Here is a 139,228-nt window from a genome sequence, read left to right as displayed (position 1 = left end):
ACTGCAATACCTTTCCAAGAATAGTAAGAAGAGGTTCCTCTTCTTCTCCATAGCCAGGAGCCTCCATGTTCCACTGTTTGATCGTTTTGTCATCACCAACCTGTTATTCAGACAATATATAGACAAGAGGAAGAATTATTATTTTGATTGACATTAAATGTTTTTCATTTGAGATTTAATCTATGGCGCAAGACTGCATTTCAGGTGAAGCCCTTCGTGACCTCTTTGATATAATAAAGCAGGGGATGATGAATAGTAAAACAAATACCGTAAAAAAGGAGGTGCCACAGAAACGGACACACATTCCCCGGACAAAGCCTTCATGTGCCTGAAGTGTGCGGACGCACTCTCGCTTGGTAAGATTCCATACCTTCACCTGAGGATCACAATAAGGTTAGAGTTACATGTGTTTCAACAGCTGTAATTCAAACCGTTTAAACAAGCACATTAAACTGAATGGAAATCCAAAGGTTTAGAAGAGAACAATTAGTCATTATTACTATTGAGCATGTTGTGATAAAGAAATTGTTGCGAGAGACCAACCCATGTCTTTATTAGAATGTATTTAGAAACTGCTATATACCTCTCCATCGCAGGAGCCGGACAGCACTGTAGAGAGGCTCTTGGAGTGCTTGGCCATGCAGTTCACCCCATCTCTGTGCCCGTCCAGGGATGCCACGAAGGGCTTGGCAAACACCCGCTCCAGTTTGGTAGCATTCAGAGCACGTTGGTATTCTCTGGGTACCTCGAACGGGTGGAGGGATGGGTCGTAATTTCTAGGAACTGTACAAAGACAACAACAAAAAATTACGTTAGCGCCTAAGTTACTATGCAAATCAAGTAGCTAGCTAGCTAACAAAGTCTCCCAATCAATAGTAAGTTAATTATTAGAGCTGACTGAGTAGCCAATAACCAGGATCGGCCAGGGCAACACCAACACACAGTGAGGAACAATCCCACTGATAAACCCCTCCAGTGGCAGTGGCGTGCGGATCTAGAGAGCAGACTTACCACGCTGGATATCCATCTTCGTCTCGCGGACATAATCGTCCGGATTCCTGCTGAGAACTTTAACTTTCATTGCGTGTCAGAATCACGTAGAATGTTTTGTAAAGGTTTATATTTATCCAGTAAAAAATAACTCAACGTGCGGCCATGTGTTTATGTCAGAGCGTTCGACGTCACGTGGGTCTTTCTTCTTTGACGAAAGCGAACACTGGGAGGAGAGATCGTAGCATTTGAGCCTGGACTGCCATCTAGTGGTGATTTGGAATAGTTTACCGTTGCATTGTGGGATACACAGTCTTCCGAATTGCGTCATATTTCATTAAATGTATGGGACGGAACGAGGATCAACTGGAAAGGTCGTGGAGTGCTTGACATCTGACCAAAACGTGGTTCACTGAAATGCCTGAACATGAGGAGGTTGTGCCTGTCGGATTACGGAATGACATTTAGCAGTTACTACCGTCTGCATGCTGTTGGTGTTGAATAAGACCTTTGGTACTGGGTAAACACATTTACAATAGCTAGCCAGGTAAACATGAGTCCTGCTCCAAATCAGGGTTCTGCTCCCTCGGACTCCTCGAGAACACCTTTCTCTATAACCGGACACATCCAGCAAGTCTTTAGCCATGTCAAATATGAGAATTTGGTTGCAGGGCTCAGTGGAGGAGTGGTGTCAACATTGGTTTTACACCCTCTTGATCTTGTCAAAATCAGGTTTGCAGGTAGGTGGTTATTTTATTCTGAAATTATAAATGTTTTAAGTTAGCCGTTGCATTGTATTGCATTGTAATTTGATGATGGTGATGCTATGACAGGCTAATTTCACTAAGTTGCTGAGCTGTTGAACATATGTCATGGAACAGGTGGGAACAAGTGCTATTAGGCAAATTGATTAGGCGCGTGGTGACAGGGGTAACATGAGTTGACTTTATGGCGACTGACAGTGTTCTCCCTTTTTGGTGCAGTAAGTGATGGACTGGAGTTGAGGCCCAAATACAATGGAATGCTCCATTGTTTGAGAAGCATCTGGTATCAGGAGGGTGTTCGTGGACTCTACCAAGGAGTCACCCCCAACATCTGGGGTGCAGGAGCATCATGGGGCCTCTATTTCTTCTTGTATGTATATGACAGCATGTATATAACACAGCATGATGCATATGTTGATTTAGCTAAAGTCCTCTGTATGTCAGTCAGAAGCCTGTAGAACCCTTTGGCTACAACTGTCCTTTATTTGCATTTCTAGATTTTAATCAGTGAACTCATCGATAACACTCCTACATTATAATATTCCCAAACATAGCTCTTGTGTGTGTCCTATGAAGTGTATAATGTGCTGTTTCATCTTGCCCACAGCTACAATGCAATCAAGGAATACACTAAGGAAGGTCATGAGTCTGAACTAACTGCAACAGAACACCTGTTGTCCGCAGCTCAAGCAGGTTAGTTCTGCCTCTATCCAGACCTCATGGGTACACTGATGGAGGGTAATGTCCAGAACAACCACTTGGAAGGTCAAAACACTCCTTTCATGAAGTTGGCTCAGTGAAACTCACACTGTATTATATATCTTCTGACCTTTTCTTTGTTATCTTTATACATTCATGTGATAAAATATGTCTTAAGTCATGCTAGAGAGTCCAATGGAAACTTATAAAGCACAACATTGATAAACAATAGTAAAGGAAATAGGAACACTGACTGCATTGTTTCATAATAATTTACCTCAAGTGACATCAATAACGCTTAATAAGATAAGGCTCTGAACTTGTGACCACATCAAACCCTCCATTTAGTGACATGAGCGGCCTCTTTGTGAATTCAACTCAAGCCTCTCAAGTGGTCCACCTCTTCACTAAACACAATAGTGTTTTCAAAGTCATTATCAGTTTAATTGCTCCCACAATGTTAGCAACAGACTTAAAGAGATTGTGTGTATGTCACACAAATTGTTGTTGTCTCAGTAACTTACCTCTGTTTCTTTCTTTCAGGGATATTGACGCTCACCTTAACAAACCCAATCTGGGTTAGCAAGACTCAGCTGGTCCTGCAGTATAATGCTGATCCCACCAGGAAGCACTACAAGGGAATGGTGGATGCACTTGTGAAGATCTACCGCTATGAGGGAATTCCAGGGTTATACCGGGTGAGGCTTAGTACACAACAATGTCTGTCATCTGTATGCATGATGGTTACAGTTTGGTGGGAGCTTGGGGCCTCTGCTACCAAGTCTCAGCCATATGAAGTCAGTGAATATGGCTTGAATCCTGGTTAATGTTACAAGTACGCCAACATTGAAGTAATGTAGAAATGCTGCTGTGACATTATTGTTACTTTTATTGGCCAATTGTATATCACATATCCATGAATACGCACGATAATCTCTCTACCCAATATGTTGGTGAGGAAAAACCTATAAGGTTCCTCAGGGTCTTAAATTAATTCATGGTATAGATTGAATTGTCTTAATGCATGTTTTGTGGACTACCACTAGGGGGATTCTCCCTGTCATTGATTTCAGTAAAGCATGCTGTACAAGTCGATGTGCAACAAAGATGTCCCTTGGTTGTGTAAAAATATTCATGGCCGTACCATTGATATTGGCGCTAAATGAAGGCGTAGGTCAGATACAAATAAATAACACAGTCCTTAATCCTCTAGGGATTTGTTCCTGGCTTATTTGGCACATCTCATGGGGCGCTGCAGTTTATGGCCTATGAGGAGCTCAAGAGAGACTACAACAAATACAAGAACATGCCTTCAGAAGCAAAACTGGTGAGTGCTGAGTGAAGAAAAATGACACTTTAATTCACCAGAAGACTGTAAATGTGTCCAGAAATGTGTAAATGTCTTTTATTAACTCAACCATATGCATATTATATCTTAAAACCACTCATAAAGATGACCCACAATTGAGTGTTCCTACTGACAGAGCTATGTCATACTCATGAACTCAATTAATTAACCTCTCCCTCTCTCCCTCTCCCAACAGAACACATTTGAATATATCACAATGGCAGCTTTATCCAAAACATTTGCTGTGGCTACAACATACCCATACCAGGTAGTCCGCGCTCGCCTGCAGGACCAGCACAATAAGTACAATGGAGTCGTGGATGTTGTCAGAAGGACATGGAGGTAAACCCGGGCCACTCATGTTGTTCATTTCCATACAGGGATCCTGAAAATATTTTACCTTGACTTATTTTGTTAATCATTAACCTCATATATTGCACTCTAACAGGGTATGATTAAGATGTGCAATATAAGATTATGCTTAATATTATAGTTCAGCTAAACAGTCATTATTGTTATCTGGACGTATTCAGGGGGTCAGCTAGGTTACATAATATTGCAAGAAAAAAAAAGATGTTGGCCATCATTTTCAATTTCTGTTTAGGATTAGGGGAAAGGGGAAGATTAGTTTGTGAGGTTTTTTACTCTGTAAAAAGTGACAAACTGTATTTTTGCCCACTCCTTCACAGGAACGAGGGTGCCTTTGGGTTCTACAAAGGCATGGTGCCCAACCTGATCCGTGTTACCCCCGCCTGCTGCATCACCTTTGTGGTGTACGAGAACGTCTCTCGCTGTCTGCTTGGGCAAAACAAATGAAGGCTGGAGACAACCACGGCAGGAAAACAGAGATGGGAAGTGGGACTGTGTGTGTGTGGCGCTAGAGAGCAAACTGTCCCAGGAGAGGAGAGCCAACATGACACCTGCACCTGTGGTACAAGAAGAGACAAGAACTGTGACTCCAAAAGTATGTGGTGCAATAAGATGTTACTACCAATGTGTAGGACAAGGAATAATTGATACCATGCTATGCATTGAGGTTTTGGATTCTCAGTGAGATGTGTTGCTGATGACAGTGCAGGTGCAGATCGGCATTGAAAGAGGTCTTTCTGTCTCTTTCCTGGATCATGCATCACAGTCGCCTCTGGGGATACAGGATGTGATGTGAAACATCAAAGCAGACTGAACAATTCTTAGAGGCTGCTGCTGTGGTTGTAGTCATTCTTAAATGCTGTGATATGAATACAGACTTGTTGACAACAAGTTTGTTTTATGTTGGAATTAAAAGCGATGGATTATCACAAGTTAGATATTTCATCTGTTTTTGCTTTAACAATCATCTATGAATTGGCTAACGGCTGTTCCTCCAGTGCAGAATGTTCCCTCTCTCCACCATGTTAGGACGAAGATATCAGCATTCCTTTTATTCTCAGGGGGACTGAATATGTGCATGTGTGATTGCTGTCATTTATTGCTATAGTGCATGTCAACTTTTATGTGAATGAACACGTATGAAATGAGAAGACAAAGGACTGATTACACTGTTCAACATATTGTGGCCTTAATTTCAATAGAGAAATTTTAATGCGTTGTCAGTTTTATAAGTATTTGTCCGTGATATAATTTTACTTCATGTACGCGTAGTTGTAGGTAAAATGATCTCTTCTGCAACTGTTCTTAGAATTTTGCTTTGTTTTTAGCTTCGGATTCAACTTAACTGCTGTACTGTATTTCATTGTCATTTGTTTTTATCATCTTCAACTTAGGGTGTTCTTTTTTTAGTTTATCATGTGATGCAAAAAGCAATTGACTAATCGTCTTGTTCTCTGGCGAAATGTATAAGATAATGGTGAGAATAAGGTTTACCTTATCAAATGTTTTACAGTGTGCACAATGAATAACACAGTACTGAATTATATTGTATTTGTACAAAATATTACTTTATTGACAGTAATGCATAAAAAGGTTATACGCACAGCAGAGTAGAAGTGTAGCCAGAATCTCATTGGATTACTAGAGTTGGACATTATCCATGGCTGGACCAACAGACAACCCTTCATAGAGCAGAAATACACAGTTGGCGATAGAACCTCAGGTTGCCAGAGTACCAATCCTGTACACAGTAGTTTGGCCTTTCTGATGTCATGTTTTATAGACAGTACAAACTATTTAAGTCAACATTAATGATACTGTTCTATGCTTTAGATAGCTATCCTATTTGATAACCAGAGCACAGTGTCAGATATGGGCCTTACCACTTAAAGAGAGGGCTTCATTTAGGCAGCTCTTCTATGATAACCCTGGATACAGAGTTCCATCCAGTGGAGGCGTCCCCTTTTGGGTAGTCAGCACAGGTCCCCACCCAAATAGCGACGTCCACCAACCCCGCCTTGATCCCTTCACATAGGCCTTCAACTGGTCAAGTAAGAGAAGAAGAGAATATAAAGGTCAAAGTTATTTTTAACAGCACAGCTCTAAGTGAACACCCACACTGCGTGCCAAGGAAAGGCCAGTTTATTGCATTGTTCTACCACACTGATGAAATTCCCAGATTCAGACAAATAAAATTCTCAAGTGAGTAAGTGATATCTTGCTTCAAATAAATGTTTTACGCCACTGTATATGTACGGCAATGTCAAGAGTTCAATAATAATAATAATTGTGGGGGATAAAAAGCTTTCATGTTTAAAATCTCTTTTAAACATAATTTCAGCCAAAAAATGTAATTGTATATTGTTTCTCACATTTTGTATACAAGCAGTAAAGACACCTGTTGTTGTCCATATTGCTTAGTGATAAAATGGAGGATCGAGTTTCAGCTCGGGAAGGGTTCGTTGAACATGCATGCTTTCAAGCTTCTCTGTGTTTATGGTGCAGTACATTAAACACATTGAAAACCAAGATAGATCATTGTGAAATCATTCTAGTCTTTTTTTCCAGTGCAAACCTACAACAAATGCCTACAGTATGACTGAAAGCAGACTTGGGATTACACATATCTGAGTGCAACCTTCTTCCACCAATGCTGAAACAAACCCACCAATTACAACAAAGACCACTAGCCAGAGTGTCTTCACTCGGTTACGTGTTGGGCTTACCAGATGAGGTTCTGTGTATGTTAATGGTTGAGTTGAGCTCTGGGCTGCCTTGGTCCAGGTAGATGATAGACTCAACTGGGAGGGGTCCTGTACACTCAGCCCCGTTAAAGGTGAAGTACCAGCGCTGGCAGCATGCCGTCTTACACTTGAGCCTGAGGGAGCCACTGAACAGGACACGCAGGGCGCTGTCAGAACGCAGCTTGGTGAATGTGCAGTCCTATGGTGGAAGACACGAGAGGGGGATAAACAAAATGGCACTGTGAGGATTCTGTGCTACTTCTTTAAAAATCCAACCAGCTACCTAGAGAGTGATATGGCTTTAATCTCATTTGTTTCATCACCTTTGCAAAATTGGTTGTCAGTGGGATCGTTTCAGTGTACGGCAATGTACTCCAAAAAAGAAAGAACAGCCTACACCAATAAGGAAAGAAAAGCCCTCGCATGGTAATTGCTGCTTTCAAGTGCTTTGATGAACTTCTTCCACTATATTCATTGCATTGCATTGTAATGACATTTATTTCAAAGACGATATTAATGATGTGATCAGACACTTTCAGTATCTCAGATTGTGTCAGTTGAACACAATGGGTCACTTACAGCGATTTTGCCCAAGTCGATTCCATAGTTCAAGGAGTTCCAGGCACACTGCTTGTAATTTGGTCTCCATGGCTCCTCAAAGATCTCACTCACACACTCGCCTTTCTCACCCCTTTGGCCATCGCGTCCCGGGATGCCTGGTGTCCCAGGGATGCCATTGCTGCCAGGGTTGCCCTCTCTGCCAGGGGTGCCAGCCGGGCCCTGTGGGCAGCTGTTGTACTGGAAAACAAGAGACACAGAGTGAGTACAGTCAGGCCAAACCCACAGGCTCTCCAAACTGGACAATCATTTAGTTTACATCCTACTTCAGATTCTTCGACAGGTCATGGAATAATCAGGTCTTATCGGGTTCATTCTGCAGAGAGTATTCAGCCGGAATCCACTTTCCTCTCACTGATTATTTTGATCTGAAATCATGATTCTAACTAGCAACCTTCCATCTAACCAGGACATGGACTCGATCACATGCATACTACACTCTCATATACATGTCGATCAAAGTCCTCGAAGGCAAATAGGTAATTAGATGTAAAGACTTCCAGTGCTGTAGACTCAATTGAATAGGTGCAAAACCAGATGCTGAGTAAATGATTTAGAGCATTTCTAACAGCATGTGGCCAAATGAAGTGAGAAAGGCAAAGACAGCATGAGCTAATCAGGAATCCACACTCTAAATCTGTTAAGTCTGTCTCTGTGGTCACTCAGTACAGCTCAGCGTGATTCACTGTCCAACTGTCCAGCGTTGTTTAAACAGATGCTGCCTCTTACTCAGAGTGATTCACACTTAGGCTACTATGCCAAAGTAACCATGCCACACACTTAGTAGGAAAAAATGTTGATCCAAAATGACTGCTTATCACATGACCCTCATGCTTAGATAGAGTGTAAGAATGTGCAACTTTATGATAACACTTACTGCATGTATAGTAGCACAGGCTAATTGTAAGGAAATCAATGAATTGTAAAGAATGAGTTTGCTGCACTATAAACATATCCTTGGCCTAAACCAATACATTGCTCCCTTGAGATACTCTTTGAAGACACTTTTTATCTGTAGGAGTAATGCAGCCTTGTTCTCAGATGAACATTGACTAAAAGGACTTGATGTGACATAGGAAAATGGCAGCTTTTTGTCAGGCAGACAGCTGTAGAGTTTATGGCCTATGGCCATAAGGCAAAGCCGTGAGTCAGCAAGCAAAAGAGAAATAACAAGAGAGAGAGAGCTCACATTATACTGGCTATTTCAAGAATGAGTTCTAACTTGAGTGTCTGGGGAAAAGGAGACATTATAATTATTCAAATCACATCTTTAAGACAGTATTTGAGAGAGCACTTCAGGAATGCAAACATCAAATCTGTGGAATATGGGGTTTGGAATTACAGTATTTCAATCTCAGCTGTCGAGACACAAATGGGATAGTGAGGACACCATGTCTGTTTTTGCAATTAAGTGAGAATGGAGCCACCTGAAGGCCTGCTCTGGAGGAGTAATGTGGCTTACATCATGGCTCATCTAGCAAGCTGAGGGATCTAAAGCTCATGTTGGCAAATTAATAGGCTATAACGCTATAACTATATCATAGGTCTAGACATTTCCTCATTAGGTCATTTAGTCATGGCCCGAAGTATGAGTATTAGTAACACAATATAGAAAAGCCTCTGCAACTATTTATAGATGTGTACTGTACTTACATTATCATGATCCAATGCCAGTATAAGACTAGTAATTCACAAAGTTGAGGGAATGTCTGAAATGTTTACTAGGGTTTGATTTGGTTTTGGAGGCGATTCAACGTAATGAATGGAGCCTCTGTCCTCTCAGCCACAGAGCTGAATTCTCTATAAACTTCCATGCTAGTTCTTAAAGTGCTGAACAAACTACTGAACACACAGAGACAAAACAGACCACTGCTGCAACACCAGGGATACAGGCTGTTATTGTTACTTTAGACTGGGTTGAGATTCAAGCAAGGGTCAGAACTAGCTACACTACATACACACATATAGGCATACATAGCATGCATAGTCAGTGTGAGGAAAGAGGAAAATACTCTAAGGCTCTGGAAAGGATGAGATATTACCATGTTTAAATAAGAGGATCTTGCATCGTCAGAGTGGCTGGTGCAGTTTGGTTTGTCTGCATCGTTTCCAGTGCACTAGATGGTGACATAAGATGCTGTTCATCAATATAGTTCACAGCCACACTGCTGAGTTATTGCAAGTCTATATCACTGATCAGATCTAAACTACATAAAAAACACACAGCCTCATTCCTCTTACAGAAAAGACAGATCTTGGGCAGACAATGAACCAGCCAGACCCCTCATGACTTCCTGACTGTCTGGAAATCTTTTTTTGGAAACAGTGCTGGATCTTGGCCAACATTATGTCTGCATCAGTTATGCACAACTTGTTATAAAAAAACGTCATGATATCTGACATGTAACCTGGATATATAGAAAAATCATTTTGAGTGTCACTGATAACTGACATCAGTCCTCAGAATTCAGATTTTATTAAGATTTAATTTAAGCATATTAATCACATTTCAGATTAAAAAAAACTTTTCAGGATACAAAAAAACTAAATGTAAACGCTTTCTAACTATTTAGCATATACTGTAGCTCTTCGATTTCTTTAAGAAGAAGAAAACATAATTAAAAGAACAAAACGAGGCTATTTTATTGCTAGCTTTGTTCTGCTTTGTAACAAACTATTGAGACGCCTTATTCCCGGATTCACTGACTCGCTCACCTTGTCGAAGTCAGCATCCTTCTGGCGAAGTCCTCTATTTCTCACTTTATCTATTCCATGAAGTGGTAGAATCACGCAGGTGAGGATCAGCATACGCGCTGGAAGAGTCACCATATTCATTCACCTACTGTGGATTGAGACCACAGCGCTGCCTCAGTCAGACGCAGTGCAGGCTCCGGACAGTGTTCTTAAGTGAAGCAGCTAGGGAAGTAGAAGGCGTGGGGCAGGCTGTCTAAAATGTGTTCTCAAATGGGATTGCGAAGCTGCTTTGCCGCTGAAAGTTTGTTTAAAAAAAAAAAAATAGACCACCCATAAAATACCTGTAAATAACATAGTATATCAAGTCTACTTCTGACACAAACAAAGCAACATTGATTGGAAAAGGCTAGTAAATGCAGACTAAATTATGCTTTATTCATTAGCCTAATAAAATAAGACACATTACAGTTCAGTTTATTTTATTCAAGAATATTTTATCAAAAGGAAATGGAACCCATATAAAATGTATCAAATACATACATAACACTAAAAAAAGTCACAAAATGTCGCTTCTTTAGCATTTTTAAAAGTGTAATTTAAAAATCTACAGTGATCCTAAACAAATCCTTAACCATATGCCATCAAGAATGAGTACAGAACTTGTATATGTATGAACTGTGGAAGCAAGACAAGCAATTCCCTTTAGCTAATTTCTTTGTCTTGTGACATAATAAAATAATCAGATTTTGGTAAAGGAATGGTTCTGAACCAGGACACAATAATGAGAGGGAGGCACTGAGAGGGATTAGCAATAGGCCTACTTACACAAAGTACTGTGCATATGTATGGTTACATGCTCTTTACAAACAGTGTGTTACTCAAAGACATAATCCCAACAAGCATTTTAGGGAGACATTTGCAAGTGAACTGTGTACAATTGAAGGATTAAGAATCATGCTAATTTTAAACCCTGAACAAAGACCCAAACCTCTTATTTTGGACAAAAAAAAGAAGAAAAAATCCATATTTACTGTAGGCACCATACACGCACATTCCCAGCTTTCATTGATAATAAGAGTACAAGACCTTCTGGCCATGTTCCCCCCTCTGAGAGATACATTCCAATTCAAACACAAGCACATCTTTGAATCATCTTAATGCTCTGATTTCCGTTACAATGTAGCCTATCAAGAATGAGAAGAATGAGAATGAGAGAACAATATCCAACAAACAGGTCAAGATTCACATACTGGAAGCCTGTATTACTTGTCCTCACATCTGGCTGGAGATATGGAATGACTGTGTCACACATGCAAAGCATCTGTCGGTTCTTTGAAGAACATGACATGATGAAGTTGATAGAGGCTCATTCTTTTTACAGTAAGATAGTATAAAGCTTATATTTCATCCAGATCTACAAGATATGAAATTGATGACACATTGTGAAAAGTTGAAAATCAGCTACATTTTAAAACGACGTATACACTGTAACTATTTATAGAAATACTGAAATAAACCATGTAATTGAAATACTATGTCGAAAATAGATGACTTACAGAGTGTATTGGTAGAGTAGAAGAATAGTCGTCACGGTACTATATGTACAACACTGTCTTAGGAGGAGCTATGGTTCATATTGACATTTAGTCTTTTTTGTTGTACACAAACAAACTCCTTAACTGTGAATGGCCATATAAAAGGGCCTATAACAAAGACTAATCTACCAATGCTACTAATTGTGTCATGATAGAATTGTCTAACAAGCACATGAAATTTGAGTTTACCACAGCTACCTAGTTTCACTTGTTTGACAATGTTTTACTCAAAGCGCTTTAACTCAGTGTAAAGACTAGTCCAGTGATCGATGATTTGAATGTTCACATAAATATAGTGTTCATTGGCCAGTGTACATTCTACGCATTTGATATATCAATCAACAAACAGAGTGTATCTTTCTTTGTATATAGGTTTCATGAGACCTTATCCCGGAGAACAACTGGTTGTTGTACAGTGAGAATACAGCTGTGCTCCTGAAGAGCTGCACGTGTCTGTGCCCTCATTCACCTTAATGCGGCCAGTCATTTAGTAAAGCTGATTGATACTGTGTACACAGCAGCCGCACCTGGGGGATAAGTCTAATGGAGCTCTTCAGGACGCTGGTTGATTGCATACTAGTGTCTTCCTGCTTCTTCAATGTGGAAGGCTGGAGAATGGATGTCTGCTTGTTGGGGCTCAGCAGCTGCTGTCTTTGTCCCTGTTCTCCTCAATTACCTGGCGAACCAGGTGAGGGGCGGAGCCTTTTGCACTGCCACTGTGGGTGTGGCTTAAACTTGGGTGCTGTCCACTGGGCATTTGCCTTGCCTCTGATAAATCACTTCTCGGCGTCATCCTGAAGAAAAGAAAAAACAATGGTGAAACCAAAGGTTTGTTACAGCAAACGCAACTTTTTGAAAAAAAATTTTAAGATAATACGTACCAAAAACTCAACTTTAAAAAAAACAGAGGAAAGTTTTAGGCGTACCTTCCTTCTTGGATCCTCTGGAAGCTCTCAGAGCGACTGCTGACCTTGCTGGAGCTGCCCGTTTTACTGCGTCTCTCTATCCCCTCTCTCACCCCAGACAGAGCCTGTCCGGTGGGCTCCCCACGCCTGGACCCTCGGCTGGAGGCAGCCCTCTCTAGCTGCTCCCTGCCGGAGATCTCAGAGGAGCCCCGAGCCTCGGAGAGGGAGGCCTGGCCCCGGGCGTCATGGTTGCCGACTGCAGAGGTGCCGTGATTGGTAGTGGTGGCAGCGCCAGTGCTGGTGCCCATGGACTTGGAGATGACCTTGAGTTTGTGGGAGCTGGGCTTGTAGTGCTTCTTCTTGTGCTGGACACGGCTGTTGTGTTTGAGGAAGAACTCACAGGACTCCTGAAGCACTCTGCGGCTCTCAGTGATGGGACTGCAGAGCAGAGAACAGGGCCATGACACCTCCACACACATTGAACAACTGACAGAAATGGAACTCCAAGCAGTAACACTTCACATTAGATCTTATACCTGTGTAATAACACTGTAATTACTCTAGTAATAATATTTAACTGTAAGTTACATAATGTTCTTATGTAACTTTATTATGTTCTTAAGTTCTATATAATACAGGAATGTGGAGGGGGTGGGGGATGTCTTACTCTTTCTTTCGAGTCCTGTTGAAGAAGAATGCCCATTCTGAGCAAGTCTTCTTGCTGCTGACCCAAAACACAGCGGATATCCCCACCACTAGTGTCATCAGATATTTAATCAAAAACAGGGACAGGTCTGGTCGACCAGAATCTGCGGTCTGTAACAAACAAAATGCTGACATTAAAATGCTTGGAAGATTACATTACATTACACTACGTGACATCATTTGCCTTTTTCAACATCTGACTATTTCTAACATATCCCAATATGAAGAATATGTTCTCCTGCTGAGTGAATGTATGTTACCTTGTGTGAGCAGGGTATGCTGTACTCCTGACAGCGGTCGTTAATCCAGGTGTTCTCCCAGGTGCTGCGTAGGCTCTGCTCGTAGATGTAACAGCCCAGCAGAGTGACTAGCGGCACCAGGTACAGACCACTGAACACACCGATGCGGATCATGAACTTCTTCAGCTTCTCCTGGTTGCGTTCATCGTGCTGAATGACCTGTCGCACGTGATTGAGCGATACGATGCCAGCCAGCAGCAGGGAGAGGCCCACTATGACCCCTATGCACAGCGGTAGCAGCACAAAGTAGCGCAGGGCATTCAGGTCGTACAGCCCCACAAAGCACACCCCACTAATGTTATCCCCCTCCACCTTGTTGAGGGCCAGCAGCATGATGGTCAGAGCCCCGGGGATCCCCCAGGCCACTGAGTGGAACCACACCGCCTTCTTCTCTATGGCCTCACAGCTCCACTTGGGTCCGGCGGCCAGGAACCAGGTGATGGTGAGGATGACCCACCACACGATCCCTGCCGTGGAGAAGAAGTAGAGAAGCATGAAGAGCAGTGTGCAGCCTTTGCTCTGGGAGCCCAGGACCACCGTATCCAAGGCAGCCGGGTGTGAGGCCTTGTTGCAGGATGCGTTGTTTCCCAGCAGGAAGCCGATGAAGTAGATGAGGGAGACGACGCTATAGCAGACAGCGTAGAAGATGATTGGTCGCTCGGGGTAGCGGAACCTCTTGACGTCGATGAGGAAGGTGAGGAAGGTGAAGAGCGTGGCACAGAGGCAGACGATGGAGCACACACCAATGAAGTTCTTGGCAAATTCAATTTCATGGGGCTTGAAGTACATGTTGGAGCAAGGGGGGGCACAGTCCTGAGCCCCCAGAAAATATGAGCCCTGCCCTGGCTTGGTCTTCAGCAGCAGTGGGCACCAAAAGCCAAGGTCCCTCTTTGTTGATGGAGAGCTCTTGGGAGTGGTTGGTGGGAAGGCCGAGCCATCTGGGGAGATGTGGCAAGCTTCCAATCTAAAGGGAAAAAAGATACAGAAAGATACGACTGAGTACATTTCTTGCCTTTTTGGATAAAGGCCTAGACATTTTATACAGCTAATGGTATTTTCTGGGTTCAGAGCAGTCTCCCCACAGCTCTGTCCATTTCAGTCAAAGGCTCCCTCTTTAAGGCACTTTTAACTCTTTTCTAGTGAGCCCTGGATATACAGTACAAGTGCTTACTTCATTACCGTATATATAATGAAAGGCCAACTAGCTGTTTAGGAAACGTAGGTGCCTATACATGTCTTTTTAAATGTGGCTCAGTACAACATTCAGGGTTTTGCACCATGGTGATGCCTAGTGAATCAGGCCTAGTGTGAAAAGAGTCAACACCTGCACAGTTACCTGTCACACTGCATCTCTGGGGGCCAGGTGATGCCAAAGGTGCTGATGTCCTTCCTGCAGTCGGAGAGCACCGTTTCACACTGGTCACGACAGGGACGAATCACCTTGGTCTCCTCTGAGCATGCTGGGACAAAGGCCTGGCACAGGAAGTGGTGCACGTCCGGAGAGCATCGCAGGTTGACCAGGGGCATAAATGGCTACAGGGACAGAGGAGAGGATACACCTTGTTAGGCATGTCATACTCATGTGCAAGCAATAATTGCATTCAGGACAAGACAGTACATGCATAGAGGTCTCATGTGAAAGCCAATCATAGTGGTGAGGATGGAACTGAACAAGTGTATACATTCAGATATTTGTCATGTTGGAAGTTATAATCTATCCAAACAGTATTAATTTCAAGTAGATTAATCTATACTGTACATCAAAATGTACTGTACATCCGGCAAATGTTAAAATCAGTCAACATGCCATTTGATGATACACTAACTGCAGTAGATGAGGGTGACTTAGTGAAGGTCCCTTGCCATGGGCGAAGCCATAAATACACTCACGGAACACTTTATTAGGAACACCTGTACACCTTCTCATTCAGGAGGGGGTGTAATGGTGTGGGGAATGTTTTCTTCGCACACTTTGGGCCCGTTAATACCAATCAATCATTGCTTGAATGCCACAGCCTATTTGAGTATTGTTGCTGACCATGTACATCCCTTCATGGCAACAATTTACCCATCTACTAATGGCTACTTCCAGCATGATAATGCACCATGTCACAAAGCAAAAGTCGTCTCAAACTGGTCAGTGTTCTTCAGTGGCATTCCCAGTCACCAGATCTGAATCCAATAGAACACCTTTGGGATGTGGTAGAACAGGAGATTCATAGCTTGAAAGTGCACCTGAAAAATCTGCGTGATGCAGTCATGTCATCATGGACCAGAATCTTAAAGGAATGTTTCCAACATCTTGTGGAATCAATGCCACAAAGAACTGAGGCTGTTTTGAGAGAAAAAGGGAGGCCCTACCCAGTATTAGTATAGTGTTCCTAATAACGTTCTCGGTGAGTGTAGAATACTGTTGTTTTGATTTCCAGTGCACATGACTTGGTTGAAAAAGAGAAATACATTACAGTACATAAGAGGCTGTAATGTTCTATAGTGCCACACAAAGGAACCCTTTCACAGGCTGGCTCTCATATTCTTCCGTTTCAACAGATTTGAGGAGGAGTGGGGGTGGGAATCGGCATCAGAAAATGACTGCATGACCATTTGGAAACATACAAGCCAGGAGTCAAGAGGGAGCCTTTGACTGAAATGGACAGAGCTGTGGGGAGACTGCTCTGAACCCAGAAAATACCGTTAGCTGTATAAAATCCAAATTCCTTTATCCAAAAGGAAATGATTACTTTCTATTTTCCTTTTAGATTTGAATTCCTTGTGTATAAAGCCAGATATATAAAAATACTATAAACATGACTGGAAAATGGTAAATAGGGAAAGGGTAGATATTCCTTACAGTCCACATATCCAAAGCAATACATGCTGCAAACCATTTCTTCCAGTCACACTGAATAGGGTTTGTCAAAATAAACTTCTTTATGTACTTACTGCAAAAGCTCAAGATACCATCAAAAAGTACACAAACCATTACCAAAACAATGATAGTGTTTCTCTCAACAATTACAGATGTAATCATGTGGTCATTTTAATCCAAGGGCCACTTGGTGTAGATCAGATGTAGTGTTATCAAACTTTCTTGTTTATCTTACAAATGCAGTTATGCAGAACTATGCCTGCAGTAAATCCTGCTGAGGTTTACACTGTATAAGCTACATTACCCACCCAGCACTCCTACAATCAACACAGGGCCAATCGAACAACCCCACCATTCAATGTTTTCTCTCTCTTTTGCCTTAGCTCCAGTTTGGCAGTTGCCCAAACCTAGATGGGGCTTGGGCAACTCGTTCACTGACTGTAAGCGTCCTTGTTTCACTCCTGTGGAGGTCCAAAGCTCCATCTCAATGAGCTCTTCTTACTCTACAATTTGCCAGTTCTTTTCTTTTTTTTTTCTGTGGAGCCACTGTAAATATGAACACATTTGTACCCATGGAATCTGAGCACTGGTTTATGTTCTCATTGAAAGACCATTGAACCCTGTGCTGTGAATTTCAACCCAAGGTCCCTAAACTTAAGACAGAACACTCAAGTAATAAAATGGTATAACCACAAAATGCAAAGGATGCATTTGAAACAGAAATATCAATACAATTATATATACACACATACAGACACACACACACACACACACACACACACACACACACACACACATTAATATAGGTCTATCAAGGTACCATACAGTATTTGAAAAGCTGCCAACACTAATGGAATCTAGGCACATTGTCAGCACAAGGACAAAGCCCATAGAGGAAAAGGATAGTCCACCGGAAAATCGTATTGAAAAACACTCACAGGAGAAACACAGGAGAGCACAAGAGAACGCCTAATTATTGGAAAAGTCAAATTCATAACAAAACATACAGCAACTCATAGTAGGCCTAGACTTTCCAATAGGTGTAAAGTATCACCTGAAGGACAAAACAATGTTAGAGAAGGTTACAACGTTTGAAGTAAAATGTGACAGAGATTGAGAGAGGAAGAGAAAGAGAGAGAGAGAGAGAGAGAGAGAGAGAGAGAGAGAGAGAGAAAGAGAGAGAGAGAGAGAGAGAGAGAGAGAGAGAGAGAGAGAGAGAGAGAGAGAGAGAGAGAGAGAGAGAGGTTGAGAGAGTACAGTGTGGAATGCAGGCTAGCCTTTGTGTGTGACTGGGTGTGTCCCTCCCCTTCCTCCCTAAATCAAAGGGCCCACACAACAAAGTAGCCAAAGATCCCTGTGGTTGGGGTTGCCCTGAAATAAGAAGCGCACCTCTGCCAGATCGCACACAAAGAGTCCTGCAGTATATCACTGTTCCACACTTTACTGCATCATGTAACCAAACACTACAGTGACAGAGGGATGGTAACCCTTTTGGAATGCTAGGACACATTACTCTTCACAAGAAACAAAGTTGTTTATCTACATCCTACAGTAGGGAGTACAAGTAATATAGTTACAACAGAGTTTGAAGAACGTCAAATGGTGTAACACCAAATATTCAGCTTTAAAATGATATGACAGAGTTTATTTGTGTTGACATAGCACTGTGTGCATGGCAATACTTATTTTTGCACATGCTTGGATTACTAGCAAACAGAGAGAAATTACTGCAGAAACAGAAAACTGAATGGCTTTGTGCTTAAAAGAAGAGCAAGTTATTATCAATCCAAAGACCTACCTCCATTCTGCTGGCTGCTATATCCTGGTCATAGTGCTCCATCATGTTGGGGAAGAAGGTCATGTTGTAGGGCATCCCAAGGCAGCGATGGACCTTGATAGGTTCACAGGTGAACAGACTGTGGGCATGGCAGCATTTTGCCCCAATCAATGCCAAGCACACCCAAACCAGTCCTGGCATCACCATTGTGACAGCTGGGTAGAGGACCAGTCGGTTGGTAATATATTTGTATGTAACCGCTTTTTGGTTCAGTGTAAAGATGCCTAAATGTTGGACGCTGGCTCACACTTCATCCACATTCTTCTTTGTCAGGGGTCATCTCCGTGGAGACGGCAGGGGTAGCAGCAGGTGACACATTCCCGACAACCCCCACTGAATCAGCATGTGCCTCAAATTCGGAAGTCCCAAGCCCTAGAAATTACACTGTATGTCATTTATCTGCTTTTCACTTAGTACAGGGCTCTGTGATCATATGAAGATTGGTATAAGAGTCAATGACAGCTTTAGACTGGGGTATATTCTAAGGCATACAAAATGGTGAGTGGGTTATCAGGGACTGAGTGGATTATTATTACTAGGAAAAGACTTCCAGCAATCAAATCAGTTCATCCTCTTCTGCAGAGGTAGAAGTCAATGTAAGAGAGACACAGAGGCAAATAGATTTCTATTGAATTGAAGACTAATTCAATAGCGTGCACTTCATCTTGTTGATACAGGCATCGTCTCCTATGAAGTCTGGAATGTAGCCGCAAGAGTGTCTGATTTAAGGAGGCCCTCTCACGCAGGTAAGCTAGTCATTCACTGTACATGTAGCCATGAAACATGGATATTTTGTACTCAATAAAGCAAAAATATTTTGTATAATTTCTTGACTACAACGCATGTAGTTTGCATTGAATATCGTTTGTTTTTGCTGGACTGAGCAAATGAATGCAGCCCTTCTCTTGTGGATGTGCAGTTGCTATCTATAGTGTGGTTTCTTTCATTTTCGACATTAAACAAGTTGATCAATAGGCTACTGAATTGATGATATAGACCTATCAACAGGCAATCATAATATGACATGTTTTTCATATTCACTGACATTTTCACTGATCTACAAAACAGTTAATTTGTAACGGTAACAAGTTATGTATTAAGTATTATTAATAACACATTAACAACATGGACTGTTCAAGACATCACTTACATTGTAGCATATACGGATACAGTTGTGTACTGCAGATTATGCCATACAATGTATGTTATCAACATTTGTAACGAAGGCATGTTTACAACTACAAGCATATGGCTGTTACAGTGCTGTAATAGATTAGTCAACACAATATTTCATTTGTATATAAGAGGACGATATAACATTCCCATAGTATGAATAATAGCACATAATAGTAGCCCCATAGCCTATGAAATCTTCCAATTACTTGATCTGTTTCGGACCACTAGATTTACACATTGATTATTTCTTTTAGGCCAACAGAAAAAAACTTCTTAATAAAACTACCAGACTACTTTTTAAGAATTAATCAAAATGTACACTCAAAACGTACCTACAAATTCTTAAAAACTAAAGACTAAAAGTTTCCTTTCACATGGGTTGAGACGCCCATTTGATCCCCGTGTCGTCAACCAACTTCGGGGAGCGAGGTTAGTAAACATCCCTGGCTCAGTGGCTTAGATAGGCCGGGCCTAGATGAGTGAAGTAACATTTATTTAAGTCTTAAAGAAACAGAGTTGTAGTGGCCACCGCGCACTTACCTTTTAGTTGTTAGTTCTTCCTAAACATTAGACACAATTCCGTAGCAATTCTGCTGGGATTCTTTTCTAATGTTTCCTGCGACTCCGCAATTCTCCAAATCTCCGCCTTCTCCCTTTCAACTCAACATCCTGTATTCCGTAGTTACAATGTAACAATCCAGGGAAGCTGTAGCCAACTGTGGTCAAGTGTATCAGATTAGTAAAGTGATCAAACTAACTCCTAGGCCTTTTAGAGTGAGATATTTTCCTATTGAGAAATATAGTAAGGATAATTCCTCAATCGCATCCCTTATCTGTGGATTCAAATACAACCTATGATTTTTATAGAAATTGTGTTTTTTCCTAAACTGTGGAATTCGATTTCTGTTAAAGAATGGTATTAACAGCTGTGTTCCAACTGTCATTGTATCTCAGATCTCATTGTACGTTAGAGATAGAGGGAATAAAAAGCTGGGTCAATCAATATCACAATGAAATGTATATATTGGAAGTGGTGATCTTTGATAACTCTGTTATGTGGTTGACTGAAATGGCCAGTAGATGGCAGAAATGATTTAGCATTGGCCTGCTTTGATTATTTCTTTTCTATTCAAGTTTTTGATTCCATGTTATCATGTTATCATGTTGTTATCACGTTAAGCAGTAGGCCTACACTTTCAGAGTGTAGTTAGTTTACAGGTTACAGCACTGTATGTGTTCCTCTGAATCTCGTGTGAAATATGGGATCTATGAGACGACTTTTGCTTTGTGACATAGCCATTAGAAGTAGCCATTAAAAGTAGCCATTAGAAGATGGGAAAATTGTGCCCATGAAGGGATGCACATGGTCAGAAACAATACTCAAATAGGCTGTGGCATTCAAGTGATGATTGATTGGTATTAATGGGCTCAAAGGAAAGAAAACATTCTCCACACCAGTACACCACCTCCACCATGAGAAGGTGTACAGGTGTTCCTAATAAAGTGTTCAGTGAGTGTCTGCAGGATGGTAGTGGATGGGAGACAGGCTGCATACAGTCAGTATATTTCAGTCAAACAAGATCATAGATAGGCAGCCAATCCTTCACTGTAACTCAAATGGTATGAGATACAACCACTGGCATTGCTCTTTATTTAGTTTTGTCAATGAAATGAAGTGACTGGAAAAATGCTTCTATTCAAAACTCATTAGTCTGTTCTGCCAGCTGCTGTCTCTCAAACAAGTATATCATGCTTCTCCTCAGAGACAACATGACGATTGCCTCAACATAATGGTCTTTCTCTGTCATGTTCCCACTCATCCCACTCTTCTGAGCATCCAATTGGCTCTACTCTTGGAGTCCTGTTGTCTCTCTTTCTGTCTCCTCCTATCATGTCCTCTGACTATCTAGGCCTAATTAAACAGTCTTTATCGAGATATCAGACACTTGTTTAGGCTTGATACCATAACAGTGCTTCATAATATTTTCTTTTCCAAATTAGTGAGTTATAAATAGCAGTATCCAAGGAGATACATCTTTGTTGTTGCTCAAATACATTTCAGTCAATCCATCACTATTTATGTGTTTTATTTGCTTGCTTACATTATACTGCTATGATAACTGTGCATAAATGTGCATAACATTAATCATTTTCCTATGAACAGTTTCATTTTCCAGACTGTTCTTGTTGGGAGGAACCCAAGATGCCTTTCATTGCCTAATACCAACTTACTCAGCTAGACAGGGTACTGCCAGAACCCACTGCCACTGGCATTGACGTATCCATTTTCAGTGTGGTTGATTTGGGTATAAGTTGAGAATAAATAAACATTGCCATAATGATTGGAGGTTATATGAAACAATGCACTGGAAAAGCTTCACCTGTTGCTGGCAATAACAACAAGTTCTGATATAACTTTGACTGCTCTATTTATGAATGTTCTGTTTATGATCTGAGTTCATATACAGTACATAAAGGAATACAAGCTAGTAAGTGGGGAATGTTTGAAGTATTCACCCACATTGTTGGGGAGGATTACTGTTCTCTGAGGCATCTTTCATTGCTGCATCCATCATTGCCTAGCACCCAAGACATCACATAAACTGTCATAGTGTCCTATTTCAGGAAAAAGTGGCTGACGCATAGCTGCAGTGGTTGACAGGGTGTATGTTTCTGAGGCTGTGTTCATCTGGCCCTGACATTGAAATCAGACACTGAACCATGGACAGAATGACCCAAAAGAATCCCACGGGCGACACTCAACATTTCACAGTCTTAAAGAGGCCATCACTGTATTTTGCATCCATTGATTTATCAGTCCTTTTGCGTGATCCCTCAAACTTTGATTAAAACAAATCACCACATGTATCCTCATCCCTAAATATAGAGCTTCCACTATGTTATTACAATGGTGTTAAACAAAGATCAAACTTCTTAACAGAAAGGAAATATCATACAGGACCATTTTCTTGCAGGGCCCTATACCAAGTTAGACAGACAAATTTGGCCTAAATCGTTAGTTGTCCAAACCGATGACTTGTGATCAATAGGCATATATGTATTTGGAAAATTCAGAATGCTTTTCATTGACAAGTCACATAAGATACGTGTGTTGAGAAGCTCTATAGGGTTTTTCTCAACTCTCTCTGTAGTGAGATTCTTGTCAATGCCAAAAGCAGTATTGTAGAGGACAATGGGGACACATTTTCACGTGTGGACAGGCCCATTCATTGACAAACGTCTAGACTACATACTCGGTTTAGACTTTACATCATCACAGATGTGGTTAGTTGGCAGGAAGGCTGGTGAAGTCTTGAGTAAAGGTCCCCTGTGTACCTCAGCAATCTATCCCTTCAAACAAGCAAACAAGCACTAGTGACAACTTTGACAGAGAATGGACTAAACATCACTCTATCAAAGTCACCACCACCTAAGTCTATATATACTACAATTCTTTGAAAGGTCATGAGATGGGGAAAGAATGTTCAGTACATTTAAATGATAGTTAGTCAAATGGTCCCTGTGCTTTGACTCTAACATAATATGAAATGTTATTCTGTTTTTATATCTAAAATAAAACATTTAAGAACTAATTGAATGTTTAAATCACAGGCCAATGTCATTGTCTCGTATAGCCACTAATCACTCTCTGACATCTATTTTGAGGGGTGTCTGTTGAGTTTTTCGCCAAACTTAGTGGTTTTGATTGTGACCTAAAAGGTCAATTTTGGACTCATCTGTCCAGAGAACGGACTTCCAGAAACCTTCAGGTTTGTCCAGGTGCTCTCTGGCAAAGTTAAGACGGTTTCTTTTTTTTCTTTTTTTTTGGTTCTTTTTTGACAGTAGAGGCTTCTTCCTAGCAACCCTCCCATGAATTCCATTTCTATTCAGTGTTTCGATTCACTGCACAGTTACCTGAGATGCAGCAAGGGAGGTCTTCAAATCTCTAGGTGTTATGTTTGGGTTGGCTTTTACCTGATTTATTATTTTTCTTGTGGCTCTTGGGGATATTTTGGAAGGGCGTCCACTTCTAGGCTGAGTTGCTGTCATGTAAATGCTCTCCATTTGTATATTATTTGCCTCACAGTGGACTGATGGAGCTCAAATCTTGTTGAGATGATTTTATAGCCTTCCCCAGACTGATGTGCTCTCACTGCCCTCTTCCTGATGTCCTCTGAGATCTCCTTTTCTCTCGGCATGGTGTGTTTTGCATTCACCTGTACGGGTAACACAAAACTGACCAGGTTTCTTATCTCTATTTATCCCGCCCAAACTCTTGCCTAAAGATCTCTCCTTTGATTGGTTAATTTGGTACCTAATTATTTACCCACCTGATTCTACTTACCTACTTGATTTAACCAATGCAACTTGGGGTTCACTTATTTTTGCACCTGCACTAATTTCTTTATAATTTCTACTACATGCATGATTTCCTCTAAACCAACATATGGAATTGGTAAATATAAGCCTGTTAGGTCAGATAAAAAAGACTGGTTCTGATTAAATAAAGATTTCATGGTAAAAACTAAAAACATCTATAATTGCACAAGGGGTTCACATACTTTCAAGCAGCACTCTGTCTAACCATCATTGGGTTATTACATAGCTATTATAGTATGTGCTGCACTTAATCACCAGTGGTGTCTTGTCTTCAGCAATATATCTTCTTAAGAATTTCTAAGCTACGTCAGAGAAAGCTGAGGAGTGTGAGGTGGGGCAGTGTAATACATCTCAATGAAATTAATGTGAGGTTAGTCACTGTCCCTCCTTATCACAGCTGTAAACCAACCTGCGAGCCACCACTGTCAACGCATTCGTCATGATGTAGTGGAGTAAAAATAGAGGCTTGACATTATTTAAGGCGTTCAGGACCATGACACACAGACCACTATCATTCATCTCCAACCAGCGGCAGGTCCCAGTAAAACTATTAGCAAATCCAACTGGGAGTCCCGCTCTCTCCACACAAGATGCATTGTCTAAACAGAGGGAACTATTACTTGGTGAATGCCCACTGCAACGTGAAGGAGAACAATGAGAGGAAAAAGGAGACCTATAAGGCCACTTGGCTGGACTTGGTGATGGAAACAAGACCAGAGGAGAAGTACGTATGTTGGCATAGCTTCACCACATTTTGCTTCTCACCAAGAAAAACATTAGTTTTTTCTCATTTGAAATGCTTGTCACAAATTCAGTGATTCAGTATCATCATTAATGTACTATGACATTTTTAATTCTTACAAACCAATATGCTAGTTAAAAAATGCAAACATTTCTGACAAAAGACATGCTCTCTATAGTTATACTTCAGTACGTCCCATGTTTCCCATTTCTGTGGAAATAAATAATGGGACAGATATGTAATGTTACGGTCTAACACTTTCAGGACAACATTGTTTGAAAATGACAGCTCACGCAAGGAGACCTATGAGCAGAAACAGGTGGTACATTTCTTGGTGCAGAGAAACCCCAAACAGAAGATCCGAATGGGCAAACATGGTAAGATGATGACTGAGTACCAGCTGCCCTACAAGAAAGTTCTGCGAGTGCCTATCTTCACGCCCAGCAAGGCTGCTTCACCCAATGAGTTAAACAGAGTACCCTCTCCATCAGGGTTCAAATCGATCATGGAATATGAAACAAATGGAGTTTGTACAGACAAACAAGAAGTCTCCAATATCACAAAGGACTTACCTAAAGTCACACAACCTATCCATGCAAACTTCAGAGCTTCCTGTCTCATTTCTCCATCACAAGAGTCACACTCCTTCAAGAGATGAGTGAATAATTAATGGGGGACATTGGAGTAAATATTCTGATGTCAACAATGTTTAACTGAGTGGATGGAAATGTTGATATAGGTTTTTTCTTAGAAAGGGTAGTACAGTAGAACCACTATTTGGTGAGTGTAACTAGAGAGAATATCTGTCATGAGATCCGTCAATGTCTTGAGATTGAGTATCATGCTTAGTTCCTGATATTTGTAAAGTCTAGCCAATGAAAATGGCAATACTCAAGGGGGAAGGGGGAATGTATTATTGTACATGAATGCAATGAAGGTATTTGAAAAATGGTTTCAATATTATTTGAAAAAAATGATTTAAGAAATGTATGAACTCAGATATGTTGACCGGACATGTGGAAAATTTCTAAATATATGGAACAGGACTTGCTGAGAATTGCTACATTGTAAACAGAGGCTAATATCACCATCTAGTGGTGAAACACAATACCTAAACAATGGTGAAAGTTCATCAATTGATGATGTGACTTTTGCATTTGTTGCATCATGTAATATACCAATAATGACAAAGACAAACTCACACAGCAAAATGTATCCAATAAAGGATTTATTTATGAGATTGAACTGTACAGAATGGTCTCTCAATGTGTCGGTTCAGTTATGTTTATGGCATTTCATTCACCAAAGACCTCACTTCAGTGGACATATTACTGGCAAAAAGTGTAAGTGCAAACCACTGTGACTCATTTCCATAATGAAATCCAATGACTTATTTCAAACATACTACAGGAAAACAGCTAAGTTATCTAGCTACAGAAGTGTAGAGTTTTTAAAAAGTGTACTGTTGCCCCACAGTGTCAGATTAAGCATGATCCGGCGGTTCACCTATGAAGGCATGAGTTCAAGTTCAGATACACGTCAACACTGCGGTCTCACCTTCTGCATATTCAATTTTCGAGTCTGTCACACATTTATGATGCACCCATATGCATGCATAACCTACAGCAAACAACAGACTTTATGACAACAGCTGAAGATAACAGGCTTACAATTATGAGACATTAGACAAACAGTACTCTTGGTCAGTTAACATGCTCAACTGGCAATAGATCGGACTTAATGGAGGCAGTCACGGTCAGCAGTGATTGTCAAGTACCTCAACCATTATTTAGATTAAATAAACCACAGAATAGGTCTGTATGTACTATTTGGCACACCCAGAGTATAGGTCTGTGACGCTTGGTAAGATGCTTGGTAAGTGCTTTCAAAATATACTAATGATATTTAGTGAGTGACCAAATAACTATGATATTGATATCCAATGTGGATATGCATCTTTTACAAAAAATAGTGTATTTTCAATACATTGTTTGTTATGATACCATCCTTAACATACTAACTTTGTTTCCATCTTGACAAAATAAAGAGCTTGCATTTCTAAGGAGCCATGAAGGCAATAACATAGTCATTATTTATTAATTTTATGTGCTCAAAACTGATACACTTTTTTATCCCTTATTAAGGTCACTTGAGGTTAGGTTGAACTCCCAATATTGCGTCCTCAGCACGCTTGTGCTTCTGCATAGTAACCTGCAGCTGCCAATATCTGAGGTAAAGCCACATCAAGCTGCCATTTTTTCGCTTGTCCATGTTGAGGAGGTCTGCACAGTGGCGGTCGTTCTTAAAGATGTCCTTGACGTCGGTCTCTAGGTCAACACCAGCCCCCAAGGGTTCCTTCACCACCTTTAACAGCAGGTTCTTCTCCATCTCCAGCCGGTGTTCCCTGGGTAAGAGCAAGCTGCAGAAGGCACTCTGCCTCTCCACCAGATCCCCCTCCAGATCCTTTAGCATGGCCATAGCTCTTTGGTGCCACCCATTCTCCCTATCTAGTGCATGGCGGAGGATGGTCCCAGCAGCTCCCGATGCCAGGTGTTTCCTCGTCTCCTGCTCCAGAGCTTCGCGCTCCTGCTGGAGCTGCTTGCGCTCCTCCATGACCTGCTGGCTCTGAGAAATCAGTGCCTGGCGAAAGCCCTTCACCCGATGGCGCTCCTTCTCCAGCTCCAGCTCCAGCAAGGCGGCTGCCCTCCGGTTCTCTGTCAGGGTGTCCCTGTATTTCATCTCCAGGTCACTGGTCACCACTGACATGTCTCGGTCATACTTCGCCTTCACTTTCAGGATCTCCTGCTGAGACTCTTTGGTCCAGATCCAGCCTGGGGAGAAAAGCTTGATATGTTATGAAATGACAAATAATAATTTCATCTTTCATCATCTGAAGTGGAGTAATAATTAGTTTCCATTCAAAAATAAGTGTTGCTTTGTCCTAAAATTAGACACGTCATGAATATCCAGTTGTACTTGTGTAATACTTACGAAAGGCAGCCAGTCCGAGCATTGGAACAAGGAGGGCATAATTCCATGGGTTGCCGTCAGCAGCAGCATCTCCTCCGGGGTCTGGCCTTATGTTCCATCTAGGGGGGTCATTCAGGTTGTTCATGGAGGTATCCTGATACGATGGGACAGTGCAAAATTTAGTAAACAGACATATCTTCATCACAGACAAGTTTATATTAGCTGTTCATGACTTGACCTTGTCAAGCTGGTCTTGAGATTTCAATCAGCCAAATAGTACATTCAGAGCGCTGCTGGGACATAGACTGGCATTGCTGCCTTTGCCTTGGACGACAGGTTGAGCAATCAGAACAAGACTGCTTGTAAATGCCAAAACAATGGGCATGGCGTTTAATAGCCAACTAGCTGCTATATTGCTGCATGAATGACATTCAGCTAATAACACTAGGTACTGGTATTGCACAGACAGGCCAGAGTGGCAGTCATGGCTAGCTTGATGCTAGCTTGTTTGCTAGCTGACACAGGGTCGTCCAGCACCACCGCCCACTGCGCTTGCACCAACATATCACAACACAGCATTACAAAGTAATACAAAAGATTATGTTTGGGCAAACTATGGTGTAGTTGCTCACCTTGAGAAAGAGTAGCTAGGTCAATTATACATTTGTTCCTGCACGTATGGAAACGACCTATAATACAATGTTTTCACGGAAGTTTAATATTAGACAACAAATAACAGACCATCCGTGAAGTTAAGGGTGTAGGAGTTTGAGGTATACATTGTCTAACATAGATAAATGTGCACAAAACTCTTCTGCAGTTTTAAAATTTAATATCACTTCACACTATACATTAACGTTTTCAATGTAAATTGTTTGTATATACAGAATTACAGTTTAAATTGCTGTCAAAAAGTATGTATCTCCCCCTTTGTTGGAAATAGTTTCTTCCAGTCGGTGGGCCCTCCCCCGCCCATTACTTAAAGATGCAATAGCACACTTTCTCCTGAAGATGTCTCCCGAGTAGTGTCCAGCACAGAGGAGTATTTGGAGTATTTGCTGGTATTTTTAGTTGTACTCTAATAGCTACATAATTTGTTCTTCAAATTGCACTATGTACCTAACTGTCCTTGTCATTGTTCTCTCTTTTTCCAGTGGTCTTAAACTGGCAATAATTGTTAAGATATTTTCCATGTTAATCTGGTTCAATCTTGCAAAAAGCCCTGCAGGAGCATTTTTTCTTTTTTTCTTTTTCTTTTTTTGGGGGGGGGGGTATATGGCAGGTCTCAACAAGCTAGGAAAACATACCTTCTTCTGATGCATGGAATGAATCTACAGGTACAGGATTCAGCAGGGGCTCACACTGTTGTAGCAGCACACCTGAACCTCTCCCATTGAAGGTCAGTAAAATGATAACCACATTATTGTAAAAAAAAATATTTAAATAGATAGGATGCCCTGTGGGGAATGGAATTAGTTACTGTAACTAGTTATCATCCAGCATGTTTGCACTTATGTAATAATCTTTGATCAATGTACAGTATCCTATCATGCTCTCTTATTTATTTATTTAAGTTTGGATCAATACAGTTGTTCACACACATGAGTCAAGAGGTCATCTGGAAAATCTGCTCTAGATTGCATGAAATGTTATTCTATCTCTTTGAATTCACATGAGTGTTCCAGTTAGCGAGTATCGTAAAGTGTGTGACAAGAATAGAGTAAATATGTTAATATTTTGCTTATATATTGTTGTTTTATGTCCTATGGACCAACCTCACCAAGTCAGTTTCCTTAATGTGTAAATATACTTGGCCAAATTATATTATAAAGAATTCTGATTCTGATTTTGATTCTAAACATTAAATAGATTTGATCAGATGATTAAAACACACTAGGGAGCTGAGCCTTGCCTTAAACATGGTTCTTATCCGCTGCCAGTGAAGGGGCATCAACAAAGTATGTCACTGTCTTTGTTAGAGTCCATTCAAGCAGAAACTCTCTCTGTAACTCTCCAGGTATGAGGGACCAGCGACCTGTTCAAAACATACTGCTGGTTCATCACAATGGTTTTACTCTTCCTGCCACACTTTCACAATGGCCCCAAATGGAACAAAAGATCAGTTGAAAATACCATGAACACACTAACTATCTTCAATATATTGTAACAGACTGTATATACTGTACATCACTTGTAATGTGTTTTTCTACTGCTTCAATAGAGCTTTCCCATTGTTTTTTCCCTTCTCTGTGTAGACTGTGATAGTGACTAGTGATAGTCTACCCCTGTAGACACAACACAGAATGGAGGTGGTGCTGAGGGTTGTTCTTCTGCTGTGGGTACTCCAGGTCTCCGCCCAGGACCCAGGATACGAGAACCTTCTTGTGAGGCCCAGGAATATCAATGGTGAGGCGGAGCCAAAGTTTATACTGTTGTTGTATTCTAAACATGCTAATCACACTAGAGTAACGGTTAGGGATCATGACTGATGACAACTAAGAATCAACATGGTCTTACAACAGTGTGGTAATTCCACATATTGCACACAGAACTTCAAGGTGTATGTGAACTGTAAACAAATGTCCTGTGCATTTCCTCACTTTTTGGTCAGATGAGAATGACGACTGCCCAATCAACGTGTACTTCACCATTGACACCTCTGAGAGCGTGGCTCTGACAGAGTTTCCTTGGGGCAGCCTGGTAGAGGAGTTGAAGGTCTTCCTCAAGATGTTTGTGGAGAAGCTGGAGACCACCACCCTGAGAGCCAAGAGGGTTCAGTGGGCTTATGGTGGGCTGCACTTTTCTGATCGTGTGGAGGTCTTCAGCCAGGTCGTCACTGATGCCTCACTCTTCCTGGGCAGGGCACAGGCCATCAAGTACATAGGCAGGGGGACGTTCATCGACTGTGCCCTGAGGAACATGACGGAGCAGGTCAAGCTTGCCAGTCGAGGAAAGCCGCGGCTCCAGTATGCTGTGGTTTTCACTGATGGGCACATCACAGGAAACCCCTGTGGAGGGGTCCAGCAAGCCGCAGAGGCTGCCAAGGCGGCAGGCATGAAGATCTTTGTGGTAGCCACCAATGAGGACACTATGGAGAATGAGCTCAGACAAATTGCTAGTTCTCCTGCGGAGCTGTACCGGAAGGACTACCTGGCATTCCCACGTGACAGTCGCCAGGCTGCAGTCACCGGAATAACTGACACCATGGTAAGTCCACAGTGAGGAAGGAACATTTCATGAGTGGAACAGGGGTATTTATGTGCAGTTTTAGATGGTGCCAAGTTGATTGATGCTATGTAGAAGTGTACACAGAGGTGAATCATAATCTTAATTATATTGTAGTTATTGAATCTGAAAACAGTATGTGTGTATTTCTAATCAATGGAAATATTGAGTATGTTGCATCCTATTTTGTGATTGACAATCTGCAATGTTTTGTCTGCAGGTGAAAGAGGCAGAATTTGAGGTTAGTGATATGATACTGAAGACTAAAGCACTAAATTAAGAAGTTTGTCCAGGAAAACATCCACATTTAGATTTTTTTAAAATATCTGTTGTGATTTCCCCTCAGTGCAAAGAACCAATGTGCATCCAAACAGAAGGAATTGCTGGGCCAAAAGGATATAAGGGAATGAAAGTAAGCACCCTCGTATTTTCCTAAACACCAGGTATGTAGCAATTACAACCTACCTCTTTTTAATGTATTTTTATTTTTTGTCTAATAGGGTGCAAAGGGAACTAGTGGTGCAATTGGAGATCCTGGATTCAGGGGGCCATCGGTATGATCAAGTTTATGAATTAAACATTATATCATGCCAACCAACACAGTACAATAAAGGCAATTGAATAATACATTATTTATAAATTAATGTTTCATTCATGTTGGCTTTTATAGGGAGACCTTGGTATTGAGGGCACAATAGGTTTGTCCGGAGTAAAGGTGAGTGGGATTTTAAATGATGCTAAAAACCAGCTATTATCTACCTCTATGCCATGGTGTTATTTGATATTTCACACATGCTTTATGTTATATCCATTTACAGGGACTTCCAGGCTTTAGAGGAGAGAAGGTAAGATTTTAGAGAATGTTCCAACATTTTCTACTTCTAATGTGTTGTAACGTTTATTGCAATACTATATTACTGTCTGTATTTGATGTTATGTTTTGCCTGTGTTTGCAGGGTGATATTGGAGGAACTGGTTTGAAGGTATACATTTTCCTCCTGTCATAAAAGTAATTTGTTGATTTGATTGACAGTATCTTACCAGTGAAGTCAATTGGATCTTTTCAGGGTCAAAGTGGCGCTACTGGGTATAATGGCATTGATGGCGAAAAGGTAGGTCAATTTACTTCCTAAATTATAACATACTCTATGTTCTGCCTTGCCAAGCTACTGACACTGCCTACTTTGTTTTCAGGGGAGGGCTGGCACCATTGGCACACCTGGATGTAAAGGAGATCCCGGCATGCTGGTGAGATATGCAATTTGAAAGTGTTATGCATGAATCATTTGAAACGTAAGCGAGGCGTTAGGTTTTTGAATGTTATCAATCCTTCATCAAACCGTCTCCCTCGTTGTGCTCCTGCAGGGTGACCCAGGTCCGGCAGGTGACTTTGGCAGGAAGGGTGAACCGGGAGATTCAGGGGAAAAGGTCTGTAGATTCCTAAACTTTGATTTGTTTTGTGCCTTTGTACATCTTTGTTTTATGTTACATGAAACATAACATGTTATTAGGCTGTACTTTCTAAAATATGAGTCATGCAAAAAGTACATCTGTTACTTTGCTGTGTGCAGGGTGTTGCTGGGCAGAATGGCCGGCCAGGGTCACAAGGGCCTCAAGGAAATATAGGAGTGAAGGTCTGGATTTCCATCGGAGAAACACATTATTTGAGACTCAATGAACTTGTTATTAATGAGTAATGAGTGACTCTGTTATAGGGTGTTGCCGGCTACATTGGGATCCCTGGCCTGTCTGGACCAAAAGGACGCAAGGTACCTCAGAGAACATACAGTATAATGTGTTTTAATATCATCACATGAATGATTATGAACCATTGTCTTTAACAACATTTCTGTTCATTAGGGAAAACATGGACCTGTTGGAGATGCTGGAGACACTGTACGTCTCATATGACGTCTAGTAGATTCTTCTGTGGAATAACAGTACACAGTTATCACACAACAAACAGTCTAGGACTCACAACAAAGACATAAAGTTTTTTTTTCTTTTGGAAAAAATATATGTCTTAGTTAAATTGAGAATATATTTTTCAGGGCAGCAGAGGAGACCGTGGAAGAAAAGGTCCACAGCGGAATGCTGGCATTAGAGGACACAAGGTATCATAATGAAGGAAAAACATCAGTTTTTATTGCGTTAAGAGCCTATACTGGTTTCATTGACTATTGTGCCTCACAGGGAGAACTAGGTCCTGAGGGCGAAAGAGGATCTCCTGGAACGAATGGTGAAAAAGGAGTCACAGTTGAGTAAACTTTAAATCAATCAAATTGAATCCATGTATTGTCTTTTAATTCACATTAATCAATTAAATTATTTTTTATTATATTTCCAACCTATTACAGGGAATACCAGGTTTCCCAGGAGTCCGTGGTCCACCAGGTCAGGCAGGAAAATCAGGAGCTCAGGTGAATCATCGATCCTTATGTTTTGCTCCAATGACCTGTTTGACTGAGGTCCTCTACCCATTCTCTCAGAGCAAAAGTCAAGGCTGTTTGCTTCCTGTTTGCTCAAAGACAAATGAAGAGTTTATGTATATCCTGAAAAAGCCTTGTTACTAAATGTCAATTTTGTTGTTCTATGTGTGTTCCTCCAGGGTTCACAGGGCAAGGCAGGGGACTTTGGCCCTATAGGAGACACTGGAGAGCCAGGAGCCAGGGTGAGTTGATTTGCTGGGCCCACTTTACCAAAAGCCTGGCCTGGTCTGCACGTTGCAACAGGCCTCAATATGTTTACATCCCTTGATCTGACAATGGAAGGAAGGTCTGTTGAGTGGTAATTTGACTCCATCGAGTCTGACCCCCCCCCCCCCCTCCCTGCCAAAACCTACAAAGCCTTTGAGGGAAAAAGAAGCCTGTGTTGACAGGTACTGTCTACGGTGGTGACAAACCTTCCCTCTTATAATGGGAAGGATAGTATCATGTAATATCATGTTTGTTGCACTCTTTCTCAGAAAGCTAAGGCAAATTGTAATGATTGAGAATGGGCACTAAACAGTGCTAAATTATTATTATTATTATTTTTTTTTTTTAATTTTCATTTATCTAGGGAGATCGAGGAAAAGATGGATACAACTATCCAGGTCCCAGAGGTGAACAGGTATTTGACTGAACAGTGAAAACCAGTTTGGATCAATGAATCCTATTGTGTCATAATCTAAGTGCTCCGGAACCTTGTTTTCCCTCAGGGTGACAGAGGAGACCATGGTTTTCCTGGACTGCAGGTAAGCTTATGTACCTACTCTTAGAAGTACAAATCTAAGTTAGTAAAATACTGTTGTATTCATTGCCATGTTTTTGTCATTCTCAGGGCTCGAGGGGCTATTATGGAGAGAAAGGAGCACAAGGAACAACAGGAACTAAAGGAGTGGCAGTAAGTGGTAGAATGCAGTTCAGTGAATCATAAACAAACATTTATCATATGATACACTCATGTATTCTTACTGAAAATCAGCCTATCGGTTGAATTAAAAAATAGAGCTGCTTTAGGATACTTTATGCAAACTAAAGGGTAGAATAACAGTGCTGAGATCTCCATGTGTTTGTGTACTTACCTTCACACAGGGAGAGCCAGGGCTTGAGGGTGTGCCAGGGGACAGAGGGATAAGGGGCTCACCTGGACCACCAGTGAGTCTCATTTCACACACACACACACACACACACACACACATGCGTGCACACGCACACCCACACCCACACCCACACCCACATCCACACCCACACCCACACCCACACCCCATAAACTATATATTTTACATCAAAATGCTGACACCATTCACTTGCCTTTATCAAACAGTTCTCATATAGGCATCTTTCTGATTTGCGATGCATTCTATTGATGTTGTCTATAGGGATCAACTGGATCCCGCGGACCACCTGGTCTATCTGTAAGTACTGTAACAGACATTGAGAAGAACAGAAATGTTTTGTACATACAGAAACGTGTGTATTTTCGTGCCCTATCTCTCTGAGAGAATGTTATGAATATTCTTTTATTTTCAGGAATGTGAAATCATGGGATTTATAAGAGAAACATGCGGCTGCTGTGGTAACAGTCATTTCAATTAACAACGACAATACAATTCAATTATGTCAATGGAAAATGTTGTTTACAACAAGTCTGATTGTTCATTTCATCTCCGCAGATTGTGATAAGGTCTGCCCCCCACTTGACCTGATGTTTGTGATTGACAGCTCAGAAAGTATCGGAAAAACTAACTTCAGTCTTGCTAAAAACTTTGTAATCAGTGTTGCAAACAGACTCGGGAAAATGGCCAAAAATATATCTGATGTCACAGGTAGGTTTACTGTACTACTGCCATGTTATGATATATTACCATTTGTACTTTTGTGCATTTAAATTGAAATAGATTAACATTTCTAGACAGCCTTGAATTTATGGCCCATTTATGAGTATCGACAATCTAAGCAGCCTTAGATTAATTTCTGCTTCTCTTCTTCTGGCTCTCAGGGTCCCGTTTGGGTGTAGTCCAGTACAGTCATCAAGGAGCTGTGCAGGCCATCCATATGGATGACAGGGGCATCACCACAGTGACATCCTTCAAAGCCAAGGTCAAAGCCATGGAGTGGATAGCTGGGGGCACCTGGACGCCATCTGCTTTGAAATACACCTACGATCAGCTGATAGTGCCAGGACGCAGGGTGGGGGCCAAAGTGGTGGCCATTGTCATCACAGACGGTCGCTATGACCCAAAGGACCCGGACAACCTGGGGGCCCTGTGTAACGGAGTAGATGTGTATGCCATTGCCATCGGGGACATGTTTGACACTGGAGCAGAAAAGCAGGCTCTGGAGAAGATTGCCTGCAATATGAAAGATCGGGTGAAGACCCTGAGTGTGTATGCAGAGCTTACTGCTGAAGACTTTCTAGAGGAAATAGAGCAAATTCTCTGCCCAGGCAAGTCTACATGTTGTCAACAGCTCATTGCTTTTCTTTGGTTATAAATGCCAGAATCATAACAGACAATTAATTGTCATCCTTCACCCTTCTACAGAATCAGAACAAATCTGCCCAGACTTGAAGTGTGCCTCGGGTGAGAAAAACATTTCTATTTTAACATTTGCATGCTTATTAGGTTTATTTCACCAACAAATATTCCTTGTCCTGACTCCTGAATGTCTGTCCAGTGACTTTTTTTTCATGTTCATCCAACATATTGTACAGATGTTACACAACATACAGGCAAATATGTAGTAAGAGAGACAAATGCAGTATCATCAATGGAGAAACACTGTACAATGTGGTTGCTGACTCTTTTGTTGTTGTCATAGATTTAAGTCTGGCTCCATTGGTCCAGCGGCCAGTTGATATTCTGTTCTTCGTCGACGGCTCTGAGAGAACAGGGAATTGGAACTTTGTAAGCATTCTACGCTTCATTGAGAAACTATCCCATGAAATCCCTCTATCAAAGGACAATGATTCCAAAGGGGCGCGCTTTGCTGTGCTGCAGTTTGGAGGAGAGCAAGATCCTGAGGTTCTTCTGGATTTCTCCAACAACCACAGAAGCATCAGCTCCCTTGTCTCACGAGCAGTATACAGAGATTCATCCTCTACACTCGGAAGTGCTATTCTCTATGCAGCTGATAACCTTGTCAGTAACCGTGGAGGACGATTCAGTGGTGTACGCCCAGATGCAGAGCTCTCCTTTGTGTTTATGACAGATGGAGTGACATCAGACAAGAACTTTGCAGAGGGTATTGCAGCCATGAGGGGAGCCAATGCAGTGGGCGTGGCTATCACAGTGGGCACTGACATTGATAAGGAGCGATTGATGCAACTCGTTCTCAGGGACAGATCTCTTATCTTTAACCTTAAGAGTTTCAAGGAAATGGCCCTCCCTGGAGTTGTTAAACATGTTGCTCGTTGTCTAGGTTAAACCACACTTAGTACTACAACTGATTTGATTCGAGCAAAATATATTTTATAAAAGAGAATCACTAAGCTTATAGTACTGTATAATGTATCATTTAGTGCATGTATATCACAGTTTAAAAAGAGTTACACAAATGATTGGTATGAATTATTTCTCAAATGATCATTTATTGACACCAATAACAGTAGTACTGTAAATTCCTTTCAACGTGTAAAGAATGTTTGCAGCATTGTGGCCATGTTTTTAATAATTAGACAATGATGAAGTCACCAATTGGAAGATTGTATGCCTTGTATTGAGTCCGTAAATTCAAATTTCTTTTCAACATACAAAATATGACAGTAATTGCTTTGTGGAAGTCAGTAAAGGCTGAACCAATCAGTAAAGGCTGAACCAGTTGGGACGTTTCCTGTTTCTCTCCACTATTCTCTTGTTTTTGTCCGCATCCTCTGGACTCTCGTTTTCATACAGGACCACCGTCTCCAGAGCAGGTGCGTTCAAAGGCTTGCCCTCTATAGCGTTGATCTGACCCCTGATCAGAGCTGTCTCCTTTCTGACCTTCTCATAGCAGAACCCACAGAGGATATGCTTCTGCCTCAGGTGGCCACACTCTAGACAGGGTTCGATGTTTGTCTGAGAGAGAGAGAGAGAGAGAGAAAGAGAGAGCTAATTTCAACAGCTTGGAATGACAATTTCAACTGATATGTCATCCAGTCATTTCATACACACAAACAAACATCTCTTAATGATTGCATGTAAACAATAGGCCTACTTTAGCTTCGATGAGTTTGCGTGGATCTCGTCTTCTAGTCCGGTTGATTTCAATTGTTCGTCTTTTCTTGGGTGCTGCCATCCAGAAAACATTATCCAGGAAACTGGGTTCTGTGCTCTCTTTGTTCTCATGCTGGGGCTGCTGGAGGATGCTGGGGCCCTGAACAGCTAGGGCTGGGACTGAACACACAAGACAGACACATCCAAATTGACATTCACAATCTACCAAGACAGTGTGGAAGGGTGGAAGTGGACAAATGAGGAGAGTTATTCCAAGAGGGTTTACACAGTTTTATTAATGCAGATAATAATATTTGCACGAACAAACTGGGGTCTCTGCAGAGTAATGAAAACAAGCTATGACCATGTCTCCTCCTTTTATACATAAACGGGTGAACAATATCCACCCTTTGGCCCAAAACCCATTGGCTTACAAAAATTGGATCAGAACATTATAGTTTCGACATCCTTGTCATTTTGGCTAAAACATAATAGTTGCAACATCATAATAACTTGTTTTTCTTACTCCTGTATCAATAACAACATCTGGATCCTATTAACCATCATGTCATAAGCGATTTCTAAGGAAGGCTATCACTGAACTTTCTGTCACCTCATTCTGGGATTTTCTACCACAACAGCAACGCCATGATGAGGCGCTAGCTATAGACTGAAATAATGTTTCACAATATCATCAATCCAACACTCACAGATCAGTTATCTAAGGATGTAAGACACACAAGCAGGTTGGCATTCTGAGAAGAGGTGTAGTTTAATTTCATATGAATCATGATCAATCATAATACTAAAATAAAAGCCTTAGTGTGCACACTCATACAGCTGTAAGAAACACAGCACATATTATGTCCATCAGTAAGTAAAGGCATGTAAATCTAAAAGGTACTTGATGAGTGCAAACGTGAGCTAGCTAGTTAGCCAAGTAAACACTAGAGAACACAACTGTAGAGGCTCCAACTCACCCAACTGTGTGTCAAATCCTGCAGCCTGTATAATTCTGCTTTCCAACTGTAATAATGAACGTCTAAGAAAACAAACTAAACCAGACAAATTTACCATTTTGGAGGTTTGCATGCTAGCGTGCCACTACACACATGACACACAGCTCACGGTCATTGGGGTTTCAATATGTCACTGAAATGCGACAACTATGGAAATTATGGGAATTGTAGTTCATAAACCCATACATATTTGACGTATCCACGTGAGCGTAAACTTCACCAATCGCATTTGACGTTCAATCCCCGCTAATGAGCAAAGATGGCAGAAAGGGGGTACAGTTTCTCACTCACCACATTCAGGTAACTTTAATTTATTAACTTATGTGTCAAAATAGTCTTGTTATTTTGGGTTTGCATGCAAACATTGAAATAGAATGGGACTGATGTCATGAGAGTTGTTTGGAAATCTGAAACAAGACTACTGGTGCTCCTGTGATTGTTTGATGCATAGTCATTGTGGGTCTCTAGTCTAAGCTAACTAGCTGGAGCAGAGCAGTGTGCCTTCAGTTCACTGGTACTTCTCTGACTGTAAGGTAGCATGTTAGGACACTCAGCCAACTATACTCTTCTCTTCCAGCTTAGATGATGATTATGTTTTTAATGTTTTAAAAAAGAAAAAGAAAAAATACACTGAAGCATCTGACTGTACTGTGTTAGCCTGTTAGCTGCATCACAACTTTCGCTTTCAGTTTGTTGATTCTGTCAGTAAATGAGGAATTGATATCACATTTGCTGGGAATGTTATTTTAATTAAGTAAGATTTTCTTTTAACAGGAAATTACACAACAACAACCAACAATATTGAACATAAATCTTATGTACACTACATATCTAAATCATTCTATCACACCAGAGAGCCCTATCCTCCATTAAAAATCTTGAATGTTTATAAGAGGACAATTAATTGCCTTTTCTCAATTGTTAGGAACACGACTTGTCTCCTCTGTCCTCCACTCCTGTCCTCCTTAAAAAACGTTGGAGGAGAACATGTTCCTCCCCTTACATTTTCTCTTCCAGTGCTTTTTGAGGATGAAGCGAGTGAAGGACGGAGGAGAGGAGTCTTTTTCCTAACAATAAGAAAAAGGAGAGAAAGGCTAATGGCTGTATATAGTCCTACATATTTTGCAGCCTTCGAATTAGACATTTTGAGGTAATAAACACATGTCATTTTCCCTTGCAGCCCTTCAGGCAAACTGGTACAGATAGAGTATGCACTTGCAGCGGTAGCAGCAGGGGCCCCTTCTGTGGGAATCAAAGGTAAAGACTCTCATATATCTAGCTGTAACAAGATATACACCAGAATTCATACTAACTGCAACCACTAGTCAGTGCATTTTGACGCACTAGTCGCCTCTACAGGCTTTTGTATATCTGACATTTGTATCCCTGTAGAAATGTCAGATATACTGTACAAAAGGCTGTAGAGTTGACCGGCTAAATAGTAATATGCTTAAGTGTGTCCATGGTACCTTTATTGCAGTAATCAAAGTACAGTTTTGAACAGTTGGACATTGTAGAAGACACTTATGCTTTCATTCACTCTTTCATTCTTCTCATCTCTTTCAGCCTCAAATGGAGTTGTTTTGGCAACAGAGAAGAAACAGAAGTCTATACTGTACGATGAACAAAGTGTTCACAAGGTTGAACCAATAACCAAACACATTGGCATGGTCTACAGTGGTATGGGGCCAGACTACAGGTACATACAGCAGTAATTTTGATAATAGTGGGTATGTGAATGTGCTTGTCATTGAGTTTATAAGTCTTGCGTTGTAGAGGAACAAAGATGGGCATATTGAGACTGAATGCATGAAACATGCCTCCAGGGGATCCAATACAAAACATTTCCATATTCTTTTCAGGGTGCTGGTAAGAAGAGCACGGAAATTGGCTCAGCAATACTTCCTGGTGTACCAGGAGCCCATTCCCACAGCCCAGCTGGTGCAAAGGGTTGCCTCTGTCATGCAGGAGTACACACAGTCAGGGTAAGTTATATGTGTTTCCCCATGCTGTTATGATTGATGGGTAAACATGCTAGGTGTTTATACACATTGTTGTCAGCTGACTTTCTAGATGGTAATATCCTGTCTTTTTTTCAGGGGGGTGCGACCCTTTGGCGTGTCACTGTTGATTGCTGGATGGGATGAAGACCGACCTTACCTCTTCCAGTCAGATCCTTCAGTCAGTAATTCTTATTTGCTTCATAATCAATCGTTTTTACTCCAAGATGACTAGATATATTTAGCAATGCAAGATGTTGCCACTTTCTCTCTGATTGGTTCACCCATAGGTTATTATCTTATTTGCATGTGAACAAATCATCTTTTCCTGCAGTAAGTCTGAATTCTCTGTTTTTTTACAGGGCGCTTATTTCGCATGGAAAGCAACAGCGATGGGAAAGAACTATGTCAACGGGAAAACCTTTCTTGAAAAGAGGTACTGGAATTACAATAAATGCTAACACTTTTTAAGGGGTTGTTATAATTGGTAATAAACAGTTATAACCCATTTATCAAAAGGGTGTGATAGTCACCTTAATACTGGGAGTCCCAAAAGATGGCTTGCTCTAATCCTCGGTTCATTAAATTAAATGTAGTGCACAGAGGATTTTGACTAGAGCAAGACACCTTTTGCTACAGTACCAAATTGACCATAACATTTAACAAAAGGGTTATAACTGTTTATAACTGATTCAAAGACTACCAATTAACTCAAAATTCACTGTCTACTAAGTCATTATAAAAATGTTTCAAATAAATATGTTTGAAATGGACTTGAGAATAATAATAATAATAATTGAAACACTTTTTTTTTTCAATATTTACTGCAAATGAATTTGGTTTACCCAATTTCCCACTCTAGGTACAATAAAGATCTGGAACTTGAAGATGCGATCCACACAGCAATTTTGACGTTGAAGGTATATCTTACTTGCTGTTTTGTGTGGTCAGCCTCCCTATCCTACCCTTAATTTCCTCTCAGAATTTCACTCTGCATCTCAGTTCTCTACCCTTTTCCTGAAGTGTCGATTTGTGTGCTGCCATGGAATTAAAGGGAATGGACTGGTGTAAGAGGTGTAGGGGAAACCCCTTCGAGCCCATGCTTATGCCAAACCTATCATTTTAAATTTACAATTTTAAGGGGAGTGCACATTGCACAATTGCATACAGTACTCCAGGAAAAGGGTAAGATGGAATTGAGATTCAGAAGCTGACTTTGTGTTCTCTGTGTTAAAGGAAAGTTTTGAGGGTCAGATGACTGAGGACAACATTGAAGTGGGCATCTGCAACGAGGCAGGTTTCAGACGACTCACCACGGCAGAGGTCAAAGATTACCTGGCAGCAATTGGATAAAATGCACCCCCATGGAGTCTCTTGACATGGATGGTTTTAGTTGTGTACTTTTCAAACACAGACCAACACTGTTTTTGCAGTTCAGCAGCATTTCTATCATTTGTATTTTCTCCCCTGTTACCTCTTCACTAACAACCAAATAAATAGTGATTATGTAACAATAAAGTCTCCTTGTGTTTCTTTGTTTTATTCATTGTTTTATGTTGAGTAATACACTTTGTTTATGGCTGTTACATTTGGAAATGTTATTGTGTTCTATTAGTAAGTTACCAAGTGACGTATGCAAGATAGCTTTTTCAATGTTATATGATATTAAATCGTCATCAACATTGGGAGCAACGTCTCAGGAAAGTGTCTTTCAAATAATAATTTAGAAAATCTGTCATAACAGAAAAACTCATCCTCCTTTACTGAGCCTTTGGGCTTTCCATAGTGCGCAGTTACAGCGCGCAAAAAAGTAACCGGACCATCTTTCCTATAATATCCCCCCAAATCCCTCTGTATCCATCCACTCATCTGATGTAAGTAAAAAATGACTCTTAACTCCTTGCCGAAATCTTGCATCATGCATCGTCAATAAGCCCTTTAAGTACTGATTTGTTTTGACATACATATGACTGAAATATTTGGCCACAAAATGACGTACAGACTAGTTCAGTGAGGACTGTTTTTCCATTCGGCAGCACACTAGATCCTGTCACTTATCTCACAGTGACGTTTGTGGCGCCAGAAATCAAGGGTTGTGGGATGGGTGTGTGTTCGCGCGCTAGCTACACTTATAACCTCGGCAATGACAGGACTATTGAATGGTTTAAATTAAATACTGGTATATAATCACAAATTTATGTTTAAGTGAAAAGATCAGTCATAAGTCAGGATGGTGATGCTACGCAGCAGCAGTGCGGGCGCAGATCCTGCAACTCAGAAGAGGAATGCTGACTTGGACAAGAGCTCCGAGTTTCTCTCCCTGCTTCCCTCGCAAAGAAAGTCGGCTCGGTTGAGCAGGGGCCTTGATGACAGCTGCAGCAGCAACGAAAACAACACGCCAAATGTAAGTTCCGTGATGACTAACTGTTCATACAGTTTGCATTATAAATAATGTAATGGTATATCCCAGCTGTTGATCACTGTACTACTACTAGCCAGGCTAAGCTAAGCTACTAACTTTAGCCTTTAGCTGGCTATGGCTACTGACAGCTGAGCTAGGAGTAGTTGTGAACGTATTTGTTGTGCTAGCTAGCAACAGTCAAGTACAGTGAGGTGCACATAACGTTAGCTAGTTGCGTAGTCTCCTGTGAAACTGACAGACATGACTTAGTTACATGTACTGTCATCAAAGTTAGTGTGTCTGTTACTTATGTCCAATCATAGGGGCACTTAGTGGTGAAGGATGAAGAAGGCAACACAAGTGGAAGAACCTTAAGGACAAAAGAGCAGAGAGTCAAGCATGAAGTGTCCTTCGCTGAAATGAATGGCAAAACCAAATACCCGCAATCAGAGGAAAAAACTGGCCAACACTGCACTAGGTAATTTCATGCATCATTAATATTCATTGTATGTGGGCCAGATTCCACCGCTCAGCAATATAGTGTATAGTCAATCAATTATGTGCAAATATGGCATCATGCTGCAATCCAGGTTGTCATGTTAAAGTTCCAATTTAATTTCTCCCCACAGAAAATCTCCAAGATTGCAGGGAGATGGAAAAGCAACCAGAGACACAGAAGCAGCTGGTAGTCATTTTTAGATACACATTTACACAATGTGATGTCTCTTACCATCAATAATGTTCATCTAGGCGTTATCTATCTAACAATACAGTTTTGTTTAACATTGCAGATGAAGTTGATGAAACGTCGACTCCCACAAAGAGACGCTTTAGTTTGCGCAGCAGGGCGGTGGACAGTTCAGTGCGACGCAGCTCCAGAATCACCAGATATAAGCTCAACTCCAGGAACCAGTCTGTGCTCTATGACCGCCTCATCACCAAGTAAGCAAGCATATGACCAGCAGGAGTTTTATATCCTCTGTCAGACTGAGTTGTGTAATGTCAAGTGTGTTAAAGCTGATGTGTTTAGCAGACTAAGGAATCTGATGTGTCCTAAGTGTTCTACTTTTGTGTTCTGAGTTGTAATGTAAGTGTTATACTTTTCAAACGTCCTTTAAAGTACGGCTGAGGCTGTTCTGCAGAAGATGGATGACATGCAGAAAATGCGCCGTCGGTTAAGAAGCAGGGACACTCAAGAAGAGGTAAGGTTCAGAACTGTACTAAGAACGGTACCTTGTTGTCCACATACACCTTCAGAGATTTGTAAGTAGCTTTTTGTGAGTGCCAATACAGAAGTGAGCTTTTAGTTGAACACCCAGTTTCAACATACTTATATGTATATATGTGTATGGAGATTATTATGTACTCCAGTGTTACCTGTGCACAGGCCTCCTCTGGTTCATAGGTTTTGTAACCAGCCATTTTGTTCCCAATTAGCCTGATTTGTTTTTGTTCTATTGTATCTATTTCCTTTATTGTAGCCACTTGGAATTTATGGAGGAGCTAAGAGGAAAAGGAAAGATGAAGAAGGTGAAGACGCTCAAGAGAAGGAGAATGAAGGTTAGATTTGTTTCTTCAGTCGCTGCAACTGCAACATTTGTTTGTTTTGCTTCAAGTTGACACTGTTTTTGACAGACTTTAGTGAGGAGGAGGAGGAGGAGGATGACATAGAAGAAAGGGAGGAAAACAATGAGGCAGATGAGGATGAAGAGGGTGAAGATGAAGAGGAAGACAACCAGAAACGCTATGACTTCAGGCAGAGAAAAGCAACTGTTCGCTACCAGGCACCTCAAGACGGTTTGTTCATTTTGCTCTATTTAGGCTTGACTTTAGATACAATGTTTGATTGATTAATTGATTGGTTGTTGTTTTTTTTGCCAAATGTCTGTACTGTACCCAGCAGCACTAGTGAAGATCCCTTTTGTGGTTGTTTATCATTTTAATTTCCCTTACTATATCCACAGAGCCAAGGAAGCAACCCATATTTTTCAAAACACATTCCTCTCCATCCAGGCGGAGGTATCGATTTAGCTCTACTGCCCCAAGAAGCCCTTACAACAGAAGGAGGAGCAGCAGGTCAGTTTTCTACTGTGCCACCCATTTCTCCCATAGACTTAAGATTATTTAAATAAATAAGATGCTGAATGTGAAATACCTTGCTAAGATGCAAAGGTATATCCTTGCATTCCAATATTCTCCTTATTCATGCCTCTTGTTCACTGATGCATCTGCAGGATTGGATCTGATAGGTAAGATTCATTGTCAGTTTTAGGTGTGTGGTTTTATAGGTCTTTGTGGGTACTGTGGTTGGTGGCACGTTGGTTGTTCAGCTGCATGGAGAAGGTGTTTGCTTTAATGAATTAGTACTAGAAGTGCTTATTTGTTGGCTGTCCATTAGCTTTTAGTGATTGTGATGCTTGTTTGTGACCAGTGAAATCTGTATGTGACTGCTTGATTTTTGGCTGCCATGCTCTTTCTTCTTACTGATGTGATGTCCTGTAGAAGGAGACATGCCATCCACAGCAGTGACTCAACGTCCTCCTCCTCTGCATCATCTTCTGATGAGGAGAAGTTTCAAAGGCGGAGAAGTAAGAACCGTAACAGGCCGATTAACAGGTAATTGTCATGTCATTGTGAATAATTTAATGTTTTTACTGATGGGCATTCTGGAAACACATGCAAATTAGTCAAGTCAGTAAGGTGAGTAGTCTACAATTTCACAATTATTTCCCTCTGGGTTCATCATTGGTTATAGATCATGTTGACGACACATTGAACTATTGAACTGTCTACTGTTCATCACAAAATGTCCCTAAGGGGACAATAAAGTCATTCAAGTTCGGAGAGATTTGACTATAATGTGTGTTTGCTCTGGGATTTCACACAGATGCCTTCCCATGAATTTACTCAAAGAGGATCTGTTGGGAATCCAGAAGGACAGAATGAAGATCGGTGCAAGTCTAGCAGATGTTGATCCCATGCAGATTGACCAATTAGTAAGTCAACCAACATTGAGGAGAGGACACCTTTAGGAGCCATGGGAGATGGGGTTGTGTAAATAAAGTACCAAAATAAACAATGTTGTGCTTTCTAGGTGCGTTTTGACAGCATTGGTGGACTGACCAGACACATTTCGGCCCTGAAAGAGATGGTAGTCTTCCCTCTACTCTACACTGAGGTTTTTGAGAGGTTCAAGATCCAACCCCCGAGGTAATGGAAGGAATAGGATTTAATGATGTCATTTTGTGTTCTATTTTGAAGTTTGATAATCAAGATCCATTTAGGAAATTACCCAAAGACTCAAAATGACTCTGTTTATGTTTACTAACCCATTCCGTGTGTCTGGTTGCAGGGGCTGTCTGTTCTACGGCCCTCCTGGTACTGGGAAGACTCTGGTGGCCAGGGCCTTGGCCAATGAGTGCAGTCAGGGTGAGAGGAAAGTGTCGTTCTTCATGAGGAAGGGAGCAGACTGCCTGAGCAAGTGGGTGGGAGAATCTGAGCGCCAGCTCAGACTGCTCTTTGACCAGGTAACCAATAACAAATTACACATGATTAGAGGTGGTGGAGGAGTTGTACTGTACAGTAGTTGCATTTCTCTTTTTTTTCTCTTTCAAAATGTAACTGTAAAAAAAAAAAAAAAAAAGGTGCAGAAATACTAAATATCATTCTTATCATGTGAAATGTTTTAGGCATATCAGATGCGGCCATCGATTATTTTCTTTGATGAAATTGATGGGTTGGCTCCAGTTCGATCAAGCAGACAGGACCAAATACACAGGTAAGGCAGATGGACTTTGACCATTATAAATTATGGAGTGGTCTTTTGAATTGAAATTTAAACTCCATTTACTTGTACGTTATGTACTAGTAAGACTAAAAAGGCATTTCAGATTGCTCCTTGATGGGTTTTACTGTTGTCATTTGCTGTGATTGTTTTTCTGTATATTTGTTCTAATCTTTGAACAGCTCCATAGTATCCACTCTGCTTGCCCTGATGGATGGTTTGGACAGCCGTGGGGAGGTCGTGGTGATCGGGGCCACAAATCGCCTGGACTCCATTGATCCAGCACTGAGACGACCTGGGCGCTTTGACAGGGAGTTCCTGTTTGGCCTCCCTGACAGAGAGGTAAGAGACAAGACACACTGTTGTATAATGGCATAATAATTTGACCATATATTTGACATGAATGCTCATTTCTTTGTTTAATGCAGGCTCGGAAAGACATTCTAATTATACACACAAGAGAATGGAATCCCAAGCCATCTGACACCTTCCTGGAAGAACTGGCAGATAAGTGTGTTGGTATGTATAGCTTTTTAAAAAAAAAAAGAAAAGATGATTGCTGTCCTGTCCACATTTGGAATTTCAAATACGTATGTTGAAATTGTTTCCCCAGACTAAATTAAAGTCATGCTCTGTCTCCTAGGTTACTGTGGCGCTGACATAAAGGCCGTGTGTGCCGAGGCAGCTCTGTGTGCTCTGCGGCGGCGCTACCCTCAGATTTACTCCTCCTCCCAGAAGCTTGTGTTGGACGTGGCCTCCATCAGCATCGGCAGCAGAGACTTCCTCGCCGCCATGAGGAAGACTGTGCCAGCCTCCCAGAGGGCTGTGTCGTCCCCGGCCAAGGCCCTGTCACCCATCGTTCAGCCCCTGCTCAGCACCCCTCTGCAGAGGGTGCTGGACACCCTGAGCAAGCTCTTCCCCCACGCCGAGGTGGGCCTCAAGAAGAAGAGGGACAATGGTGGGTCAGCAGAGCCAAGAGTTTTCATAGCTGGATTGGTCACCATTTCGTATCATTCTTGAATGTCATGGCCATATCATAAGACACATTTTACCTCATGTCTTTCTTAGATGTTCCTGGTAATTATATGGAAGATGATCTTCTGTACAGTGAAGATGACGACTCATCTGTCTGTGCCAACGGACTCCATCACAAGCAGGCCAAGGCAGCTAATGGCTTCTTACACTTCAACAGGTGTGTAACTGGGTGTCCATTTTAAACCAGAAACCCAAGTCCTGTACAGTATGGTAAGGGTATTTAAATCTTTCTCCTTTTGTTCTGCCTGACAGGAGTGTGCTGAGCTACCCCACCTCCTACCGACCCAGGCTGCTACTAGCAGGGCGTCCAGGCTCTGGGCAGAGCACTCACCTGGCCCCTGCTGTGCTCCACGCTCTGGAGAAGTTCACTGTTTACACCCTGGACATGGCCATGCTGTTTGGTGTCAGTACCACTGCACCAGAGGAGGCCTGTGCACAGGTAACATTGGAGTACATAATAATCTCCATACATACTTATAGGTATGTTGGAACTGGGAGTTCAAATTATTAAAAGCTCACTTCTGGATTGGCACTTCAAATCTCTGAAGGAGTATGTCCCTCCAAGGTGCAGTTCTAAGTACAGTTCTAAAGTGACATTGTTCTATGTCTTGTAGATCTTCTGTGAGGCTAAGAGGACGTCTCCCAGCATCCTGTACATCCCCCACATCCAACAGTGGTGGGACACTGTGGGCTCTGCTCTCAAAGCCACCTTCCTCAGCCTGCTCCGAGACATTCCCTCCTTCTCCCCCATCCTGCTGCTGGCCACATGCAATGTGCCCCACAGCAGCCTCTACCAGGAGGTACACCACACTTACGCTCACCATTCCCTTTGTGGGAACCATCATTATGTGATCTAACCTAGTCTATACAGATCTGCAGGGCATCAGCCAGTATCTTATCCCATGCATCACCATGTGTCTCACTTCAAGGTTACGGTTACAAGGTTAATCATATTTGAAATGGTCTCTCTTGTGCCAAAGGTCCAGGATCTGTTTCGTATGGAGTTTGGGGAAGTGTATCATGTCCAGGTCCCAACACAACAGGAGAGGAGGAAGTTCTTTGAAGACCTCGTCCTCAACCAAGCTGCCAAAGCTCCTGCATCCAAGAAAAAAGCAGGTAAGATCGATATACATTTGGTAAATCTGTATTCAATCGTGTTGGTGCCTGTGCCTGTGTCTGTGGGCATTTGTGACTTGGCATTCATGTCCTCCTGCTTCAGTGCTGCAGGCCCTGGAGGTGCTGCCCCTGGCCCCCCCTCCTCCCCCTCGGCAGCTGACAGAGAAGGAGCAGCAGCAGCTGGAAGAGCAGGAGGAGGACACCCTGAGGGAGCTCCGCCTCTTCTTGCGTGATGTCACTAACCGCCTTGCCCAGGACAAGCGTTTCAAGGCCTTCACCAAGCCAGTCGACAAAGAGGAGGTGAGACTGGCTGGAGGACAACAGTGAACTGGCACTCACTTTATCTCTAGAATAATAGAATAGAATCCCAAAGAATGTCATCTCCTATGTTTGTTCACTATCATAAATTGTACATACGTTAGGTTACGTTTACAAGAACAAAGGTGCAGTCGGTTGAAAATTGTCAACCTGTAGAATTCCTTTGCTCATGTTTTTTCGTTTTCTATGTCTAGGTACCTGATTATGAAAATGTTATAAAGCAGCCGATGGACTTGTCCACTGTCATTGCCAAGATTGACCTACATAAGTATGTGACGGTGAAGGAATATCTCTACGATGTAGATCTCATCTGGCAGAACTGTTTGGAATACAACCCTGACAAGGATCCTTCAGGTGTAGCATTTTACCTATCTCTCATATCATCTCACATCTGTGGAGAATGTTCACTATGTGAACGCTTCATAATCATACTGATATTTAGTGTAGCTTATGTTTACTTGTGGTTCCCAGATCGACAGATTCGTCATCGTGCCTGTGCACTGAAAGACACCATCCATGCCATCATCAGAGACGAACTTGATGAAGACTTTGAGAAGATTTGTGAGGATATCAAGGAGTCCCGCAGCAAAAGAGGTGAAATGTTTTTTTATTCTCACAGAATTTATTTTATTTGGTTTTCATTTATGCAGTAAAAGGTGTTCATACTTACCAGTTCAATCTGTTGAATTATTGTACAGCCCTGTCCTTTTCAAAGGGTGAAAGCAAGTATTCCCCATTGATTATGACCCCTCTCTTAAATTTTAGGTTGTTCAACTTCAAGGTTTGCGCCATCCTACTATCATGTTCAGCCAAAGCAGCCAAAAGCAATGGCTGGACAGAACAATGATGAACGCCCCTCCAAAGAGCCTGTAGCCTCTGCTCCATCGGCTGCAAGCACACCACGCCATACAGGTTAGTATTTCAATTCTGTACAGACAGGCTTTGCTTCTCTCTCTAATGATCTTAGATAATACATTCTGGCACCAGAAAGTTAGGGTGAATCCATTTGAAATTACTTGGACCAAAACCTAAGTAAGCAGCCTGTCCATAAAGGAACAGCTAAGCATTAGTTTGTTGCTTTAGCCATACAGTATTGAGTTACTTTGGACAGAGGGCTTTCCAGAACTATGCACTTTTAACAGGCAGTAATGAGAAAAGGAGGTGCTGCTGGGGTGATGAGTAGATGATACTCATAACAACTGAGGTCCTTCTGATCTCCTTACTCCCACTAAAAAAAATGATCTATTTGCAGTGTCCCAGAAGAAAAAGCGCAGAAAAGGTCGGTGGTCCAATGGCCTCATCACCGCAAGGAGAAGGTCATCACCGCACGCCTCCAAAGACAACCCAAATGTAGCAGAATCTGGAGGGGAGGAGGAGGAGGAGGAGGAGGAGGAGGAGGAGGAAGACTATGATGGGAAAGGTGTTGAGAGTGAGGAGTGTGATGAGGAGCCAAGCCAGGCTGCAGAGTCGGGTGTGGAGGAACTGGAGGAGATGGTACTGGGCAGCCAGCCCATAGTGGAGGAGCAGAGCACCCAGCTGGCGATGGAGGCCGGAGACCATGGCACCACCCAAAAGGATCTTGTGGAGGAAGCAGTACAGAACACTCGCACCTCAACGGGTGGAGGAGATCAGGGGCAGGGGCAGGCCTCCACCACCACAGAGAACACTGATCCTGCTGAGAGAGTGGATCCTGAGGTTGAGGAGGAGGCTAATCATCCAGGTCTGTATGCTTCACATCAGTGGAACAGAGTAATCTGTAGGGCTACAGGTTAATGCGGTAACCAAGAAGTTCAGCTCCCACTGCGTTCTGTTTTTTTTTTTAAATGATCCAGTGTTCTTCATTGACACCAATGTACTGTACCTCAGTAATGTAACAAGTATAGTGTTAGAGTTATGTGCGTTTTGGATAGTATGTTAATTCATTTGCTCTGCTGATGTGTACGCTCACTCCTTGGTCCCATGTGTCCTCTCTCTGTTAGAGAAGGGAATAAGGCGCATGACCCGCGGCTTGAAGAACCAGGTTGTACAGCAACAGATAATTGATGTTGACAAGGCCATGGAGACACTGGACCAGAAAACCCCACCGCTGGTGGTGGATCATGAGAAACTAAAGGTAGGCCAGCTTCTCTCTGCTACAGGGTAGGCTAGACATATATGTTGTAAGTCACCAAAAATATTCAAAGATCCACATGCATAAGGCACACAGGCTTAGGTGTGCTTTATGGTTATTTAATTGAAAATAATGTTTTTTCTGTTCTCATGTTTCAGGAATTGCTGCAAAGAGTGGTCTCGAAGACTGAAGGATGTGAGGTGTATCAACTTGAGAAGCTTTATGCATTGCTGTGTCAGAGCATCTATAGACACCGGAAAGATTATGACAAGGCTGCACTTTTGGAGGTTTGTTGCTGGTTTGCAAATGTAGTAGATTTTTGCCCATTGTCTTCATGCTATTTTCTAATGTTGGCTTTTCGCTTCTCTTCCCAGGAAATGGAAACTGAAATTGAAGATTTTTCATAAGGAGTTTTATACGGCGAAGATAATGTAACTAGTTAAGGATTCCTCTGTTGTGTAAATGTATAAAAACTATTTTCATAGAAATATACAAATCATATTTGTATATTTCCTATACTTGTATACCATTGCTTTTATTTAATTAAAGTTTTCCCACATTTCTGTATTCAGGCCTTTTACCTTTTAAATATGCATGTCCTCTCAAAATACCTGTATTCGCTAGAAATTGTACTGTAAATTCTAAACATTGTAATTTGGGTAGGTTGCTTTTGGTTGTCATACATAACTGTTGATATGCTGTGATGAATACCCATGTTACTACAGATTATCATATCTAGTATGATATGTAGGTCAGGTGGCATCTCTCTTCATTTGCTCTGTCAAAGAAATTAGAAATACGGCAAAGCACATACACTTCATCAGTGCTTTTACATGTAGTTCTACACTGGCTGTTACCATACTTATAAATTAGGCTGTTACATGTTACATGTTTACACACGGCAGATTCAAGCATGATCGACTGTAAAAAGTCGCTTCGGAATGACGTCAAGACGTATCATTGACAGTGGTGACGTCGTTTGATCATTAGAAACTGCCATTATAAAGAACACAAAGTAATTTTATTTTATGCACAAATGGCGAACTTGAAGTGACTTATTTTATCTGGCCTGCGTTTGAGTAACTTTGAGAAGATATATCTATCGGAAACAACTTGCAGCGAAATGTTAAATGTTTCGTGCATCAGCAGACAGTGGTAGACTCGATTCGCCTAGCCTCCTCCAGTCCACACTGCCTCGGAAGACCCGCGAGTCCAACTACTGCAGTCAGGGTGAGCTTGGGTTGAACGCCGTGGCTAGCTGAAAGCATACCAGACGAGAACGGATAAGAGTGAAGCCTGGCTCTTTGTGCAGCAGTGATCGCTGCCTGTCCTGGTAAGATGGTTATCTAGCTACTTACAACCTTTTCTGGATAATGAAATTGCCACTACCAGCCGCATAGTCTCCAGCCTGGCATCATGATCCAGGTGCACACAACTGTCTAGCTGCAGAGGTGGGAGCTACAGTTAGCTGTATAACATTCAGATTGACGTTCAATATTTAGTTCAAAACACTAGCTAGCAGTATATTTTTCTATTCTATGCTAGCTATCTTTTTATGGATCTAAACAGCTAGCTAGTTCATGTCACGTAGAGTTTGAGCCAAATCACTAACAGTAGCTTTGAACTGTAGACAGTAAACAAGTTGAGCAAACGCACAATGGGTTTACAACTACTTTGCAACATAATCCGTCTGTGTAGGAGGTTGCACATCACTCCGAATTATATTCCCATTGCATTGATGTGGAGGATTTTTTTTCTAGTGGATTATGCATGTGTAATTACTCTTAAAAATGATAGTGATTTATTACTAAAAACAATCAACAGTTGCAGGTCATGCATGCTTTATAGAATGGAATATGTACAGTACTTAAACAATAATTTTTTTGTGTTTCAGGTTGCAATTAAAAGTTTGAGATTTTAGTATGTAAATCAAACCATCTCTTGAGAAAGATCAAGAGAGTCAAGAGTGTCCTTACACAAGGTTATCCTGGGGCCTACACAATGGCAAGCAGAAGAAAATCAACCACGCCTTGTATGGTCCTGCCCTCTGATGTCATGGAGCAAGATCAAGAAATGGACATGACGAAGGCAAAGGATGGAGCTGAGAGCGGAGCTGAGGGGCCTGCAGAAGCTGCACTGGTATCCATTGAACCTGAGTCAGGTGAGTGTGTTTATTAATTCAACGGCTTCATATGTTAACACACACACACCAGTTTTCACTTGAAATGTAATCACTTTGTCCTCTCGTGAACTAACATAGCTGTTCAACATACTTTTCAGAGCATGATGTTTGCCAGCCTAGTGGAGAAGACGGTGTTACCAGTGCAGCAGTGAAACGCAACAATAACCCACTGGAGCAGACAGTAGATGACCTGACCTTGGATGGGGGATTTGTGCAGCAGGAGATGGAGGAAAGCGAAGACCCCGCCACAGCTGGTATTTCGCTCAGCAAAACTCCCATTATGAAAATGAAGAGCAAATCTGAACCCAAGAGAATTGCTGTTTCATTCAAAGCAGCAGATGAGAGTGATGGAATGGGAGAAAGTGAAGAAGAGCAGGAGCCTATAGAAGCACCCCTGGGTACTCTAACACCTGTTGAGATGATGAGCCCACTTCACGTGGAGTCATTGAAGCCCAGTGTACTCATTAACATTCCCAACACAGTAGAGCAGAAGAAATCTATCTTCAACTCTGCCACGGTCCTCCCTGCTGGATTGGCCCAGGTCCTCTCCGCCCTCCAGGCCCAGCAGAGTGCCCAAGCTCAGCTTCTGATCCCAGTCAGTAGTATTCCAACATATAATGCAGCAATGGATTCCAACACTGTTCTGGTCAACACCTATAAAAAGTTCCCATATCCATCAGTGTCAGAAATAATGGGGTTGGCTGCCCAGACAAAGTTCACTGAGGAGCAGATAAAGATCTGGTTCTCTGCTCAGCGTCTGAAGCATGGCGTGAGCTGGACTCCTGAGGAAGTGGAGGAGGCCAGGAGGAAGCAGTTCAACGGCACAGTGCATACAGTGCCTCAGACCTTCACTGTGATCCCAGCCCACCATCTCTCTGCTGCTGCTAATGGCCTACAGTCTATTCTCCAGACCTGCCAGATTGTGGGACAGCCCGGCCTCGTCTTCACCCAGGTTGGCACAGCCAACAGCCTACCTGTGACCACACCCATTACGTTGACAGTAGCTGGGGTCCCCCACCAATCTCAGGCAACCAGGACAAGCTCCAATCAGACCAACACAGCTGTTAGTGAAATGAAGAGGGCTACCACTGTCCAGCCCCCCTCCCTGACTCCACAGGAGAACTCTGCTCTCAGTGCAGACCACTTTGGATTGCGGCCAAAGAAGTCCAAGGAGCAACTTGCAGAACTGAAAGCCAGTTACCTGAAGAATCACTTTGCCAGTGATGCAGAGATTGCACGGCTGATGAAACTGACAAGTCTAACCAAAGGGGAGATAAAGAAGTGGTTTAGTGACACACGCTACAACCAGCGCAACTCAAAGAATAGTCACGTCATTGTTTTCCATGACAATGTCAGGGGCAGCAGCAACGCCACCATAGTAATTGATTCCAGTGATGAAACCCCTCAGTCTCCCCCACCTGCGGCTGTCAAAGAGAAAGAGACACGTCCCAAGACCTGGAACCCTTTTCCAGACTTCACGCTGCAAAAGTTCAAGGAGAAGACACCAGAGCAGCTGGTGGTTTTAGAGGAGAGTTATCAGAAGTGTAACACTCCCACAGACGACGAGCTTACCAAGCTGAGGACGGAGACCAAGCTCACCAGGAGGGAGATTGATGCCTGGTTCACAGAGAAGAGGAAGACCCCAGTAGCAGAGTCCCCTGAGTGGATGGAGAGTGAGGCTGGTACTTCTCCTTCCTCCTCTAAAAGAGGGAGCCAGACTCCACCCGGTGGCCGGCGGCCAAGCAGGGACAAGATTGGGAAGAAAACCCCAGAGCAGCTCCACGTCCTGAAGAGTGCCTTTGTGCGCACCCAGTGGCCCTCCACCGAGGAGTACGACAAGCTGGCAGAGGAGAGTGGGCTGCCTAGGCCCTACATAGTCAACTGGTTTGGGGACACGCGATATGCTTGGAAGAATGGCAACTTAAAGTGGTTCTTCTACTACCAAAGTGGAAATGTTGAGGGCATGAATGGCAACAAGAACAGGAAGAGGAGGATACGAAACCGTGGCTGGGGAAGGTCCCGAAGTAGGAAGGCCAAGAGGTCCACAAGCTCAGAGAAGTCACCTCCCATAATAAAGTTCAAGTCTGGAAAAGAGAATCTGAAGGAGTATTATCTGAAGCACAAATTCCTGAATGAGCAAGACTTGGATGAGCTTGTGGCGAAGTCCAATATGGGGTATGAGCAGGTTAGGGAGTGGTTTGCAGAGATTCACAGGAGGGAGGACATGGGCACTGACCTGTTTGAGGATGCTGCAGTGAATGAGGACCAGGAGGATGAAGAGGAAGAGTCACAGGGTGAGAATGAGATGGCACAAGAAGAGCAGAGTAACACAGTGGTGGGTGAAGAAGATGACGACGATGATGACACTGATGATAGTGAAGCTTGGGAGCCTTCTCGGAGTGTCCGAAAATCATTGTCAGGGTCAGAAGACTAGTTATGGATAACTGGTTTTGGTCTAACAGTACACACAAATTGAGTACTCTCTCTTTCTCTGTGTGTTTAAGGGGTACCGTTTGACTGCAAGACATTAAAAATGAAATGCCACCAATACAAACACACATGACGTGCACCTTATACACTTTTAGTGTAGATCCATTTGTTAATTGTTAGTAATCATGTAATCGATATTGGCTATCGATATACTTATGTGAAATGAAATGATCAGACGTGAATTGATATTGAAATTCATTTGATAAAACAATGGTATTTGTGCAATGTGCAATTCGTAGTAAGTACCTTAGTGGAATGAATGAAATTACTCATTTGGATTCAAATGAAAAGTTTATCGGGTTCTCTGAAATGCTGAGTGGAACTGCGGTGCCAAAGTAAACTAATGAATGTGATAGTTTCCTGTGCTATGAAGGCGTTAGTCAAATCACAGGCACAGTACATATTGTGTCCTATATGGAAGAACTGACATCGTAGCACACCGCCACGCACTTTCTCCACCTCTGTATTAACATGTGGAAAAAAAATCTTGATTAGACACCTTAATCTCTTATACCATTAAATGGCTTTAAGAGACCAAATAATTTTTATAACTCGTATTTAGCCTTTTTCTGTCCTTTGAAACGATTGTATTTTCAAGAGGATTAACCTTATTAGACTGCCCCTCCAGTAGTGCTTCAATCAAAAGTTGGATATCGATACAGCACAAAAGAACATTATGAACTATGGCCTACTGCTGTCAGTAACTAAATGGCACAATATGGGTCCTATTTTCAATTTTGTGAAGTTGCTCAGTTGAAAATGTGCATGAGTTTCCCTTATAGAACATGTATTTTTTCAGATAACACAACCTGTATGAGCAGTGGAGTTAACACAGGGCTGTTTTCAAACAATTGTTTTCTAACTTATATCCAGATGCATGTGTTTACTGTTACGCTTTTGTTTTGCTATATAGTACTCTTATATAGGGCTTTTCCCCAACTGTTATCTAAATGGCAAGCTTTGCACTTCACAAGACAGTTTTCCTGACCTGTACGCCACATCTTGTTAGCCTGGGTGCCAGCCTATTGGATACAGTCTGCTCAGCCAGTGAATACAGTGATGAGACAAAGACCTAATAGGCTGAAACTCAGTATCCTGTGCAGAAAAAAAGTGGCACAGTGGGGGGGAAAAATGATCTATTGCGATGAGTTACCAAATACCAATGGTCTATCAAAGTATTGTAACCAAGTTTTAAATAAGTTATTAAAGCTTTGTATGAACTGTAACATCAAAACGTTTTACAGAGGGATGGATGGATGGATGGATGGATGGATTCATAACTTTTGAAGAGACAAACCTATGTGCCTGTATGGCTCATGCTTTTTTGAGCAGGATTCCATCAAGACTTGGAGGTTGAGAATGAGGAGATCATGAACACCTCATGTTCATTGACATTTGACATTGTGCAGCATGAATGCTGTGAATTGCATGTTAGTACCATAGTTAAAAGGCACCGACAAGATACATTTGAAGTTGAATTTTGAGACATCCAGTACTGCATGCAATAATCATCAAGGAAAAGATAGGAAAATTCTTGTTTTGTACAAATCTTTTATGCCCTTGTATTAGACAAGCAGTTTTTAATGGTTTTATATGTTTCTATTTATGATCATTATGAATCCTGTCTTGACTTCTATGAATTGCTTGTATAGTGTTGATTAACATGTACAATAGTCTTTTGAGATGGATTGAGTGCTAGAGATGACTTGTTCTGATCATTACTGCAATGTTGCCCCAGTCGTTTTTTGCTTTTGGCTACTGTTGCCTTCATTCTGCAACACTCATGTATCCAAGTTACTCTTGTACAGTAGATGTAACAGTGTGACCATTAGTAATTACTGTCTTATCTTATCTCATGTCCTCTTTGCTATTTCTCAATATGTAGAGTGAGCTTGTTTCGTAGTAGCCTTAACCTGACTACATAAAATCCTTAGCATTTGTCCTCTTTGGATTGTTCTGCACAGAATCTTAAACCGAATCTGTTTATAATTTTTGCTTATTACTGCTCTAATAAGCCACATTGGATAATGATATTCTTCTTTTACCTACTGTATTTATTAACGGTAATAGTTCTATGAGAAGAACCTTTTGGCTCAAATCATGGTCCACATGTGTTGAGGAAAAAGTGAAAGTTGTTTCAAACTTCAAATGATAAACCAAGGAAATTTGTCATATTGAGTAGCCTTGGAGCTGAAAAAGTCAGTAGGCCTCTGCAAACTCAAAATCAGCTGAATGAGCTTTAGTTCCCTGAGCCATAGACTGTGCAATGCTATTAATTTAAATCAAATTGTATTTTAGGCTGTGGCTTGATTTAGACAAAATATATATTTTATACTTTGTTTGTTTTGAACAAAATACAATAAATTTGGATGAAAAAGTGTTCTTGGTTGTCCTCTTAGACCATCTCCCTTCCCTTTGTTGGGTGTTGCTTTTAGTTTATTACAGAGCTCTTATTATAGGAGCATCTAATCCTGACTTTAAAAAAAGAAAGAAGTGTTTTATTGTAAACAATTCACATTCAGTATTCAATTCATAAAATAAAAAAAGCTTGGGAGTTAACATTCGTTCATTCAATTCATTACATAGACTGTCTATTGTACATACTATTTGTCTTAATGGCATTTAGAGTTCGTACAGAATTTCAGAGTGTCCATATATTGGATCAATGCTTCCTTAAATACTTGGTTTGTATATATATATATGTATGTATATGTATATATCATATATATAATATATTCGAACTTTATATATATATATAAAAACGAGCAATCTTGTACAAAGTCTGAGTAGTCTATTACATCAAGATTCAAGAACCAGTCTTTTTATGTTGCATCTAATCCTGACACCTTCACCTTTCGGCAAAGAATGACGTGAGCGGAACTTCTCTCTGCGGAACTCAGATCATCATTGTATGTTTCCCATCGTGCAATTTCGATTTAAACACTGCATGCCCACATGGATGTTTAGATGTAAACAACATTTGTGTCAAGTAATAGACTATTTTAAAGCCTCGTACAGTTGAAATGGACATTTTCGGTAGCGCCTTTGACGATTCGGAGAGGCAAGAGATAAGGTTCATGTTTCTCTGTCGTCTTACAACGCCAAATGTTGTGAATCAGAGGTGAGTGATTCCCAGGAAGCTAGCTACCACTACTGAAGTTCAAAACATTGACAACATTGGAGCAAGCTAGCTAACACATAGTTAAAGGTGTAATCCAAATGCTTGGCCTACCACTTGTTTTGGTATGAAATCGAGAAATGGGGCTCTGGAAAAGACCTCTCAAATTCCTAGTCAGCTCTCTGGATGCAAGGACTATTAATAGCATTCCATGATATTGAAATGGTAGTCTCAAACCTATTTCAAAGCAGTTGTGTACAAACAAATACACTGCTTTATAAACAATGGAGATAAGCAACCTTATATTTGGGGTCATGAAGCTAATTTGTAATTTATAAGACATTATTTGAGAATCAATGGGTGTATATATATCATAAATTGTATTGAACAGCAGAACTGTGGCATTGATTCTTTTAACAGTGGTTTTGTGAGAGCACCGACACAGAGGATTCTTTGGAGAAGCAAAAGATCTTCAAATTTCGAGCTGATTTGGCGTACAGGCAAAATAACTATCAGGTAGTTTCTTCACTTGGATTCTGTGCTGTTGCAAATTACTGTATGCAGCATGGAAGTTGCTGCGTTGTCATATGATCCCATACATCTCTTTCTCATTTAATACATCTAATTTTTCAGAAATCTTTCAATGCATACACTAGCTGCCTGGCACTGGTACCTGATAGTAATCTGACCATCAGACGGGATATACTCGAGGGGATGGCACGATGCTGTTGTCATCTGGGAAAAGAGGAGCAGGCCCTGGAGATCACAGAAATACTTGTAAGATTATATCGTTTAGGAACTATGGTTTTATGCTGGCTTTTGGAGAGACATGACACATAATTTAAGAGTAATGAATGGCTTCATATGAGCCTCACCAGGAAAGTAGTTTTGTTTTAGATTTGCAATGAAATGTTATGATCATGCCATGGGCAATCTGCACTGTTTCTCTTGACAGAGGAAGGAAGCCTCCAACACCTGTCACCTCACCTGTCTACTTCACCTAATGGTAAACATTCATGAGCGCTTTGGGGACCTCAGAAGCAAGATCACGTTCCTGCAGCAGCTTTGTTCTCTTCATCCTTACAACCACTGGCATTGGATGAAGCTGGCAGAGAGCTACATGAGCTTACTGGAATTTCTCCCAGCACCCTCAAATTCCAGTTCACTTAAACAGGAACACACAGCAGGACAGCACCCCATGACTCAAACTGAAGACCAACAAAAGAAAGAGAAGGACTGCGTTTGGCTGAAGGCCTCCATGTGTTTTGTCAGGGCCAGGTGAATATTTACAAAGAAACATTTTAGACATGCTTTTATTATTGCATTAGGTATTATTCTTGAAAGAAAACATTCTATAGTCAGTCTAAAGGTCAGTCTTTGTCTTCTGCTAAGATGTTTACTGTGCGTTGTCTTCCCAGGCTCCTCTTTGGTATGTTGAAGAACCAGCAGTCATCCTTTGTGCTTCAGAACAGTGAAAGAGCTCTGCAGAGGACTGACGAGGCACTGCAGTACTTGGAGCCAAAAGAGAGGACGCTCCAACTCATCTCTGAGGTGAGGCTGGGCATTAGGACCATGCTTGTCATCCTAGGACAAAATAAATCAATCAACGGAAATTCATCTCTGTGCCACCATATTAGGATGTCATAGTTTGGTTCGGCCTACTCTCAGGGATTTACATGTTTTAAAGCCCATTACGTTTTCTCAGCAGCTCCATAACCTGGAGATGCCACTGAGTTACTGTCTGAAACCCCTCATATCAGTCAAAAGCCCATGATTGTCCGTTGGTTATAATATACAATGATAAAGAAAGTACTCCTGAGCAAAGACTGACTGTTTTAATGACATGTCTACAGGTGATGGGAGAGGATCTAATCCCAGAGAAGATGAGAGAGGACAACCAGGATGGTGAGAGCTTAGCAGGTCTGTGTGTAAAGGACTTTGAGGACAGATGGTGGAACAGACTGATACTCACTGGAGTACTAGAGGAGTCAACAGACTTAAAATGCTCCACAAATGTTGAATGAATGTATCTATTTATATTATATTCCTTCTGCTGCCAACCATATGAAACTGTATCCATGGCTCTACAGTTTGGTTTGGTCATTTTCATCCTCTGTGATTCTATCAGTGTTGGTGCAGGGAAAGGAGAATTCATCTCTATGACAAAGACATATGAGCCACTATTCTGTTCAGCAAAGCTTTATTGTCCTACACTTGCACAATTGGTCTTGCAACTGTATAACATACATTGCATATACATATTATAGAAACCCTACATAAAAACACACAATAAATGGATTCACAGTAAATCAGACAGAGATTGTGATTGAATTCCTCACTGGGTAATAACTATAAATATAAGCACATTGACTTCATGATATGATACAGATGATCTTGCTCATTTATAGTTGTTTTTTCTTTTCTTTTTGTTTACATTTAAGCTGTCACAGTTAAGTTCCTTAGTCTGTCATGAGTCTCAATATTTTTTTTAATATATTTGTATATATTACAACTATAGAATGTTTTTAACTTTAGCATAATTAACAAGCAACTATGGTCACTGTGGTATGCCATTTCACTTATTTAGGAACTGTAAACCTCTCTCCAACAAGCCCCATGTCCCTCCAAGAGGGGGCACATTGCTGGTGAAGGGACGCCGAGTCAGGTTTCCTGCACAATAATCACTGTTAAAGGACCTCTGGCACACAACAGGCCTGCTGGCAGTGTGCCTCTGGGAGACCCATTGTAACCTTTGATTCCCTGTGTAGTTCAGCAGGTTCACTGTCCCTTGGGTGGTTAGTTGAACATTGGTCTGCGTGTTGTGGTACCTGGGCTGGGCTGTGGGTCCGCTGCAGGGATGGTCCGTTTGCGGGGTGGACAATCCTGCCGGACGGGAGGTGAGCAAGTCCGGGATGTGTGGCAGAGGAAGGTTAAGTGGAGCTGCCACTGTGAGAAAAGCTGGCACAGGCTTGGAGCTGGCATAGAGCTTGCGAAACTCCAGGTCGAAAGGCTTGACTGCGCTGCCCTTGAAATGCACCGCCAGGCTCCGGTCTACCTGCCAGGATAGCCTTGTGAAACTGAGGAATGGAACACAACATAAAGAAGAGATTACACAGCTGCACTGAACTATAAACAACATGTCATTTCAAACAAGGATTGTTATTGCAAAGTGTATGTTTTTGTGACCAGAAAATGACGAAGGTACCTGTATGATCCAGCAATAGCTTCAGTGCAGTCAATGATGATGAACTTCTCTTTGATCTGTCCAGTAAATTTCCTACCAGACTTTGCACAGTATGTCTCTCCTTGTACGCTGCGAATTGACACTTTCTGCAGAAAGAACACAATACATTTATATATTGAGTGAAGTAGAAACATAGAAGAAACATAGTCAACATAACAGGTGAGGATAATCAAATGTATAATTTGTCACCGTGAAATGACCATGCTGATGATGATAAATACTGTTTTGAATTTACTCACAGTGAGATGTTTGCTGCTGATCTGTAGATCCTCACACATTTTCACAAAGATGTGCAGATTTACATGGTCGAGCAGAATGTAGACAGACACATTGCGCTTCATTGTCGCCTCGAGTATGTCACAGAAAATCTCCACATCGCTGAAGGTGTCCATTACAATTGCCAGAACCTGCAGATATATTACATTCAATTGTAGCTGTTCTGTTTACCTGTGTTCATGTTTTCTACAATTATCAGTTGATTAACTATCATGAGATGATTCTATGTCATATAGATGTTGAATAGATACAGTATTATAGTTTTTTATACTAGTTTATACAGTACTTACTGTTGTTGCCTTTCTAATAAAGTCTCTCAGTAGATCTGTTATGGTTGCTGCTCTGTCTGATTGGAAGTATACTTCCACCCTGGGGATCCCCAACAGGTGGTAACTCCAGTCCTCCACCGGCCAGCCATGTTCCAGTCCTGGTGGCTCACTCTCAGACACATCAGGGTATAACTCGGTTGCATCAGATGACTTTTGAGAGGTTGTCCCTTTGTCCTGCTCTTCATCATTCTCACATAGGCTGCCGCTGCTGGTGCTCAGATCTCTGACGTTCTCCAGGATGTAACCTTTCTCCTCCTTGGACAAGAAGTCCACCTCTACCTCCTGAGCCAGAACTTCGTGGTAGGCCTCTAGCCCCTGGTTCAGCAGTGCGTCCGTGGCCAGCCGGGCACTCTCGTTGTGGCTGAGGTCGATGTCGGACACCGGGATGAAGGTTTTTTTTCTCATCTCTTGCACACGTCGCTTCACCTTCCCTATAGGCTTGGACTTCATATACCACAACACAGACAGACCATAGCTGTCCATATTGATGATATAAATAACTAAGTACTAAGACGCTCTGCTCCGCATGTCACTTGTAGCTCTCCTTCTCTCCTGTGAGGCATCTGTAGGGTGAGCCCAGCCCTCTCAGTATATCCTACCTGTGTTTATAGACAAGTGTTCTGTTCTGGGAAAGAGCGTGACAAAAACATGCAGTTCCAGCACTCCTTCCCTTAGAGGGAGAATGAGAGAGAGTTGAGTGACAGGGGTGAGCATGGGTGTCAGATCAGCTCAGCAGAGGCCGATGACATATGGCTGCACACTTCACAAGCTGTCACAGCACAGTGTGCATCTTTCCAATTCACCCTTTGTCAAACTCTGAGTGATGAAACATTATTCAATACATCCCATTTTGAGTGAAACTACCATGTATCTCCTCTCCATCTATCATACCCCTCCCAGCCCAAACATCAAAGGAAGACACACCCAGACATTTGACACTTCATTAGTGGATTATTTCCTGAATATCTCTGTTGAGTTAATCAAGGCATTAGATCAAAAAAAGCATGTGTGCATGAGTGTATAAATACATAACATAGCTGAGATCAAATAAAGTGGTAGTCCCTTCATGATTTAACAATATTTTAATAAAAACAAGTATTAAATAAAACATAAAAACGTATATGGGAGGGGGTTGCTACCATGCGGTTCTATACCACCATACCACCACAGTTCATACACAGCTGCTCAGAATGTAAACTATTACTGGTATCATCTTTCAACCAGAAAAACGGGTATATAACCACAACCACTTTCGGTCTCATTTTCAAGTTTAGCAATGTACATGGCACAGCCACAGTCAACTGCACTGAGGTGGCGGAGGTGTCGTCACTGAGAGCTGGGGGACAGTGAGGTAGAGTTGCTGTTAGAGTTGGAGTTTTTGGCACGGGCTGCCAATTTCTGGCGGAGCTCTCTGATGTCCTGCATCAACTCCCTCTCTCTACAGTCCAGCTCCCCACGACCCCGGTCTAATGAAACTGAGGACACAAGAAACCATGCAGGACTCATTAGGATCAGTCAGGTACACCATACTGTATGAAACCAGAGACCTTCACTGTAAATGCAGCAGGAACAGCCATACTTACAGTTAGTGGAGTCGTCTGAGGTGGACTGGTTGTTAAGGCACACAGTGTTTTCTGTCTGAGCTGGAGCTGGAGCAGTAGCAGGCTTGTGCAGCAGTCCTCTATTAGAGCACCGTGACCTTGCCTGCATCTCCCACTGTCGATCTGCCAAAATTCTTACTGTCAGTCACCACACAATGGCTGCCAAGGTAAACACTTGGAATGGGAAATAATATGAATATAGTTGCATGGGTGCTGGACTCACTGAGAGACTCATCCTGGCTCCTCCTCAGCTTGTCCAGGTGCTGCTCTGTCTCCTCTACCTCCTGTGTGAGGAAGACTCTCCTGTGGGCCTCTGATGTGGCTGCCGCCTGCCTCTCCTCCTCCAGCTGGGCTCTCTTAACCACCACGTCCTCCCACTGCCCACCAACAACACAACACAGTTCACACCGCATCACTGTGACAGGACAGATTTGGGCAGATATGGGTGTGAGTTTTACACATGTATGTCTATCCTGTTGTGTGCTGTTTATCCATTTAAATGTGACCAAGTATTCCAATGTATTAATTACAAGCAGCAGACATACAGTACAAGGATCCTCAAAAAGCACTTGTTGATGATAACCATATTTACCTCCATTACTACTCTAAGCACCATGCCATCTGCTCTCTATCTTACCCTCTTGCCCTCCATCTCCTGCATGGTGTTGACGAGCTGCTCCTCCTTGTCGCGGGTCTCTCTGTGCAGACGGGCAAGTTGTTGGAAGTGCCTCTCCTGCTCTGCGTCGGCCCAGTGCAGCCGCTTCATTACCTCAGCCTGCCAGTCTGTGTCCACACCCAGCTGCCCTGCCTCCGCCAGAGACTCCTCCAACACCTGGGGGACAGGAGGGAGGGAGAGGTGAAGGGAGGACAGCACAGGTACAGCCACGCCAGCCCTGGCAGCCCTGGGGGACGTGAGGATGACGCCCCTTGGCCTCCAGTCTCTGACACATTCATTTGCTGTTCGTTTGATACAGGTCTCAAAGAGTGTGTGCTAGAACAAACAGGGAAATTCATTGATTTGATACCGCTATACAGGTGATAGTGTTTTCAGTGCTCACTTTCTTGGTTCCCAGGCTCAGGTCAGTGTCGTTGTGGATGAGTTGCTGATAGGTGGACTCCTCTATCTCTGCTCTGTGCCTCCGAGTGTCCACCTCTGCTCTCACTTCCTGGGTCACGCGCTCCTGCTCTTTGGCCAATTGCTAGAAGTGAGAAGTTACACAATAATATCATAAGGACAGAATCATATATATTGTGAGGTAAGTAGAGAGGACAGTGATGAGGGCACCACTCACCTGCTCAAACAGTCGTCTCTGAGCATCCAGCTCCATCTGTCTCACTTCTATATCCTGCACTGCAGTGGATGTCTCCTGGTCCCTTATATTCATCTGAGAGCAACATTGGGGAACCATAACATACTTATAAGAGGGATGCCTGGGAGATTACAAGGAAGAAACATGATTCCTCAATAAGGCAACACAATGGACACAGACTGAAGCCCATGGTTTAGCATACCTTCCTCTGGATCTCATCGTCCAGCCTGTGGAGCTCCGCCATCCTCTGGTCCTGCTGGTGCTTCAGGAAGCGCCTCCTGGCCGCGTCGATCAGGTGCAGCTCCTTCACCTTCAGCTCTCTCTTCATAGCAGCCAGCCTGGTGGGCACAGGCCAGACAAGAGTCCATATCAGCTCAACTAGTCGGCAATTAAAAGCATTTAAGGGCGTGTGGATGGCCTTCAGCAAGATATCACACTGTCATTTATGTGTCATTTACAACGTAAGTGTCATCTATTGAGGGCTAATGAGGGTGAGATTGCCTTAGATGGGTGACCTCTGGAGGAGGAAAGCTGTAAGTGTTCCCCTTTGATATATTACACATTATATCAAATGTATAACTGACAGTGTCTCACTGTCAGTTTGATTTGATGTTTGTTTGACTCCCTCTGCCTGCCCCTCTGTGTGTCTGACCTAGTTCTCTGCTCAGCCAGCTTGCTCTCCTCCTCCTTTAGGATCTTCCTGCGCTGCTCCTCTGCCTGCTGCAGCAGGTCCTGCTGTGTGTACCACGCCTCGTCTTCAGCCTGCCTCTTCACCGCTTCTGCACGCAGCTCCTGGACCGCCTGCCTGCACACACACAGAAGGGAGATGTCACTTCGACTGTTCTCGTAAGCAAGTCATGAAGAAGGTATTCAGTCAATCAGCTCCCTCACATTATACTGTAGGTACACAGTCACACATGCCACAATATAAACCTTATAAACATTCACAAGAACTCACAAGATTCCACTGAATCTCACCTCTCTCTGAGGTATTCCACCTCCTGCTGGCGGATCCTCTCCCGTTCCTGGGACTGGTACTCTACGATGAAGGTGGGATACTTGTTGAACACAGGGTACTGTCCCCTGGTCAGGGGCTCAAAGTCACTGAGCATGGAGCGTGGGTGGATCTCTGCTGGGGTGCTCTCCATCAGCCTGTACGTCTCCTTAATCATGGCACTGATGTCCAAATTGTTGCGGTGGTGAAAGAAATACTTAACAGAAAAACAGAGAGAGAAAAGTGAGCATTAAGAACAAGGCAGATCATTCATACAGTGACTATATGAAGAGGAATGCAGCGCAAACAATGCTCTGCTAAACCCTAGAATGTAGAGTGGTTCTGCCATGACAACAAAGGCCTGACCTCTGACAGTGACCCCCCCCCCGGTTTAAAAAAAAAAAAGGTTCTACCTCAAAGTCCTCTTTTTGGTGGCAGAGGAGAAGGGGAGCGCGGCAGCAGGAGACATAGGACACCACTGCCACCAGCAGGAAAGCCGGCTGGTTGGAGAAGACATTGTCAAAGAGCTTCAGCCACTCATCCCGTGTCAGCACCTCTGAGAACAGAGTCTCCAGTAAGGGCCAAATGTACAGCTAGGGGAGGGATGACGAGAGAGAAAAAACAGAAGAAAATGATGTATGATTGCTTGGTCTGCCTTATTCACACTAACTACTAATGCACAACACTATAAAACACAGTGCATCATTCAGTCCTCTCACCTGTGAGGTAACACCACAGTCTATGAGGTGCTGCAGCAGTTCCTTGTCATGATGGGCCAGGACGTTCTCTGCCATACTCAACACATTGAGTGGGGGATTGGGGAAGTACTCAAACCAGTGCTGGCACCAGTTCACTGTAAGACAGTAAAAGTGGGCCATATCAGAGGACAACTTGAATCAGGATAACAACCATATATGATTATTCAGTTTTATGCATATTACTGTACCTATGACTGTGGCGACCACTTCAAAACAGATTAGTGGATTGTTCTGGAATAGCTTGACAAAGGGAAAGGCCACCAGAGGCAGGTAGTCAGCCTCTCCAAAGATGGCTGACCAGTGAGCCAGTGCAGATAATACCCTGTATTGACAGGCAAGTAATGGATATGATAATTCATCATTCTAGTCTATTTGACCTTTCTATAAATATGAATGTCTTATATCAAGTCAGATACTAAGTGTTACCTCTGCAGGCCCCGCTGTAGTTTGTGGCTCTTGATGGGATAGCGCTCATGTATGCTTAGGTAGGCAGAATGCAGGCCTTTGTCAGTCAAGCTGCTGAAGGCAGCATGGTTCTCTGGTAGTCGCAGGAGTGACCTCCACACAAACATCCTGAAGAGGCAAAAAGACAAGTTACACATTTACTGCCCCTCCTAAAATGTTGACCGTGGTCTTGTTTTGTGATTCATTACCTGTATTTAGCTGGATATTCTCCAAACGCCTTCAGTAATGCTACAAGCCTCTTTTTGTTCAGACCATCAGGTAATTCATTCTGTAAAGCAAACCACCATCTATAAGAAAAACTCATCAATGACTCAACTGACTAAGAGATATAGATGTATTCAAACAGAAAGTAACTGCTGAAAACAGTTGCTGACAGGACAGTTCCACAGAAAGACAAGACCATGCATGCCACTATCAGATTACTATAAGATTATACCACATGAACTAGAGTGCCTCTCTGTGGCATACCTCTTTGTCAGCTGCCATAGGGAGAGCTGGAGGCCTCAGGACTTTGGTCTGGACTCGACGACCGGATGTTTTGGCAGGCCTCTGGACCGCCGCTGACTTCACCTTCACCCTCACAACAGACTGGTCTCCACTGTCCCCACTGGGGACCACTTTCACCAGGGGTGCGGGTGGCTAGGAGAGGCAGAGAGAGAGGCATGTAGAGTACAATCAAACAACAACAGAGATGAACAAGACATTTCAGATGATCAAAGGTATGAAATACAGCAATTCAACGAGGTCTGTCATATGAGTTCACTTTGTAATCATTTTGAATATTGCTACCTTGTTGATGTCCTGGGTCAGACTTTGCACACTGTAGATGTTCAGGCTGCCATTATCCATTATCGCCACAACATGGCGGCCGTTGGGACTGACAGCAGCTGAGGTGATTGCATCATCATGGGATCCGATGTCAAAGAGAAGCTTGCAGGTCTGAATGTTTATGAAGCGCATTATACCATCCTGGCTCAACACCCCGAGTGTCTAAAGAGGAAACATTTCTACATTAGTTATCTACTGTAAGGCCAACCATAGAAACTAACAGCTTTTCTCCTAAAATGGCTCCATATCAACCAGTTTGCTCACAGATTACACATACCTGGCTGGACCCACCATCAAAGCTGTCTGGTAGGAACTCCAGCTGCCGCACAGTCCGAACTTTAGGTGGCATCTGGACAACTCTGAGGAGCTGCTTGCTGTCCAGACACCACAAATGAAGTAGGTTGGACCTCCCCCCAGCAGCCAGAGTTTTTCCATCACTGCAACCACAACAAAGATAGTGTAAGGACACAACAACTAACTTACCACTTTACTGTTCAGTTCAGGATGTATCTGTAAATGTCACAGTCCCACACCGTGTGACAGCAAAGGCCTTGTAGTGGATCCTGGGCCCCTCATCTGGAACTGGCAGCTGGTATTTGCAGAACAATGTCTCACTCTCCCAGGCGAAGATGGAATCATCATTGAAGCAGCTGAGGATGGTGTTACTCAGAGGAAGGAAGAAGACCTAGGGAACAAAACGCCCCACAGCAACAGTTGAAATCAATCATGTATAGTTCATAGAGACTACAAAAAGCTAAAATGCCATATCGGTAAATTAAATGATCTTACCCTCTGTATACCCACTGACTGGCGAACGTTGAGCTTCCTCTTCCTTTGGAAGGTGTCGAGGTCCCAGAGCTGAGCGGTGTCAGCTGACGTAGTGATGGCATACCTGCCAGAGCCATGGACTGAAACTGAGGATATGGCACCCTCATGACCTCGCATCCAGCTAACTAGCTGCTTGGTGTCTGACAAAAAATAATCAACAGTCTTTTAAGATTGTGTACGGTTGAGTATACAGCATAATCCTGCACCTGATGTCCTCAAGCAGCTATTAATGAACAACAAATCTGTTGCCAAATAGGTAGGCTGCAATAGAGTTAGAAAGACTGTCATACCTTTGTCAAAGCACTTGATGGAGTAGTCAGCAAGAGCAACCAAAAATTCTGTTGTTCTGCGCAAGTTGAATGCCAAAGCAGTGCATGCTTGACCTGTCCTCTGAACAAGTCTAAACCTGGTAAAAGACAAAAAACACAGGACTAAATGAGCACTGCATCACTGGAGATGGTCGAATAAGAGGACAATGCACAATTGGGTTGTTTTTCCATAAACCTTAAAAAGTGTCATCATAATTCACCTGTTTCTGCTGATGTCAAAGACATATATATTCCCATGGTGATCACCAGCAAGAAAAGACTCCCCTGTAGTGTCGAAGGTGACATGAAGAAATCGTATAGTTTTTGATTGATAGGCAGCTGCACTGTGAATCACGCTGACCATAACCCTGTAAAAGGCATTGACTGACGTTATTATCTCACACACTCTCACACACACACACACACACACACACACACACACACACACACACACACGAGAGAGAGAGAGAGATGAGATGAGAGAAGCGATCTTGCTGTACCTACCCATTACTCGGTGTTGGTTTTCGATGCCATACTTTCCCCTCCTCCTTGTTTCCTATATCTGTCACCTGCATTTTAAAAGCAGATTTGGGGCGTTGGGGTTTGTCGCTAGTTAGGTAGCTAATTTTAGTCAGCTAACAAAGTAAGCCTATCCTTTGCTTTGGCGGTACGTACAGCGCGAAATTTGAAAGCAATAACACGCCTAGCTATGAAATGCAAGTACCCTGGCCACACGAATATTATGAAACAGTAAACATTATTAAGCTTTAGGTTTAAAAATCTAAAGTGACTGATTTACATCTCGCTAACCTGAAACATAAAGCTTTTAGATGAAAATGTAATAGCGGTTACTAATTTGTCGCTTCTAGGACGTCACGCAGGTAAATAGATGAGTGCATTGTGGGTATTGAAGTTCTCTTAGGAATAGGCAAGGCTAGAGAGGGTTTCTTGAGAGATTTCTGATTCAGAAATTAGTGACAACGTCTTCTTCACTTTTGCCACGAGCGTTGTGTTATGATTGTATAACGTTTTGGCGTTTTCAGAAAGGTTGATAAGATACGAAAGTAGCAAGTTGTGAATGAGACCTTGCGAATGTATTGTATTGTATTTATCACATTCTGTTATCATGCAAATTAAGGCCCTCTGTGTTGCACATTATTTCCCACTATTGCACAGTATGTAAAAGCTTAGTATTGATGATCTTTGAAGTCAATGGTTTTCAAGTCTCTTTTCGCAGGTCTGGCAAAAGAGACAGATCATCTTATTATATTAGTTTGTGAATAAAATCAGTTTGATCATGTTAAACTTTAGTAAAGTCCTATTCCTGTGACACCTGTCATTGCAGCATACGCCCCTTTCTTGTGGCTGTTCCTCTGTGGCTGTGCACATTAACAGGAAGTGAGCAGTTCGAGCCACGTCATGAAAACATAGCTGAGGAACAAAACGCTCGTTCTGTTGTCACCGTTAGAGAACTATACATAAGGCCGGGAGCACCATCCAACGGGATTATTGTTTTTTGGAAGGACAACTGTTTGACAGCTATCGTTTTGCTAAGATCATATGGAAAGATGTCAGACATCGGGGACTGGTTCAAAAGCATCCCGTTCATTACCCGGTATTGGTTTGCTGGGTCAATTGTTGTTCCCTTGATAGGCAAACTGGGATTAATCAGTCCCATGTACCTCGTATTATGGCCAGATAATTTTTTCCACAAATTCCAGGTATGTTATGGGCGTTGCGTTTATTTCTGTTGGTTTGCAATTAGCTGTGTAACTATTGTATATCTAGCATCAGCTAGCAATTAGCAAGGCTTCTTGCAGGCCTTGTAGCATGAGTGGCATGAATTGCTTCCAATCAGGAAACAAGGACTTGATGTTGGTCTTCCGGGATGCATGAAGCTACTGTAGTTATTTCAAATATAGTAGGATAGCTGCAATGAATTAGAATTGTTTTGAGGTTTGATCATTGACATTTGAGTTCCCAATGTAATGGTCAAACGCTTGAATTTGTTGTACGTTTGGACTGAGTGAGCTCTCCAAGCCCATGTTTCTCGGCAGAGAATTCCACCAGGTGGAGCTATTCTTTCCCCTTTTGGTAGCCTCGTCATGATGTTTCTTCACTACTGTACAGTATTAGAGACACATCTGTGCACTTCTAGATATGACTCAACAGTACTGGCTTCATTTCACTTTAACTCATTGTCTCTATTCATTTCATGTGAGTCAGTGATGTGCTCAGAGTCTAAGTTCAGTTATCATTCATAAGGATCTTTCATTGTTATTAGATAAGTTTGTAACCATGATAATTTTAGTATCTGATGGCACTTTGGAGTGCATCTTACCTGTTTCTCTGACAATTGTAGAGATCTTTCTTATTCCTCTGTGGGATTGACTGGCCGTTTGTAGGCTTTACTCTGGCTCTGAGCCATATTGGTGGAACCGCTGTTGCTTTCTTCTTTTGTTAACTGGACCCCATGCTCCGCAGCTCTCTGGCATGGTTCTGCACACTGGGCAAGTACAGTAGTACCAACACTCAACCCTGACAGCCCAGCAGAATAATGGCTGTTATCTGGTGAGAGCAGGTTTCTATTGGTGAGTGCACAGCTGGGAGCTGGCACACTCGTGACCTGTGCTGTTTTTCATTAGGATTGTGTGGAGCATACAGTGTACTGCCTGGGTATATGGTTAATGGCATATTCTATGGCACATTCATAGCCTGTATGTATACACTCAGAACTCTGAATTTAAATATTATAGTAGTTTGAGAGGTACAGTAGCCTAAATGATTGGCTAGTTGTTGCTCTTCACATTGTATTTTAGGCTCTATGTTTAGGCTCTTATTCTAATGTCTATCCCACAGACAACATACTGCACTAATGTATAGCTTTTCAGTCTAGCAAAATAAGCTTTTCCAAAGGCATTTTGTTACAGTGACCTGGTTCTGAGGTCACAGTGCATTTGACATGTGAGTAAATCATTTGGCTGTTGAGGGACTGCCAAGCTCCCGCTCTCCCGCCCACTTGTCTCACCATGCTTTCACCCTGCCAATGTCCTCTTGAGCTCTCTAACCCACTTTCCACAGCTAACCTCCAGAAGGTCACCTTACAATGCATACATACATAGGCATGCACAGTAGGCTAGCTGCAGCTATGTGGTGGTGCACTTGAAGGGCACACTCAGGCTACTCAGTTACTGGCTGGCAGTCTTTCCATATATCCCAGTCTGGAAGATTGTGAGAGGGGGTAGAAAGCGCCTCTTGTTTACTGACCCAGATTTCCATGCCAGGGAGTTACTAAGCAAATATGGATGACAGAGATAAACTCCCATTTTTCTTGCACATCTTGTCTGAACTGCTACTGTGCCTGTGCTGCAGTCATGCTTGTACACATTGAGAAAAGCTCTTGCTGTGGCAGGTTGTGAGGGGAATCAGATTTGGCCTGCTGGGTAGCGACTGGGTGACATTGCTTAAGTCGTATTCTGTTTTATCACGCCTTGCGTCTTTGACAGAGAAATGACTTGTAGACATATTGTATCTTTCACAACGGCTCATTGCCTGGTTGCTTGGCACGATCAAAAAAACAAACTAGGATCTCCCGCTCATTCATCCTCAGAGTGTATGACATTTGGAGAGCCTTTGTCACCTCTGAATAGGTTTTTGAAATGTGAATTGCTGTAGCACTAGGCTACTTGCCATACCAGGCAATTGGGGATAAAGCAGTAGCCATAAAAAGCTTAGGATGCATACTTTGCCTCTGAGAGACACTGATTATGTTCTATGTTTTTAATTTACAGATATGGAGACCGGTGACCTCAACTCTCTACTTCCCCGTAGGCCCTGGGACAGGATTTCTGTACTTAGTCAATCTGTATTTCCTGTACCAGTACTCCACCAGGCTTGAAACAGGTGGGTTCACAGTTCACACATGGTCACGTCCCAGCGGACAAATTGCCAGTTCCCATTTGCACTGTTGTGTCTGGGGTTAAATAATACATGCTGAGTCTGCTAGCTAGAAAGGCCCTGCTATCATGTACTAAATACTGAGAGCTTAGTCAGGGTCAGTGGCTCTTAGAGAGCTCTGTTACACAACATAGGCCTATGACAACATTATTGAAGACAGGAAAAGGAAAAAAACCCATTTGGGACAAATTGTGCTGATTTGAATCTTTCATGCCGGGTTTCAAATCAAATATTAGTAATTTGTTCTGTGATATTGACCATGTATAGATTGCACGATTTAAAAAGTGAATGATTTTTGTGAGACAAGAAACCTGTGTTTTTGCCACAGGCTTTGCTTGAAAAACACTACTTGTTTTATATTTTACAGGAGCCTTTGACGGGAGGCCGGCAGACTACATATTCATGCTGTTTTTCAACTGGATTTGCATTGTTGTATCCTTCACCTGTTGAATAACCATATTACACATTTATTTACCACATCAACATACATTATGGATGCCTCTGAGAGGTGTATAGTACAGTATAACAAAGTAATGATTGTGTAAATACATCACACATTGAGCCTATGGTGTTTTGCCACCTGTGTTTTGGTAAATGTTTTTGAATTATTGATTCCCATTATTTTTGCTTCCTCTCAGCCAAGCCTTTGTGCCACATTAGAGCGGCACCCTGCCAGTGGCATACAGTTTCTCTGTACAGTCGAGCAGTTAATCTAGGTCACATGAAGCACATCTCACAGGAGTTGGTTCAGACACTCTGCTTTTGACCATTCTCAGTTAGGCTTGGTGTTTTTGTTGAATACTCATACTATGAATGTGTCATACTTTATGATGGAGCTTTTTTCTGTTGTAATGTGTGTTCCACTGCGTTTAGAATACAGGTCTCCTTGACATTGTTTGCATAGATAACTGGGTTAATGATGGACATGCAGGTAACTGTCTTCCACTTTTCCCTCTTGGCCAACTTTTAATTGTTTTGAAGACATTTTTTTACAAGATGGGAGGGAATATTATTACATTGTCATCTGTTGACAATATAGTTTACCAATACAGTACTTAGTTCTACCACAAACAACCATGACTTGCATTAGATTAGAGAGCTTTATACTGTATATTTTGCATTTGTCAACCCTCCCCAACCTGGAAATATTAGGCACAGTTTTATCACAGATTATTCTTATGAATCTCATGATGTAGTTAATGCTAGGTAAATAATGTTGGATAAGTTCATTAAAAAGGTCAGATGATCACACTGATCTCATTTGACATGAGGGTGAGTTACTGTTAGCTGTATCTTATTTCACTAGGGCCGAAAGCTCTCCATCAGCAGTCTTTGACAGCTGTGGGAGGCGTTTTGCTCCAGCTAAGCTTTATCCCATAAATCTATCAGAGCTTTTATTACCGTCTCCAGTAAATCAGAATTAAGTTTAAACAAACTTGTAAGTCTTATGGTTGCTAGTATTTGTTGTGTGGGTGTGTTGGTCCATGTCTCGTTATGAATGAACTGGCCACAGTAGAAGAGATCAAAGAGAAGTTCTATTTAAAGATGGCACACACGTTGTGTTTTCCAGCTCCTGATGATCCCTCTGATAATGTCCGTGCTGTATGTGTGGGCCCAGCTGAACCGAGACATGATTGTGTCCTTCTGGTTCGGAACCCGATTTAAGGTAAAGATGGTTATATCATTCCCTTTTAGTTTTATTATTCTTACAAGAATGAAAATATCATCCTGCTGTTATTATTATTTCTATTGCCCCCTTAGGCATGTTACCTACCATGGGTCATACTTGGATTCAACTACATTATTGGTGGCTCGTAAGTATTTCCTTTTGTTGACAATTCATAAATTGACAAGTCTACTGTAAAATGGTAGCTAAGTTTTCTTTGTCTGCTCTCCTCTCATCGCCAGTGTCGTCAATGAACTGATTGGGAACTTGGTGGGCCATCTGTACTTCTTCCTCATGTTCAAATACCCCATGGATTTGGGCGGCAGGTCCTTCCTCTCCACACCAGAGTTCCTGTGAGTATAAATTACTTACCATACATGTTCTGTACATCAATCCTTTGCTTTGATCATAAAACAACATCCAGTATCTGTCACTCAAATAAGCAATACTTTAATTCCCCTGTTGGTTCATGTTTGTAAGAGCCAGTTTTGCCTACTACTTGTCTAGACCCTATTTTACCCTTTCACCTCCAGTCACTATAACAAGTTTGCAGTCAGTAACTGTTATCTTCTGTGTACAGGTACCGTTCCTTTCCCAACAGAAGAGGTGGGGTGTCAGGTTTTGGGGCCCCACCCAGCAGGAGACCTGCAGCTCAGGAGCCGGCGGCGGAAGGTGGTGGTGCAGGAGGAGGACGCCACAACTGGGGTGCAGGGTTCCGGCTTGGGGACGACTGAGGGGGTCCTCACACCGTCGGGTAGCAGGACAGAGATTCTTCAGATGTTCTCCTCAAGACTACTGCTGATGTCGAAATGATGCAGAACATGGATTTTATACTATTTCCCCTCCCTACGGACTGTTAAGAAAAGAGATGTTGCAGCTGCAGATCAGCATGTTTTTGTTTTTTTCCTATGCTCTCACAAGATGCCATATCAGATTACACTGTAATTATTGGGTTCCACTCAGTGTGTGGTGCAGCCACAGTCAGCCTCTTCAGAACACTGGTCAGGCTATTTGAAAAGCATTGTTCTGGGAGAGATGAGCACTAAGGACTGAATTTTCTTGCCTGTCTCTCCCTAAATATAACACATGGCAACTGGCAGTGTAAAAAGGCTCATATACAACACAACTATTTTTATGTTCATTATTCCCTTGTGCTGTTGCAGTGTTTGTTTTACAGAGGCACAGCACTGAATGTTTGTCTATGTTTTGAAATGGAGGTTGGGTTGAAGCTGTACAATTCTTAAACATAGCATTCAAATTCTCTAACACCAATATGATGCTGCAATGTTGTGTGGTTGGAGATGAAAAGAAGCAAGCCAAACAAAAGCTTTTTGGTGGTAAATGAGATGCCTATAATGCTCAGTTTGTCTCAGTGCAGTAGATTTGCTTTGTAAAGCTGGTATGGCTCCATATGAAACTGCAGTCTTATGGCTCTGTTTCTCCCTTTTGATAGGTTTTGCAAAAGGGCAACTTCATGAGGAACTCAAATTAAACTGCAAGATTTCATGGATACCCTGTGTTGTGTGTGATGATTACACTAAAATGTGAAATAGAATACAATTCTTAAAGATGAGTAATTGCTTGCCAATTCGAATATAAAACAAAAAAAATCTGTTGCACATCTGTACTATTGTAACCACACTTGTCTTGACTCTTGAGGATGTATAGTTATACACACATGTACAGTGAACTTATACCAGAGGATGTCTTTCAGTAGTATATCTTATGATTGTCTGTTTTTTGGTTGGGTCTGCTTGTTTCTCTGTTAACTTGTTTTGTACAATGACATTTTGTACCTGAGTAAACAGAATGAAACAAAATGTCTTTTTTTCCTTCATTTAAACAATGCAGAAAATGCATTGTACTGAAATAATCTAACCTATAGGATTTCACTCAGTCAACCTTTAACACATATACTCAATATTCTTTATGAACAGATTTATAATTGAATTACATTATACCAAGAGACAGTTTTCAGTTGGTTGTGTTTTATTGAGTTACAGCAGACTGTTTAAAAAAAGAGCAAGCAATAATCTTGGTAGCAGTACAGTATTCCAGATACATGTATGAACATGACACTACAGCAGCAGCAGGAAAAACTTATGAGCTGTCTCAAATCTGCCAGTTTGAAAAATAACACCTAGGATATCTAGAAAGCCAACACAAGAAAGACCAGTACTGATGCAGCAGCTGCATTGAAAAATGAGACTATGACTACCAAAACATGTAGAGTGCATTTTCTCTTTTGATGATTGATATCCATTCTGTGGCCGCCTTCTCAGCAATGACTAAGTATGAGAGAGGATAGGGTGATTCTATGGTCTAGAGATCCAATAAAAATCCTCATGGTTATCAGAAGCGCACGACTTGTCCATGTGAAATAAGTGCCATCTACGACCAGCTGGTAGTCACTTGAATTTTTTGAAATAACAAATTACCAACTGATTGACTGGTTTACCATGATCTCAAAAAAGCTAAACATTCCTCATTCAAGGGGTTATGGGGGGACTTCTATTATAAATGTAACAAAACCTTCCCCCAAAAATGTTTACAAAGCTTTTTGCAATACAGAAAAATATTTACAAGGGCCCTTTTTAAGTGTAATAATAATGCAAGTCCAGCTTTGGCACTCAATGGTCACACCACGGCCAGTGCTTCGAGTGAACTCCCAGTCCACTGTACTTCTAATGTCACAGGCCAGGTGTGAAATCATTGGTTCCAGATTCAACAATCTTGAGAATCTTCTGACTAACTCAGCAGTCTACTTCCTTCTGAAACAAAGTAAAACAGCCTCATTAAAGCAGTGTCATCATTCTGCAGCTTTCAATTTGCAGACAACAAGCAATGAGATTATAAGAGACTCATAGATGTGCTGTTTGTCAGGGAAATGCCCAAAATGATAACACAATTTGTGCAATCCCAATACGAATTGGCTGGTGAACCCTCTGCCAAGATGATTTTCTGAAGGCACAATCAGGCTAAATTACAGGCTCCTAACATCCTGGGTGATTAAAAGCTGCAGCTGCTAAATTAACAGACAAGAACCTTGTTAATCACTTCTATATTCTAGGGGAAACCATCACGATATATGAACTCTATTGGAGCTATTTTGACTACTGAGAGTTGTCTACAAGGGGATGGTTGATCATTCTAATTATTCATTTGATAAAAAATCCTTGTCAAAAGTGAAACACATAATTAACACAACACAGAATTAAAATGTTATTTGATTTCTGACTTACCATGCTCTTTTCAACCTGTCACTCGACCAGGCTGGTCTACCGCCAGCACATCTGCATCTGGACCGAGCCTCTGGGTCTCCAGGCCCTTACTCTCATCACCAACTGCCATGGTCACCTTCACCCATCTCCCATGGTCCGCGCTTGCCGGTCCATGTTGGTCCCTACCTCTGCTGATGTCAGACATACTCTGGCCCAGCTTGTTGGTGAACCATTGGACGATATCCTGGTTAGTGAGTTTTGGCCGCTCTGGCAGCCTCTCCACATCCTCCCCTTTCAGTGTCTTGGCCTCTTGGAAGTGCTGCGGGAGAACAGTCTGCGTACGCTCTGTGGTTGATGAAGAGCTTTGACCATTCTGCCCTTTGCTGTTCACATTCTGGAACTTTTCCATCCACTCCAAGGTTCCATTTTTTAAGGCTGATCGGTTGTCCTTGAACCAGCGGACTATTTCTGTGCGAGCCAGACCCGTCTGGATCTCCAGCTGATTGTACTCCTCTGGGTTTGGCCACTGGGTCTGGGTAAAGACCTCTTTGAGAAGTCCCAGTGATTTTCTGTCAATGGGCTCAGGGCTTGTGGAAGCTGAGACAATGGGAAGGGGTGAGGTCCTGACTTTGCTGTCCTGCTCATGAACACCATTCAGTATGCCTCGTTGCACATGCTCCTCTGGGTTCTTGGGACCCATGGAGTTAAACAGGGCTTGCTCCATGTTATCCCGGAGTGCTCTGCGCTCTGAAAACCAGCAGTCGATTTCAGTTTTAGAGAGCTTTGTGTCCTCAACAAGGTGGTCAACTTCAGCTTCTGTGGGGGAACTGGTCCTCTGAAAGCTCTCTTCTAACATTTTGAGTTGCTCTGAGGATTTGCCTTTGACTCTCTCCAGGAGAGGAAACTGGGTGGGGACTGCCTTTTTTGTCTGACTGTCTTTTGACGGGAGTTCACTCTTTACCTGTGGGGCACCTTTGAGATTATGAAGGCGTTGCTCACTGAACCACTTTTTAATTTCACCTCTGGAGAGGCCGGTGGACTCAATGAGACGGTACACTTCTTCCTCCTCTGGGAACTGGCACTGGGTGTAGCTAGCTTTGAGCACAGCAATCTGATCTGGGGTTTTATTGCAGTCCACAGTGAAGGTGAGTTTAGGGGAGGCCATCTTCGGTACAGTCTGAACTGTCTGGATTATGGAGGGTCGCTTAATCTCTGTGGCGACCATAGGGGCTACCAAGGGTCGCTTGATAGACTGTGCCACCTGATTTGCCAAAGTTAATGCAATAGGAGCATAACTGACGGTTGAACCATTTGTAACTGGTGTCAACACAAAACTGGTCTGTCCAAAGACATTGCAAGGGACGGTCTGAAGAAGGGACTGTGAGGCTTTGGTGGACTGGGTCAGCTGGGCAGGCAATACCGTGAATGTCTGTGGAACTGACTGAATGGTGCCATTGAACATCTTCTTCCGAGCCTCCTCTACTTCTTCTGGGGACCAGCTGATACCCTGCTTCAGCCTCTGGGTGGTGAACCACACTTTGATTTGTTCCTCTGGGTGTTTTGAGGCAGCAGTTAGCCAAGAGAGCTCTGCTTGAGTTGGGTAGGGGAACTTGTTGAAGGAGGTGATGAGGGTCAGGTTACCATCAAGTGAGGGGTTGTATTTGGAGGTGTTCAAAGGGACAGCAATTTTTGGTACTAAATTAAAATTAGGTGGGCGCTGAAGGAAAGGCATGATATGAGAAAAGCCATCCTTGACTGTTGCTTCTGGGATAATCACAGTCCCATTCACATTCACTGCAGTGAATTGCTTTTTAGCAAGTTCAGGGTTGAGTTTGTCCAATAGATTTTCTGTCAATGTCCGTTTGTTGTCTGTTTTTGGCTTACTGATCTTTACTGTAGTGGATTTGCTCAGAGGGAAAGTGGCAAAGTTTTCGCCAGCTAGAGTGCTCGTTGTATCGCAGATGACTGCATTGTTTGCACCTTCTATAGTCTGCTCAAGGATGGTCTGATTGTTGAGTTTGATTCTCTTAAACTTGAAATTGGTCTCCCCTGGATGGCACCTCTCATTGTGCTCTGTTAAGGTATCAAACTTTTTTGTGTTGAAATTGCAAACCGCACATAGGTAAAGTGGGTTGAGAATGACATTCGGGTGATTGGAGTCAACATGCTCTTTAAACTCATTCAGATTCTGAGTGGAGAATGGACAGTATTTGCATTCGTAGCCTCCCTGCTGCTTCCTTTGGGTCTGTGAATCTGTCCCAGGTTTCTCAGGTGCTGGGGACTCCTGGCGTGGATCGCTAGTTTCACTCCCCGAGGCCCAGTCCTCCCTGGGCATCGCCTGTGTGGATCCATTTTCCTCTGTGCTGTTTACTGAGACCTCCATCTCATCTGGATCCTCCTGTGCCATCATGTCATCAGGTCTGATCATGCAGGGGGTTGTGGACTTCCTTCTACTGGCCATGGCTGGAGACAGCAGTAGATGGACTTTGTTGAGGGAATGACAAGAGGGGGTGGTATGTTTTTGTCTTGTGGAGAATCTGCACTTGCTGGCTCTGCTGACGGTTAATGTCAGCTCCAATGGGGGACTTCATGGGACTTCATCACAGATCACCCAATCTAGAAGGGAAAGGGGGACATAAGACAAAGTATGAGAACATCTTCCAGCAGTACTCTGCAACACATTCCATACAATTCCAACAATTCAAAATATAATGGAATACAAAAAAATAAGTCTAGTCTGTATAATCAATAGTAATCATATTTTTATTTAACTGTCTGTATTATACCAGATGGCCATGGAAATAATTTGGGTGGGCTGAACATCTTTTCTTAAAACATAGTGGTCCATATTCAAAGGCATTTTTCTCCATCCAAAGTCACGGGGGCTGGTTTGTGCCTTGGGTGCTCAAAACATTTTAAACTACAACTGACTAATCCTGGAAGCAGTCACATCAGTTGAAGATTAAAATAGTGTATACCATTTTAAGTACCTAAAGCCAATGCATTCAAAGCCAACACTGATTGACTACAACTGTATTGGAGTGAGAAAGCTCAGAGAAACCTTACATGCAAAATAATATGTGGCTTTTTTAATTTCCCTGGGTACTTGTTTAATGAAGGGAGAGAAGAGCTAATTCAACTCAGAGTGAAAAAAGTAATTGATATTCTAGTTGCCTCATGCAGCATCTCAAATTTCCATGAAACAAAATGAAATGGAGAATGAGTAAGACTGTGCAGCGGTGTCCTTTTATCATAGATTTTTGGTTCAGCAAATTCCGAAAGGCTGATCCAACAGTGACTGAATTACTAGAATCTGTCAGGCAGTAAAAGCAGCCAAGTAAGATCTTCCAAATCAATGGTAGGAGAGAACTTAAAGTAAGCCCATGTGTCCTAATGAATAATGTAGCACTAGGCTCCCAAACTGAGATTAAATTCATTTTTTCAGTAGACTGCTTCGACTACGATCATTTATCAGTTCACTCAAGAACATACCTTCGAGTATCACCTTCCAGTAACTGCCAAGAGGGATTGCTATAAAATGGAAAAACACCATGGAAAACCCATACAAAACTAAAACAAAAAAGTGCTTGGGATGAGAAACATGTTTCAATTAACAAACAACTTTTAAAATACCTTATTAAATACCAGAAAAATCACCAATGGTATTTAGCTGTTGGTCAGTGCTCTGGTAGTAGTAAACATGGCGAGAGAGGTGTTTAGCAGAACATCAATGACAGTATCAGCACTTGGGGTATTTCCCATGTTTAAACTTCATAATACACTGCAGAGGTGCAACATTAAAATTCAGATGAGCCTCATTTCCATGAGGTAGTTATGGCAACCACAGACATTGAATTGCCCTTGTGTTGCATTGCTGCTGTGTCTTAAAAACAGCTTCTCACAGGTATTAATTAGGCGAGATGTGGAGGGCTGAGTGGAGCCAGGCCAACTGAGGGGCTAAGAGGTTGTCTGCCAGACCTGGTGTATCCTCTTGTTAGCAGCCATTCTCAGCCTGTGCTGTGCTGTGCTGTGCTATGCTATGCTGTATGTCTGAGACTGGGTGGAGGCGTAGTGCGCCATACCGGAGCCTAATTAAACTTGCATGAGGCCCCTGCCGTCTCATATCATGTCCTCAGCTCACTCTCAGAGCGCCAGTCTAGGGAGACCCACTCCTAGCCCTGATATAGACCCACTAACCCTGCACACCAAAATAACTCCACCATAAATATGGCAGATTGCTGGACAACAGTAGACAGTGCCCCATATACCTAGTATATACCTTATTCAAATAATGAAGGTAAGACTGCTATTGCCATCACAACTGCGCATTACAAAACTCCCATAAAATACCTAAAGACGAGCAACAAATATCCAGAAAGACGTTAACATTAGGCCTCAAAATAGCTAATGGTTAAGTAAACAACATGCTCATTTATATAATTAATCCTGACGGTTACCAGAGACGTCAAAAGCAGTTACAGGACATTTCACATCTGTAGGATGACTCGTCACTAATATAATTCCAGTTGTCCACAATGACAACAAAGCACAGGGCAGAAGGCTGCAATGTATTAATACTGTGTGTTGAGGAATAGCAGGCAAATGCAAATTGAAATGAATCCCCAGATGCGTGATGCTGCTGACTCAAACACACTCCGCCCTGTGATATTTGTGATGAACTCAATCTGGCTCATCAGAGAGATGGCACTAAGAACGCATCACACCAACATGCAAGTGCAGCCCTGTATGAAAACAACAGAATCTGGGCTGACACTGGGTTAACAATGACACAAGTCATACTGTTACATACACCTGCTCATACGCCTGTAATCTAATGTTCAGGCCTAAATTAAAAGTGACTTTATAATCATATGATAAGGCATGTGGGGGACAAGGTAGCGACTGTGTTGCTAGGATAACAGTGCGGGAGGTAAGCATTCCATCCCGACTCACAGGCTGTTCCGCGGATCAGCCGCATTTTTCCAGTGGAGGATGATGGTGGAAAGCCGCTGTGTGGGCGGAGACACTGCTCCACTAATACGGCGTGCCCCAGCAGGGGGGCTGATTTTGGAAACAGCAGAGTAGAACACCCCGACATACACTACCTATTCCTGGCCAGGGTAGGAAGTCCTCAGAGGGAAAGCTAGCTTCACATTGCTTCTGAACAGGACACTTAAACAACGAAAGTTTCTGAGTAGGCCTATGTATTTATAGTCAAACTCTGGGCTTAAGAGTTGCCATGGAAACAGGCTAACAGCAGGTGGAGGGATTTTCTCCACAGAGATCCGGCAAGAAAACGTTCATCATGCCTATTTTTGGCTCAAACTATTCTGTCAGGTTAACTTTGTTATCACCCATTGACTACATACAGTACAAATCTCGTTAGATGTGTTCACAGTATTGCACTGATACATTCCAGACAATATGTGCTGGCCAAAAACTGACCTGCTGCTCTGGCATTCAACGTGAATCAGGGTAGGGGATAATCCCTTTTCATTTCAGTCAATTCAGAAAGTGAACTGAAAAAATGGTCACACTTTATTATAATAAGGAATGTGCCCTGTTCCACCTTTCAACTCAATACAACACACAATTACCAAATGACTATGTAATAACGTGTATTACAATGCTGTTTCTAGAGTAATTTCAGTGTTACTACACGGGTATACAGTGCAGTGTGTAAACCACTATCCAAATGCAAAAGTCTAACACATCAACAGTTATCAAAAGACTGAGTGACGATGCTTGAACACTGTCCTGCTCAAACATATTTTCTTAAAAGAAACTGGAGACTTCACATCAGGGACTCTGGACATGAGTGTGGCGGAGTGGTAACTGTTAAAGCCATCTGTGGAAGACCTAGGCCCTGGGCTACGTATGGGTTTTCCAGTAGAAACCAAATCTCCTCAGCCTTCCTCTTCCATGGCTGCCTTCCCAGTCAGTTATGAAATACTGACGGAAGAGGTTAGGCCACTTATTAGGGCCAGGGTCAACTTTAAATGAGGCGTCTCCGCTTCTGAGCTTAAATAATTACACAAGAAAAAGAATCTGAATATTGTGTGCATTCAACATGTTGCAATTAAGAATGACACCCAGTAGTATTTCATTTTCAAACATAATGATCACACAGTCAAAGCAAACCAGTAAATATAAAGGTTATGCTTAATACAAAACACCTACATGTCTTATAACATGACCCTGGCATGATGTATGTTACATTATCTTTGTGTTAATGGTGTTACTGGATTCCCACCTATCTGAGACAGCCTCCACTGCAGTGGAGCCAGTGCTGGGGGGCCAGTGCTGGGTGGAGTGTCTCAGCCCACTGCCTCCTCTGATGTGGGTCTCTGCAGCACTGAGAAGAGGCTCCCTCTTCTCCCAAACCTGAAAGAAAATGGACAGAGTCTAAAAGCCTGCACATTGAACACAATACACCCCTTTACAATTGTAAAGAAGAAAAAAGAAAACAGATGGAGGGTTACCTAGGAAACCCAAGATGTGTGCAAGAGTTAGGTGGCTTCAGGAGGTTATTTATAAATTAGACTATCGTCTTGAATCATGCTCATTGTCGTAGCCTAAAACGTGTCCCAATCTACATATCTAGGCTAAAAATCTACTTTACATTGAGGAAGTGATCAGTGATCAAATTGGTGACTGATTGGTGGTTTGTGAGTCATGTATACAGAGCATTTTGACTTCTCTGTGGGAGACTGGCCGAGCACTTTAAGATGGTTCAGATCATAAGTAGGTTAGAAAACTGTCAATGAACTCCTGTGCCCTTACACTCGGTCTGGTGTATACTCGTTTTCTCAAATAGGCCAAAAGCACTCAAAACCCTGTTCCAGTGGATATCACGGATGAAAAAAACCATCACTGCTGCTAATTCCTTTCCACTCAAACTGGACAATGGCCATTTCCAGGTGTTATCCATACAAATTGAGTTGGCAACGTCGGCGCAACGTGCTGTACTTTTTTTTGACGAGTTGGCAAAAAAAAGACTACCATTGAATTTATGATGAGCACATGTGCACATTCATCTTGACTCTTCCTGAGCCCGACCCCACAAGATTAACTACTTTTTAGGAACTGCTAATAAATAACAAGGCTAGAGTGTCAGGCCATGGCCCGCCACAAAGAAGCTCTCCACTGAATGAAGTCATCATGGCCGACAGAGAAAACAGAGCTTTCAAAGAAGCCCTGCCCACAAGTATGACATCATCGCCCAGACCATCGTAGTCACCTAGCTAACAGTACCGTCTGAAGCTGAGGAGGCAGTAACAACATCCCCCTGAAAGAGGTGAGCACCCCATGAGTCACACAGAGGCGGCCATTTTTAATCAAGCCATTGGCTGGGTTGGAACACAAACAAGGACACCAAGGAGAAGGGGGAGACCAAATGGATGCCGGCCTACAATATCTTCAGCAACCTGAGTCGACCAAGTGGATACAAGTCTTCAGACTGTCTCCTTATGGGTTGAAGCTAAAAGTGCATCATTCACTTGCACTATTTTGATGTCTTGGCCCATTTGAGAATTTGAGTATGTACACCAATCAAAATTAATTTCAAAATAAAAAATGGTCTACCACATAACATTTAGGTACAATGCAATAAAGCAATTGGATCTTTGACTTAGGATGCTTTTTAGCAGTATCATCTTTAGAGCCTACATATTAGTTCAGAATTCCTTGATCTCAATGAATGTTGCTAGTCAGGCATGAACTGATGTTCCTGCAGCTTCACCTGACATGATTGGATTAGACCAGTGAGGTCACTAATGTTGATATCCCCTGGCCTGGTTTATTCGGAGACAGCGTTCACTCTGATTCTATGCAAAAAAAATAAGCACCAGCATGGACCCAAAGGAGTACCATGATTTTCGTCAAAATATCCTGAGGCATGTGATTTCAACATGTTTGTATACAATCCAGAGTGAACAGAAAACATAACACATAATCTGTGCATTAAACAGCTGTCCTACTAGACTGTGCCAGTGGACACTGACGACAGGAAAAAGGGCAGGCAATAGTTCAGGGCTGCTTTTCCCCATATAGGCTATGCTGAGGAAATAATATGATGTGACAATAACCAGAGGGATTGGGCAACAGAGGAGTTTGTAAAGTTATATTTGTGTGCCTTTGGTAAGTGAACTTGATGATCTGGACAGCCTTAAAGGCACTATCCCCTTGTTATGAATGATTCTATTCAGCAGTATGATGTTGATCAGCAACTACTGCGACGAAGCGTTATGTGCTACAGTTTACGTTGCCACAGTGCAGTATGGTCGTGGTGGAAGGCGTCACCGCTGCCTACATCATACGGCACCCGAAATCAAAGTAACCAGCTAAACTACAGAACTACCATGCAATGCATCGCGCGAGCGAATGTGATAAATAATAGAACATCCATAGGGGGGATCTGAGACAATAATGATGCCAAACAACACACCGGATGGCAGACGTGGGCGAAATAAATGCCTCCTAAATATTCACTCGCCATCGACGTAACGCCATGTCGGCATGGAGGCCATATTTTGCTGGTTATGTCGACATAGGGGAAAAGTAGACATGTTCGCTCCCATAATTTCGACTAATGTTAGGAGCTCCAACATTTCAGATAAACTTCCTGAGTGCGAGGATGTCCATAAATGCGTTTGCTGTAGTAGCTGGCTACATTCATACTATTATTCGTGTGTAGTCGGGTGTATCCACACTGGGACAACCAAAGTTCAGTGGCTAGACAAGTTAAAACATTTATACAGTGGCGTGTGCAGACGTATATGTACAACAGCGGTGGTGGGAAGGAAAAGCTATCCAGCTAGCTCCATACAGCTATAACTTTGGGACTTGTTTAACCGATGTAGCTACAAATTGAGAAATTGGGTTTGGCAGATTCTTACCTGCCCACCGCGTATGATGTGATGTGATGCTGGGGCAACGGTAAATAGGGTCCAAAACTGGTTCTTTTCCAGATGAAAACCGAATACGGAGAATAATTCTAGAGATTCGAGCGTATCCTACAGACAACAGCCGAAAAAAATCCGCGATCACAGGGGGATCTACGCCAAAAACCACATGATCTACTACGTCAGCATACGTATTTGCATACGATACCAGAGGCTCTTCCATCCTTGGGTTCTTATAATTGTTCCAAAAAGTTTGAACATTGATGATCAGCATCAGTAGAATATGTCCAGGAAATGACAGCCTTTCAATAGGTGCTGGAAGCATGCATGCTTCCGATTTTGAAATGAATGAACTGTTGTCTTGTATGTTGCCGTCCTCTGCGCCAGCTCAACGTTAGGTAATTGAATATTAAGTAACTGTATGGGCGTTTCAAAGGTACCTCCTGGTGTTGTCGCGACTTGCTGCAGTGCCTCAGGTGAACGTTACCTTGCAGTGCTGCTGACCCGTCTCTTCCACCCACCCACCCCACCTCTCTCTCCTTCCCTCCTTCCCTACCTTCCCCCCCTCCTCTCTCTCTATTTCTCTATCGCTCTTTCCCCCCCCTCCCACCATCTCTCTCTGATCATGAGTAAACATGACTGTATTACCTTTACACTGCCTAATGTGTCTGGGGCCAGAGGCATTCCATCATTAAACCGTAAGAATAATAGTAATAAAAAAATCTAATAAAAATTCTATCACCTGATGATATCAATACCTGAAAACCTGAGCGATGCAAGTGTAAAATGTATGGATATTATGTAATTTATGCAATTTGTAGTTATTTAAGTGTTGACCTGTACATTACAATAATGTGGCCTACCACATATTTAGTTTTTTTTTTAATGCCTGTAGATAAATTATGAAATTATACCGATAGAAAGAGACTTTATTTTTCAAAATATTTAGTAACCGCATTGATAAAACTGGATCTCAAGAGTCACAAGTAACCTATTAGCCAACAGTGACCCCATCTGCTTTTGTATCAGAATAGCACATTCTTACGTTGGCACATGTTTGCTGCAGTTATTCAAATGTTTGAGCAGTATGCATATCAGTAAATGTTGTATATATTTGACTATTGAACTGTCTTTTGCTGAATTGCACAATACATATATCTATGAATATTGTCAGTTCAGAGAAAAGGCATAGACAGTACGTTGGTAAGTGTGACGTTTTCAAAGCAGCATGCAGTACTCTGCTGCAGTGCCAGCTCAATTATGCATTATTCATGAGTCAGAGCTGGGCTGCTACGGTGTGTGGACACATTTACATACAAATAAGGAGCTAATGCAATATTAATATTAGCATTTCTATCTTTGTATCGCAGTCATTGAACAGATACTTTTAGTTACAATTGACAACATAAACACTCACCTACACATAATATATTAAATAACTGAACATGTGTGGTGGTTTGATAAAAGCACAAAATAAATGGAGAACATTACTACTGTTATTCATAATGTCTATGTGCAGTATGTGTAATGTGTGTTTTATTGAAAATCTGTGGGATGAAATCAGCAATAAATAATGTAACAGATTTGTAAAACTTATTACAAGAACTATACAATCTATGAGTTTTAAGTATTTCATCCAGTAGATGGTGCCAAAGGACATGTATTACCTCACGTCAAAATAAATTCAAACAGCTGGACTGCAAAGCACAGAAGGTCTTGAAAAGCTAATTTGGGTGTTGACAGATCGCAAATTTGTTTTCATATATATCTATAAATATATAAAAAGACACTTCCAATGTTTTCTGCAGTGATAGGAAGTAGGCTTAATACTTTCAATAAAAAAGACTGATTTGCACATTTTAGTTGTTTCCACTTTACTATCCAGTAAAGATACATGGATTCAAGTGAATATGACAGAGTTTGAGAAAGCAGATGGTGGAGAATCATTACACAATGGTCTTATTGAAAGGAAATGTCAGCTTGGACGGAAGCAATATGCATATTGGCATTGACTGAAACTGACCAGGTCACGGGGAAACCCCCATGATGGCCAATAAGATGGCAGATGGAGGAATCTCTGAAGAGTCTCCCTTTTTCCACTATGACGCCTCCCACCGCTTTCAGTTAGTCTACTCCTCTATCAATTGCTCCATTGGCACTGCTGCAATGCTACTTGTGTCTACTTGGAGAGTATTTAGTGGGTGAGGTTGAGGTATTTCTATTGGTGGGGCAGATGAATACTTGGGCAGAAAGAGGCCTGTGTGTTTTAAGCTGTGCCATGATGGGCAAGGGACCAGGTTCAGGGGCTTCCCTAACTGATGCCTGGTTAACCAGTGGGTGACACCAACCCATGATACACAGGGCATGAATGGAGCCACTACCTGTCACTGCAGCTTCCTAAGCATTGTGATTGGGCCTCCATTGGCACTGTAATGATTTGAGTAATATACATTCAATAACATTTGAATACTTTCCTCACATAACTCTTACTGTATAGCCAAACTGATCAATGGAAACATCACTTATGATTCACCAATGAGAGTTGAAGTCTAAAAAGGAGGTGTTATACAACAACTGTCCAGTAGAGAGAGGTAGCACCGAAAGCTTGCTCACATCAGTTGTTCATTTTGGCAACGGACCATCTGTGTCACTGGCAAGCAGCACTGGCACCGGAGGCAGTAGACTGATGGAAGTCGTTCAAGACAACATTTGGAAAGGATGGATTCAAAGGTTTCTCAAGAGGCCCGTAAATCATGTTATCATAGTACCCCACATTTGATTTCCCACACTTAAGATGGTCAATGGAACGATTGTTTATAAATCATTACATTTTTATACATAGCTCCTCAATACTGCATGTGGGGGTGTGTCCTTTAGATAGTAGTAACGACAGCATCCTCATGTAATGAAATGAGAATTAAATGAGATATGAGATACAAAAAGAAGAAAAGAAATAAGACCAGTAGAGCCATAAAATATGTTGCAATTTGACCACCTTTCCTTAACAGTCATCCAGAGGTGTGCAAGCACAAGTCATGATGATAGAGATGACCTTAAGAGCACTGCCAGGGCTACCACCTGTAGGGACAGACAGGATGCATTCACAGTCAGAAAGCAGGAGAAAGATGTTGTGGCTTTCAATTCCTAGACAGGAAACTGAATATTCGGATAGCAAGAACGATTAGAATGGCCTTTCAAGAATTTTAGTTGTGATCTATTTACTTTGATAGGGTATGCATCACATTGACACAATATGCTTTATTTCTTTAGGGATTCCTATATTTTGTCAAATTTTAGGCTTTTCATGACAACTCGTAACCATCAGTTTCATGTCTCATTGGGGTACGACAGACTATTTAGAAGAGTAGTTTATCCAAGAAAAACCATTAAACATAACATACATCGGCCATTTTGAATCATTATCCCTGGAGCCCCAGTTCTTTTCATAAACGGTTTGCTCTCTTTTCAAACAAACAAAGAAGCCAGAGGGTGTAATCCCATTGTAGCTGGACTCAATTAAGACCAGGCAACATTAATGAGGCTTGTCACACGTGTGCAAGGGTTACGCAGGGGTCTCATTTAAACAGGTTCAGATGTAACACAACTAATTATGACCACTACAGGCAGTGATTCCTCCTCACCAAAGACAATGTGATTATGACAGCACCGAGGCCTACAAAAACCCTACATTCCATTTGAAAAGAGTCAAGAAAAGAGTCAAGAGACAGATCTTATGCCAAGGCCTATACGTTAAGATATTGAACACAAGCTAATAAAAGCTTGTGTAAAAAGCTGATAAAAGCTTAGTGGTTCAGTAGTTCAACAAAAAGTTGCTCAAAGCAGTTAAAACAGAGGAGCAGTTTTGCATGGCAAAACAAAAAGCCTTTCCATCATAGGTTTCAAACAGGGAAACAGACAAGGATAAAAGACAACAGAAATAGGAAGAATTAAGAGTTCTTAACACATGGTTGTGGTAATATGAACTTAATTGTGATACTATGGGTCATGGAGCTATGCTAAAGCACAAGTGTTTCACAGAAAATGATGAATTGTTCTGGAAATTGTACTCTTTCCTAGTTAGACTGCCCTTCAGGGTAAAATGCATCCAACTGATGCCCACAAGACATTGAACACAAGTCTGACTTACCCTCTCTCCCACTATCACTTTGCATATACATACTGTATATTGAGGTTGGATATGTAGTGATTAGGCTAACCCTAAAACCAGCCCTTTCTCTGGCCCCAACCCTTACCCTAGCTCCAAACCTAACCCTAAAACCAGCCCTTTCTCTGGCCCCAACCCTTACCCTAGCTCCAAACCTAACCCTAAAACCAGCCCTTTCTCTGGCCCCAACCCTTACCCTAGCTCCAAACCTAACCCCATTCCCAACCACAACACTAGCTCCAACCGTAACTCTAGCTCCAACACTAACCCTAGCCCCAACCCTTACTCTAGCTTATTTTCCACTTAATGATGTTTGAAAAAATGCTATTTCTGGTAGATTTTTTCTTTCCAAAAGCTCTTAATCAACCTGACTACCAAAACCTGACAAACCAACAGAAACGTCCCTCGTCACTACCAACAGCCAACCCAGTAATCCAATGGCAACACTCCAGTCTTAGGAGTGCCAAGGAGTGCTTGGGCAGTTGTGCTAAATTAAGTGCAATATTGGCTAACAGTCACAGAGAGACAGCAAAATAAGTTTTGCATGTGGCATCCTTCTGGGAAAGCAATAAAACCGGTAGATACGCCTCACCCACTGAAAGACAGACCATAGGGGAGTTTGAAATCAAAGCTCTTCTCACCTAACTATCTAAAAGATAAGGAAAATGTTGAGTCTTACATTCATCATTGACTCCTGAGTCTACTAAACAATAACTATGTAGGATACAAGTCTAAATGTTGTGAATAAACTACCTGAGAATCTTGCTCCACTTTAACTCTGGCCATATGGTCTAATTACACATGTGGCTTTGATAAAAGCTTAGTGGTAGTTCAACAAAAAGTTGCTCAAAGCAGTTAAAACAGAGGAGCAGTTTTGCATGGCAAAACAAAAAGCCTTTCCATCATAGGTTTCAAACAGGGAAACAGACGTATAAAAGACAACAGAAATAGGAAGAATTAAGAGTTCTTAACACATGGTTGTGGTAATATGAACTTAATTGTGATACTATGGGTCATGGAGCTATGCTAAACCACAAGTTAAGTGTTTCACAGAAAATGATGAATTGTTCTGGAAATTACACTCTTCCCTAGTTGTTAGACTGCCCTTCAGGGTAAAATGCATCCAACTGTTGTCCATTGTGCTGTTACATTGGTTGACTGTGACTAACAGGACAGAATCTGCATCACAAGTAATGCAAAACATCAAGATCTAAAACCAGGCCAAGTTGGAAAAAAGCTTTAATCCAATATGCTAAGTTGGCTCTGTAGTAGACTTGGTGTGGCCCCAGGTGTGCCCAGTTGTTTACATATAAATGATGTGCCTGGTCTATAATTGAGGCTTACCAGAGCTACACTTCTGCAATGCGTTGGCTACATTTCCCTTTCATTAAGTATATCAAGTTTCAGAATGTCTTTCTTTTCTGGTCTGGGAGACACTTTATGTGCATAGAATTGCACAATTAGCACACAACTTTAAAGAGCAGGGCATACAGTTTGTAAATAAAGACTCCCACATTATGATGGGTTTCATTGTAAGACTTGGCAGTATATTCACCTGAGTTTTATGTACTATCTAACAATGTGTTGTATTAACCTCGTTCATCTCTTGGGCCATAATGACACCATGGGTATCCAGCCTTACACTCTGCTTTTGAATATCCGTTTAGCTATCATCAGCAATTTTCTGTCAGTTGAAAAAAAGTATTAGATACAGAGATGCCATATAATAATAGATCATGAAGACAATATAATGCATCATACTGTACATGCCAATAATTAAAATGCATAATATGAGTGTGCCTCATAGAAAGTGTTACCCTGTTGTTTTAACTGCTGCAGCTGGAGTGTATACCCACTGTCTGCCTTACAGAGAATGCAGGAATGCTAGCATTGTTCCACACTCTACCAGACTGATTTATGACTTCAAGTCTTATACTATACTCTATTAGGCACTGTTGAAAGACCTTTTATTGTCACATCTCCTTTTTCTTTCAAGGTTCAAGTTTTCTGTCAAGGTTCAATGCAATCCCACAAAGATTCAACAGTTTGTATGTAAACATTGATTCTCTGTTGTATTATCTTAAATTATAGTTAATGACCCTGGCGTAATGACTGCCTGTCTTCAGTTTGTGGGATACATCTTGGAGAGACTGTAGAGAGTTAGAATACTTGTACAGTCCAAGATCAATGGATATACAATGTCTCTCTGTTATAATGATGAGGGAAATACTGTAGTAACATCTAGATTTACAAAAAAAAGAAAAAAAGAAGCATCTTCAGTATATGGGGTTGCAATGGACATTGCCGGTTAACATTAACAATCATACTGTACTGTGAATCGCAGATAATCAGGCCTTTATGTTTGATGATAACAGCTTCATGAATTGGATCTCCAAGCGTAGATTCATGTTCCACAGTGGCAGTAAAAAACATACCTGTGAATCCGCAAAGCTGCTTGAGCTACTTGTAAGAAACGAAAAGCTACTGACAGCTGCACTGTCTGATGCTCTGTGCAGCGTCACTTCAAGCCATGCAGTCATGCAAGCTTCCACAATAGCCAGGGGCCTCAACTCCTGAGAGTGTTCAGGACTCAGTGACAGACAGACACTGTCTCAGGATAAGATCAAAACCCAGTCTCTGCTACTGTAAAACCTCCACTGTGTCAAACAACAAGCAGTCCCAAGATACCCTGAACAGAGACACAAAGCAATGAGATAGGATATCTTCAGTTCAGTCAGGGCCTTCAGTCAACCACCACCTCTCCTCTTGGCCTCCTCCATGGCCAACACGTGACTCCCTGACAGTTTGAAATTCTTGGCCATTTAGCTACCATCTGAGCATCTAATCAGGCTTGTGAGAGGCAGTACAGCTTAATTGCAGATTAGGCTGTATTCCTTCTCTTTCTCTCTGTTTGGGAAAGACAAACAGGAACCCACTGACGCACATGGTGCGTGTAAAGCATGATAATTGGGCTACACACTTTAACAAGTCTCCTGGCTAATGGTGTCCGTTTACAGCCTGTGTCTGAAAAAGAGGTAGGACACCGCTGTGACTACAGCAGCCTCAGTCAGATCAGATTTGTTTCAAATGGGACACATTTTAGGGCATCACTGAATAGTCACTGAGAGGAAATAGTTTGGACTCTTTGCCAAACCCCAAACAGTCTTTAGCGGGTTAGGAGTGAGAGGACTTTGCAGTGGGGTTTCCTCAGCAAATGTGACCACAGCCTGCTCCTCAGTGTTCTTTTAGTGGTCTGCCCACCAGCACTGTGTCTGTGTGGTTCAGCTAAAGGAAGTGGCCGCCTCAACTGCAGAGCATTTTGGTTTCCTTTACACAGACCTATAAATTCAAGGGACCATTTGCTAACTAGCCTCGTTAGACACTGTCCCCCACAAGACCTTAGTAAAACCAGCCATCTGCACTGATGTAAACTGGAGATTTCCCACCGATCATCATCACTGTCTGTTTTATAATATACAAAGATGATATTGAAAGCTTTTCTTGGTATTTTCATTGAATCTTTCAATGGTCAGACAGTAGAATGTCTGATGTGTGGTAATAAAATAAGGATATGAGATTAGGTCTGAATGAATTTCATTAGCTTCCTGTTGGGACATCTTGAGTGGGCCAGCTCAATACCGCCATCCAAACGTCCTCCACAGATGTGCTGAAGCAAACGGAGCCAACAGAAAACATAAAATGGCCAAAATGAAGTGTTGTTTAAATGTGACCAATAACCACCAGAACTGAACCAATAACCACAAACAAATCACCCAATATATCCTCTCAATCAAAACACTGTACCACATGTGACTCTGTACTACCAGAAAAGAGAAACTAGAGTACGCATAGGTATACATAATCAGGATCATAGTAGTTGTCGGATAGGGGAACATGTCATTGCAACGTGCAGGGTGAGACCACCAGTCCCTTAGAACATGCGCTCGGATCCCTTATCAAAGTAGAGGGATTACTAGAAGGGAAGTGTGTGCAGTGTTTTTTCCTGGCACTCACAGGCATCTGACTGGTGGTGTCAGATGAGGTTATTGATCATAGAGGTATAAAAGCAGAGAGGAAGACTAAGGGGAGATAAGGAGGATCATCTGGAGCACGTCTGTCAAGTAGATCGCCGCCTGGCATTCCTCCATCTCTACTGGCAGCTACACAGTCTCTCTGCTATTCCCATGCAGTTCCCAGCCTCTGTCTGCACTGCAGCCCAACACAGCTTGCCTAAATGGATTAGATGGATCTGAGATCATTAAAAGATGGATGAATCATTTTCAAGAAATAACCCTGCTGCTTCATGTTTATTATGTGTCCGGCATAAAATCCTTCCTCTTTTTTATTGAGTGCACTACACACACACAAAAAAAGTTTGTATCCGTTTAGGGCCGGAAATTCTGTGTTGCCTGGTGCTGACTGTGTTTAGGACAGGGCAATGCATTGTTGATTAGCCTGTGATAAACCAGGGTTGGCAGAGAAGGATGTTCTTGGGTAACAGGCTTACAGATTCAAAGCCTTCCTCTTGCAGTTTTTCAAAGTGCTATTGCTTGTCTATGGCCCTGATGCAGCATCTGTTTTCTTTTCATCTCTCCCTTTACAGCAGGGCAGAGTCCAACCCCCTGCTGTGCTTGACCCCTTCCATGACTCTCTCTGTAGATAAAGGATGGATGACCCCTCTTCCACAGATGCATCAAAAGTGTCCCTCAGACTGCCCGGCTGAGTGAGAGAGGCCAGTGGCTTCTAATAGGGCCGAAAAGGCCAGTGATTATTGCTCAGTTCAGTACGGATATCACAGCTCTGCTGTGAGTCAGTGCACTTTAACCCCGTAGAGCACACGAGAGACCCTTCCCGTGGTTTTTAAATCCCATTCTGCTGCGATGCTGACATCAGAGAGCCAGAGCATGACTCAGCCTAAGGGAGACATTATTACACAATACCACATCCAAGTAGATGCAATATTGACGCATCTCCATACAGACAAGGGTATCTTGTCTTGACGGAGAAGAGATCATCATAAACACCGAGAAAGTAAATAACAGGTTTAGATAAATGATTCACCATGTTACCACAGTCTCTGTAAGACTGTGATTGTACCCATGTCATCCTGCCCGGGTCTGGGTGGTCTCTAAGACAGGACCTCAGAAAAAAATGAAAAATGTCAAAATGAGAAAATATCCAGTGGGAACTTCTACCCCATCATGGTTTGTGTAAACGTCAGGGACTTAGGAAACCTAAACTCTTAACTGAATCCAGGAGCCCTGGATTCCAAACATCTCACTGCTGAGTGATCTCACCATGGGTCAGAATGGGTTAGAATAACCAACTGATGCATCTAGCCAGGAGTCAGGCATTGTCCCCTGGTCTCTGTCCACCCTGAACCCCACAGCACGTACCCCTCCCCCTCTCTTAGTAATGCCATTACCTGTGGATGAGAAGTGAAGACCTCTGCATGTTGTTGATAGTGCAATCAAGTTAAGTCATGTGTAATATCAGCATTATGATTTTAGCTAACTGCGTGAGTATACAGTATAAAACCGATGCCATCTTTTATCCCAAGTTCTCTGAGGTGTCAAAGCCTCACTCTGCAACTTCTTAACAATCCCACAAATCTGTAATCATTTATGTTGGACATCCCCAATGCCCCCTGATTGAATGAAAGTATTTTCTTCATTATTGGTTTATGTTTATGGGGTCTTGTTGGCAGTTTGTTATTAAGAGAGAGGGCTGCAGGAGGTAGCATAAAGTGATGTCAAAGGAGATGTGTGGCGGAGGAAGCAGGAGGAAGTTGGCACTTGGGGGTCTGTTAATTGGAGCCAAATGCTCTACAGATGAGGTAAAGCTTGTGGAGTCTGGAGCACACTCACTCCTTCTTAATGTAATGAATGGAATTGGCACTGCTCCATAAAGGTACAGTACAGTAGGCACCGGTAGTCTATCATCAGACAAGAAATCAGTCACAAGGGGTCTCTCACCAGGGGCATCATTTGGGTATGGCAGGGTATGGTAGTTATGAACTCCCCAAAAAAGCAAGGTTCAAATGCTGAAAACCAAAGATAATAATACTCTTACTCCACTCTGTAATGCATGTAATCTTCATTTAGATATAGTTCCATGTACCTAGGCTATGGTAGCCTAAAAAGTCAGATGGCCTATTGGATCAACGTAACTAGTCTCATTTGACACAAAATGACACTTTTCTCATGCATTCCGGGACCTTTGAGCCCCTCAGGTCAACCTTTCTCTCGCGCTCACTTTGCGTCCTGCCTGTCCGGCACCTCCTTATTTACAAATTAAGCACCGACACAAAATGACTAAACTCTGCCAAACTTGGAGCCTGCCGCGTGGAAAACAAGTTTGATTTATTTAAAAAAACAATACATTTTGCTTTTGGAATAGACAGGTACCTAGATACCCTTTTACATACCCCTAGTATTGGGTCAGCATTGATCTGTCTGTATGTGCGTATTATTGATCAGCAGAAGACTGGACTAGCGACTATAGGTTGTCTTGTTGTAGGAGTGAGACTCACCGCGATCTAGTTAATGTTTTAATCCGTTTTTTTTTTGTAGAGTCACTGTTTTCGGGGAATGGTTGAAAAAAAAAATAGTTTGAGGGAGTGTCATCAATTTCCACATTTTAGATGTCTGATTTACTGAATGTACCCCCCATCATAAATAACGATCAGTCCCTAAGTAAGTCTCTTTATTTAAATGGTCTCTTTCATTTCAGGCAACGCATACTAATTGGGCTGTAAATAAGAGAAGAAGAGGAGGATTATCACGAGTGAGGGAGGCTGTGGACTTGTGCTAACTTCCGTCCCCACTTTTTACTTCCTTACAATCGAGAGATGAGATTCTGGGATCTGAGATTAGTTGGATAGGTAATTGGAAGGTTCTTAGACAGGGTCATAATTAACAAGTAATATGCAACTGAAAAGTGGAATCATAAGATAATAACTGGGCAATGCAGTATAAAATTGTTTACAAATTGTCAAAAAATGTGCACAGAATCATCACTCACCTTGAATACAGTAACAAATGCAAGTCATCGCAAAATGACAGGGTTGTGATGACGTAACCTTTTGGAAAGTTTACATTTCTGTTGGGATTTCTCTTGGGATTTCAATAGCACTGCTAATTCCCAAAACAAAAACAGAGGTTGTAGAAAAGTAAGGGTATTGAAAATTTAGTTGAGAAGAGAAAGGTAATGACAGGGTTTCCTGTTATGAAACCCAAGTGAAAGTATGGTCCCCTCTGTCAACAGAGCACTTACAGACTCTTTATTTTAACTCCCCGCTTGCACAATGTATGAAATTACTACTGGTTTTACTGACCACAGTCTCAGGTCTTATCATCACCCATTGTATGCTGGCCAATAATGAGATTTGAGTCAGAAATGTTGACCAAATAAGAATAATATCAACTCAGTGTGGTGGGACAACTAGGCCAATCTACCAAGGTAAAAAGCAACATGAAACTTTGGAAGAATGTGAGCAATTATCTTGATTCAATTATTGAGGGGCATTGCATGTCAGGAGTCATTACAATAAGGTGCTGGTCTTCATTAGGGAAGCTGAAAGCCAACCATTAGTTTGCCTGCTGACGGTTGTATTAACAAATTTGTGAGCCAGTAATTGAATAGGTGATTTCAGTGAAACACGCACACCTGAAAATCCATTTCTTGGGATTTAGGTGAAAAGCAATATGTCAAAATAATATATATAATGAATGAAAAATGGAATTGTCTTGGAAAACACAAGAGGAATTTCTTGCTAATGTGGAATTACTGACAAGTTGTCCATGGTTTAAGACAAGTAAATATTTAGTAGCCTCAGGATTGTGGTCAATATGAGCAAAAAACTCTTTCAGCTCTTTTTTTTTTCTGCCATTCATACCAGGGATATGAAACAATACACAAAGTTGAACTGTAAACTTTAATAACTGTAAATGAACAAGTTATACATACAAAATGCTGACATTCTTGATGCTCTGGCTGTAATCTAACTTACAAATTAGAAGAAAACATTTTCCAATAATTGTTATTGTCTTCCACCTAGTAACATACAGTATCTTATGATGAATACAAGTTTTGGCATGATACTGGTAAATAGACTGTATTATAATGTTGAACTTTCTGGCACTTCTATCGATCTCTTGGGTTCATCTTTTTTTAGGAGGAACAAGTTGATCCAGTTCTTGATGGATTGTTGATGAAGACTGTGCCAATGCGGGGTGGGGGTTTATTTTGCAACACTTCTGGCCTAATGTCAGAATCAGGACAAGAGAGAAAGTCAGTGTTTTCAGTCTAACAACTTGTTTGCCTCATTTGTATTTATATGCATTTCTAATGGAATCATCATTTTCTTAATGTTATGCTTTTGGAATGCTCAAAGCCACATCGTTTATTCTTTAATCATTCCACCGTAGGTATCATCGGAGGAATTGAGACCTACCTCTGGGAAACATGGTGGGGAAGTAATTTAGTGTTACACAGCATTATTAACTATTGTCAAACAATATTGGGTTGCCATGACACTTCCCAATTCAGAGTATAAGGGTTTTAATAATGTATCAATTAATTTGTCATTAAACCTATCGGTCTTAACCAAGAACAACCTTAGGTCTAAGTCTCATATCTTTTCTTGAGATCACTTCATAAAACATCCCAGCAAATAGGTCAGTTATTATTTCCCAATTTTAGAAATAAAATGAAGCAACAAACGACTCCTACATTAGGCTTTGCTATAATAGCTAGGAGTGAAAAAAGACTAAGACAGAAAAAAAAGCAAAGAGAAAGTGATGCTTGAACACACTGAGATCCATCCCTTTGTACAGCATGGAAATATGGGTGCCTGGGTCCAGCACTTCTCAACACTTCTTGTCTACTACATCAAAGAATTGGCCACCACAAAGTTTAGGTCCTGTTCAGTGATAATAGAATGGACCAAAAACACAATGTTTAAAAATGAAACCCAGACCTATGCTCAAAACACAGTAAAGCGTTCTGAGTGAAGTTCTCTCTTCTTGAAACCATCATGCAGATACTCTACTTAAAGTGGGATAGCCTCTTCTAGTACACAGATATGTTTGCCTCTTTGTTTGAAAAGTAAGCACTCAATCATGTGCATCACTTCGAAAATTACTTTCATGTGGTATTGCTTTAACTTTAAGACGTTGGCAACTTCAATTCATTCTCATGGCATAAATTGAGAATGTACTGTTGTAAACCCTGATTGTAGAGGGCCTATCAATGAAAGACAGAGATTCAAAGATAGATTGATCTTTAGATATTGTTATTTGTAATCATTTTGTGTTTCTTTTTAAATTATATCCTCTGATAGGGTAAAAATTGTGAAATTATTTCAAAGGCAATGTGTTTTTAATTTTTCTAAACGTTGGTTTAAGAAGCAGTATTCAGTGTGAGAGATGTGTACTGAAGGTGCATATGAATGTTCACAGTGCATTATGTTTAACACAGTTAAGATGGTCTAGCAGTTGCTGCTATTCACATCTTGCTCATTTTGATGTGTTCCTAAATTGATGACTACATACCCAGCTGCATCTTGTGTTATCTGCTCAGGCTTACATAGGGTATCAATTACTGTTAGGATAGTCCAGCATTTAGCAGTAATGATAATACCATCTCTGTCCAGTGCTTCTCTGTCCTTCGAAACATGACAAGTTCTTCTCCCAGGAGTGAAAAAGAAAACATCCAGGACACTTGAGCAAATTACACTCTGGTCTGTTTTGTGACAATGAAAAGGACATTGTGGATTATGACAAATCTAGTTAGATGATGAGATACTCCATGCCTGGTCAAGGCTTTGATTCAGTGCCCAAAAGTGAATTGGAGTGAAGCGTTTCTAAGCAATAAAGTCAACAATATAATTAATACTGCATTACAATTCACTCCCAAAGCTACAAGACGTTCTTTGTATCTCTTTGCATCTCAAGGTGGACACACCCATTTGAAATGGGACAAATACACAACTGCATCTCCTTGGCAACAGAAATATTTTGGTAATAAAGCCAAAACTAAATCTTGGAACTATAGCCATCTAACCTTGTGGCATTTACCCACCTACTTACCCACCTATATGCAATGTTCTCTATGTTGTGATCATATGTTGTAAGTTCCCACTGAGCCATTTAAACTTGGTTACAGAGCTTCCCTTAAGACGTAAGTCACACACCACCCTTCTCTTCACGTGCAGTGGTATAGGCTTGCCAAGGTGTCCACCATCTGTGTCCCATGCCAGATAATAACTAACAGGGTTCAAATGAAATCATGTTGGCTATGTGAACAACATGATAAAGGTTAATAAAACAAATACGATAACATGTCACTGAAGTTCTTAAGTACCAACAAACTAGACTGAGCTTGCGAACAGTTTGAGTGACTTTGGAAGAATTCCTTGTTACAGTAATTGCCCGTCTACAACAAAACATCTCATTATGAGGCAATAAGGCGTAATGTGGGTAAGAGGGATAAGGGCACATCACTAGTGTTTATATCTCCATAAAATCCATGGCGGGATTAGTCACTTCCTACGGTGTCCGCTGGGGAGGGGTCAGCTGATTCATTTCCAGTCCTCTGACCCCTGGCAAGCAGTCTGTCAAACAAGGCCAAGAGCAAATAAACTTTCACAGAATCCCCACAAATGAATTTCTATCAAGTACCGCTGTGTGGCAGAGCCTTCCCAGCCAGCCCTCCACTCTGTCTCTTCAATCCTCCTTGCTCTGCTCTATTTGGGGTCATGATAATTGAGATAAGTGTGCTTCTGGTTGCCTTGTGCCGGAAGGTGTCAGAGTTTGTTAGAATTCATAGTCTTTTGAGGATTTAAGAGTCTGGGGACAGTTTTCTCCAGGTAAATCATAAAAATCACTAATCCCCAATCATGTGATGTTAAACAACATTATGGCCGTGACCAAAATGTGAATAGAGGGGATCTCAGGCACCTCCCCGGGTGGTCTGCTCTGTAGAACACTTAAAGGTCAAAGGGGGTCATTAATCAAGAAAAAGTAGTTTAAAGATAGCTCATAGTCCTGCTGGATGGAACGCAATGCATACATTCTCACAATGTACGATTATGTGGCAAACATATTACTGACTATCATGACTTTACTGGATTATGAATACAGCAGACAATTGTTGATTGTAAAGAGCACTTTTTATATGAAGGGAAATTTGCAGACTCAACATGAGCATGTTGGCTGAAAACTGTGGAGCATGCTATGGAAGTTGTTTGGAATCATGCCCAATTTCCATCAGATGTAAAGGAATAGTAATGTGAGTGGTGGTGGGGGGTTTCAGGTCGTTGAGAATGAGAGAAACACCCGTAACAACTAACAACTGATTCACTTTAGCTTTTTGCAACGGTATGGGTTTTTTCACTTTAGATAAAAATATTGAAGTAGACTAGTCTTTGGAATGATTGATTCACATTGGCTTTGCTGCTCCAAAGCCCCCAATAAACCAAGTAGCATAACAGTCCTCATCAAATAGAAACAATAGGAAATAAAATGTGTTTTTTGTTTTTATGCCTTACTCACTTAACCTCTTAAGCAAACAAGGGTAATGCTATCATGACATTGACTCTTCTTTTTTAAGATGTTGCATCATTGAATGGATTGGTGCACAATAACTCCAGTTATTGTTTTGGCAATGTTTTGGGTGACTCTGCACTTAGCCAAGCTGATAATATGGGCTCAGATTTCAGAATTCTACTCCTAGGAAAGTGAGTTTTCATCTGTTGAACTACAGGGCACAGAGGAGCTATTTTATTATTGCCAAATAGTGATCTACGTGTGCAATAACACATCCAATTACCCACAGAGGAATACCCATTTATAGTAAACAATAGAACTCTCTGAGCATTTCTTGGATTTGATGGCCAGCGAGTCTATTACAACACTGTATATACAACCCACTCAGCGTTATGAGCAGATAATGCTTACAATAACAGAGCTGAACGGCATGCTAGCTCAGATGGCAGTTGCTGTATCCGAGTCTATAACCAATGCTTTCAGATTAATAGGAAGAGCCAAAGGTCCACTTGATCTTAAACATGTCTGATTGCACCACACGCCTGTGAACGACCTGGGGAATCCCCGCTGTGTCAAACCTGGCTTTCCAAATGGCCCTTTATTGAAGGAAAATACAGTAATCCACCCTCCACCCCTGTAATTGAATCACATGATTATGTTGCAAGGGTGTCTCGAAAAACTTTTCCTGTCACCATGGCGATGGTTCCCTGCTACATTGAGACTCTGAGGTTGTATCTAAACTGGGTTAATGATGGGCCGGTCTCTGAGGAGGTCAAGGGGAGTTTACAGTGTTTATGGAGTACAAGTACAACACAGTTGAGAGCCCTTCTCACAATCACACCCCTGTTTTCCCTCCTGTCTCACATGCCTCTGTTGATATGGTTGATGTTGATGTGGAGTGGTTGGTATGTTCAAGCTAGTAAACCGACAAATTACTGCGTTTTACTTGGCGGATTGTTGAAATGCACTTATAAGCTGCGTTTGTGATTGTGAATAGCTGACTACAATGCTAATCTTAGTTGATTATCTGTGTTATTGTAAAGACCATCAGTAAAGCTTGCAACAACAGTGGAACAAAGTGATGTTGCTCTCTCAGTTTGTTGAATTATATTTTGTTTATCCAGATGCATTCTAATGAAGGCCATGGCATGAGAAACCTTAGATCATTGTTCATTTTTGAATAAAAGATACCACCTTAAATCTACAGAGAAACCGACTTATTAACCAAGTACTTATTACTTAATCCGGTAAGACTGATGTGTGCTCAATAGACATTAATCATAAAGTGCTCTTCAGAGTTATGACTAAGAACATAGTCAAGGAATCTCTAGTTGTCTGTGGTGGATACAATATCAGGCTGTCAAACCTAAGATTAATTCTATTAAATAGCAAGGTATTGGCTCACAGTGGAGAGAACACACACACAGACATCTGTGTCTTGACTGAAAACCACTTCAAACACACTGCAGGCCAGTCATCAAAGTAACCATTCGCCTCTCCATTCAACACAAGCAAGGACATACTTCTGTCAAACCACAGCCACCAAATATGGACTGATCTGCATTCCAATGTGCCTTCTAGGCTAAAGTCTCCAAACTTCTCAGCATATTTCCCATGGAATAAAACTATTCCCTGATGGGTTTCTTACAGTGCACACTACTGTACATTTCCCATTCGAGAGAGCTTGTGGGTTTTTATTTCATATCTTAAGAATGATTTGCATGTGCATGTACAGACAGACAGACAGACAGACAGACAGACAGACAGACAGACAGACAGACAGACAGACAGACAGACAGACAGACAGACAGACAGACAGACAGACAGACAGACAGACAGACAGACAGACAGACACACACACACACACACACACACACACACACACACACACACACACACACACACACACACACACACACACACACACACACACACACACACACAGTACATGATTGGAGGAGCAACACCTACAATTATAGCCATGATCAAATAAGTAGCTGTTCTTCTGTGAAACAAAGGTTTGTGCTGCAACTTGAATCTGCCTCCTACAGCTTTTGCATATGAGCTCAGCATTTCTGGCAGGCCTCTCGCCCCTCTCTGAACGAGAGCCAGTCTGCACTGCTGTTCTCATTATCCACCAGAACCACCGTGACTCTCTCCAGTTCAACATGTAATGTCATCATAACACTCTCTCCCTGGCCTTGGAAACTAGGGCACTGGAAAGCCCCTTGTTTTAATGACTTTTCAAATGCTTCATTTAAGATAATAGCTAATTCATTTCACCACTGCAATCATACCAAGCAGCTAGAATGAAAGAGCTGTTTGTAAGATGTTATCGTTTGCAGAGAGTGTGGGTTTGGCTCAAGAGAATGGGCTATAGTAGTAGTAGAGTTACAACAGATGTACTACAATGTAAACATCGATGCAGAAAATATCTGTTTCACATTGCCTTTCTTTTGCTGAAATAAAACATCAGTTGTTGATGAATGCATGATGACAAAACAATAGCCACCACCCCTCCCTCAATTACCATCCTACTGTTGCATTGTGACATGTATCCTTACATGGGCCTCCTCCTGGGTCAGTGGGGTGGTTGCTGGATGTTATAAAAAGCCAACACTATTAACTCCATGTAGACGGGAACCAGCTCGCCCCATACATTGTAGGTGCTGAGTGGATAGGCGGATCAGAGGAACCATGGCAGGCATGTGTATCGTCCCTGATACCAAGCAAGGCACGTCTACCACACCTCCCGCATGGTGACTACTGATAAAGCTGGAGCATAACAGAGCAACACCATTCAGATAATGGTGCCTAAAGATGAGGTTCACATCCGACTATAAGACCTTCTTATCATTTAAAAGGTTCACAATATTTAGATGGAGAAAGAGAGAGTGGAATGATGCTTCTGCGAGCTCCTTCATTCAGCATTCAGTAAACTATTGTTAGTATTTTGTGGAGTTGTCAAAAACAGACATATGGAAGAACTCGGCCATTGTTAAAACGGACTTCAAGCCTCATACAGTAAACACACCAATGTGCGTTCTCAGATAGGGTCCTCTTTGTAAAACCTGCCATTCCTGGTCAGTACTACTACTTCCCGATTATTCACAGATGTGCATTTCCTGGCAAGTGTGCACCCAGCAATGAGTCAGTCTTCGAGGGGGGCACAGCTGGTTACATCTTCATCATACACAGAAGGTCCCACTGTAGAGATATAATACAAGATGGATGGATAGTGACACAAAAGTTCAGCCAATAGGAATTGGCGGTTGTAATTAACATGAGGAGCACGTCCCACATGAATAAAACATGGTCAAAGAGAACAAAGGAAAGCCAAAGTAAACATTGTATGAGGCTGATTTAAGTTCCAAGATATTTCATGTATACTGTCAATTACTATAGGGGTGCTTATGCATTTGTCATGTTGAAACATTTATTGTTTGTTGAATTTGGTATGTGATGTAGTCATGTAATTCATTAATGCAGTGTGTGATCTTATGTAACTGTATTAGAAACCCTGTCAATTTTATGCTACTGTACAGGTCTATAAAAAGACTCTATGAAACCAAATCAACATAGAGGCTACTACACATATAGACATTGGATTTACTATGTAAGTAATTTATAATGCAGTACTGTGCATAACCCTGTTTGGTTTTCACAATGGGTTATTGTTTGGGGAACTGTGGGGATGTTTGAATAAGCAAGGGGATATTTCTGCAAATAAGTTCTCAAAAGGTCCAGTGCCAGCTGACAACTTTTCATTTATTATTCCTTCATTTTCCAATACAACTCTCTACATTCTCCCCAGAATGCTTCACTCTGCTCTATTCCCAGGCATGTGTTTTGAGTAATGACTTCAGGTTTATAGGGACACTCTGCTCGTATTGTACAGTTTTATTACCTTTATGTGAAAGCAAATGACAATTAACATGACACACAACCCCTTCATTTTCTTCAATAATTCTCCTGGTTGCTCTGCAGCCCCTAATAATTTCCACATTGGCTGCTCCAAACAGTTAAAAGCCTAGTCATGGTGACTAGTACCACTGTCATAGTGGTGAGTTCTAGTGGTGAGATCTACCCACCAACAGGCCAAATTCTACAGTGAGTAAACATACACACGTTATCGTACCTGATTTTTAAGTAAGGTTATACTGACCCAAAGTTCTTGCTGGAGTGCTTTAACTGCTACTTAGAGGTCAATACCTCGATGTCCAATTCACATATAACTCCTACAGTTTAGAATTATCATACATAGGGCTGTTCAATTAGCCTACTGTATGTAATGTTGTCATTTTGCTTCAAAGGCCACTTTGACCATACAGATGGAGATCAGGTGAATACATTTTCAGATCACCTACTAGGCCTATTCTTTGTCACTATGTAGACTATTTTGACCATCTCTCTCAGTCTAAGAGGCAGAAAAACTGCAAAATATCAAATTAACTGAGGCAACAAGACAATTTGGCTGACTGACTGGCGCTGTCCATTTTTCGCCAAAAAAAGTGACAAATTAATCAAACCCCTTTTAAGAATGACATTTGTTGATACATTCTTGTCAAGGGAGTGAAAGGTCGGTCAGGGCGAGGTGCTGTGGCTATATTGATTGCCCCCAAGAGACATGGGCTGAGCTCCCCCATGTAGACAGTATAGGACGTCTGTCAGTCTGCCATGGTTTAGTGCATAATGTGCCGTTTCAAGGAGTTGAAATGAATCCTTTGTCTCCCCTTTTCAAGGCCTGTATTTGTGAATGAGAGGTCACCTCAGAAACATGGGTCACATTATTCTTAGAAGAGTCTCAGAGATGTTTAATGTGCTGATGTGTCCAAATGAAAGCACAAGCTCACCAGATCAGCATATATAATGCAGAATAATTTTAGGGCCATTTGAGGATAAGACACACTTGTCAGTGAAAGGATTTTTTGGCCTCATTGTCTTCCAAATTGTTTCACATTTTGGACTTCAATATTCAAAATACAGTCAGTTGTGGTGCAAAGTGAGAATAGCCTCATACTGTAGGCCTGGGATCAAAGGAACATGTGTTGTACCATAGGCTATTTGTATAAAACCTTACATTGACAGCAGCCACAAACACTAATGTCAATGTTTCCACTGACCATACTAACGTGATTTAGATGTATGTTGGCTATGTGCAATGATTAAAGTGTCTTTGAGAGTTTAGGGAAATAAATACAAACAGTGATATCCATACACTGTACATCTCTTACAGTCAAAACATTGTTGATACATTTGTTGAAATTGATACTACTGTGTGACTAAACAGGCTCAATCAATGACTCCACTTGGTAGTGATGTATGAACTACATATGTTTGACATGTGCTTAAGGAGTTAGTATATCCACTGCTTGGTATTTAAGCATTACACACACACACACACACACACACACACACACACACACACACACACACACACACACACCCACCCACCCACCCACCCACACACACACCCACACCCACACACACACACACACACACACACCAGTATGGGAACGTGAATTAAGTTAGACTCTCCTGGGTGGTTCATGTTCTGGTAGAAACAAGTCAACACTAAGGAGATTGGGTGTAGTCATAAGAATGGCAGCTCCATATGTAACATATACACCAACAACAATAGCACCCAAGGCTCAATACGCTTTATTACCTTTAAGACCTTCAGACCTCAAGACAAAATGTCACGTGTTTTGCTTTGAGTGTGTCATGTCAGTACTGCGCAAGTATTCTATGAAAATCTTTGAGAAGACATTTCCAGGAAGTGTTTATTGGGTAATCGTGGACATTGGCAGTGTAAGAAATCAAATTCCCTTCACTGGGAAAGGGTCTTCTCAGTTCATGAGCCCTACAGCTGTCTGAGTGATGCAGAGATGCACATGATCGTGATCCAACTCGTCAAAACCCTAAGTGTGTAGCTATCTTGTAGGGAAGTGAGAACAGTCCTACCACCCTCAAGGTAAGGGGGCATGCGGACATTCAAACAAACCCTGTAAAGCCTCTAGTGGTCTCGTACTGAAACTACTCAGACCTAGTTGCCCAACAAATTATCAGCTCTACAGCAAACTTACAATAAACACCTCTCTGAACAATAAAAGTCTGGTACCTCCAATGACCACAGATTGCTAACAGTAACACAAGGTTTAAGCTATCAACTACACCACCGACATGTACTGTATCCATGAGCAACTGAACGTCAGTAAAAAGTGTTACAGTACAGTATGTGGTATCTTCATATAAATCTACACTGATCACAGCTTTTAGTTTTGTCTATCTTGACCTTTTTTCAGTTATTTTACCACCATAAAAAGGTATATCGTAAATTCTTATAAACCCAGTTAATCATTTCCAGTCACCGGGTGTACCCCAAGGAGCTGCCTGCTTCAACTGTCTCTCTTAGGGGTCTGCCATTAGAAATATAGGAGCATGGGAGGCAAAAGCCTTAAAACATGTTGGAAAGGAGCCCTTGTTTGAGCCTGTATCTGTTACAATCATGGCTCGACCCCCTGCCGTTGCTTTATTATTAGTGATAGAAACCATATTGCTGGAGCTGGGTCATGGTGGCACTGGCAGCCGTGAGGAGCCATGCTGATGGTCCACACTGGGAGCCGCAGGTGTTCCCAGAAGACCATACAATACAAGGTCTCCTGTGCAGTAAATCAGCTCAGCGTATTTCTCAGTCTGTTTCTGATTAAGATCTCGACTACTTCCTGTCCTTCTCTAACCCCATAGCTGTGTAGTTAGGGTTGGGTCAGGAGGTTTTACCGGTAGCATACGTTTCTTAAATTGATAAAATGGCATATGCAATGCGCAATGCGTGATCAGTGACACTATGGAACAGTTTGTGCCTGCTACGGTAGCCAGTGGGGGAAAAAAAGGAGCAAAACTACCACTGTGACCTGGTGAGTCCGGGTCACAGTAGAAGTGAGTTTGCTTGATGATGCCGTACGTGCAGCTGTGCCAGGTAGCACAAAGATTACACTTGGTAGAATTGTTTTTAAACATTACATTTTTTTAAAGGTATTACCGGTTTAGCAGGTATTTTGGCAGGACGGTACCAGTTTGAGAATTCTGATACCGGCACAAGCCTACTGTGTAAATAAGAGCATAACCGGTCTTAATCTTTATTGAATCTTTATTTGTTTCATTGGCATATCCTGTTTGCTTGGACAGGTACACATACTGTACTGTAAGTAGACCCTTCAGTATATGCTGTGTGTGTGCGCTCATATCTTCAGTACATCAGATATCTGTGATGAAAATGTACCTCGTCTGACCTTATGTAACGGTAATAATGACCTTATGAAAAGTCAAGATTATGTGGAGATATTTGGACACTATTGCATTCGTAACAAGGTTTACTCCCTGACAGGTGGAGGGGCAACTGTGTGGAAAACATTTTACTGTAGAAACTAAACAATGTAATAATTTGTTTGAGAGAGTGTAACCTTTGCCATTTGTCCATCAAGTCTACCCCTCTGTGCCTGAGGTAGAGTTAAAACTGAGAGAAGGGGAGGTTTTGATCAACAAAATGCTATATGGGACAAGTCATAGCATGTCATTCATGGTCATTCATGGTGATTCTGCATTTGGTAATTATAAGACGACAAACAGGATTCATGCTCCAAAACTGGTAGACAACACTATCTGATCAAAGCAACTAGCTGTTGTACTACTGCTGTGCAGTATCTACACAAAAGGTTATATCAAGCACAGATTTAACCTATTAGGGTCGTTGTGAATGCTGGTTTACATCAAGTGTTTCGAAGGGTGGTCACGGGTGTTTGCAATACAGAGGATTCAAGATCAAAACTTGTGTGAGTGAGTAAGCAATACTGTTTCGTGGCAGCATAACGCCTGTTACAGTGGTGCCAGGTAACTCAGATCTACGCTCAGCTCAACGACCGGGGTTGCTGTGGATTGAGTGTAGAGGAGTGAGTGTAATGAAGTTGGTAAACTCACTCCTCAAGTTGAAATACCCCCACTGAATTGCTAGCTTTTCAGTGGCATAGCTGGTTAACATCAGGTGTTTGGGAGAACTCACATGTGATTGCAATACAAAGGATGTAAGATCGAGACTCATGTGACCTTGTGAGGTCATCATACAGTATGATTAATTACTGTGTAATAACACTGTCATTACTCTTTGAAATTCAAACATGGTCTGAATTCAGTCTGCTACCCTTGGCTTACAATTAGGAAATTACTCACACAATATTTTGAGGCTATTTCCTCATTTTGGTTTAATTTAATGGTTCAATTCCAATGCTAGAATTTCATGATGCAATCAAATAAACATATTTTTCATTCCCGTACAAAGCAGACCAACAATGAAAAGTAGGCTTAATTTCTTTACATCAACAGCAAAGGTTTGCAATGATAGTTAGCTTCTAAGCACCTCTGTGGGTCTGTGTATTCTTGCATGGTATATTAAATTGCTCTCACCGTTGAAGCTTAATCACCCAATGTTATCCTATGTGCATGATGTATTTTTTGACCAAATGGAAATTATGTCATTCTAAGGACCATTAACTTGCAACTTGAAAAAATGTTATGACGCTATGCCATATAATGCAGGTATAACACACAATCTGTCATCATTTTAGAGATGTAGGCCAGGCCCATGCCATGGAGCTCTGTACTGCAATTATAAACACTGTTGTTCACATTTCAGTCGTCACAAGAAGAGATTCTTCTAAAGCTATTTGGGAAGGTGAATGTGAACACTATCTAATAATAGGAGGACACAGAACATACTGTATAGTCATGTCTCTCCAGATGTTTGACTAATGGTTTTAATGAGTCTCGTGACTTACCCTGTTGATGCTCCCTGGATGACTGGACCATAGAGGACAACTTACCCTTGAACAGTGAAAAGGCCTTCACGGTGAACAGCATCAGTGATGGGGCCCTGGTGAAGTGTTACAACATCTTGTCATGTTCTGGTTCACATCACATTCAAGTTTAAATGTATGACTCGGAAATAATGTAAACAGAGGAAAATTAGGGAAAAAAGACATAACTTACAATAATGCATAAAAAATGCCAATCTTTTCTAAAGTTGGTTCAGAAAAAAGTTAACTCAAGTCCTAATGCATCATTTCCATACAAAATATGACATCTATTGATTACCCCCGTGTGCCTTCTAATCCAGATGGGATGCCTCACTGAAGTCATCTGACAGCAAGGCCGGCAGTGGCTATTGGCAGGGGTGAGCTCAGCCCACCCAAACGTGCGTCTTGCCCACCCAGACATTTTATTTTTTTCTGAATTGTTGATATTCCGGGGCCGTGTTTGAATGTTTAATCTTATATTTGTATTTACTGTAGGTCCATATACTATTTAGCCCCCCCCCTCCCACTCAAGGTGTTGGTTCTGGCGCCTGGCCTGTCTGACAGAGAGTTGAGACTGAATATAATTAGCACAAGCACACAATAGTTCTTTGACCCGAGCAACACAAAGCTTTTGCTAAACCCTGTCTGGTCTTGTGCCTGCTGTATGGTGCCATTAATTCTCGACTCTGTGACAGCTGCATGTCTGGTCGGCTGTAAGGCTGGCTGGCTCGGCCCGCTGGGGGTGAGGAAGCCAGGGGCTACCCCCAACAGGAAATAAGCTAACGCAGTTCCAGCTCCTCAGAGATTTCAAGGGGAAGCTCTGCTTTCTCCTGGTTACCTAATCCTTAAACATTCTCAGGTAGGTAGAATATAAGATAGATGTTTCTAAATGTTTTAGTAACAGAAATGCATGCCCCCAGTGACTGCTGAGAGGAATGTGACACTTTTCAGGTTGTTTTGTGTTAAACATCCCCCCTACCTTCCTGGCTATAATCAAGTCTGCCAATTCTAACAGACCACAGGCATCGGGCACAGTTGTTTTGCAATTATTTTGTGATGAAATATACATCTTACTTGGAATTATTTGTCACAACTTATGTCAACTGCAATCATCCCATAACAATAAAGGAAATCTTTAACAAAAATCTTGCTTTTTGATTCCATGAATTGAAACTTTGGCTCCTGGGTAATTCAGTCTGAGCTTCTCATGGCTTAGTGATGCTGCATCTCTAATCAGAGGAAACACCTGTGTTGTGTTTCAAATAACCGACTCTTTGAAGCAGGGGCAGAAGGAATTATTATCCAAATCATATGATTATCAACTCTCACACTACCCTGCTCTTGGCTGTCACACTCCATTCTCCCCCAGGAGCTTAACAAGGGTGAATTCAAGTGCCATTAACCTGATGTCAAAAGATGCCAAATACTAGAACAGAGCCTGACCCTGACACTGCTAATTAAGCTGCCTTACTGACTCACTGGCTACTGAGGTTTTACTTGTCTGTCTGAGAATAACTGTGGATAGACCAGCTGAAAGTGGGACAATGTGTGTTTTGTTTGACTAAACATGTACTGATTATTACTTTACTCTTCTGTGAAACTAATAAAAAAAAACTCTCAAGCAATGTTTATATAACTGATGTTTATATTTTCATATACACAGAGATTATAAGACCTAGTTTTGCCATCGCTCTGTCTGCAGCAGTCAGACCTGAGACATGGTTGCACTGTGGAGGTAGATTGAAACCCTGGTGCATGCCGATTAATGTTTATCCTGAGTTTGTGAAATATCACAAACAAAAGACACCTTAAGGAAAAGAGAGACCGAGGATACTTTTACATCTCGTTAACAGAATAGTTACACAGTTTACACACACAGTTTATCACATCCGCCATTGTGCTCAATTAACCCAGAAACATCCTGCTCTTTACCAGCACACCATTCATACAGTTTCATCTGTTGAGCCTGACCCCGTAACCCTGTGCACCCCTACATATACATTGTTTGGTAAACTTCCTCTCAAGGTTTTTTTTTCATGAAAGCTACATCAGGACACTTTGAATTTGCTCTATACGTTTGGGTGCATATCATGGGAAAGGTTATGGTGCATTGCTATGCATGCAGAGGTATTTTCTTTTTACCATGTGACTTAAGGACACCTATTACAGAGAATCTGGTTAGAAATTACAGGAAAGGTCTCAGCACAAAATGTAATTGAAAGGGTAGTGGAGTAGTGTATGGCAGTGTTGTGCTTGTTTGAAAGGTCATGGCTGGTTTCATTGATTGACATTATGATTAGTCTTTGAACTCTACCTACAGTATGTATTCCTCTACATGTGTACTGTACATGTATCTGCATCAAGCCCTAATAACAGGGCAGACTTCATCAGGGCAGACATTGTAATGGGAGAGGAGACAGCATTCATTCATGCTCTAACGCTTTCATCTGTGGAAGAGACTAACTAGTGTTGGATGGCATCGGCATGTTTGAAACCATTCCATCCTTATGGCCACTGATAAAGTGTGTAAATTGAAACAATCTAACTACCGTAAGCCAGTTTATATCTACAAAGACTTGGGTAAGGACAGATGTTTCCATGACGTCACCTATTCCAAGCTTCACACTTATGCAATTTTTCCTAATACATCACACGGCTCTCCTGAACTATGACTACATTTTACATGCATTGAATTCAGTCTGTAAAAGACCATATCGAATTTTATAGGTATAACAAAAAATGGGATTTGGGGGCATTACCTCTGCAACTGGATTGGACTGTTTGTTTTTTTTCTTTACATCATTTCCATTTGCTTGCCAGTGTCAAGTGAACCTGGGTAGTCTCAGACAAGTGAGGCCCATTTAAAGTCCTGCTGTGAGGTATGTCATGGAAATCCTGGGAGAGGAAAGTGTTTTCACACATTCTTTGACTTCAATTTTAGGTAATTGCCAAGTAAATTGACCCATTGCTCTTTTTGGGGAAAACATTTTGATGTATAAGAGGCCCTTATTTGAACTGCAAAGCACGCGCGCGCGCGCGCGCGCACACACACACACACACACACACACACACACACACACACACACACACACACACTCAGTGGGTATTGGTAAAGATATACAGGTCCCCTTTGTTATCAAAATTACCAAATTAGGTTCAGGAATAACATTTTGTGGATGTGAGGATATAAGGGGTTATTTGTTACTTTGGAGGTTGAAAATAATTGCAATTGTTCTTCTAAAGCCCAATTTAGTGACCATGACAAAACAAATCAAATGCCCAAAACTTTCCCACCCTAGCCACTCACCTCATTCTACCTCAAACTCACATGTTTTAGCATCTCTATCATGTAGTCAGGAAGAGTATGTGGATAATGAGAGTTACCACCACCATACTCAAAAAGCAGTGTTTCTTTTTCTACACACAGTATTAGGAAACAGTTTCCACTTTGCTTGTTTTCATTCTCAGAAAATAAGCTGTTCTTTCGAAGGAAATGAAGATAAAATGCATAACAAAATCACCTCCTTGGGAGAGAGAGAGCTTGTCTTCTGAAAAGTGATTGACCATGGCGTTTCCTGTGAGTGTCAACCATGGGCATTCAGCTGCTGTTATTTTAGTCCAGGGGCCAAAAATCATCAGGGAAAGACAGAAGAGAATAGAAACAGCAGGGCTGATTAGCTTCCAAGTACAACAAAGAAGCGTAGTCCTTCCTACTAACCGTCTAGTAATGTCTTCACATGTGCTGTTGCTCGTAAGCATAGCTCAGCTAATAGAAACTCCAAAACCATGTGCAAACATCTAAATGTTTGGTAAAGTTAAAGTTGACCTTAAACCTCGGACCTCTGCAGGGTTTAAAAAGCAGTCACGGCTTCCTTTCCGATAAATAATATTGTACATGTGTCATAAATCCAACCTATAAAGCTAGCCACCTCCACGGTCATAATTGCAAACAGGACTTCTGTGAACTCACATCTTGCTGTGATGGCAATTAAAATGCATCCTGGTGTCAAACCGTTACTTTATTTCAGGTCTTGGGTGGCTCTCATTACTTCAATTGAACAATATATGCTGAGGTTGAAGTCACCTCTATTAACTTTGAGGTATACTTTACGGGAAGTGAAAGGCCATTTTTGCAAGGTAAACCATGGGTGTCCTCTGACTCTCTCAATGAATAAAGGCACATTTTCCATTTAGTCTTACACATTCTGGACCAATACTACCAGTTTCAGAAATCTGTACGTATTTCTATCATAAAAATGCTAAAAGAGTAACCATGACCACAATTTGTTCTCCAAAATTATGGAAAACCGCGACATAAATGACAAAAATCTGTCAGTCTTGCCAATTGAAAATGATTAACTAAGCAATAAAGCATGTTGTATGGGTGAAAGAGAACACCTCCAGTAGTAGGCCCAAGGAGTTAAGCCTTTGAGGAGGCTTAACTCCTTGAATTGTTTGTTACACTGTTAAACACTGTTTACCACTTAGCCTGAAAGATAATGTGATTTGCGTTGAGAAACTGTCCACAGTTCAACTGCTCAAATGCTCAACTGTCCACATCTAATGCACTCCTGATTTAATCACTCATCTGGGACACAAACAGTTTCCAACCGATTTCACAAAAGGGATGTCTTCACCAGACACTTCGCCGATTTCTCTCATTTAGAAAGATCTTTAATCCACCCATAATGGATGTCAGTAGTACCTTTACACCTCACTGGAGTAGAGCAATAGATAATACATGTGTTCACACAGCAAGATGCATTATTAAATAGATGAATATTACAGTATTGTAAAACAGTAGAATATACTGTAAAACTATAAAAAATAGAATGTACTGTAAAACTCCTGCCGATGGTTTCAACATGCCGTCCACCACCCCAGTAGTGACCAATAAAGAGTGATCTGTAGCCGTTCCACTGGGACCAAGCCTCCAGGAATAACTTGGCTGGCTCTGGCAGTGAGATCAACCTGCCGACATAAAGACGGATTACTTGGAGGGTTTGAAACAGGACTGTAATAAATGGGAAGTTCTCCAACATGTCACTCTCTCTTCCTCTCCGGGCCTATCGGTCACACCAGCCATCCCTGTCGCCCACCTAACCTGATAACCTTATTGGGAATATGACCCCTGGCCTCCCACTCAATAGGATACAAACCAGCTGCTTAACCAGTGATAGCACTTGTTTTGTACAATAATTGATTTTCATAGTTTTTCAGTAAAAGAGTTGCTGCACTAACTGTACAATTTCAATAGTCATTGCCGACTGTTCAAAGCATTAAGCATTTTATCTAATAGCCAACACATCTGCTAATCAGTGATCAACCGTAAGTGGGAACAGACACAGTTTGGAAAATATTGATTATCATCAACAAATCCAAACTGTAATATTCTCCCACCCCATAGAGAACTGATCCAAAAGAAATTGACATGGAGACCATGGTCTGCTGTTTCTGTTCCTCAGATCCCTTGTACATGGGGCACTGAGTTCAGTCCATGGGAGTGTACTCTTGGAGATGTGCACTTTGTACACTTTGTATTTGCCACTGTGGCTGTCGACACATGGCCTTGCCTGCCACTTCCCGCTCCCGCTCCCGCTCCCACCCCCACCCCTGGCCTCTCTGTCCCCAGTCACACTGTCCCATGCCATGTCCTATTGTACAGCGTGTCAGGGGGCTGCTCCCTCTCGGTGGCACCTCCAGTATCGCTCGGCATCCAGTCTGGCCTGTGGCTCTCTGGGAGATATTGGCCTGGCTTTTTCCACCCGTCGCCCATCCTGTTTACTCCACGGACACTTCACAGCTGGCCGTGTTGATACCAGGGGAGGCTGGTGGTGGTAGAAATCGGAGGACGGGCTGATGGTAATGCATGGCATGGAATGAGGAATGGTATCAAACACGTGTGTTTGATACCATTCCTCATTCCATGCCGTGCATTCTATTCCATGCATTGCCATCAGCCCGTCCTCCGATTTCTACCTCCACCAGCCTCCACTGGTTGATACATAGGCAAGGCTGAGACGAAACAAAGGCTCACTTTGTATGGGACTTTCTCTGCTATCTCACACACTCTTGACTCTTCCTTTTCATTGCGTTGGCCTCATAGTAGCTATAATGTGTGCATCTTTGCTAACTTAAAGCCACATGCCTTCAGATCAATTGGAAAACATTTTTACATTTTTAAAAGTAAAATAACTAGGCTATGTAGCCTATAAGATATCACAGCAGCAAACTGATTCAGGATCATTTGGTCTGCTTTCATGTTCCAATTCTGATGTGATTGCTTCCCCTTTCTAAAGATGAAAATAGTTTTCAAACACAACCCTTTTGTTGGATGATTGTCCTCATTTCACTTATGTGAGTAAGTGGGGGTCCCTGTGGGAGGGTTCAGGGGGGTCCCAGCTGTTTCTGTTATTGTTCCATCTGTTCCACTGCCAGCCCTGTACCTCAGGCTTCATTCTCTCATTGGCCTGTGAGGCCATGCTCAGGTCCTCTACTCTGATGTAAGATTAGAATATTTTTTGTGGTAATTTGGGTGGATTTCCCCTTTAAAGTGCAACAGCTGATTATTTTTTTGTGATGATAATGTTGACCACCAACAGATAGGGGTTACGTGAGGTTCCTCTGTAATGATCTGTGAGGGGAACTCTGCTTGGCTTCAGCTCTACTAAAGACCCAGTTCATGACAGTCCCAATACTGAACTAATTCTGTGTACATTAGAAACACATTTCCGTGAACAGGATACTTAGTACACATATTCAATTCTCAAAACATGAATGTTGTATTTTGTTTCTGATCAAAGCCATCCTCCTATAAAAGGAACACTGGCCCTTTCAAATGATTTATTGTGTGCCCAGTTTATGAAAAAATAAAAAAGGAAAAATGACTGTCAGCATCAGTCCCCCTTGAGCATTTTTTAAAATCTGACGTTACATTACCATTGTTTTTGGTTGTATTGTTGTACTGTATATCTGTCATGACAGAAAATATTATGGTGCTGCAATGTCTAAATTCAATCATTGTATGAAGTTATATAAAAGGATGTTGATTGGTCTTATGCCAACCATAAAGAGACGATGGCAGATAACTATGAGACAACGTGACATTACACGGTAGAATGTGGTAATACCATCATAGAATGTGGTTGTCATTTGATTGTCATCATCCAATGTTGCTACATTGTTTATCATGGACTGAAAATTGAAATATTGGTAAAATATTGGTAACCAGATATAAATGAAAGCTCTGCTTGGATGTGAATTGTAAAATATTGATCATGCAATGGCTATCATATACAGTATATACTGTATACAGTATCAAGTTATTAACATGACCTTACATTCATTGAAGTACTGCATGATAAAGGGAAGTGACCACTTAAAATTTCATCTATGCATATTGCACTGGATTTGAACCCCAATCTCCCACATACTCAACAACTTTACTAGTCACTCGTCACTGAGCTAATAACAGATTTAGGTGTGCTGATATTCAAATTGTGTATTCGGCACTCATGTCATGGGAGAATAGGTCTAACTTGTCTGGTTCCTTTCTCTTTTCTTCCGGGAGAAAGACATCCTTTAGGATCAAATTGAAGGCGCTCCATTGGGACACAGTATTTCAACCCTACAGTAAATGCCAACACTTCTATCAATCACTGAGGTCCACTAAGCTATACCGTAGGAGCAAGTGCCCGTGTGGAAATCAACTTAAAGCTAAAATGTACCCTGTAATTCAATGGATTTGATGTTTTTATTAGTCAGTCGTAGACACATTCGCAGCGCCGGCGCGTGCTGCTCTGTGGGAATCACTGGCATAGTAGAACAGGGTCAGAGTGCAAAACCTCTCATCTGACGTATTTTAACGCAGAGTTTTTTAGGAAGTAAATACAGACCTCACGTTTCGATAGCTAGGATGCAGCTGTACGCGAAATGATGATAGTTCGAGACGGTATGCATTTTGGATTGACCAGGAATACTCATGAAAAGGGATTTCAGGTAAACTTCCCCTTTAAGTAATCACCACTCATACAGTATAACCTTACTCAAACAGAAGTGGTTATAAGAACCTTATTTGTCGCTCATACCGTAAGATGACAGCCATGATAATATCAGAAACAGGGAATGCTGTATTTACAGCATGAGTATCAGGATGGTACGTTAAGACATACAGTACTATAATAATTTAATTACCTTCAATTGACCTTAATTGTACAGTAATGTGTGTTTATTAAAAATATCAAACAACAAAAAGTATTAAATAGCAGCTTGAGACAGACTCAGTGCAACCTAATGTACATTTTAGTAATGGGTGAGTAACATATTCAGTATTTGTAATCAATAAGTACTCAGTATGTTACAGAGCACAATATACCCCATCAACATTAGACAACTATGCAGAAAACACTGAAGGTGTTGAAATGTATCTGTATAAGTCAATCAAATCAATGGTTGGGGCATAGATTAACTGAAGTACTACAGTAGATAATAATTCTTAGGCCAACTTTGGCAGTGCAGATGTGTGGATTCCCTATAAGTTGTCATGAGGGTGTTCAAATCTGCACTGACCTGGTGGCACAGCAACTAAGCCACTGCAATGTCTTACAGGTGGTTATGAGATCAAATCCCAGATGAGGACACATCAAAATGAGAGTTTTGTTATAAAAATCCTAAATGTAATCCTGATTTTCTAATATGGCATGTCATCATATCAATGACACCATTCCTCAGATAAGTGAAATACAGAGGGGAAAACTAGAACATATCAAATGTATTTTTCTAGCCTAACCCCATGGGCATTTTATAGTGTCACACAATGTTCCCTCTAATTTTTCATGTGTCTGGGCATACACACAAGCTCCCTGAGCACACTGAGGACCACTGTGAGCAACATCAGATGTGCACGCTGTGCACATCTGAAAAAAAGTTGCGCTACGCAGCAACTGGCGGCAAATTCAAATGTGCGTAACGCAGCAACCGGCGGTAGATGCGACACAAATGGGTTAACTCCGCCGCATTGTTGTCAGCTAGCTAACCTGCATGGTGCGTATGGGCAGGGCACATATGCAAGCACTATCAATGCTATGATTGGCTGCGTAGCGTAAGTAAACCGTATCGTATCATTGGCTGGACACCTGTCACTCACTGTGTTACATTGAAAAATGGTACAAAAAACACATTATTGGTCTAATTAATTAGATTAGATTAGGTCTAATATTAGATATTAATTAATACGTTTATGGTGAATTTTATTTTATGCGCTGCATAGATTTTCTTGTGCGCTGAGAATGTGCGAGCAGTGCGCGATTGCGCAGGCGCGCAGTTTAGAGGGAACATTGGTGTCACAGTTGTGCAACAGTCAAAAACGAACCAAACTGATGTTGCACAATGGTTGTGAGAGTATATATATATATATATATATATATATATATATATATATATATATTATTATTTTTTAAATTATTTTTTAAGTTTTTAAATGGCAAATGCAAACGCTGGAGCTCTGTAGCTTTTGCAATGTTGGATGGACATTGTTTTTTCATGGTTGTTGGTTAGTCACATGTTGGTTGGAATTAACAGTTTATTCAACGTTGTTATGTGATGGTTATTTTTCAATGTTGGCTTAAGGTTGTCATTTGATGCTCATCATCTAACGTTGCTACATAATTGCACAAGGGTTGAAAATTAAAGTTTTCTTAACAATGGTAGTTAATGGTTAGCATCAGATAATCTCACAGTTAAAAGTCTAATATGGATGTTGCGTGAACTTCCTGACCAAATGGATACTTCAGCACAAAAATGTTGATCTGACCTCTCATTTGGTTAGGAAGTTCATGTTACAGTACATCAATATTAGACTTTGTTTTTACGTAAATAAGCAACATTTTAAAAACTATTATTTTCAACTGTGAGATGGTCTGATGCTGACTGTCAACGGCCACTGTTAGATGATGAGTATCATCACAACCTTAAGTCAACTTTGAAAAATAACCATCACATTACAACGTCTAACTAACTGTTAAAGACAAACATTTGACTGAACAACAACCATCAAATAAAATGTCAATCCAACATTTCAAATGCGACAGAGATCTAGCACCTGCATTTCACATTTAAATAAATAATAATAATTTTTAAAAAACTCAATAACAATAACAATACAACAATTCGTATTTGACTGTTCCACAACTTTGACACAATAAATAATGCCCATGGGGTCCTGTCTATTGGGGGTTTATTGTCTGCTTGAGAAATACATGAGTAACATTCTAGTAACTGACCATCTCCAACTAAGCATCCATCACAATTAGAGATCTAAGCTGGATTTTATTATTGAGATAATAATGACCTACATTCTATGTTCAGGTTAATGCATTACCACTCGATGAAGAGTGGAAGCCTCATTATGATCCTCATATGTTGTGACTTATACTGCACAGTGCCAATTGACTACAGCTAAAGCTGCCTGTCTCTGCTCTCCCCAGACAGGATTATGCAGGTTATCCTTGACCTCCACCGAGTATTTCACCTCCCATATGGGGAGGGGGGGGGTAGGCAGCTACGGTAGACAATCAACCCCTCTGGACCAATATAAGTGAATGCCCCCCACAACACAGCTTCAGTCCCCCGCAAAGCTACAGCAGTCTGACTCTGCCAAGATATGTCCCTGGCATCACGTGCATTACTCCTTAACAATGAACAACTAGGAAAACAAGCGCAATAAACTCTCCCTCCGAAGGGACCAAGCTCTACTGTCTATTCCACTGAAGACTTTCTCTGCATGTGTGAAATGGAGTGCAGATGCTTAATAAAACAGTGAGAACTGGGTGAAAGGCAGTTGTGTGCTCAGCACAATACTGATTCCAAGATCTGGTCTAATTATGCAAGTCTAAATCAACAACCTCAGTCACCCATGTTTTACCGTATTATTGTTTACACAAATTCAATGTCAGAAGGGATTGCTGGCCATTGAAATTTAATCTGGTCATGATGGTCTTCAATGATTCAAATCATGCATTCAAAGTTTTTGTTTTACTTTTTTCTCTAGAAAATCAGCTTGAGATGTGTGGGCCTATGTTTGACCTGACTTTCTACACCACCCAAGTCTCATGTTTCACCTACTGATTCTCCTCAATGAAAACCAATTCCTACGGTATATGTGTGTCAGAGGCTACGTTGCAGAGGGATCTGCTTGCCTCTAATGCAATTTTAGAAGGAGCCAGAATGGCTGGTGATTCCCATGTCACAGGAAGTGCCTGTTTTCAGAGGGCCTGCTTTGAGGTGAAGAGGTTTGGTGTGTCGCAGAGAGGTCCCTGGGTTGAGAAGGCCAGTCTCCAGCCCCCCGTTCTCAAAGTGGCTGTTATCTGGCCTTTTCCACTGGGCGAGAGGTACCATTCATCGTTATCAGGAGGACTTGTGTTTAACATGATGTAACTGCATTGAACTACTGTTTTCAGACAGTGAGGAAGGGACAATTCCGACTGTTGCCTGTCACAGAGACAATTTATCTGATCCAAAACAATCAGACCAGTTCTGTATCTGAACAAAACTTTGTGTGCTGAAAGTAAAGATACTGTACTATGTTGTACGTTGATCTATGATGTTTGTTAGCTAAACAGCATTTGATATAATTGTATTGTGTTAAGATGGCTAAAGTCATATGCCTTGAATAAAGACACAAACACAGAACAACAACAACAACAGCAACAACAATCAATCATTTTAATTGCCACACAACATGGATAGTTTTGAGAAAATTAAAGTTGATCTTACTGATCAGTGTTATGTTTTGATTTTCCTGTGATTTCTGTATGTGGAACGGAACAAAAAAACAAAACAACCTAATTCACGACATGACTCAACAGTCATAGGGGGTGACCCCGCCTACAGACGATAGGCCCAACAACTAATGAGGTTCCATTCGGGGCGCCGGCCAGCAGCAAATGAGTAATTATTATTGCTTAAGAAACGTGCTGACAAATAGGCTTATGTTGTGGATGTGATGGTGGTCGGTTTCAGGCCTGGCTGGCTAGTGTTCACACTGAGGACAGGCAGCTCCTCCCATGACATCATGCATCTTCAAGGGCTAGGCCTCACAACTGACATCTGGACCAGGACCGACCAGGGCCTTAATAGTTATCTTTTAATTCCTTACATGACATCTAACCCCTGTGGTCCTTGTCCAATAGTAAGCAAGCATATCAATCATATAAAAAGATAAGTTATTTATGAATACTTGTCGGCGTAAGTGACTGCAGTAAAATGGTGGGATATTCAAAGGACACTGTCCCTGGGAAATGTTCCTGCTGTTTCTGTTTCTACTGGGTGGTAACAGGGAAATAAACAGTAAACACGTAGCAGCTTTATTAGATCAGTTTGACTGTGTTTTTGAACATTTCTTTCTTCCATGATGAAATCACACTGATGACAAATTAGTCATCAGTAGTCCAAAACGTTAGATACTGAGAATAATAAACTAGACTTGAAAACTTGATAATCAGGCATTTACCAGAATAGCCTCCAGAATACTTTCCATTAGTTTTGAAGAGCAACAGCCGAATAGTTCAACAACGTCTTTATGCATGACAAAGGCTCTTTGAGAGAAAGCTTAAAACTAAGCTGAATCCAAATGGGCTCCATTAATTTTAAAACCATTTTAGACAGAGGGATACAGAAGAAACAATGCAACAATCCCAAACTATTTACAGTAAAACAACGTAGTAGCCATAACTATCCTAGCATGAAATTGGAATAATATACAAGCCTAGCCTAGGGCAACTCCATGAACTCTCTCTCCTTTATCACTAAAGCTACAACAACCAACAGCCCCTCAATCCCCTGGCAGCGATGTCACGGTTCAAGTCATCAAAGGTTACCAGTCTCTGTCGCCTCTTTGTCACCTTATGTGTCATCCTTGGGGAACACCCAAACACAGCACATGCGAGCAGGCCGCCCGAGTGACCACCCAGGTCAGCAACATGATCTCTCTCCTAGGAGGGGACTGAGACTGGGGTTGAGGAGATGGAGGCCAGCAGCTCCCTGGGCTGTCTGGATTAGCAGCAGCGGATCTGTGAGGGGGTTTGACGTCACCCCGGGCCAACGGGCCAACGGGCCAACGTGGGAGCCGTGCAGCTGAGGATGTGGATGTGAAGATGTTCAGCACCAGCTGCATGGGGCTTCCCCCGGCATGAATCCTTCCTTGGACACTCTGTTCCTTCCTCGCCTCCACTAGGATTCTCATTTTCCTCCCTCACACAAGCGCTCGGATTGTGTGAGCGAAGTCAACCAAAAGACACTGGGATTGTGTGAGAGAATGTCCCTTGGTCAGATAGGAAAATAAAAATACGAGGGACAAGTTAGTGGTACTATGTGTTTCCAAAATGAAGAGAATAGTGTGTGAAACCAATATGGTAGAGGTGAAGAGCATTTGCCTAAATGATGAGGATATGGAAAAAAAAACATTTCCCAATATTTAATTATAGAACATAGCAATAAACGGTTTATCCAGTTCAATAGTTGAGGAATTGCATTTGCATATTAACTGCATTATTGAGCACCATTTGACACTTTAATACCTGCTATTTTGGTATATTCACCCATCTGACATGCCAAGCATCTCACTCACACATCATCCTTTTCTATATAGTATGTTTGTCATAGTTGCACAAAACAGATGTATTTCGTCAGAAACTTGTCTCTTGTCTCAGCATATCTAGTTATAAATGATGAATCTGAACCTTTAAATCCGGGAAACCACAAATTGGTACACACAGATGCAGATGTCCAATTTCCCTTTAACAATGTGCCTACAGTTACCTCTCATGGAAATTAAATGCGGAACCCCCTCGAAGATATGCTCCATGTACATGTCTATGACCACATTTTTCCTCTGTGTCTGTAGAGGAGATGGCCCGGTTCCGCTGGATGACAGACAACAAGATAAATGCAGTATAGGAGGAGACCACAAAGTCAACATCAATGGGTAACAACTACACAACTCTGAGTAATCGACATCGATCATAAGATCTTTGTATTGAGTTTCTCCCTTACCCCTTCTATGAAGAGGAACTGGAACCCTGCCCAGCATTCTTCTACTGGTCTTTTAAATACAAGCTCAAGAGGTGTATATTCCCTAGCTTTGGTTTACAGAAAGGTCCGTATTGCCAACATGCTCTAGGCTACCTATGCGGCATCAAGTCTGTTAAAACATTTTTCAGAGTGAAGACGACACCAATAGTTAGTCGAAGCGAGTCAAAGCGAGTCCAAGAGACAGGGAATACTGTGGATGTCTGTAATGGAAGTGGAGAGCATAGACAAGTTTAAACAGATGAGCAGTTTGATAGGTGTCAATACAGAGGTGGATATTTAAGCAATACACCGCTTTCATCATCCTATCGTTTAACCTCCATCAGCACGACTATAGGCTTGACCAGCTGCAGCTCAACAGCTTTAGCAATCATAGCCTCCACCGTCGACCAGCATAAAGAAATAAACACACGTGTGTTGAAAACAAACAGTTAAAGCATGATACTGCATTTTCTCAATTAATTACCAAACGCAAGTCTTACAAGAGAAGTGGAGGGACAAACAACGTGTTCATTGTGCAGCGTGGGGCTCAGCTTCATGGTCAAATGTTTTTGTTGGCTCGCCGTCCATATATTCATTATTGTATCTGGCCATCAGTGCCAGCAGCATCTTTTGCTGGCTCCAATGGCCAGGGCCGTAATGTGTCCTTAATTATCCGCAGAGCGGCCAGATGATAGAAACTTTGCGCAATGTTTGTGAAAATCTATACATCAGCACATGTGGCTGATCACGAGTGACGGAGTTTAGGTGAGAATCATATTTCATTATTTCCGAGAAAATTCACATCCTGTCCCTGATATCTATTGGTAAGGGAAAGAGAATGACCTATATTGATTTAATTGAACTCTTTCATGCAGAGAGAGAGAGAAATATTGTGAAATCATTCTAATGGACAGTATGTTTGTCTATTGAATGTACAGTAATCCTGAATGACGGATGATATAGTCATCATTACCTGTTCTAAATAACAGCTGAACTAGTCATAAATTGTCTCTTTTGTTTTGGTGCTCCCTATAATTTCTCACGGAAACTCTTTAGTTTAGTCAACTCATCTAACAATTATTTTTTCAACAAGCACCCCTCTACCAAAAAGGCTCTGAATGTTCTCATTGTCTTCTGTGATAGCCATACTTTACATGAGTGTGGATAGCCCTCATTCCTAGGAGAGATCATTCTCAGAAGAGCCCTTTTCCTGCCTGAAAAAAAACCCTGTCAGAGTCTTTGGTAATGGATAGAGTGCTATGTGAAAGTGTCTGACATGGCAGCGGCTGTGTGGTCATACACTCTGAAGCATCTCAGACGATTAATTTTGTTTGTCTGTGCATACACATGTTGAAGAGCAACGACCTGCCCGCTCTCTATTGGTCAGAGCTTTGTTCCTGTGTGGCCCATAGCCCAATCCTTTTACAACCAGTAAAAACACACCAGACTGTAAAATCACAATGCACTTTTGAACTTTTGAGATGAACATCAGCTGGAGTGGTGAGACTGGTAAACCAAGATGCTTCTTATAGGCTTATTGTATATCAAAGTACACATTATGGTAACTGTATACAGTAATCAATGACTAAATATTATCCCATCAAACATCTTGTCAAGGACATTTACTGTGAGAAACAAGGCCAAGCTGTCTTTACTATTTGGCACAAACATTTAGAACATATAGACCTACAGGTTTAATAGTGGTGGGACCATCTTTGTGAAGTACTATTATTTTCTTCATAGCCCACAAAGCCCATATTGCCAAATGAAAAAAAAAATTGGAGCAAAAATTATTCCCTGAGTCACTGACATGAGAGGGTTTTGAAATCTCTCTGTTAGTGTTCTTTGATTTATCGGTTGTTCAATAAACCAAAAAGCTAAACCCAAAGCCTTGCCCAACCTAACATTTAAATATGGGTTAGGGTAAATGTCTTAATTTCAGAGTATGTCCATTATACCAACAGGGGTTTGGCATTGGTTTTCCACTTGTTGTATGTACATACTGGGGGCATTTTCACAATGAGAGTTATAGCCTGCTCTTTGAAAAGATGACTCATGAAGGGGAGACTGGGGAGAAATGTAAAAGAGGTCTATTATAACACCCTGTTTTTCTCCAATCAGCAACAAACTAGAGAGATGAAACTCAATCAGTACATGCACAGTTCCAACATAATATCTCACCATCTTTTATCGGGAAAAGTTGTTTCCCAATTTAGTTTGAGGGGTAAATCTATTCTATTCTAAAAGCATCCTAATGGTTGTAATGACTATGTTTTGGTCCGGAAAAGGCAATTCTAAAATGGGGTGTCATTCCCGACACTTGGTTTGTTACTGCCAGGGGTGTTCTAGGGGAGTGGACTTACCAATTATCGCCTTTCTGTCTTTGTTGTCTCTGCATGCAGAAACACAACAGCTAATGTCCGACATTGCAAGTCTGTTTTGGGTGGGGTTATATTGTTATTAGGGAGATTCTTGTTGTTTGGAACTTCAAACTGAATTTCGCGATGGTGGCAGATTTCCAACAAACGTGTTGTCTATGAATCCTAACTTGTATCATTATGATAACTTGTTGCCAGCTAGCTAGCACATATGTGTCATTGCTGCTAGGGTTGGGGGCAAATGTAACACAGTATTACAATTACCTCAGGACAATTGTACTGTAACACAGTGTTACAATTACCTCAGGACAATTGTACTGTAACACAGTGTTGGGCAAGTTCTGGGCACATGAGGACTGCATAGATGGGAGTGACAGCTACATTTGCAACCACTGTGAATCACATTAATCAATCTGTGGCTGTGGTTAATCAAACTGTGTGCTTGCTTCAGCTATCTACGTTGTTTGGGAAAAACAAGATAGGCTTATTTCTTATTTCAGGCAAAAACTCATGACTCATAACCCATGAGTTTCATACAGGCTATAAGGAAGGAAATACAGAATATCGAGTGTCCAAATGTCATGAGATATTCATTTTAAACCATATTTGCCCTAACAATAGATCTCTGATAATTGAATAAAGGGCTGCAGTATCCTGGGAGAATGGGATACATTCAAGAGATAATACCAAATGATCAACTCAGATGAGAATGTATTCTGGTTTGGGTCAGCAGCAGCCTGCTTAAGACTTCTCATCTATCTACAGTAGACTAAACACAGGAAGTGTGTCAGATTCAGGCTAATACATAATGTGCAGCTCCTCATAGACAACTACTCTGTCTCCAAGTTAGCTAACATATCTCTTTGTTTGTTTATCACTCTGTTGAACCTCTGGTTTGAGATAAAGGAGTGGTCCTTTACATTATCTCAGTGGTATTTGCATCATGTCTTGACTAATCTAAACTAATAGGAGGTTTGTTTGGGACAGAAGCTGTGGAGATGGTCGGTATCAGACATTAAGCATGGAACAACAGCAACTCCCTGTGATGTCAAAGACCCCGAGGTCAGAAGTCCATCAAAGAACTGAACCACAGAATATGGATTGAAAGAAACGTCATCACAAGATACTGCGGCGGTCTACAGGGAGCTCAATCACTGGGGCTACATAAACCATAGTCTGCGTGGTCAGAACATATTGACTCCCCATTTGTGAATCACCAAGTTCTATGTCACAATCAAACCCCAGTATTACTCAGAACGTGAGTAACAGAGAAAGCAGCCTTATCACTGGACCCATTCAATCATGAAGAGCCTCCCTACGTCAGTGCCTGTGTTAGTCACACTCTCCTCTGTTTTTAGTTAGGGGACTGCAGTCAGTTTCCTCTGCATGTTCATTAGCAGATGCAGGATGCAGGATTTATACTGGGTGTCACGAACAAACGGCTCCCCACATCTGTTCCTTCCTAAGCTAAGTAGTAACGTGGGCACACACTCACGCACGCGCACACGCACACACACACACACACACACACACACACACACACACACACACACACACACACACATAAACACATAAACACATAAACACTTACACATCTTCATTTATCACCATGGCACTGATGAATAGTGTTTGATCCCTCCCTCTCAAAGTGTCCCACCCTGGGTTACCTTAGGCAACTCAGTGGACCAGCTGCACTTCTGAACTCTCCAGCTAGAAACACACTGTATCTTATCTTTATTGTTTCTTGCTTTAACGGTGTATTGCAATGGGCCAGATTTTAAGAGGAAGACCTGAGTATATTCAGTTCTGTTGCCTTCTAATGGGGAAATAGCTGCTCTTCCTGAGGGTTCAAAGGTTGCAGTTAATGACTCTTGTAGAGGAACAATTTCTCAGAGGGGACCCAGCCACACCAGCTGGACATCAGCATGTCCAGAGAGCCGAACATCTGGGCGCTTATTACCACACTGTTACTTATTGTAACAACTTGGCCACACAATTACTGTGATTGGCTCTAATTACATTGGAACCAATCTCCATATGTGATCTTACGAATACTTGTCCAGCAGGGTCTCCACGTTACAGATTTTGGGTCATTGTCTTCAAGGTTACAATCAAAGCAGATAATCTACTTCTATACCTGTCAATGTTATTGAACATGAAAACGATGGTTCAGTTGGTTGAGGCATGGTGCACATAGAGTGGGTTTGTTTTCCTTGAGGGCCATACTAAATGTGTGTTAACAGTGAGTCACGTTGGATAAAAACATCTGGCAAATGTCCATATTATGTGATTTGGTATCAGTGTCTATGAACCACCTGTCTGTGATGCACTATGAATGTGTCTAACCATAAACAGTTGTATGGGCTGTTACAGAGGCATTTTATGCATTTTAAGGGCTGTCCTGTGTTTGAAATCCTCATGGCATTTTAATACATGTTGGGTGTGATAGAGGGCATTATAATGCATTACACACAGAACACAGATGGTTTATAGACAATGTTAGCAGTTAATTCTCTGCATGAAAATGGGATTTATGGCCATAAATGGGATCCTATGCAAAATGTCAAGTGAGTAGCTATGTATGTTGGCTGAAATAAATGTCATCTAGTTCTCAGCAGAGTCAGATTTATGACTATGAGAATTACAGGCCTCAAATGTAAACTCATGTAAAGTACAACTTCATGCTGCAGTTCACGTCTTGTGGTCACATTCAAATTAGGGTTAAAAGTACCATAAGAGCATTCAGTGGAAGAGGAGAGTTGTGATGAAGATTTGGGGTTTGATTAAATAAAGACTGAGGCTAACCAACATTGGGACATTGTCACTCAGGAGTGGTGAGTGTATTGATAGCTGGATTGGATTTCCTCTACAGTATGTGGTCACGGGGTTTGTGGGAACTGTATTTCACAGAGCTACATGTACTGTAGCATGTGCAGAATGCTTCTATAGTTTGAGACATGAGAGATTCTGAAATCGGAAGAGGACAGGGGTAAAACATGTTAACAGCATACAGTTGTTATTTCAGGCATCAATGTTATCTATATGTATGTTTCTTTATAGCAAAATGCTCATTACAATGAACATGGTTAAACGTATTCTCAGACAAGGTATAGATCTTTTGGGAAAAAATTCCTGCGAAGTTTATGACATAACTTTAGGTCACGACCTTAGAGGACCATTATAGGAACATTACATAATATTTTTGAAATATTGAGCTGGAAGAATGCAAGCAATAAATAATAGATCTGCATAATTTATGACCATAGCATTCAAATGTGATCTGGTGCTCTGGTATTGATCGAGCACCACTGTCTTTTTCCAGGCAACTCGTAGCAACTATCATACCTGCATGGTTTCCAGTTTCCACGCTTGAAATGCAATGCCAACTTCAAAGTCTGGATGCCCAAAACCTAATGTCAAATTCGACTTAAGTTCAAAATACACACAGGCTCATACAAACCTATCTGGTGATACTCTATGCTAATACTTGTAGATCCCTGACAATTATTCACCAATGAATCACCAACATTAGTAGCCTACGTGGTACTTAACCTTCCCTTTGACACGGGTCACAAGTCAGTTGGCACATCAGAGAAACTGTAGTACCCTAACCAAATGATTGATATGTAAGTGAGTGGGGTTGCCCCTGCCTAATGCATCTCATTATTGGGCCCTTTGACACTTGTAGGTCATAGTTGTAGGTTGTAGTAGGGAGCATGGAGATGATATGGGGAAAAGTAAGGCTCACTTAAACATTTTGTCAGGCAGACGAAACCCAAAACCCTGAACTCTAGCGAACTTAATTGCCTTGAACTGGGGATTTCAAGACTTTCACAAATTTTCTAAAAGAATAATGAAAACAAAGATAATTACTGTTGAGGACCCTTTCACCACCCCCTCCCTCTCCACATGCACACTTATAAAGGTTAAATATATTGTATGTTAGTTCCTATGAGCGCTCATTCCATTTAAATACAAGTGATCTTTGTGACACACTGAAGTGATGGAGTAAAGTAAAACAAACCCCAATCAGTGCTTTGAAAACATGGTCATGACCTCTTATTCATATCCAGGGTCCATAGGACTTATGATTCCTGGACTACAGCTACAATAGGAGCTAAACTGGGTTCAGATATTGGACTTCATCAATATCTGGACATCTGCCTACAAATTACATCTTACAGTATGTGTCATATGCAATGCATTCATTGCTTTAAGTCCCATGATTCTTTAATCAAACACTAACACCTCAGCTTATCTTCATGGACATAATCTTTATAGTTTGAACATGAAAACGTTTTTTTGTGTGTTTTTTTTACAATCTTTGGTAGAATATTACACTACCCCTGCTAAAGGACATGGATGTCCCACTGAACAAGGCAAGGCTTTGATTTATTTTGTATGCTTGTTGCTATATTGCCAACAGATGTGTTGTATTGTAGTGCAATGTCATACTAACCCCCTGCCATTAATTGATTCAAAATGGCCTGGACCCTTTGGATTCCCACAGCAAGTTTCTAGAAAAAGTGTTTCTAAGTACACCATTGCACTTAGCAAACATAAATCTGATGTGTTAAATAAAATTGTGATTAATCACTAAATGAGTGGTATGATTCATGACTCTATGAAATATATGGGATGTCTGTGCTTTCCAGAGAGGATTGACGCACACAGACACAATAGGGATTACATAAGTCAGCAGCATTGTGTTGCCAAGTAATGCTGAATAATGCTAGTATTTGTTCACACTCCCAAGAATAATATTGTCTAATAAAGACAAACAATTCAAGGTATGTCCAATCTTCATTCCACTCAGTATGTACTCCTACAGTATTTTGCTAAATAATAGATAAAGTTTCATGCTGGGTAGTCAAATTCAGTGTGTTAAAGGTGACTGTTATGGAACAGTACCCTTGCAGAATGATGTACTGTATAACAGCCAAAATCATACAGCCATGCATGACGCGGAGGCTCCTCCTCATGGGAGACTGGGTTAGTTTGTTGTAGTAACGGTTGAGCAACATAAGCCTTAAGCAACTGATCCCTTGATAGTTTTCATGTAGGCGTGTCTTACATAACACCAGGTAGTAAGCAGAGAGAGACTAACAACACACATATCAAAACTCTGATGAACTGATGAACCATCAGTCTTAACCTTAAGTATTTTCTCTCAAAGTTGGTAGTATTTTCTCTCAAAGTTGGTAGTATTTTCTCTCAAAGCCGTAGTGGCCGTAGTTGCGTCAGAGTCATATGCTCTGTCCACGTCGGTTAGAAAGCTAGAGGAAGGAGGCTCCAAACAGAGGCAGGCCTTGCTTCTGAGGTGTCGGCCAGCCTGCCCTGCCAGATGAGTCGAGCAGTCCACGGGGGCTGAGGCGTGTTCATGTTACCATTACTTAGAAACAGTGGGCCTTTCACCTCTCTGGAGACTGACCTACATTCATGCTGCCTGTATTGTTTACCACCAGGCCAGATAAACACTGCCAGATGTGCCCATCGTCCACACTCGCAGGGCTCCCTGCGTTGCTGCCGCTGTCAAGGCCCCGTAGGGCACGTCTCTGAAGTCTCTCTCTCTCTCCACTCTGCATGGCTGCTGTGTCATTATGAGTTTAGATTAGAGAAAAGCAGGGAGGATTGTACAGGGTTGTGTAGGGCAGAGAGGACTGTGCAGAGTTGATGAGAGCAGGGAGGAGTGTGCAGGCGTGAGGATAGTAGGATCCTGTGGGGTGGTGGACCTATGTTCTTATGCCTCCTGTGTAGTATCCTAACATTAGCAGCATCAGGCTGGAGACCTGGGGCCCAGGGGAGCACTGCACAGTAAATCACCCCTCTCACCTTCTGAATTAAACACTTCTACTCTTAAGGGATAAAGAGGCATGATCATATGGCAAATCCATGGTGCTGGTTTCTACCTTAAAACAGGCCTATACTGTTATAATCATAACAATTCAATGATTCATCTCGGCTAATGTGATAATGTCTGTTGCAGAATATAGTAAACAATATTTGCTCACATCAGCCGAGTAGAAAAATGCTACATGTAAACCAGCCCTTGAGAACTGGTTTGTGGCCAACTGAGAAGGTATAATTTCCTAGATCAATGGAGGAAATCTAAGAGAAAGACAAAAATAACCAACCTTGAGGCATGTTCCTGAAAACTATAATCTGATACAGGCCTCATACATTAATACGTAAATTACCTTCAAGTCATGGTCTAATTGATTACCTTCAAATCTTCAAAAACAAGTAAATGTTTATTAAATTACAAGTCAACTGTCTGGTCCTCCGTTTCACTGCACAGTCTAGATAGAGATAAAAAAGAACATTGAAACATGGCATTTAAAAAATAGACGCAACACCAACACAGTATTTTGAGAAAGTGACCTTGGAAGGAACCTCATGTTTGACTGTTGCTAACTGAAGATAAGAGTGGACAAAACTATAGTTTTAGCCGGTTCTAAAGTCATAACACACAAGCACAGTCAGTCAAAGTATTTCTGACCTTGCTCATTTTCTCATGTCATCAATTCTAGTGGAAACTATTTTGGAGAACTAAACTGAAAGTATCCATGCTTGCTTTTTCAATCTAATGCATCTCTGAGGAGCTCACTTGAAGAACAAAAATTGGCAAGCTGGTAGAAGTGGGAGCTATACCTCATTTTTTCAACAACGTTTGAACTAGCTTTCACTTCCCATGATGGGGTAAGAAGAAATGAGAGTGGAAACAACGGTAAAGAGAAATAGAAACCATGTGTCCTTATCCAATAGGGGGGGTACCTTCGTACTGGAGAGAGGAGTGCAGTAGCAGGAATTAAAGGGTGTTGAGAGGTCTTTAAGATCCCCTGGTTCACATCCTCCTCAGCACCCCATGGCAGAAGGTTCAGGTGACTGGTTGGTTATCAACAACCCAAACCAACTTCCAGATTCATAGAGAAACGGTAGCTACAGGTAGCTACAGTACTGTATACTGTACAAGGCTTCATGTCAAAAGCAGTTGTGTGATATTGTGATTGAATGTTGGTAGCTTGGTTTACTAACTTTAGATTTACATATCTAAGGATGTAATTGCAAAATACGAAGGCCTAGTTACCATACTCACTGAGATGGGTAGGTCGAAGATCATTCTATAAAGTTTAGGGTACTTACTGCAGATGATGTGCAGCTCATGAATGAGAAACAAATATCGTATACATAATTGGGTTGTCAAACATCTTCCACAAAACATATCCACTTTGTAATCCCTAAGTAGTTCCATAGCCCACAAGCCAGGTCAGAAGCATATTCTTTTTTTTTTTTTTTACCAAGGTGAGTTCGTGAACTTGATGCAGGTCTGAAAGAAACTGAAACATGCCTCTACTTTAGCAATGGACTGTGCCTGCGTTGGTGCCACCAATCAGATGTCGCTATAAATGCTATGGCAGTGCCCATTAATGGCATTTCCTGGATTCACTGCGTCAATCCATTGGGTGGTCAGTAGTTAGTAGTATCTAGATATATATCTAAATCAATGGTCTTTACATATAATTCTGTCGTTTTATACTGCCTTGTGTTTACAAGCCTTAAAAACTCTCTTAAATCACTGATTGATTATATTGCATTTATATTGTATTTCATTTTCTGTCATTCTCACTGTGATAGCATGTCTGGGAAGATAGGTTGGCCTGTTTGATCTCCAGGTATTGCATCACTGAAAATAATGGTTTTTAATAGTGAAGCCTGACTGGTTTACAGGAGGCAGGACATCTTGGCTATGAGAAAGAGAGAGAGAGAGAGAGAGAGAGAGAGATCGAGAGATCGAGAGTGACTGATGTTTGATTAGTGCCTTTTCTACTCTACTGGTCTTCTGTATTTTGCTTAAAGCATCTCTGGTATTCCATGAGTGTAGCTGGTCTCGTTTGTGTCAATTTAATGCAATATCTCATGAAAAGACGGCAAGATGGCAAAAACAGCTGATGCTTCATTTTTCCTAATATTCCCATGCATAGTTACTTGCATGCATGCCAAGAGTGGTTTTAGAGCCAACATACCAATAAGCTACTGTGTGACTCCACGGGTCATATTTAATGTCCAGATAATTAGCAGACACCTATTCACACGGGTGCTCATCTCTTCCTCTCAGGAGATATGGTCATTACAATCATGGGATAGATGCCAGGACCTGTGGGAAGAACATTCTCTTCCCCCCACTGCAGATGCCATTCCTGGACAGAGCTTCATTCATAGAGGAGCAATCTACTGTACATGAGTAAAGATCAATACAAAAAATGTAGGACTTGAAAATAGGCATGAAACCTATTTAGAAGCTAAGTGTGAACCTATTTAGGCTAATTTAGGCTACCACTTGTGATGCAGTCATTTCATAGTGTTTGGAGATCCCCAAATCTTATTACCCAGTAGTCAGTGTAGAACATGATTGATCATGTACAGAACCCTTACTGTCCGTTGGGAAATAGCAGCTGTTTCCATGAGACTAGAAGTACTTAACTAAGCCGTGAGATGATCATTTACTATGGAACTGCAGATTAATAGCTGGTCAATGGATTGAAACTCTGCTTGGGTCTGTGGTCTGAGGAGTATGATATGTTTCCAAAGAAAAGTCTGTAAAATCACGCTCACATCGCTTTTAAGGGCTGAGCAACTACCTACACTATTACTCCCAGGAGGGCCATCGGGGCCCACTGAGGCTGAAACACTGTGAAGGCTTCTTGTTCAAAAGTTCCATTGTGAGAAGTGGAATCCTCCCTCAGGAAGGCCAAGTGGACAGGCCACTGTTCAGCAGCGCCGGCTCTCGCTCCAGGACAACAAACATATTATCTTCCAGACTATTCTCCTTTCAACCCTATTTTCAGCACCACTGGAGAGGCCAAACAAAACATAGCTATCACTATTCTTCCTTTCCTGCTGTTGTGTTATCTAGCTCGCTCATTTCTCAGCCAATCCCACTCAAAAGTCAACGCTGTTGTTAACCCCTATTTTATTTCTGATCATGTAGACAATACTGATCCTCCTTATTGTGTCTTCATTACTTGTTGACCTATCACTTCATCAGGATTAAAAAAGACTACTGAATAAAAAGTTAAAGCTGAGGAGAAAACACACAAAAATGAGAGCAGTGTTGAAAAATGCTGACAGTCAGAGCTCAAAGGCCCACTGAAGTAGAATGGATGACTCACACAGATGACAGAGACAGGTTGATGAGGTCAAGCGAGGAGTTTAAAGGCTGCCATAAAATATCATCATCTGGATTCACTCCACCAAAATGATTATTGGAAGCATCACGTACTGTAGATTCATCACTTAGGCCAACATAATGAATGTGGATCTTTTCTTTGTTTTATTGACTACAACTAATAATTTACTTGGTGTCACACTCCGTATTAATTGTATTTTCTTCTCAAAAACCCGCAGCTGACAAAACTACTACTGTCAATGGAAATAGTATGTATACTGACCAGTCTACGAGGCTCTTGGGTGTGGTGCCATGAGCTAGTTATCCAGTTGTCTGGGTGCCACGTGCATCTTGTCTGGCATGAAAGGCGGGTGCCTGTGAGTTTTTTCATGAAAATGTGTGAGAGTAAGAAGCATATCATGCACACACTTCAGACCGACCATGAAGGCCATCTGTTTCTGCATCCACAAAAGTCAAATTCAATGGTGGCCAATCTCTCAACCCTAAAGAACTGACCCGATTCCTGCTACATGACCTTGTCCTCCCACCCTCCCAAAGTAGTGAAAGTTTAAGCCCTCAAGAAACTGTGATTAAAGTCGTTTATTTATGAGTTACTCTTGCCCCTTACGTTGGGGGCTTAAGTGGCCTCAACAGAAGCCAATATCACCAAATGGTTGTGGTTCTTCTAATTTATGAGGCTGTGCAGGCAGGATCTGGGCCTGTCAGGCTCTCTGGAGGAGCAGAGGAGCGGAGAGACATGCAGGATGAGTGGGTGCCACTCTTATTTCTGTGTTTTAAGAAAACAAGCATGCCCATATCAGGCTCTCCCACTACATTCCCACACACTTTCTCTGCTATCGTACTCTGCTGCCATGCAAACAAGTTAAGAGGGGGTCATTTGTTTTGACTAAAACAGTATCTACAGTAGAGTAGGGCTGTGATGGTTACACAGTGAACGTCGATTACACGGTTATACAAGGACGACCATGGGAAAGAAAAAACTACCGTCATAACCGTTTCAGTATATTGATTTTAGAATTGTAAATGTTTTATTTTTATTTCCATATAGATATACTTTACCCAATAGCAAGACTGTAATGATTATTAAGACATCAGTCTTAATAACAACAGCAGTCCACCAGAAGGTTATTCTGGCTCTGTCACTCTGTTATGTCAATAATTTTGAGA

At 41.7% G+C, this 139,228-nt stretch overlaps 16 protein-coding genes across 21 annotated transcripts in view; 8 read left to right on the top strand and 8 right to left on the bottom strand.

Moving 5' to 3' along the window:
* dcaf13 (ddb1 and cul4 associated factor 13) overlaps window positions 1–1,180 on the bottom strand; it is a 7,113-nt gene extending 5,933 nt beyond the window's left edge. The window contains exons 1-4 of the mRNA XM_083678667.1: window positions 1,012–1,180; window positions 584–783; window positions 269–376; window positions 11–100 (exon numbers count right to left, since the gene is read on the bottom strand). Coding sequence (XP_083534793.1) covers window positions 11–100; window positions 269–376; window positions 584–783; window positions 1,012–1,081 — 468 coding nt within the window. The 5' untranslated portion in view covers window positions 1,082–1,180. The remainder of the gene's footprint in view (window positions 1–10; window positions 101–268; window positions 377–583; window positions 784–1,011) is intronic.
* Window positions 1,181–1,352: 172 nt separating this feature from the next.
* Window positions 1,353–4,645, top strand: LOC310811516 (solute carrier family 25 member 32-like). The gene is made up of 7 exons (XM_083679702.1): window positions 1,353–1,730; window positions 1,974–2,124; window positions 2,362–2,447; window positions 2,997–3,151; window positions 3,667–3,780; window positions 3,998–4,143; window positions 4,491–4,645. Exons 1-7 carry the CDS (start codon window positions 1,544–1,546, stop codon window positions 4,615–4,617), a joined length of 966 nt encoding a protein of 321 aa, XP_083535828.1. The 5' UTR covers window positions 1,353–1,543; the 3' UTR covers window positions 4,618–4,645.
* Window positions 4,646–6,057: 1,412 nt separating this feature from the next.
* On the bottom strand, window positions 6,058–10,421 carry LOC310811517 (collagen triple helix repeat-containing protein 1-like). Of its 2 annotated transcripts, XM_083679703.1 has the most exons (5): window positions 10,248–10,421; window positions 9,575–9,649; window positions 7,494–7,712; window positions 6,897–7,113; window positions 6,058–6,213 (listed from the first exon to the last, which is right to left on the bottom strand). In XM_083679703.1, exons 1-5 carry the CDS (start codon window positions 10,365–10,367, stop codon window positions 6,071–6,073), a joined length of 774 nt encoding a protein of 257 aa, XP_083535829.1. In that variant the 5' UTR covers window positions 10,368–10,421; the 3' UTR covers window positions 6,058–6,070. The 2 variants fall into 2 exon arrangements, with proteins under 2 accessions (XP_083535829.1, XP_083535830.1); XM_083679704.1 differs by lacking the exon at window positions 9,575–9,649.
* Window positions 10,422–10,695: 274 nt separating this feature from the next.
* On the bottom strand, window positions 10,696–20,266 carry fzd6 (frizzled class receptor 6). Its single transcript, XM_083679178.1, has 7 exons — window positions 20,153–20,266; window positions 18,398–18,808; window positions 15,067–15,263; window positions 13,692–14,694; window positions 13,394–13,542; window positions 12,748–13,164; window positions 10,696–12,615 (listed from the first exon to the last, which is right to left on the bottom strand). Exons 2-7 carry the CDS (start codon window positions 18,581–18,583, stop codon window positions 12,459–12,461), a joined length of 2,109 nt encoding a protein of 702 aa, XP_083535304.1. The 5' UTR covers window positions 18,584–18,808; window positions 20,153–20,266; the 3' UTR covers window positions 10,696–12,458.
* A 4,280-nt stretch (window positions 20,267–24,546) lies between these two features.
* On the top strand, window positions 24,547–25,962 carry LOC310811170 (telethonin). The gene is made up of 2 exons (XM_083679255.1): window positions 24,547–24,716; window positions 24,999–25,962. The coding sequence occupies exons 1-2, from the start codon at window positions 24,583–24,585 to the stop codon at window positions 25,390–25,392; spliced, it is 528 nt and encodes a 175-aa protein (XP_083535381.1). The 5' UTR covers window positions 24,547–24,582; the 3' UTR covers window positions 25,393–25,962.
* ccdc127a (coiled-coil domain containing 127a) lies at window positions 25,958–28,409 on the bottom strand. The gene is made up of 3 exons (XM_083679254.1): window positions 28,337–28,409; window positions 27,726–27,858; window positions 25,958–27,565 (listed from the first exon to the last, which is right to left on the bottom strand). The coding sequence occupies exons 2-3, from the start codon at window positions 27,847–27,849 to the stop codon at window positions 26,880–26,882; spliced, it is 810 nt and encodes a 269-aa protein (XP_083535380.1). The 5' UTR covers window positions 27,850–27,858; window positions 28,337–28,409; the 3' UTR covers window positions 25,958–26,879.
* A 572-nt stretch (window positions 28,410–28,981) lies between these two features.
* On the top strand, window positions 28,982–36,838 carry LOC310811003 (collagen alpha-2(VI) chain-like). Its single transcript, XM_083678969.1, has 29 exons — window positions 28,982–29,103; window positions 29,960–30,110; window positions 30,316–30,911; window positions 31,150–31,170; window positions 31,276–31,341; window positions 31,430–31,483; window positions 31,600–31,644; window positions 31,748–31,774; window positions 31,886–31,912; window positions 31,997–32,041; window positions 32,124–32,177; window positions 32,295–32,357; window positions 32,501–32,563; window positions 32,645–32,698; window positions 32,790–32,825; window positions 32,981–33,043; window positions 33,123–33,185; window positions 33,287–33,349; window positions 33,538–33,600; window positions 33,990–34,040; window positions 34,129–34,164; window positions 34,251–34,313; window positions 34,505–34,567; window positions 34,792–34,827; window positions 34,943–34,988; window positions 35,086–35,238; window positions 35,412–35,858; window positions 35,956–35,994; window positions 36,233–36,838. Exons 2-29 carry the CDS (start codon window positions 30,008–30,010, stop codon window positions 36,835–36,837), a joined length of 3,045 nt encoding a protein of 1,014 aa, XP_083535095.1. The 5' UTR covers window positions 28,982–29,103; window positions 29,960–30,007; the 3' UTR covers window position 36,838.
* A 41-nt stretch (window positions 36,839–36,879) lies between these two features.
* mrpl32 (mitochondrial ribosomal protein L32) lies at window positions 36,880–38,744 on the bottom strand. The gene is made up of 3 exons (XM_083678970.1): window positions 38,586–38,744; window positions 37,607–37,785; window positions 36,880–37,467 (listed from the first exon to the last, which is right to left on the bottom strand). Exons 1-3 carry the CDS (start codon window positions 38,695–38,697, stop codon window positions 37,213–37,215), a joined length of 546 nt encoding a protein of 181 aa, XP_083535096.1. The 5' UTR covers window positions 38,698–38,744; the 3' UTR covers window positions 36,880–37,212.
* A 133-nt stretch (window positions 38,745–38,877) lies between these two features.
* On the top strand, window positions 38,878–42,135 carry psma2a (proteasome 20S subunit alpha 2a). Its single transcript, XM_083678382.1, has 8 exons — window positions 38,878–38,924; window positions 39,805–39,881; window positions 40,191–40,323; window positions 40,487–40,609; window positions 40,724–40,805; window positions 40,987–41,060; window positions 41,487–41,544; window positions 41,861–42,135. The coding sequence occupies exons 1-8, from the start codon at window positions 38,884–38,886 to the stop codon at window positions 41,975–41,977; spliced, it is 705 nt and encodes a 234-aa protein (XP_083534508.1). The 5' UTR covers window positions 38,878–38,883; the 3' UTR covers window positions 41,978–42,135.
* A 594-nt stretch (window positions 42,136–42,729) lies between these two features.
* Window positions 42,730–51,806, top strand: atad2 (ATPase family AAA domain containing 2). Of its 3 annotated transcripts, none has more exons than XM_083679500.1 (29): window positions 42,730–43,028; window positions 43,349–43,503; window positions 43,655–43,710; window positions 43,817–43,967; window positions 44,146–44,227; window positions 44,507–44,585; window positions 44,661–44,822; window positions 44,990–45,101; window positions 45,260–45,274; window positions 45,528–45,641; window positions 45,913–46,021; window positions 46,120–46,235; window positions 46,378–46,552; window positions 46,715–46,803; window positions 46,992–47,151; window positions 47,238–47,328; window positions 47,453–47,767; window positions 47,878–48,001; window positions 48,097–48,283; window positions 48,459–48,644; window positions 48,825–48,960; window positions 49,064–49,260; window positions 49,473–49,632; window positions 49,750–49,872; window positions 50,044–50,190; window positions 50,531–50,998; window positions 51,258–51,391; window positions 51,547–51,675; window positions 51,763–51,806. In XM_083679500.1, exons 1-29 carry the CDS (start codon window positions 42,855–42,857, stop codon window positions 51,793–51,795), a joined length of 4,179 nt encoding a protein of 1,392 aa, XP_083535626.1. In that variant the 5' UTR covers window positions 42,730–42,854; the 3' UTR covers window positions 51,796–51,806. The 3 variants fall into 3 exon arrangements, with proteins under 3 accessions (XP_083535626.1, XP_083535624.1, XP_083535625.1); XM_083679498.1 differs by having other exon boundaries at window positions 43,799–43,967; XM_083679499.1 differs by lacking the exon at window positions 45,260–45,274 and having other exon boundaries at window positions 43,799–43,967.
* A 562-nt stretch (window positions 51,807–52,368) lies between these two features.
* zhx1 (zinc fingers and homeoboxes 1) lies at window positions 52,369–58,530 on the top strand. The gene is made up of 3 exons (XM_083678128.1): window positions 52,369–52,721; window positions 53,283–53,549; window positions 53,669–58,530. Exons 2-3 carry the CDS (start codon window positions 53,390–53,392, stop codon window positions 56,002–56,004), a joined length of 2,496 nt encoding a protein of 831 aa, XP_083534254.1. The 5' UTR covers window positions 52,369–52,721; window positions 53,283–53,389; the 3' UTR covers window positions 56,005–58,530.
* Window positions 58,531–59,010: 480 nt separating this feature from the next.
* On the top strand, window positions 59,011–61,673 carry cUnh8orf76 (chromosome Un C8orf76 homolog). The gene is given in 7 exon segments (XM_083678671.1): window positions 59,011–59,108; window positions 59,111–59,181; window positions 59,599–59,694; window positions 59,812–59,955; window positions 60,134–60,456; window positions 60,597–60,729; window positions 61,032–61,673. Coding segments are annotated over 7 exon segments (963 nt in total). The 5' UTR covers window positions 59,011–59,083; the 3' UTR covers window positions 61,203–61,673.
* A 73-nt stretch (window positions 61,674–61,746) lies between these two features.
* fam83a (family with sequence similarity 83 member A) lies at window positions 61,747–63,576 on the bottom strand. The gene is made up of 4 exons (XM_083678670.1): window positions 62,989–63,576; window positions 62,662–62,829; window positions 62,384–62,508; window positions 61,747–62,255 (listed from the first exon to the last, which is right to left on the bottom strand). The coding sequence occupies exons 1-4, from the start codon at window positions 63,508–63,510 to the stop codon at window positions 61,754–61,756; spliced, it is 1,317 nt and encodes a 438-aa protein (XP_083534796.1). The 5' UTR covers window positions 63,511–63,576; the 3' UTR covers window positions 61,747–61,753.
* A 584-nt stretch (window positions 63,577–64,160) lies between these two features.
* On the bottom strand, window positions 64,161–70,976 carry tbc1d31 (TBC1 domain family, member 31). 2 transcript variants are annotated; one of them, XM_083679243.1, is made up of 22 exons: window positions 70,624–70,976; window positions 70,341–70,487; window positions 70,102–70,217; window positions 69,773–69,951; window positions 69,517–69,668; window positions 69,261–69,420; window positions 68,945–69,145; window positions 68,624–68,794; window positions 68,344–68,423; window positions 68,117–68,263; window positions 67,879–68,012; window positions 67,652–67,785; window positions 67,346–67,525; window positions 66,917–67,149; window positions 66,591–66,743; window positions 66,141–66,276; window positions 65,921–66,013; window positions 65,687–65,827; window positions 65,266–65,460; window positions 64,852–65,005; window positions 64,611–64,751; window positions 64,161–64,502 (listed from the first exon to the last, which is right to left on the bottom strand). In XM_083679243.1, exons 1-22 carry the CDS (start codon window positions 70,692–70,694, stop codon window positions 64,354–64,356), a joined length of 3,267 nt encoding a protein of 1,088 aa, XP_083535369.1. In that variant the 5' UTR covers window positions 70,695–70,976; the 3' UTR covers window positions 64,161–64,353. The 2 variants fall into 2 exon arrangements, with proteins under 2 accessions (XP_083535369.1, XP_083535370.1); XM_083679244.1 differs by lacking the exons at window positions 69,517–69,668; window positions 69,773–69,951; window positions 70,102–70,217; window positions 70,341–70,487; window positions 70,624–70,976 and having other exon boundaries at window positions 69,275–69,407.
* A 554-nt stretch (window positions 70,977–71,530) lies between these two features.
* derl1 (derlin 1) lies at window positions 71,531–77,562 on the top strand. The gene is made up of 8 exons (XM_083679710.1): window positions 71,531–71,840; window positions 73,911–74,022; window positions 74,444–74,508; window positions 74,981–75,007; window positions 75,647–75,742; window positions 75,838–75,890; window positions 75,985–76,095; window positions 76,323–77,562. The coding sequence occupies exons 1-8, from the start codon at window positions 71,688–71,690 to the stop codon at window positions 76,474–76,476; spliced, it is 771 nt and encodes a 256-aa protein (XP_083535836.1). The 5' UTR covers window positions 71,531–71,687; the 3' UTR covers window positions 76,477–77,562.
* A 157-nt stretch (window positions 77,563–77,719) lies between these two features.
* Window positions 77,720–88,019, bottom strand: zhx2a (zinc fingers and homeoboxes 2a). 2 transcript variants are annotated; one of them, XM_083678455.1, is made up of 4 exons: window positions 87,861–88,019; window positions 85,217–85,347; window positions 78,985–81,579; window positions 77,720–78,513 (listed from the first exon to the last, which is right to left on the bottom strand). In XM_083678455.1, the coding sequence occupies exon 3, from the start codon at window positions 81,422–81,424 to the stop codon at window positions 78,995–78,997; it is 2,430 nt and encodes an 809-aa protein (XP_083534581.1). In that variant the 5' UTR covers window positions 81,425–81,579; window positions 85,217–85,347; window positions 87,861–88,019; the 3' UTR covers window positions 77,720–78,513; window positions 78,985–78,994. The 2 variants fall into 2 exon arrangements, with proteins under 2 accessions (XP_083534581.1, XP_083534582.1); XM_083678456.1 differs by having other exon boundaries at window positions 77,720–78,510.
* Between the last annotated feature and the right edge of the window lie 51,209 nt (window positions 88,020–139,228).

Source organism: Argentina silus (assembly GCF_951799395.1).
Source record: "Argentina silus genome assembly, chromosome: 10".
NCBI lineage: Eukaryota > Metazoa > Chordata > Actinopteri > Argentiniformes > Argentinidae > Argentina > Argentina silus.
This window is presented reverse-complemented; position numbering and strand designations above follow the sequence as displayed.

Coding starts and splice junctions, on each gene's coding strand:
- fzd6 (XM_083679178.1), bottom strand. CDS start 18,583: ATGGTGATGCCAGGACTGGTTTGGGTGTGCTTGGCATTGATTGGGGCA. Junction 15,264..18,397: donor TAGCAGCCAGCAGAATGGAG/GTAGGTCTTTGG, acceptor CTGTCCCTGTAG/CCATTTATGCCCCTGGTCAA. Junction 13,165..13,393: donor AACAGGACTCGAAAGAAAGA/GTAAGACATCCC, acceptor TCTGCTCTGCAG/TCCCATCACTGAGAGCCGCA.
- zhx1 (XM_083678128.1), top strand. CDS start 53,390: ATGGCAAGCAGAAGAAAATCAACCACGCCTTGTATGGTCCTGCCCTCT. Junction 53,550..53,668: donor ATCCATTGAACCTGAGTCAG/GTGAGTGTGTTT, acceptor CATACTTTTCAG/AGCATGATGTTTGCCAGCCT.
- fam83a (XM_083678670.1), bottom strand. CDS start 63,510: ATGGACAGCTATGGTCTGTCTGTGTTGTGGTATATGAAGTCCAAGCCT. Junction 62,830..62,988: donor TTATTAGAAAGGCAACAACA/GTAAGTACTGTA, acceptor ATATATCTGCAG/GTTCTGGCAATTGTAATGGA. Junction 62,509..62,661: donor TCAGCAGCAAACATCTCACT/GTGAGTAAATTC, acceptor TTCTTTCTGCAG/AAAGTGTCAATTCGCAGCGT.
- LOC310811170 (XM_083679255.1), top strand. CDS start 24,583: ATGCATTGTCTAAACAGAGGGAACTATTACTTGGTGAATGCCCACTGC. Junction 24,717..24,998: donor GAAACAAGACCAGAGGAGAA/GTACGTATGTTG, acceptor TAACACTTTCAG/GACAACATTGTTTGAAAATG.
- mrpl32 (XM_083678970.1), bottom strand. CDS start 38,697: ATGCAAACCTCCAAAATGGTAAATTTGTCTGGTTTAGTTTGTTTTCTT. Junction 37,786..38,585: donor AGGATTTGACACACAGTTGG/GTGAGTTGGAGC, acceptor TTGTGTGTTCAG/TCCCAGCCCTAGCTGTTCAG. Junction 37,468..37,606: donor GCAAACTCATCGAAGCTAAA/GTAGGCCTATTG, acceptor TCTCTCTCTCAG/ACAAACATCGAACCCTGTCT.
- atad2 (XM_083679498.1), top strand. CDS start 42,855: ATGGTGATGCTACGCAGCAGCAGTGCGGGCGCAGATCCTGCAACTCAG. Junction 47,329..47,452: donor ACTGGCAGATAAGTGTGTTG/GTATGTATAGCT, acceptor TCTGTCTCCTAG/GTTACTGTGGCGCTGACATA. Junction 48,002..48,096: donor GGCTTCTTACACTTCAACAG/GTGTGTAACTGG, acceptor TCTGCCTGACAG/GAGTGTGCTGAGCTACCCCA.
- ccdc127a (XM_083679254.1), bottom strand. CDS start 27,849: ATGAACAACCTGAATGACCCCCCTAGATGGAACATAAGGCCAGACCCC. Junction 27,566..27,725: donor GCTCGGACTGGCTGCCTTTC/GTAAGTATTACA, acceptor TTTTCTCCCCAG/GCTGGATCTGGACCAAAGAG.
- psma2a (XM_083678382.1), top strand. CDS start 38,884: ATGGCAGAAAGGGGGTACAGTTTCTCACTCACCACATTCAG. Junction 38,925..39,804: donor TTCTCACTCACCACATTCAG/GTAACTTTAATT, acceptor TTTCCCTTGCAG/CCCTTCAGGCAAACTGGTAC. Junction 40,324..40,486: donor GGTATGGGGCCAGACTACAG/GTACATACAGCA, acceptor TATTCTTTTCAG/GGTGCTGGTAAGAAGAGCAC.
- derl1 (XM_083679710.1), top strand. CDS start 71,688: ATGTCAGACATCGGGGACTGGTTCAAAAGCATCCCGTTCATTACCCGG. Junction 74,023..74,443: donor CTCCACCAGGCTTGAAACAG/GTGGGTTCACAG, acceptor TATATTTTACAG/GAGCCTTTGACGGGAGGCCG. Junction 76,096..76,322: donor CTCTCCACACCAGAGTTCCT/GTGAGTATAAAT, acceptor TTCTGTGTACAG/GTACCGTTCCTTTCCCAACA.
- LOC310811517 (XM_083679703.1), bottom strand. CDS start 10,367: ATGAATATGGTGACTCTTCCAGCGCGTATGCTGATCCTCACCTGCGTG. Junction 7,114..7,493: donor TCGACTTGGGCAAAATCGCT/GTAAGTGACCCA, acceptor CTTCCACCATAG/GACTGCACATTCACCAAGCT. Junction 6,214..6,896: donor CATACACAGAACCTCATCTG/GTAAGCCCAACA, acceptor TTACTTGACCAG/TTGAAGGCCTATGTGAAGGG.
- tbc1d31 (XM_083679243.1), bottom strand. CDS start 70,694: ATGCAGGTGACAGATATAGGAAACAAGGAGGAGGGGAAAGTATGGCAT. Junction 70,218..70,340: donor TTTGACATCAGCAGAAACAG/GTGAATTATGAT, acceptor GTCTTTTACCAG/GTTTAGACTTGTTCAGAGGA. Junction 67,150..67,345: donor ACCAAAAAGAGGACTTTGAG/GTAGAACCTTTT, acceptor TTTTCTGTTAAG/TATTTCTTTCACCACCGCAA.
- LOC310811516 (XM_083679702.1), top strand. CDS start 1,544: ATGAGTCCTGCTCCAAATCAGGGTTCTGCTCCCTCGGACTCCTCGAGA. Junction 3,152..3,666: donor GAATTCCAGGGTTATACCGG/GTGAGGCTTAGT, acceptor TTAATCCTCTAG/GGATTTGTTCCTGGCTTATT. Junction 4,144..4,490: donor GTTGTCAGAAGGACATGGAG/GTAAACCCGGGC, acceptor ACTCCTTCACAG/GAACGAGGGTGCCTTTGGGT.
- LOC310811003 (XM_083678969.1), top strand. CDS start 30,008: ATGGAGGTGGTGCTGAGGGTTGTTCTTCTGCTGTGGGTACTCCAGGTC. Junction 34,314..34,504: donor CAGGAACTAAAGGAGTGGCA/GTAAGTGGTAGA, acceptor ACCTTCACACAG/GGAGAGCCAGGGCTTGAGGG. Junction 35,995..36,232: donor AGACTTGAAGTGTGCCTCGG/GTGAGAAAAACA, acceptor TTGTTGTCATAG/ATTTAAGTCTGGCTCCATTG.
- zhx2a (XM_083678455.1), bottom strand. CDS start 81,424: ATGGCCAGTAGAAGGAAGTCCACAACCCCCTGCATGATCAGACCTGAT.